This window comes from Peromyscus eremicus, chromosome 1 (genome assembly GCF_949786415.1).
Source record: "Peromyscus eremicus chromosome 1, PerEre_H2_v1, whole genome shotgun sequence".
In the NCBI taxonomy this organism is placed as follows: domain Eukaryota; kingdom Metazoa; phylum Chordata; class Mammalia; order Rodentia; family Cricetidae; genus Peromyscus; species Peromyscus eremicus.
In genome coordinates, this window is record NC_081416.1 from 56,219,433 (window position 1) to 56,352,525 (window position 133,093).

General features: G+C 52.7%; 13 protein-coding genes and 1 long non-coding RNA gene across 19 annotated transcripts; 7 read left to right on the top strand and 7 right to left on the bottom strand.

Moving 5' to 3' along the window:
- The first annotated feature begins 3,887 nt into the window (after positions 1-3,887).
- Positions 3,888-13,750, top strand: Carns1 (carnosine synthase 1). 2 transcript variants are annotated; one of them, XM_059263398.1, is made up of 10 exons: positions 3,888-3,975; positions 4,340-4,366; positions 6,058-6,331; positions 7,045-7,134; positions 7,380-7,867; positions 8,112-8,286; positions 8,373-8,458; positions 9,146-9,377; positions 9,463-9,743; positions 12,163-13,750. In XM_059263398.1, the coding sequence occupies exons 2-10, from the start codon at positions 4,364-4,366 to the stop codon at positions 13,387-13,389; spliced, it is 2,856 nt and encodes a 951-aa protein (XP_059119381.1). In that variant the 5' UTR covers positions 3,888-3,975; positions 4,340-4,363; the 3' UTR covers positions 13,390-13,750. The 2 variants fall into 2 exon arrangements, with proteins under 2 accessions (XP_059119381.1, XP_059119390.1); XM_059263407.1 differs by lacking the exon at positions 4,340-4,366 and having other exon boundaries at positions 3,898-3,975.
- Positions 13,751-16,780: 3,030 nt separating this feature from the next.
- On the top strand, positions 16,781-23,448 carry Rps6kb2 (ribosomal protein S6 kinase B2). The gene is made up of 15 exons (XM_059263418.1): positions 16,781-16,956; positions 17,252-17,292; positions 17,390-17,510; positions 17,759-17,827; positions 19,326-19,473; positions 20,785-20,842; positions 20,917-21,017; positions 21,154-21,244; positions 21,327-21,417; positions 21,533-21,640; positions 22,162-22,224; positions 22,335-22,412; positions 22,502-22,609; positions 22,701-22,813; positions 23,024-23,448. The coding sequence occupies exons 1-15, from the start codon at positions 16,879-16,881 to the stop codon at positions 23,211-23,213; spliced, it is 1,458 nt and encodes a 485-aa protein (XP_059119401.1). The 5' UTR covers positions 16,781-16,878; the 3' UTR covers positions 23,214-23,448.
- Positions 23,449-23,528: 80 nt separating this feature from the next.
- Positions 23,529-25,682, bottom strand: Ptprcap (protein tyrosine phosphatase receptor type C associated protein). The gene is made up of 2 exons (XM_059263431.1): positions 25,445-25,682; positions 23,529-24,343 (listed from the first exon to the last, which is right to left on the bottom strand). Exons 1-2 carry the CDS (start codon positions 25,445-25,447, stop codon positions 23,735-23,737), a joined length of 612 nt encoding a protein of 203 aa, XP_059119414.1. The 5' UTR covers positions 25,448-25,682; the 3' UTR covers positions 23,529-23,734.
- A 1,052-nt stretch (positions 25,683-26,734) lies between these two features.
- Coro1b (coronin 1B) lies at positions 26,735-32,411 on the bottom strand. 2 transcript variants are annotated; one of them, XM_059263442.1, is made up of 11 exons: positions 32,302-32,411; positions 31,447-31,649; positions 30,965-31,087; positions 30,737-30,866; positions 30,370-30,551; positions 30,165-30,284; positions 29,472-29,576; positions 29,244-29,389; positions 28,420-28,477; positions 27,278-27,541; positions 26,735-27,169 (listed from the first exon to the last, which is right to left on the bottom strand). In XM_059263442.1, exons 2-11 carry the CDS (start codon positions 31,645-31,647, stop codon positions 27,044-27,046), a joined length of 1,455 nt encoding a protein of 484 aa, XP_059119425.1. In that variant the 5' UTR covers positions 31,648-31,649; positions 32,302-32,411; the 3' UTR covers positions 26,735-27,043. The 2 variants fall into 2 exon arrangements, with proteins under 2 accessions (XP_059119425.1, XP_059119434.1); XM_059263451.1 differs by having other exon boundaries at positions 32,309-32,406.
- A 30-nt stretch (positions 32,412-32,441) lies between these two features.
- On the top strand, positions 32,442-32,932 carry LOC131911431 (uncharacterized). Its single transcript, XR_009379367.1, has 2 exons — positions 32,442-32,553; positions 32,682-32,932. It is a non-coding gene; the product is annotated as an uncharacterized LOC131911431 (long non-coding RNA).
- Positions 32,933-37,850: 4,918 nt separating this feature from the next.
- Positions 37,851-39,458, bottom strand: Gpr152 (G protein-coupled receptor 152). The gene is made up of 2 exons (XM_059249183.1): positions 38,235-39,458; positions 37,851-38,042 (listed from the first exon to the last, which is right to left on the bottom strand). The coding sequence occupies exons 1-2, from the start codon at positions 39,456-39,458 to the stop codon at positions 37,851-37,853; spliced, it is 1,416 nt and encodes a 471-aa protein (XP_059105166.1).
- Positions 39,459-44,353: 4,895 nt separating this feature from the next.
- On the top strand, positions 44,354-48,650 carry Cabp4 (calcium binding protein 4). Its single transcript, XM_059249196.1, has 6 exons — positions 44,354-44,707; positions 45,271-45,301; positions 45,383-45,526; positions 47,405-47,514; positions 48,200-48,347; positions 48,446-48,650. Exons 1-6 carry the CDS (start codon positions 44,354-44,356, stop codon positions 48,472-48,474), a joined length of 816 nt encoding a protein of 271 aa, XP_059105179.1. The 3' UTR covers positions 48,475-48,650.
- A 4,072-nt stretch (positions 48,651-52,722) lies between these two features.
- On the bottom strand, positions 52,723-58,565 carry Tmem134 (transmembrane protein 134). Of its 2 annotated transcripts, XM_059263499.1 has the most exons (7): positions 58,284-58,565; positions 57,368-57,432; positions 56,850-56,939; positions 56,672-56,748; positions 53,371-53,415; positions 53,169-53,222; positions 52,723-53,091 (listed from the first exon to the last, which is right to left on the bottom strand). In XM_059263499.1, exons 1-7 carry the CDS (start codon positions 58,455-58,457, stop codon positions 53,009-53,011), a joined length of 588 nt encoding a protein of 195 aa, XP_059119482.1. In that variant the 5' UTR covers positions 58,458-58,565; the 3' UTR covers positions 52,723-53,008. The 2 variants fall into 2 exon arrangements, with proteins under 2 accessions (XP_059119482.1, XP_059119492.1); XM_059263509.1 differs by lacking the exon at positions 53,371-53,415.
- Positions 58,566-58,625: 60 nt separating this feature from the next.
- Positions 58,626-70,281, top strand: Aip (aryl hydrocarbon receptor interacting protein). Its single transcript, XM_059263486.1, has 7 exons — positions 58,626-58,706; positions 63,172-63,381; positions 65,993-66,172; positions 68,123-68,311; positions 69,263-69,439; positions 69,535-69,676; positions 69,969-70,281. Exons 2-7 carry the CDS (start codon positions 63,283-63,285, stop codon positions 70,172-70,174), a joined length of 993 nt encoding a protein of 330 aa, XP_059119469.1. The 5' UTR covers positions 58,626-58,706; positions 63,172-63,282; the 3' UTR covers positions 70,175-70,281.
- Positions 70,282-70,957: 676 nt separating this feature from the next.
- Positions 70,958-84,645, bottom strand: Pitpnm1 (phosphatidylinositol transfer protein membrane associated 1). The gene is made up of 24 exons (XM_059263473.1): positions 84,464-84,645; positions 83,447-83,565; positions 81,783-81,997; positions 81,572-81,693; positions 81,167-81,391; positions 79,433-79,759; positions 79,251-79,346; positions 79,048-79,155; positions 78,064-78,125; positions 77,722-77,972; positions 76,673-76,862; positions 76,462-76,569; positions 76,075-76,232; positions 75,787-75,992; positions 74,851-75,021; positions 74,136-74,300; positions 73,811-73,959; positions 73,612-73,722; positions 73,067-73,183; positions 72,758-72,906; positions 72,528-72,677; positions 72,266-72,449; positions 71,907-72,035; positions 70,958-71,238 (listed from the first exon to the last, which is right to left on the bottom strand). The coding sequence occupies exons 2-24, from the start codon at positions 83,522-83,524 to the stop codon at positions 70,975-70,977; spliced, it is 3,735 nt and encodes a 1,244-aa protein (XP_059119456.1). The 5' UTR covers positions 83,525-83,565; positions 84,464-84,645; the 3' UTR covers positions 70,958-70,974.
- Positions 84,646-85,706: 1,061 nt separating this feature from the next.
- On the bottom strand, positions 85,707-87,788 carry Cdk2ap2 (cyclin dependent kinase 2 associated protein 2). The gene is made up of 4 exons (XM_059249207.1): positions 87,209-87,788; positions 86,801-86,901; positions 86,581-86,713; positions 85,707-86,206 (listed from the first exon to the last, which is right to left on the bottom strand). The coding sequence occupies exons 1-4, from the start codon at positions 87,288-87,290 to the stop codon at positions 86,139-86,141; spliced, it is 384 nt and encodes a 127-aa protein (XP_059105190.1). The 5' UTR covers positions 87,291-87,788; the 3' UTR covers positions 85,707-86,138.
- Positions 87,789-98,721: 10,933 nt separating this feature from the next.
- Positions 98,722-103,226, bottom strand: Cabp2 (calcium binding protein 2). 3 transcript variants are annotated; one of them, XM_059249217.1, is made up of 7 exons: positions 102,301-102,357; positions 101,654-101,812; positions 100,966-100,996; positions 100,132-100,266; positions 99,555-99,664; positions 99,287-99,434; positions 98,722-98,747 (listed from the first exon to the last, which is right to left on the bottom strand). In XM_059249217.1, exons 1-7 carry the CDS (start codon positions 102,355-102,357, stop codon positions 98,722-98,724), a joined length of 666 nt encoding a protein of 221 aa, XP_059105200.1. The 3 variants fall into 3 exon arrangements, with proteins under 3 accessions (XP_059105200.1, XP_059105209.1, XP_059105217.1); XM_059249226.1 differs by lacking the exons at positions 101,654-101,812; positions 102,301-102,357 and adding an exon at positions 103,065-103,226; XM_059249234.1 differs by lacking the exon at positions 101,654-101,812.
- Positions 103,227-110,871: 7,645 nt separating this feature from the next.
- Positions 110,872-113,304, top strand: LOC131898137 (glutathione S-transferase P 2-like). The gene is made up of 6 exons (XM_059249245.1): positions 110,872-110,902; positions 111,294-111,400; positions 111,505-111,592; positions 112,560-112,663; positions 112,772-112,879; positions 113,053-113,304. The coding sequence occupies exons 2-6, from the start codon at positions 111,308-111,310 to the stop codon at positions 113,239-113,241; spliced, it is 582 nt and encodes a 193-aa protein (XP_059105228.1). The 5' UTR covers positions 110,872-110,902; positions 111,294-111,307; the 3' UTR covers positions 113,242-113,304.
- A 15,478-nt stretch (positions 113,305-128,782) lies between these two features.
- Positions 128,783-131,449, top strand: LOC131898147 (glutathione S-transferase P). Its single transcript, XM_059249256.1, has 7 exons — positions 128,783-128,884; positions 129,147-129,182; positions 129,391-129,497; positions 129,593-129,680; positions 130,014-130,117; positions 130,920-131,027; positions 131,194-131,449. Coding segments are annotated over exons 1-7 (633 nt in total). The 5' UTR covers positions 128,783-128,883; the 3' UTR covers positions 131,383-131,449.
- Positions 131,450-133,093: the final 1,644 nt, after the last annotated feature.

Sequence of the window (133,093 nt, forward strand, 5' to 3'; positions counted from 1 at the left end):
GGATCTCTGTGAATTCGAGGTCAGCCTGGTCTACAGAGTGAGTTCCAGGACAGCCAGAGCTACACAGAGAGACCCAGTCTCAAAAACCCAAAGACAAACAAAACAAATAACTGTCTGGAAAGGGGCTGAGTCAGGAAGCACACCTGGGGTGTTCAGCTGTGGAGATGAACTGGGATGACACCCAGAGGGGTCTGCCAACCTGTATCATCACAAAGATATGGACTGGGACAGGAGCAGGGCTCACAGGTGAGAGGAAGGCCAAGTGAATCCACACCCTAGAGGACACCTGATCTCCATCTTGTACTTTCACCCACTACAAAAGTCTCCCATCCCTGAAGCCTCCCAGATTCAGAACCGAGATTTGGACCTCCTGCCAAATTCTTGAATAGGAAAGATTTTCAGGGTCTTTCTGAGCCTCAGTTTCCCCCTACAGATAATGGGTAGATTACCACTCCTATTCCAGCTTCCCTCTCGGTTCCCTGTCCATCTTACTCTCATAGTGACATCTGGGCAGAGTCACCATCTTACTCTATCCTAACCCTGCCCAGCTCAGCCTTGGGTGACATCACCTCTTCCCTGGCAAAGACATTGAGGCAGCTCTTCCCACATGCCTGAACCGCATCTCAGTGTCCCAAGACCAGACTGAAGTTGCCCAACTTGGATTGGTCACCCCTTTCATAACTCTTGAGACAGAGATTTCCCTGAAATAGTATGGCTTATTGAATCATCACAATGATACTGGCCAGAAGACGAGCAGTTCTGGTACTGCCCAGCAGCAAGGCTGGGTAGCAGTTGTAAAGATGGCTCCAGAATCTACAAAGCCAGAGCATCTTTATCATGAAAACTGGGGGAAAGAAAGTATAATTGATTTACATTGACCATGGATAAAAGGACTGAGCTATACAGATTGGGCAAAGGTTGGGGTAAGGGAGGTGGAATGCAAAGAGACCTAGGCTCACGTTTTTTATGTTGTTTTTGTGTGCGTCATAGCATGTGTATAGAGGTCAGAGGACAGCCTGCAGGGGTTGGCTCTATGGCTTCCAAGGATTGCACTCGGGTTTCAGGCTTGGCAGCAAGAGTGTTTGTCCACGGAACCATCTTATCAGTCATTTTTGTTTGTTTATGTGTATGAGTGTTTTGCCTGTGTGTCTATATGTGTCTTTCTATGTTGCCCAGGCTAGCCTTCAATTCACCATCTTCCAGCCTCAGTCTCTTGATTGCTGGGATTGCTGCACTCAGCTATAGTGTCTTTGACTTGTTGGGTTTTATTGTTGTTTGTTTTTTTGAGACTGGGTTTCTCTGTGTAGCCCTGGCTGTACTAGAACTATGTAGACCAGGCTGGCCTCGAACTCAGAGATCCGCCTGTCTCTGCTTCCCAAGTGCTGGGAATAAAGGTGTGCACCACCACCACCTAGCTGTCTTGTTTTGTTTGAGGTATGAACCCAGACCCTAACTCGTCCAAGCAAACGCTGTTACTCAGTCACATGCCCAGTCTTCCTTCTGATTTTTCATTTTGAAACAAGGTCTTATAAAGCGACCCATGCTGGCCCTGAGCTTGCTTTGTAGCCCAGTCAGGTATAAACTTGTCATCCTCCCGCTTCAAACTTTCAAGTATCTGGGATGACAGGCCTGTGACACCAGGCCCAGTTTTAGCATTATTTTGATTTTTTTTTAAGATAGTGTCTCACTAAGTAGCCAAGGTTAGCCTGGAATTTGCAGCAAATTTCCTTCCTTCCTAGTGCTTGGATTTATAAGCTGCATCATCATGCCTAGCAATATTGCTTTTTTTTTTTTTTTTTTTTTTTTTTTTTTTTTTTTTAAGTTTTTCCAGACAGGGCTTCTCTGTCCTGGAACTCACTCTGTAGACCAGGCTGGCCTCGAACTTGCAGCGATCCACCTGCCTCTGCCTCCTGAGTGCTGGGATTAAAGGTAGGCACAACCATCGCTGGGCTGCAATATTGCTTCTGAACTGGTTGGATTGTAATAATAATGGCACCCTCATGGCCCAGCTCCTGGAGTGTGGACCAATCTTTCAACCTCTGTTTAGGAGGCTGCTGGCTGGTTTGCTTCTGTTATTACCCCTCCCCTCCACTGTTTGTAAATAAATTTAAGACGTCTCAGGATTTCTTTTTCCACCTGCTAGGCAAACACAAATGACCTGATGCCCAGCCAGGCTTACCAGGGGGTGGGACAGCACCACGCTCTTCCCTGAGCAGCATGTATGCATTAGATCACAGGAAAGATCCCAGCTGGCTTACCAGCTGAATGACCTTGGACAGATCACACGACCTCTCTGTGAGTCAGCCTCGCTTCCCTATGCATGAGGACAGGGTCATAACAGCTGTCACAATGTTAAGAATTGAGATAATGCATGCTCTCATACAGTGCTTGTTACAACACCTTTAATCCTAGCACTTGGGAGGCAGAGGCAGGCCCAGCTCTGTGAGTTCAAGGACAGCCTGGTCTGCAGAGTGAGTTCCAGGACAGTCAGGACTACACAAAGAAAAAAAGGAAAAAAAAAAAAAAAAAAAAAAAGGAAAAAAGAAATCAATCACTTGCTGAAATCACAAGCTCACCAATATCCAGAGTCCCCTCCTCAGCTAGACTTGTAAAGAATGCACAGTAACTCCCATTTGAAAGTGAGAAATTGAGTCTCCAGAGGCTGCATAACCCATCTGTACTCCACCTTGTCTCCACAGTAGGACCCCTCTAGAGCTCAGGCCACACAAGTAGCAAAGAGGTGGGGCTCCTGGGGTGGCTGCCTCTATTGTAGGAATCAGAGTGGTGACAACTGGGGACACATGTGGACCTGGAGCAGGGTATCTCATAGCAGTTCTGGAAAGTCCAAAGGTGGACACAGGGACCTAGGGAGCCCTGGGTAAATCACCTTCCCTTCTGAGTGGTGGAGACAGAGGTGGTCCTGTCAGACAACCGTGAATGTATTTCCTGGAAAACCACAAAAGCTGCTACCTCTGTCCCCAAGGAGTGCTGCTGGCTCCTTAATACTCTCCTTGTCAAAGATGCTCTTGAGAACAATGGAGGTCCTGGGAGCCAAGCAGGGGGAGAGAGGGTCAGAGTGTTTGGGGGCAAGGCAGAGGCCATATGGGGCTAGACCCTATGGTAGATCTGGCCCCATTAGGGGCAGAAGGAAAGTGAACTTCAGTACTAAAAGGATGGATGTCCCGATCCTTGCAGCCCAGAGCTAAGATTAGTGTGATACACACCAGCAGATTGACTGCATGAGCCTTCAGGTATAATTGTGGGTTCTTAGGGAGATTGTGGGTGTAACTGCAGGTACAGGGGTCAGGTATGCAGGTCTCTGGAAGCTCTACTCCTGGCTGTTGGCCCTGCCACGGCAAGGAGTATATATTGCTGGCTTCACACCAGCATTTTATTGGGCTGTCCTCACGCTCCCTAATAGGCAGAGACCCTGGCTCAGGAGACACTGTGAGTGTGCCCTGTGGCCAGGGACTCCTGACTAGGATTGACAGCTGCCTGGCTGGGAGCACCAGGAGCTCTGCTCCAGCTAAGGACAGGCTTCAGCCTCTGCCTGACCCCAGGCAGGCAGCTCCAGTAACAGGCTGGGCTCAGGCTCCCTACACTGCCTGTTGTCACCGTCCATGGCTCTCCCTCTTCTCCCGGTGGACCTCACTGGAGTGTCTGGATAGCCCTGGCCTTGGGTTGTGTGTCTGAGGACACCCCTCTGTTCTGTGGACTGCCTCTTTCAGTCGTCAGATCCCAGCACCCTCCCTCCCACTAGTCCCTTTCCTAAGCCTGAGGTGCAGAGTGGGGGAGCCACAAGGGAAAGCGGGAGGCGGGGCCCTGGCAGGAGTCCGGGCTGCCCCGCCCCAAGATGGCCAGGCTCACTATATAAGGGCACACCACTTGCAAGGGTGCCGCCACCACTGCAGCACTCCCTTGGTCTTTGCCCAGCCGCTCCACTGCCCAGCGTGGTCCAGTTGCTGCTACCAGCAGGTACCCCGGTTCCTGCCCTAACCCCAGGGGAGCCAGGGAGCGGGGATAAGTGGGAATGCAGGTTGGGGACCCTGAAAACCTGTAGAGATGGACACTAACCTTACACACTCCCGGGGACCCTGGGAGCCCCACCATCACCACTGCAACACCCCAGTATAGCTGCAGTCATGGGGGGTGGCGATTGGAGGACTCAGAGATGCATGGCTCTTGGGGTCCATGGAGCAGAAGTTTCTCTTTTTCCTTAAGGGTGGGGGTGGGGCAGGGATAGGACAGAGGGTGTCTGGGCTCTTTGAAGTCTTAAGGGCTGAAAGGTCAGTTAGGGACCTGGCTGCCCTGATCCCTGCTTTGTCTCTCTGTCCCTTAGTCTCTCAGCCTCTCCACCTCCACGATGGTGAGTCTCTTGTGGTCCCTTCCCACAAAGGCCAGAGTCCCTGGATAGAGGGAGGGCAAGGACTGGCACCCAGAGAGTCCTGCTTCTGACAGCTCCCACCTCATAACCAACTCCACCCCTTGACCCCTACCCAGTGTACCAGGCACTCACCTGTGCCACATTATCCCCAGGAGGTAGGTGCTGTCACCCCAGAGATAGTCCCTCATTCCAACAGCACCTACTGACCACTGCCCATGTGCCCAGCACTGGTCTGGGTCTGGGGACATAGCAATGAGCCTGCAGTCCATGACACCAGAGTACTTTCCTAGGAAAGGGCTTGAAGAATTCAGCCCTGGTGTCCTGGGATGCAAGTGAAGGTCTGAGGCCCAGACCTTGGATGTCTGGGCCGTGGCTTACAGTTTCTGAGCCAACAGATGATTCCCCCAGGCCAGATATCACTTCAGAACCCATGAGGTGGGAATAAGGCAGGCACAGGCAGCCACCAAGCCAGAAAGAGCTACCAACCTGTCCAAGGTGGCTCAGCCCGTCTCCTGAAAGACAGGCCCAGCTGCCAGGCTTGGATAGGCCAAGGCCCTGCAAGGAGTAATGTCTCCATTTCTATCATGTTGAGACTCCCAGCCTCAGAGAAGGGACAGGAGTGTCAGACTTCCTGCAAAGAAAACGGTGCCAGGACACCATACACCTGTAGAGATGTTTAGCTAGGTGTGGTGGGATTGCCAACTCAAGGCCAGCATGGGTCACATAGCAAAAACAAAAGCAAAACAGGGCTGAGGCTGTCATTGTTTAGAGGAATGCTTGCCTAGCATGTAGTGGACCCTGAGTTTAATCCCCAGCTCCCTCTGAAACCAGATGTAGCGGTGCACATCTGTAATCCCTCCACTTGGGAAGTGGAGTGACTGGAGTTCTCAGCCTGGTCTAAAGAGCAAAACCCCATCTCTAAAAAAGAAAAGGAAAAGTAAAGGAGGAGGAGGAGGGAAGGGAGAGACCAAGGTGGCATTTGGTAGAACGCTGGTTCAGTATCCAGGAGGCCATGGAAACCTGGTGAAATCATGGTGGCACATGCCTGTAATCCCAGCACTCAGGAGGTAGAGACAGATGGATCAGAGGTTCAAGGCCAGCCTCTGCTACATCCAAGCTTGACGCCAGCCTGAACTATATGAAACCCTGCTGAAAAAAAAGGAAGGTAAAACAGATAGCCGCCCTCACCCAGAGGCACTGCATGGGGGTGAGGAACAGAAAATAAATTCACCTACTAGGTGCCAGCAAAGTCTGTGCCAGTAGATAAGTCACTGAGGCCCAGAGGGAACAGAGCTGGACAATGGTTGAGATATTTTGGTCAGGAACCAGCTGTGGGGCAGTTACTGTGTGTCAGGCACTGTGTGCAGCCGGGATTGCAATGTTGAAAAGAACCAAGCATGGCCTCCTGCAAACCCAGCTAGAACGGACCCTAGTGTGGGATAGGGCTCAGCAGTCCCTCAGGAGGACTTCCCTTCCCATTCTCAGGACACCACACCTAGCCACACTTCCCACTGGGTAAGCCTTCCCTCCACCTAACCCCTTCCTCTTCTGGTCCTTTGAACTTCAGTGAGGTGGGAAGACCGGGACTGGGAAGTGGGTTTATTCCATTAAGTGACTTAAAATGCTCCCTTGCCAATCCTGCCCAAGATGTACCGTTTCTGCTCCCTGCTCAGCTCTGCCTGGATCCACTGAGTACGGAGTGGGACTATCCCCTGGGATCCAAGGACCTGGATGGAAAGGAAGGACCATGGAAAGGAGGCACTGCCCTGCCACCCACAGGCTGCTTCCCTGGGCCCTGGCGCCAGGATGTTAGCCTGGACTGCAAGGGCTCCCCAGAAGAGCCCGAGGCTCGGGCCTGGACTGTGTATTACTACGGTCTCCTTCAGAGCTGTCTGCAGCAAGCTGGCCTTCCTGAGACCCAGGACCGCAGCCAGGCACCTCGTACAGGTGCCTCAGGACTCCACAAAGGGGGTCTCCCAGAGACAGGCAGGGACCTTCAGCCCAGTTGTTTTCCTCTGTCTGTTCAGGCTGGTTCCTCCCCCAGGCCCTAAAGACAAAACCAGAGGGCCTAAGGCAGGCAGGTATTGTCTCCAGGACATCAGGTCAGGGCTCCACACCATGTCCCACTCTACCCCACCCTGCTCCCTGGAAATCCACGATATCATTTGCATATTCTGTGGAGCTGAAACTTCTAGAGCCATGTCTTAGGAGATGCTATGGAGGCAGCTGAGCGATCCCAAGATACCTCCTTGTTTCATAGATCAGGTGGGTTATGAATCATTTTGTGTGGACCAAATGATCTGCAGCTAGAATACATGAGAATCACAGACTTGTTCCCATCTCACAGACTGGAAAACTGAGGCTTAGAGAAACAGTGGCCCTTCTGAGGTCACAAGCAAAATCCAAACTCAGGTTAGACTCATCCTCCAGTGCCCTCTGGAACAGATGCAGATAAAACAGAGCCAGTCTCAAGGCAGGAGAGCAGACATCTCCCCCTTCATATTCAGCTCCCTCTGTCCTCTGCCTTCTTCTCATTTGACCCCTAAGAAGGATCTGGGAGGCCTAAAAGTGAGGGTGGGGATGGGAAGGTCACGGGAAGTGGGCAGAAGGGCAGCAAGAGGAGGACTCTTGGTGAACATGGCCATGTTCTCTTCCCCCAGGCTGCCCTGGGGCAGAGGTGACCTTGTGCATTCTGGGTTCCCCCAGCACCTTCCTATCTCTGTTGCTGGAGGGTGGGGTCCAGAGCCCTGGTGAGTGTGTGCCCAAGTTCCCTACCCTCTCCTACAGAAAGGGCAGCCCCGCCCTAGCCCAGCTATATCCCAAAATACCCACCAAACTTGGCAATTGCCTGCATTCCACAGGACCAGCTGCTCTGAGTAGGGGTGGGTTCTGGGAATCACTGACCCCCATGACACAGAAGCCCAGGCTGGAGGCTGAGGGTTTTGGCACCACGTAAGCATTCCCTGGCCAGGCGCCTTCTTCTCTTTGCCCACAGGAAACATGCTCCTTTGCCTGTCCCCTGCCTGGCTGACGAAGGTGGCAGCTCCGGGCCAAGAGGGTGAGGCATCTCTGCTGGTCTCCAAGGCTGTGAGCTTCTATCCAGGGGGCCTGACATTCCTGGATGATTTTGTTCCCCCTCGGCATGCCACCTACTTCCTGGCAGGCCTGGGGCCGGAATCTGGCCGTGGCAGGGAGGCAGCAAAGCTGGCTGGGAACCTCACTTGCCCCACAGGCGCCTCAGCAGAGCTGGCAGGACTGCTGGAGGACCGGCTGTTGATGAGGTGGTTGCTGTCCCAGCAGAGTGGCGTGGCTGTGCCAGCTACCCTGGCTTTCACTTATAGGCCTCCGGGGCTGCTTCGGGGAGGGGATGCCGGCCCTGGACTACGGCTGGTGGAGCTGAGTGGGAAGGAGGGCCAGGAAACACTGGTGAAAGAGGAAGTAGAGGCCTTTGTGCACTCCGAGGCCTTGGGTGATGCATCACAGGTAACAACAGGTCCCTCTGTGCACTGCGGTCTTTGTGGGTACCCAAAGGAGGGAACCCTTGCTATGATTTCCAAGTCCTGCTGGGAAACGATCCCAAACTCTTAGCTGCCACTGTCTCACTTCTCCACAGCAGTGCCCTGTGCCTTCCTACCTCAGTTTACCTCCTGCATCTGTAGCATGAGCATCCTACATTTCAGGCACATGAGGTGGTGGTGAGGAGGGTCCTTTCCCTTTTCTGCTGTAGGTGGCTGTGAGGCTCAGTGGCTGGCGCTGGCGGGGACAGCAGGCACTGCGTCTACACCTGCGGGAGGAGCCATCCGCAGTGGTGAACACAGTGATGGCATTGCTGGAGAAGCTGGAGGAAGAGGAGAGTGTCCTTGTGGAGGCCATGTGCCCACCTGCCCGGCTGCCCTTACCAGGTTCTTGTCTGGGCTAGCCAGGAATCGGGAGCAGTAACTGGCCTCCTAGACCTCCTCTGGGCTTAAACTTCTCCATGTTCCCCCAGGCAGTCCTGCACCTGGCCCTGAGCTGGCTGTGCGTATCTGTGCGGTGGTGTGTCGGATTCAGGGTGACAGACCCCTACTGAGCAAGGTGAGAACGGCTTAGGTGTAGGACATGGCCCTGTCCACCCCAGCTCTGCCCATCCCCACTGATCTGATGAGGGCCTGGTGCAGAGAGGACATGATCTTTGGGGAGGAGGGATTCTGGTTATTTCTGAGGGGACTCTTGGGGTTGACACTTCTTCCTCTTTAACCCTCCTGAACCTTCTATATCAGGAGCCCCGGGCCCCTGTGTTCAACTCCTGTTCAGGACCTAGGGTCCTGATTCCTTTTCTAGCATGTTCCTCCTCACAGAAAAAAAAAAAACTAATTTAGGGTCAATCCCACAGGAACCTTTCTGGGGAACCTAGAAAGGCTTGGGGGACCTCCTGGGTACTCAGCAGAACTCCAGAGATAATGAGGGTCTTTAAGAGACACCCTAAGGCTAGGAAAAACCAGGGTGGCTACAGCATGTAGGATCAAGCATGCTTGGAATCTTCAAGCTGGGCCTGAAAGCCAGCGTAACCCCGAGGGATCTGGGGACCAGATGGCCAGTGAAGCCAAGAGTGATTTATAAAGTTTAAGTCTTGATGGAAGAAGGGGGTTCTTGAAGCGCAGGGAAGGTGGGGCCTGTATCTTGGTGCAGGGAAGATGCTCAGGCGTCGAAGGGGTACTTAGAAAGGTGAGCCTCGGCAGGGCTTCTCCTGGGCCTGCCCCTTCTGAGCTGCACTGTGGTCAGGTGGTGTGCAGCGTGGGCCGTGGGGACCAGCTCGTGCGGCACCACAACAGCCTGCCGAGGACACTGGGGGTGGCGCTGGCCCAGTGCGGCCTAGAAGAGGCGGCGCAGGTGGCGCTTCTGGAACAGCGCATCAAAGAAACAGCTGAAGCCGCGTTGGCCGCAGTGCTGGCCCTGGAGGCCGGGTTGAGCGTTGAGCAGCGTGGTGGGCGCCAAGTGCACATCGACTTCCTCGGTGAGCACTGGAGGCGCGGCTCGTCCTGGGCGGCGTGGGGGCCGGGTTGGGGGATGCTCAGTCCCTGCATCCTCGCCCGGCCCAGGCGTGGACTTCGTTCTCACAGTGGCCGGCCGCACGCTGACCCCCACGGTCCTTAAGCTGAACAGTGGCCTGTGCCTGGAGGCGTGCGGCGCGCTTGAGGGGCTGTGGGCCGCACCGCGCCTGGGACGCTCAGTTGAGGAGGCGGCGGCAGCACCGCTGGTGGAGACCATGCTACGGCGCTCGGGGCGCCGCCTCATGGACGGGAAGCAGCTGCTGGTGATCGGCGCCGGCGGCGTCAGCAAGAAGTTCGTGTGGGAGGCTGCGCGCGACTACGGATTGAAGGTGGGCGGGGCGCGGCCCCAAATCGCGGTCTGATTGGTGGAGGAGGGGACGGGGTCTGAATAGGCGGGGCTAGTCCTTCAGGTGGAGGCTGTCACTCCGGGGGCGGGGCCTCCTCGAGGGGGCGGGGCCATCTGCTGTGAGAGGCCCCTCCCAGAGGGTAAAGGAGGAAAAGAGGAGCTGGGATAAGTGGGTTGGAATGTGCCAGAGGCAGGCGGTACTCCAGGTCAGCAGCGGAGCTCAGATCTCTGTTTTTTTTCTTTTCTTTTCTTTTCTTTTTGGTTTTTCGAAACAGGGTTTCTCTGTGTAGTTTTGGTGCCTGTTCTGGAGCTCGCTCTGTAGACCAGGCTGGCCTCGAACTCGAGATCTGCCTGGCTCTGTCTCCCGAATGCAGGGATTAAGGGCTTACGCCACCACCGCCCGGCATTATTTTCTTTATTTTTGAGAAAGGGTCTCACTATATAGCCCTTGTTGACTGGAATTCGCTATGTAAATCAGGCTAGCATCAACCTCCCAGAGATCCTCCTGCCTCTTCCACCCTAGTGCTGAGATTAAAGCCTGAACCGCCATGCTCGGCTGTTTTTCTTGTTGTTGTTTTTCCTTGCTGTTTTAGAAATTGAGTTCAGGGTCTTGCATATTCTATTCGAGCAAGCACTCTATCATTGAGCTACAGCCCCAGTTTTCATTTTATTTTATTTTATGTGTATGGGTGTTTGCCTGCATGTATGTCTGTGCACCAGGTGGTGCTTGGTGTCCTCAGGGAAAAGGGCATCAATCCCCTAGAACCGGAGTTACAGGCAGTTGTTAGCTGCCATGTGGGTACTGAGAATCAAACCTGGTCCTGTGGAAGAGAAGCTGGTGCTCTTCACTGCTGAGCTATCGCTCCAGCCCTGATTTATTTTACTTTTAAAAATTTATGTGTATGGGCCTGATGTATATATATGCAGGCGTCAGTGGAGTCCAGAAAAGGGTGTCATCAGATCCAGAGCCACCTGAGGTGGGGGCTAGGCACTGAACTCTGGCCCTCTGCAAAAGCAGCAAGTGCTCTTAATGGCTGAACCATCTCTCCAGCCCTCAATAATTTGGGATCTTTGAGATAGGTTCTCACGTAACTCTTGCTGGTCTCAAACTCCTAATATAGCTGAAGCTGGCTTTGAATTGATCCTCCTACTTCTACCTCCAGATTCTGGAATTTCACACATGTTATTTTATTTTTATATTTTTGTTTATTTCAGTGGTTGTTTATTTATGTCAGACAGGGTCTAACTCTGTGGCTCAGGCTGGCCTGAAACTTAATAGGAAAATCAGGCTGGCCTTGATCTTTCTGAGATTCTCCAGCCTCTGTCTCCCTAGTGCTAGGATTACTCTCTCTCTCTCCCCCTCTCTCTCCCTCTCCCCCCCCCCCCTCTCTCTCTGAAATGATTTCACTATGTAGCTCAGACTTGGTTCTTGTATCACCATCCTCTTGCTTCAGCCTCCTAAATGCTGGAATTACAAGCATGTACTGCCAAATCTTGTAGTTCCTAGGTCTGGAACAGCTGGGTAAGGAGTCTAGCTCTGTCTTGGGGAAAAGGTCTTTGGAGTTGAATTCCTGCAGCTTGTCACATAGGGTCTTCCAGGGGCAAAAGAGCAGTTCACAGATCTCAAATCAAATCTACTGTTGGAAGGAAGCAGGGGCTCACATGGTAGGATCTGGAGCTAACCAGGCAATAGACATTCTCACTCCTATTGAAACAGATAGGAAAGCTGAGGCTCTCTCAGGCTGGCCCTAGTCCACCACAGTGGCCTCCTTGCCTTTTTCCCCACCATGCATGGTCCTTGAGGAATTCCCAGCAGCCTTGGCATCACAGTTCCTACCTGATAGTGTGTGTGCCCGTTGAAGTTCTGAAAGACTCCTGATGCCAAGTTACCTTACAGACAGCCACTTCCCTCCCGCATCAGTGGCTGCTGCTGGCCTGAGGATCAGCTGCCCTGTGTCTGTGCTTCCCCCAGCAAGCCACAAGCTTTGGAGACACAGGGCCCCTCAGGAATCCTGCACATCACATTACAGTGTTAGAATATTCGGAATGAATGATAACCGAGCCACCTGTCTCCAGCCCCAACCCTGATGGCTGGTCTCCAAGCCAGCCAGAAAGCTGTTCAGGAGCATGTCCTAGTGAGCTCTCTGGTGTTCTCTTCTTGCACCCAGCCCCTCACACTCAGCCTGCCCTTTCCTCCCGAAGCTTTTCCTTCTGACTTCCCTCCCCTCCAGGGTGAAGGTGTCTCACCTCTGCACTTCCCATTTATCCAACAAGCCATCGATAAACATACATTTAGCACCTGGTGTTCATGGTTGAGTCTCCCCTGTGGGACACCATCCTGTCTCTTCCATGACCCAACACCTGTGACATGCTGTCCCTCCTGCTTGCTTATGTTTCTGCAGCTGCACCTGGTGGAATCGGACCCCAACCACTTTGCATCCCAGCTGGTGCAGACCTTCATCCACTTCGATGTGACTGAGCACCGGAGAGATGAGGAGAACGCACAGCTGCTGGCTGAGCTGGTCCGGACACGCAACCTGAAGCTAGATGGCTGCTTCTCCTTCTGGGATGACTGCTTGGTGCTTACTGCTCTGCTCTGCCGGGAGCTGGGTCTGCCCTGCAGCCCCCCAGCTGCCATGTGCCTGGCAAAGCAGAAGAGCCGTACCCAACTACACCTGCTGCGCTGCCAGGGCCCACCCTGGCCTGCGACTTCCCTCCATGCTGTGGCCTGCTGCCCACTGGAGAGTGAGGCTGACGTGGAGAGAGCCATCCACCAGGTACCCCTGCCAGGTGTGATGAAACTGGAATTTGGGTCAGGAGCAGTGGGTGTACAGCTGGTGAAGGATGGGCCACAGTGCCATGAGCACTTTTCCCGGATCCTCCATGACTTGCAGGGTGAAGCTGACCACCCAGGCATTGGACTGGGCTGGGGCAATGCCATGCTGCTGATGGAATTTGTCGAGGGCACAGAACATGATGTGGACCTGGTGGTGTTTGGTGGGCGGTTGCTGGCTGCTTTTGTCTCTGATAATGGCCCCACAAGGCTGCCTGGTTTCACAGAGACTGCAGCCTGCATGCCCACTGGGCTAGCACCAGAGCAGGAGGCCCAGATGGTGCAGGCAGCTTTTCGCTGCTGCCTAGGCTGTGGGCTGCTAGATGGGGTTTTCAATGTGGAGCTCAAGATGACTGGGGCTGGGCCAAAGCTCATCGAGATCAACCCTCGAATGGGAGGATTCTACCTTCGAGACTGGATCCTAGAGCTCTATGGTGTGGATTTGCTGCTGGCTTCTACCATGGTGGCCTGTGGCCTGCAGCCCGCCCTGCCTGCCCACCCTCGTGCCCGTGGCTACCTGGTGGGCATCATGTGCCTGGTGTCCCAGCACATAGAGCTGCTGAGTTCCCCTAGCAGTCGAGAGACTCTGCAAGCCCTCCATGACCAGGGTCTATTGCGACTCAACCTGCTGGAGGAGGCCCTGATACCTGGCCAGTATGAGGAGCCTTACTGCAATGTGGCCTGTGCTGGGTCCAGCCCTGCTGAGGCCCGTCTCCGCCTGCTGGGCATTTGTCAGGGCTTGGGCATTGACAGGCCCAACTACCCAGTTGCCCATTTCCTGTCTCATTTCAAATAGCAAGGATTAAGTGCTAGGGGTTGTGGTGCTCTGTTTCCCTGCCCCTCTTTCTATCACCTTGTCCAAAACCTAGTTCAGCACACTCCTCTGCCTCAGGTCTATTCCAAAGCAGTACAGCTATTTTGATATCATAGTCTTCTGGACGTTTCTGGGTCCTCTTGCCTTCCCAAAAGCCTCCATCTAGTCCCAGGTATCCCCAGTACTCTAGTGCTGTGTAATATCACTTTAACTAGGCAAAGATGTGTTACATGTATTTATGCTGCAGAATATTACTTTAATTATGTGAAGGTGTGTTACATTTGTTTCTGCTGCCCTTGTTAATGATGTAAAGATGTGTTAAAGATGTAAAGCTGTTACATTCGTTTGTGCTGCATTTGTTTCACTTTGCCTGCCTAAGGCACCTGATTGGTCTAATAAAAAACCAAGTGGCCAATAGCTAGGCAGGAGAGGGATAGGCAGGGCTGGTGGGCAGAGAGAATAAGTAGGAGGAGAGCTCCAGGCTTGAGAGAGAAGAGGGAGGAGAGAATGAGGGAGAAAGCGAGGAACACACCTGGGGCCAGAAACCAGGCAGATGCCAGCCAGCCAGACATGAGTAGCAGTGAAAGTAAGATACACAGAAAGAAAGAAAAATGAATGAAAGAAAGAAAGGAAGAAAGAAAGAAAGAAAGAAAGAAAGAAAGAAAGAAAGAAAAGTAAAAAATCCCAAGGCAAAATGTAGCTGAAGAGAAACAGGTTAAATTATAAGAGCTAGCAAGAAATGAGCCTAAGCTATGGCCGAGAATTCATAACTAATAAGAAGACTTTGTGTCATGATTTTGGAGCTGGTTGGTGACCTAAAAGAAAAAGCCTGGGACAGTTTAGCCTGTTGTTTGAATCTTAGATGGTCTTTTAATAAAAAAAACAAACAAACTCAGAGCCAGATATCAGGGTAAAAGCTGAAAGATCAGAGAAGCAGAGCAAGTCACAGCCAACCTCACCTTGCCAACTCCTCAGCCGATCCTGTTTCCACAAATCCTCAGACTGAAAGCTTCTGAGTCCTCATCCGAAAGGGTCTCTGCTGAACTGCTTTAGTTCCTGTTTCCTCATGCCTTATATACCTTTTTCTCCACCCTGCCATTACTTACTGGGATTAAAGGCGTGTGCCACCACTGCCTGGCTCTGTTTCCAGTGTGGCCTTGAACTCACAGAGATCCAGACCCATCTCTCCCTCTCAAGTGATAGGATTAAGGGTGTGTGCCACCACTGTCTGGCCTCTATGTCTAATCTAGTGGCTGGCTCTGTCCTCTGATCCTCAGGCAAGCTTTATTAGGGTACACAATATATCACCACACTAGCCTTTAAGGAAGTAACAAACAGCAGCTCCATCTGCACACTGTCATGCCCAGCCCAGATGGGAGTGGGTCCAAACCCTGGCCCTCCCCCCACCCCTCCAGATCTGTCTCTTCATGTCACCTATAAGAGGAGGGAACCTACATGGACCTCTGGCCTTGGGCAAAGCCATGGAAACTGAGATCAGCGCTCCTGTCTTTATACAAAGTCCACGGTAGTCATGAAGCCTGCCGGAAATATCTAGCAATGCTTCACTGTGTCCGTCGGCCTGTGATGAGCAGTAGGAATAATCATCTCCCTTCACACCTCCAGGCAGACACCAGTGTCCCCATGCCACAGATGAGGAAGAAGACTCACAGAGGAAAAATGGCTGCCTCCCAGGTCCTGTCTCAGTGGATGTAGACAGGATGCAAAGGCCAGCCTTTTCTCTTCACTGTTTCACATGCTCATTCAGCTTCCAGGTCCTCTCTCTCTCCCCTTCTTCACAAGCAGCAGCACCGAGACTCCTGAACACCTCTCTCCAATGTAACACACACACACACACACACACACACACACACACACACACACACACATACGTCTCTACCACTTCATTGCTCTGTCCTCTGGCATACCTAACTAGCCTGGCTCCAGGACGTCGGTCTACACCCCTTCCTCACTCTGGGAAGCTACTCTGAAAACGCCTGCTTCTGTCCGGCACAGAAGCTGTGCACAGCTCCCCAGTCATGCCTACCCACATACAGGCTTATAAACCAGTGAAGTTTCCTGGAATAGGTTTGTTTTGGACAATGCCCTGCCCAGGTTCAATAGGTGTGGAGCTGGAAACTGGGAAGGAGAGGTGGGAAAAACACTCTATTGGCTGGGCCCCTGGACTGACCTTTGGCAGGGGCCTCCCTTATACCTACATCTAGGCCTGAATTCGAGGATCTCTTTTGCTTGAACTATAACCCTACATCACATCCAGACAGTAAACCCTCTGCTGGCCTGGACACCCCTAAGTCCTGTTCATCTGAGTTCATACCCTGTATCACAATGGGAAGGCCCATCCAGACAGACTCCAATCCAAAATCACAGGCAATAGAACCCAAGTAGTCAGGCTTGTGTGGCAAGTGATTCGTCGTCCCCCCCCCCCCCCAATCATCTCGATAGGTCTTCTTCATCTTTTCAACAATATTCTTTTGTTTTGTTTTGTTTTTTTTGGTTTTTTTCGAGACAGGGTTTCTCTGTGTAGCTTTGCGCCTTTCCTGGGACTCACTTGGTAGTCCAGGCTGGCCTCGAACTCACAGAGATCCGCCTGGCTCTGCCTCCCGAGTGCTGGGATTAAAGGCGTGCGCCACCACCGCCCGGCTCAACAATATTCTTTTAGTTTGGTTTTTTGAGATAGGATTTCACTGTGTAGCCCTGGCTGTCCTGGAACTCACTCTATAGACCAGGCTGACCTCGAACTCAGAGATTCGCAGCCTCTGCCTCCCGAGTGCTGGGATTAAAGGCCACCACCTCCCGGTCTTTCAAACATATTCTATTAAAGTACCTATTCTGAACCAGGCAGCAGGAATACTTAATATGCTTAAGTTCATAAAAGCCCATATTTAGGTGTGCTGAGTCCTTCAGAAGGGGAGCCTGGTAACAAAGCCCAGGCAATCACCCAGCAAATGTCAGACCTGCAGGGTCTAAGAGCTTTAGGAAGATTTGTGGGGAGTGTCCCTAATACAGTCGAACAAACACGACTTGCCTGGCAGCTCACAGTTCCAAAAAGGGCTGACGATTTGCCATTCAAACTCAAACCTGAATGCACCTGTGATTCTGCCCATTCAATCTCGAATTTGCCCCAGAGCCAAAACGGGAGGCTCTGCGTTGCTCGTGTCGGGTGCGAACACAGAAAAGCCCTATTAGAAAGTGGTGGTCTGGTAAAGTCGGTTCATAAGGCTGCACGATGAGTGGTCCAGATCTCTGGAACTACAACTCCCGAGAGGATTTGCGACAGCCGCCATCTTTCCTTCCCACGTGGCTAAAGGGCTTACTGGAGAGTGGGCGAAGCTACTTTGCGTCAGTAGCGCGCGCAGCTGCCGTCGCGGAGAGATAACGCAGATCCCAAGCCTGGGACTGTCAGTCAGAGCTCCGCCTGGTCCGGGCCAAGGGGCCCGCGGGGCCGGCGGAGCTATGGCCGCCGTGTTTGATATAGACTTGGAGACCGAGGAAGGCAGCGAGGGCGAGGGCGAACCAGAGTTCAGCCCTGCGGTGAGTGTTTCCCGCCGGGCGCGATTGGACCCGGGAGCCCAGCCGGTTAACCAAAGGCACGGCACTCCCTACTCTGAGTGGGCTCTGACCCCTACAAACCCCGATTCTTCCCAGATCCATTCCCAGCCCCTGGACCGGACCTTCCCTTTTCTATCCTTGGTCTCATTTCCCCAACCTTTCCCCGTCCCTGCTCTCTCCTCTCCTTAGTCCTTGCCCATGGGACAAGCAGTTCAGTCTGGGTTGGGAGGAGATATTCTGGCACCTCCCATGGTTCTTACCCCTCGGTTTCTCACAGGAGGTGTGTCCCCTTGGCGAGTTGAGGGCTGCTGGCCTGGAGTGAGTGAGGGTCTTTCTGGGGGATGGGGGCACGGAGTAGGGGATGGGACTTGGGGTACACTAGAACCTTGCCCTCATTAACTTACTGTGTCTTTAGGACGGTGGGACACTATGAGGAGGTGGAGCTGACAGAGAGCAGCGTGAACCTGAGCCCTGAACGCATCGGCCCCCACTGCTTTGAGCTTCTGAGTGTGCTGGGCAAGGGGGGCTATGGCAAGGTACTAGCACCCCTTCCCCTTGTGGTGACCTCAGCTGTAGCCTGAGGCAGCATACCATCCCTCACACCCAAAAGGCTGGAAACCTGAGGGAGGGAAGGGCAGATCCTCTCAAAATCTGATAGAGATCTTTACTGCTCCACCCTTGAGCTGAGCTTAGGCCTTTTGGTCCCAGTTCTAGAGCTTTAGGGTGGGGCTCCTTGAAAATAGGATGGGTGAGGAAAGTTGATCCTGTCTCCCCTGCCCTACAGGTGTTCCAGGTGAGAAAAGTGCAAGGCACCAACTTGGGCAAAATATATGCCATGAAAGTCTTGAGAAAGGTGAGTCATTTGCTCAGCCAGCAAATATTGAGTAGCTACCACCCCCAGCAACCTGTGTCAGGAAAGACAGCTGTGAATATGACGGAGACAGTCCCTGTCCTGGCACTTGCTAGCTTAGTGTCTCCTGTCACATATACTGTTTCGTAGTAGTTCTTAAGGCAACTTGCCTGCTAGGGGACATGGGAAGTTTTGATTGTCAGGACTAGTTGGGGGAGTGCTGTTGACAACCAATGACTAGAAGGCAGAGGTGCAGATAAACAGGAACCCACAACAAGGAGTCGTCAGGCTTAGTGTGTCAGTAGTGTCAAGTTCAGCTGATTTGGGTAGGATACACCTGTAGTCTTGAAGGGATGAAGCAGGAAGAGGATCTGAGTTGTTCTAGGACAGCCTGGGCTACATAATGATACCTTGTCTTGAATAACAAAGTGTCAGGGTTGAGAAACTGAGAGGATAAACCAGTTCCTGTAAAGGTTTACTGCTCACAGCAGCAGAATTGCAGAGAAATTCAAGTGACAAAAGATGGCAGAAGGGTCATGGCTGAGAAGCAAGAAAAAGACAGATGTGGTGCGGGGCAGGGGGTGGGGGGCAGACTATAACTAACTAAGGATCTTTCACAAAGTCTAATCATCTTAAACTAACTGGGGGCGGGCATCAGGTGATTTATACATGTATCGAGGCCAGAGGAGAGTATAGGGTTCCCTACTTTATCATTTTCTTATCTTATGTGACAGGGTCTCTCACTGGTGGCCAGGAAGCCCTAGTGATCCTTCTCTCTCCACCTCCCACAATGCTGAGGTTACAGGCACACACATACACTCGCAGCCATCCTTGGCTTTTTATATGGGTACTTGGGGATTTGAACTCAGATCTCCATGCTTGCATAGCATGCACTTTCAACTTCTGAGTCTTGTTCCCAGTCCTCCAATCATCTTTGTCCTGACCAGGTCTTGTGGAGGGCAACTGGAGAGGCCTCTAGAAAAAGGTCTCATTGTGATCATGTTCCACCATTGGCACCCTGATTCTGTGGGTTGGTTACTGATTGGAAGATCATGATATCGCTGGGTGTCCATGGTCTACACAGACCTAGAGTCTAGATGTTTATATGACCAAGTTGTGTTTCAATTTATTTTTGAAACAAGAGTCATGACTTAGCTGGGTGGTAGTGGCACATGCCTTTAATTCCAGCACTTGAGAGGCAGAGGCAGGGGATCTCTGTGAGTTCGAGGCCAGCCTGGTCAACAGAGTGAGATCCAGGATAGGTCCAGGATAGATAAGCACCAAAGCTACACAGAGAAACCGTCTCGGAAAACAAAACAAAACAAACAAACAAACAAACAAACAAGAGTCTTGACTTGTATTCTTGTACTTACTAGAACGCTAGCTCCCCTTTTGCATGGTTGAATATTAGGGTTGAACAGTCTACAAGACAATCAAACCACAGAGCGAAAAGGAAAGCACTCTGGGTACCTCACCTTCTAAGCCACTCCTGTATCTCTAGGCCAAGATTGTACGCAATGCCAAGGACACAGCACATACCCGGGCTGAGCGGAACATTCTAGAATCCGTGAAGCATCCCTTCATTGTGGAACTGGCCTACGCTTTCCAGACAGGTGGCAAACTCTACCTCATCCTGGAGTGCCTCAGTGGTAGGTGTGTGGGCTAGGCTGAGTAGTGGGTGGCAGGGGGCCAGCCTGGGAAACGCGGGGGAACTAGGGAGTTCTAAGAGAGACGGTTGTGGAGGACGGCTAGGAGGCTCACACACCATGCCTGGCCATGTCCATCTGTCTGTCCCTTCATTTGTTCATTCATTCAGCAAACATCCATCCAGTGCCTAGTGTTTGTGGGGTGTGTGGGGCTGCTGGGAGTTTGTGTTGATGTCCAGAGGGAAATTTCATCCAGTTTTGCTACCTTTTCTGCCTGTTCCCTGTGTGCCAGACACCCAGTCAGGTCCCTATCTAACTGCATCTTGGAAGTCTCATGAATAGTTACTGTTTCTATAAGATCTATTTTTTTAATTTTTTGGTTTTTTTGAGACAGGGTCTGCTTATGTGTAGCCCTGGCCTGCCTGGAACTCACTATGTAGACCATGCTGGCCCTGAACTCAGGAGATTCACCTTGAATTCAGATCCTCAAACTCGGGAGATATGCCTGTCTCTGCGTGCTGAGTGCTGGAGTTAAAAACATGTGCCACTACACCTACTTGTTTTGTCTTTTTGAGACAGGGTCTCACTATATAGCACTGGCTGGCCTGGAACTTACCACACAGAACTCAAAGACACCCCCTGCCCCTGTCTGGGATTAAAAGCGTGTGCCACCACACCCGGCAGGTCTGTTTCTAAACTAGCTTTGAGGGTCTAGCTCACCTGGCTTCTTGTATGTGCTCCACTGATTGCAAACGTCATCTTCCTAGAGCATGCTTCTCTAACTACCCAAACAAAGCCTTGGCCTTTTTGGTCACGCCACTGCTTACCAGGGGTGACTGAGGCCCACGCTTTCTACCTGCTTCGCCAGTACTTGCTGAGCCCTACAAGCTTCTACGTGCATGCTCGGTATCCCTCTTCACTCTACCAACACCCTGAAAGCCACACCTTCACTGCCCTTTTTCCATCATTGTGTTGAGATTAGCTTCCTATGGCCTCTACCACGAGGCTCTGTGGTGAAGTTCTTAGAGCTCTTACCTGGAATCCTAGAGCAGTGTGCGCATGTCTGTCTCCCCATTAGACTGAGCATCCTGAGGGCAATGGCTGGGTCTCCTCAACTCTGCCCCAGCTTCACCCAGCACAGGGCCAGGCACCGAGTGAGTAGGCGACGGTAGATGTTTGCTGATTGAATTGAGTCCCCACGGCAGCTCTGGGAGGCAGGTAGGGTGGGATCTACAAGTCCCATTTTTCTCTAGAAGAAACTGACACCAACGGGCGGGTCTGAGTCCACGGCTGCTCATGTGCTTTGTGTCGCAGGTGGTGAGCTCTTCACACATCTTGAGCGAGAAGGCATCTTCTTGGAAGACACAGCCTGGTGGGTCTCTGGGGGTGCTTGTCCTTGCCTTCACCCCACCTTTGCCCTGCCTTTACCTTGTCCTGTCTCTGCAGCTTCTACCTGGCTGAGATCACACTGGCCCTGGGCCATCTCCATTCCCAAGGCATCATCTACCGGGATCTCAAGCCTGAGAACATCATGCTCAACAGCCAGGGTGAGCATGTTGTGTGCATGCGTGCATACACACACATCCCCTGTCTTGGTGGGTCTGCAGGGCAGGACTGAGGAGCCCACAAGTAGATCTAGGCCATATTTCATCCCATGTCATCCCTTTTAACAATCTTCCTCAGGCCACATCAAACTGACAGACTTTGGACTCTGCAAAGAGTCCATTCATGAGGGTGCTATCACTCACACCTTCTGTGGCACCATTGAGTACATGTAAGTAGCGCCTGGCTGGTCCTGGGTCTGAGAGACTAACCAGAGAGGCCCTGCCCTTACTGACAGTTCACCTGCCTCCCAGGGCCCCAGAGATTCTAGTGCGCAGTGGCCACAACCGGGCAGTGGACTGGTGGAGCCTGGGGGCCCTGATGTACGACATGCTCACTGGATCGGCAAGTCCAGCTCCTTGGGAGGAGGGTGGGTGTTGGGGAGAACCCCCCCTTCCAGGCTGGGGCAGGACTGGGTGGGAAGACCCCCTAGGCTGCTCTCACCTTCTGCCTCTTCCAGCCGCCCTTCACCGCAGAGAACCGAAAGAAAACCATGGATAAAATCATGAAAGGGAAGCTGGTGCTGCCCCCCTACCTCACCCCGGATGCTCGGGATCTTGCCAAAAAGGTGGGGCTCCCTCTTGTCCAGGGACAGGCTCCCATCTCTTTCCCCTAAGCCTTGTCAGCAATTCTGTACATATGCTTGACTGTCCCTAGGCCCCGGGGAAGGCCAGGCCCCCCATCCTGTGCAGTTTGCCTTTGGGAATGATAGGAATGCTAGCTTTGGGGTTCGAGACCCTGAGTTCAGGCCTGGTCTCTGAGAGCCTGAGCAGTCCTGGGTCTGTGTCTTCAGCAGCAGGGTATTCTTGTGAACTAGCCCTGTTCCATCAGAAATGCCGGCACCAGCCTCTTAAGCGGGGAGGAGAGTCACATCGATCCTAAGCCCTCTAAAGAGATGGCCATGAGCAGGAGCTTGCCAAGGCTTCATGAAGAGGGCACTCAGCCAAGCTCTGAAAGTATTGAGGATTCAGTGGGCACAGCCCGTATTCCAGAGCCTATACCTAGTTTCTGCTTGCCTTCTCCGCGTTCTGGAGGCTGGGCACATACCATCAATTGCTCCCTGCCCTCAGCTTTTCTCTGCTTCTGCAGTTTCTGAAGCGGAATCCTGTTCAACGGATTGGGGGTGGCCCAGGAGATGCTGCTGAGGTGCAGGTGAGTCTGGGATTATCATAAGGAGTTGGGGCCCGAGAATGAAGTGGGCTACAGCAGGGAGCTAGGCAAGGTGAATCACTGACATGTTCCTGGGCACCCTCTACCCTCAGAGGCACCCCTTCTTCCGGCACATCAATTGGGATGACCTCTTGGCCCGCCGTGTGGACCCTCCCTTCAGGCCGAGTCTGGTGAGTGTCTGAGGGTCCTTTTGGCCCTGTGGCAGGTGGAGACCCTGCACTTTGGATCCCCCTAACTCGACACATGGATCTTCCCACAGCAGTCAGAAGAGGATGTGAGTCAGTTTGATACACGCTTCACACGGCAGACGCCGGTAGATAGTCCTGACGACACAGCCCTCAGCGAGAGCGCCAACCAAGCCTTCCTGGTGAGGGCCTGGGGCTGATGGGGACCAGAGCAGGGGTTATAGCTAGGGGCTGGAAATGCTAAGCATCGCCTGCCCTGGCCTTTCCCCACAGGGCTTCACATACGTGGCACCTTCTGTCCTGGACAGCATCAAGGAGGGCTTCTCTTTCCAGCCCAAGCTGCGGTCCCCCAGGCGTCTTAACAGCAGTCCCCGCACCCCCATCAGGTACCCAGGGAGAGGGCAGGCATGTGGCTGGGGAGGGGCTCTCTAGCACAGACCAGTACCTTTGGCCTACTCTGGCCAAGCTCTTCTATAGGGCTAGCCCATGGGACCCCTGTACATCTCTAACAGGGGCTGCTAAAGTGGCAGTTTGTGGACCTACTGCCAGTATCCTAAGCTTAGGCGGCTCTCACTCTGCCTTGGTTTCTCCTGCAGCCCCCTCAAGTTCTCTCCCTTTGAGGGGTTCCGGCCCAGCCTTGGCCCGCCAGAGCCCATGGAGCCATCTCTGCCTCCACTCCTGCCACCACCGTCACCACCACCACCCACAAGCACTGCCCCTCTTCCCATCCGGCCCCCCTCAGGGACCAAGAAATCCAAGAAGGGCCGCGGGCGCCCAGGGCGCTAAGAGACTAGAGCAAGAGGGCAGCGCTGACGCTGGTCCCTGCCGCCTGTGAGAACCTGGCTGCCTCCACGCTGGCTAGATTTGGGAGAGGACAGTATCTTTTGCGGGGTGGTTGAGCCCTACAATCATGTACATGGAAGGCTGCAGCCTGCAGCCACTGGCAGCGGTTCCTAGTGCCCATTCCATCAGAGGGGACTTCACCGTGTCCTTATAGAAGGAATTAAAGGACTGAATCATGGCAGAGTAGCTTTCGGTGGACTCTAGGACACAAGAATGGCCCGTTTAGGGAGAGGAGGGGACGCTAAAGGACTACAGCTCTCAGGACTTGAGAAGTTTTATTTTCAGTGTCTGCCCGGTGTGTGTGTGTGGAGGGGCACACTCTGGGAAACTGGTCGGGTGGCAGTCTGAGAAGCTGCAGGTGAGGATGGGATGATGAAGGTCCGGGGCAGCTTGTGTTTCATCGGGACAACATGGGAAGAGAGATAGTCAGGGGCTGGGGCAGGGACAGGACCACAAGCTGGCTCCTACAGTGCGGTGACATGGAGGCCCTGGCCCCCTGCCTTCCTGGCACTGTCTGCATCCCAGGCTGCACTGCCTGAAAAGGCATGCAGGTCACTCAGAAGGGCCTCAGCGCTGCTGCCTGAGCCCACAGGAACTTGAGAGCTGAGGTCCAGGCCCCCTTCACTGTCTGTGTCCTGTGCTTCTGGGCCCTGCTTTGTTTGAGCTCCTGCCTCACACCGCTGCTCCTCTTCCTGGGGACCAGCTTCCTCGGGGCCACCGTCCATCATGAAATCCTCTTCGGCATCCTGTTCGTCCTCTTGCTGCTCTGGTTCCTCTGGGGATCCCAGCTCAGTGCGGGCCCGGAGCCAGCGGCCTGCAGGGCTGGCCCAGAGCAGGCGGCGGGTGTGGCCCCACACCGCAGCACCCAGGCGAGCTGGGTGGTAGTAGCCCCCTGAGACCCGGCTGAGGCGGCGCCAGGCCAAGGCCAGGGCAGTGACAAGCAGCAGTAGGAGCAGGAACAGCAGGACGATGGTGACAGCGCTGGAGCCCGCACCGTCCTCTGTGCCCACCCCCGAGGCCAAGGCCCCTGGCAGGGCCAACAGCACCCTCCATCGGAGGGGACCAGGCAGAGCCTGTGGGAGACAGTAGGGAGGAGTTGTTACCCATGAGCCCAGCCATCTCTCATCTCTGACACGGTCCTTAGTTGCCTCAGGCAAAACAGGGACAGTCAAGCAGAAAGTCCCCAACCCTTATTTGGTCAAGGCCTTGCCCTACTGAGATCACTTCAACTCAACCCCGTAATCCACTTCTCATTGCCCCTGGCCTGCCGCCGCCTGAGGCCTGTGCACTGGCTGGCCCTCTGTTCAGATGCTGTGCGCTCTCAGCCTCAAGGCTACCTGCTTGCCATGGCCTAGGCCTTGCTGATGAGTCCCTACCAGACCTCCCTACTACCTGGTCTGACTCAGGTCCCTGACTTACTCTTTTCCCACCAAATCCCAGTGAAGAAAAACCTATTACCTATTCTGTTGCCTTTCCCACCAGAATAAGCTCCTGGATGATGGGGTTGGAGGAGTGGCAGCACCCAGAACCATGGTGGCACAGATGCCCATGGGCGTTGCCTGGGCAGTGGAGGGAGCTGAAGGCGTGAGAGGCAGGTGGTTCTCTGGAGGCCATGATGGAAATATCTAGACCAATCAGAGGATGGCTGCTCCTAGGATGGGGGTCTTTGAAGCCCCTCCTCCCAACCACGGGGCTGCCCCAACTGCAGGGTTTCCGTTCAGCTCCCCATTCTGCCCTGGAGGGCCTCAGGCATGCTGGGCCACGACTCAGTTTGGGGTAGCATGTGTAGCTATCAGAGGAAGCCTGCGGTTGGAACAGAGCAGGTGGGGGGTGTGGTAGCAGGGTGGGGGAGGGGTGCTGGGTACAAGCCTCCCCTAGCACACCAGGCTCCACGGAAGGGAAGGAGTTACACCCAAACTCAGCTCATGAAGGGACAGATGAGGGATTACCCCGAGGGTCTTAGAGTAAGGCTAGACCAGAGTGAGGTGCTGCAGGACCTGCCCTGAATTCCAGAGAGCCCAGCTCTGAGGTGAAGGCTAGCTTTCACCTCATGTTAGTCCTGGGCCTTGCTACCCCAGGTCTCTTGTGACGGGACCCTTCCTTAGCTCCTGAAACCTCAATAATCCATCTCCAGCCCACTGTGCCCCAAGAACCCAGAGGGCTCCACAGCTTACCATTGATCCGATGGCCTTTGCGTAGGCACCCACCTCTGACTCCGGCTGTGTTGAGTGAGAAGTGAGCCCCGGTGCTCTCAAGTGTACTAACTAGTGTAGAAGTTACTGGCACTTCCGTTTCCTGCCAGAAACACCCCACCCACTCTTGCCTATCACAGGACCCTTATGGGGTCTCGGCCTCTCAGGATCACCCAGACCCACACCAAATCTTCCCAGGCCTCTCTAGGTGAGGTTGTGGCCACAGGATCTGTGACCACAGCTCCAAAGAGAGGAAGTGTGCACCTAACTCAAAGCAGGATATCCACCTACGCACTATGGAGCTCTGGCTGGCTTGGAACTCAAGGAGATCCTCCTGTTTCTATCTCTGGAATGCTGGTTCTAAAAGGTGTGTACCTGGCTAGCCTTTAAAAAACAAAACAAGGGCTGGAGAGATGGCTCAGGGGTTAAGAGCGCTGACTCTTCCGGAGGACCCAGAGTTCAATTCCCAGCACCCACATGGCAGCTCACATCTGTCTGTAACTCCAGTTTCAGGGGACCCCAACACCCATGGCAAAAACACAAATGCACATAGAAATAAAATATATTAAAAAAAAAAAAAAAGAGGCCGAGCAGTGGTGGCGCACGCCTTTAATCCCAGCACTCGGGAGGCAGAGCCAGGCGGATCTCTGTGAGTTCGAGGCCAGCCTGGGCTACCAAGTGAGTTCCAGGAAAAAGGCTCAAAGCTACACAGAGAAACCCTGTCTCGAAAAACCAAAAAGAAAAAAAAAAGAGGCAGAGGCAAGCAGATCTCTGAGCTCAAGGCCAGCCTGGTCTACAAAGCAAATTCCAGGACAAGCCAGAGCTGTTACACAGACAAACCTTGTCTCCAAAAACCAAAACACAAAAAACTAAGCCAGGCAGTGGTGGAGCACGCCTTTAATCCCAGCACTTTGGAGGCAAGTGAATCTCTGAGTTCCAGGCCACCTTGGTCTAGAGTGAGTTCCAGAATGGCCAGGGCTACACCCAAGGAACATGTCTCAAACAAAAGCCAACTGTGTGCACGTGTGGGCATAGAAGGGGGTTAGCTACCTCTCTACTGTGGGTTCCAGGGATCGAATTCAGGCCATCAGGCTTGCTTAGCGAGTCATTTTATCTACTAACCCATCCCTCACACCCGTCCCTAGCTTTTTTGCCTCAGTTTCTCTGCATGGTGAAATTCAGGTACGCAGGGGCTACTTCCCACAGTTTGCAGCTTCCCTTCCTGGTAGCATCCCACCCCCTGACCCTCCACGGCAGCAGGTCAAACCTGGCTTTAGAAAGAGCATTTTATTTAGAATGAAAATATAGAACCATCTCTGCTTTCTCTGAGGAGGGGGCAGTGGGCTGGGCAGGTTGAGAAGATGGTCCCTTGAAGTACTTGGGAGTTTGCCTTGGTACAAAAATCTTCCAAAAGCCGGGTGGTGCTTCCCACCCGGGCCCCAGGCTGTGGAGAGGTGCAAACTGGTCACGACCTGCCCAAGAGGCACTGAGCACAAACTGGTGCGGCCTGGCCACAGAAGCTAGGTGAGGAGGGGTGGAGGAGGAGGGGGAAGCAGTGTCGGGAGCAGGTCCCCGGTGGTCCTATGTATCCCCATTCTCCATGCGGCCCAGCTGCTCCTCCAGGCGGCTGATACGCTCCCCCTGTTCCTTGACCAGCACCCGAAGCGCCCGAAGCTCTTTCATTACCTCTTCCAGTTTCCCAGATTCCTGCAAGGACATATGGAGGTCAGAGGCCACCAACCACAACTCACCCCTATGGTAGTGGCCTGAGGCCCAGCCAACTGGGCAGCACCCCCAAATATGTAGGACACATACACCAGCCCCGGCAAAGATGCCACTGGGAACATCAGTAATGGTGGTAGCTGTGGAGGGTCCAGGGCGGCTGGAACTGGCAGGCCGGCTGTCCGAGAGCACATTTCGCCGGCTGACCTTCAGGTCCCGCTGTTTACTGGGCACATAGGCTTCCCGTAGTGAGATCAGGATCGGATCAGCATCCTGCCCGCTCACCCAATCCTCTGCCTCAAGAGCAGCCTCAGGTCCGGCTGTATCAGGGTACAGATCATCCTGGAAGAGGTCAGACTGCGCACCAGGTAGAGGAGGTCAGAATCAGTTGAGGGCCCTACCAGGGGTCTCACATCTGGTCTCTGAGTGGCTGCATCCTCCACATCCTCCTGACTTACACTCTTTGGTTTGCTTGTTTTTTTTTTTGTTTTTTTTGAGTCAGGGTTTCTCTGTGTAGCTCTGGCTGTCCTGGAACTCAGTCTGTAGACCAGGCTGGCCTCAAACTCACAGAGATCCGCCTGCCTCTGCCTCCCGAGTGCTGGGATTAAAGGTGTGCACCACCACCGCCCTGCCTGACCTGTACTCTTATCAACCCATCCTCCAAAGGCCTGATCCCCAGGGACCTTCCGAGTTGAAATTCCCCTTTTCACTTTCTTTTTGAATGTTCCCACTGAAGTCTTGCCTGGTCTTCCTGGCGTAACCCTTGCTGGCACCCTTTCCAGCAGACCACAAGGGCCAGTTATATGGCTTTGTGAATCCTGTGAGCCACATCTGTGCCCCTCAGATGGACTGTGGGCTTTGTTCCAGGGCATGCCTGGCACACTACGTCTGTGAACAGCAACTGGAGGACAGTGGGAATGTGTTCCAGGCTCCTGGCTGGGCATCTGGGGCCAAGCCGTATGTGGCCAGGCCCCTCCCAGTGAGATTCATGGCCAGGGCCCCTGTCCTTCTAGCCCCATCCCCCACAGAGCACCATCCCAAACCAACTGTTGGTCCTTCCTCCTATGGGAGGCCCTCTCTCCCTGGCACCCTGCTCTTATGTGCCTGGCCTCTGTCACCGCAGGGCCTCAGCTTACCCTGTGTCATCCCTCCACCTCATTTACCGGCCTCTCCCATTGCCCTGGTGTGGCCCTTGTGCGAGGGAAGAGTGGGTGGACGGGTCACAGCAGCCTCACCTTTCTTGGCACAGTCATGACTATGGGCTCACACTTGCGCTCATGCAGCTTGTAGAACCTGGAAAAGGGAGGAGAGCCATGGTGGAATCCCCAACAGCTCTCTAGCTTCCTCACCTGGACATTTCCACATGCTGGCCTGAGACCCCACGTACGTGACTTGTGCTTGTGGCCTCCCTATCTCAAGGGTTCCTCTAGAGTGACCCTAGGCAACTTTGTGATTGTGATTTTTCTTTTCTTTTTTCTTTTTCTGGAGACAGGATCTCATTGTGTAGCCTTAGAAGTCTGAAACTCACTATGTAGACCATCCTTGCTTCAAACTCATGGAGATCAGCCTGCCTCTGCAAGAATCTGGGATTCTTTAATCCTGTGCTATTCCCTTTATTTTTTGAACTCATTATAGAGCTAAAGATGACTATACACTTCTCCCAGCTCCACCTCCTGAGTAAATTACAGGGATGTGCCGGATTCTGTGTTACAGGGCTGTGGCGGAGCCCTGGGCTTTGTGTTAGGCACTCCACCAACTGAGCAACATCGCCAGCCCTTTCCTTGGTTTTTGTTTGAGACAAGGTCTTGCTATACAGCTCAGACTGACCTTGAACTTACTATGTGGCCCAGGCTGGCCTCTGTACTTGCAGTCCTTCTAACTCCCAAATGTTGGGGTAACAGGTACATGGCACCATGCCCAATTTAGCCTCCACAATCTGAACTCTTACTGTGGATGCTGATGACCTGGCCTTGCTCAGCCTGATCCCCCCACCCTCCATCCTGGCTGGGTCCTCAAATAAACTCTGCCTATAGACAGCTGCTTCAGAGGACCTTCTTACCGGGCAATTTCACACTTGCTGACCTCCAAGCCCCTCTTAGGCATGCTACCCATACCCCTCTGGGGTTCTTTGCTGGTGAATGTATTCAGGAAGTGGATGTAGGGGGGCTCATTTGTGATCTCAAAGTACCGGATGCTGGAGTCACCCTGTGGGAGTAAGGAAGTTCAGCACTTGACCAGACCCCTTCCCTGCCTCTCAGCCCCAGTCTGTTACCCCACCAAGCCTTACCTTGCCACAGACATAGACCACACTGGTGTCTGGGTCATAGAAGGGCAGCAGAGCCCCATTGCTTGAATCCAGCTCCTGCAGGGCCATGGGTTCCTCAAGGTTTTCCTAAGCACATGGGGGACAATTGGGCCAAATCAGAATCTTCTCATTCCAAACACTCCAGGACTGGCCTCAGCCAGTCTCACACAGCAGCAGGCAGCAACACTCCCCAACATGCTAATGGCTTTCTCCATTACCAGGTCCCACTTTCCCAGCCTTCTCCAGGTCTTAAGGCTATTCCCAAACAGATAGGCAAGTGCTGAGAAAGTCTGGTTACAGGAAGGCCGAGGGGCCAGACGGTACCAGCCCAGGCCTCAAAGGGGCCTGGGAGTTCACTTTGCTGAGAGATGGAGCGTACGTAGCAAGCAGGGCAGGGACTGGGGGCTCCCAGGAGGAGGGTACCTTTATGGTTTGTGCAAGCAGAGAGAAGAATGTGCGAGGCACTGGAGGAGTGTCAGGGAGAGCCAGAGAGCTGGAGACGGGGAAGGGAGGGGCTGGGAAGGTCCTGAAGTCTCAAGGGCCAGGCTGAGGATCTAAGCAGTGCAGGCTTCTCCTCCATGCTGATCTCTGTCTGCCTGGCCCAGGAGGAGGATCCTAGGGTGAGGCCCAGGTCTCAAGCCTGCCTGCCTGCCTTAGGCTGGCTACATCACTCACTGGGTCCCAGAGTGCCAGTTGCCTTTCACTCATGCGGCTGAAACCGGTGGTGAACACCTTGCCATCGGCCAGAAAGATGGCCCGCATGGGCCGGGCCCCTTCATGAGCCTTCTCCCGCTCCTGTAGGATGGACAGGTAGTCAGTGCAGTGCAGATGAAGACCCTCAGCCTATACACTGCCATCCTTGCCCTCCGGGGATACCTACTGCCACCAGGGTGCCCCGCCTGGGATCGATGATGCGGACACTCTTGTCCTTGCAAGCTGAGCAGAAGAGGCTCCCATTGCGATTCCAGCTCACGTTGTAGATGAGGTCAGGGTGCAGGCTGTCTAGGCGGTACAGCTCCTCGGCAGTGCCCACATTCCAGATGAGCACCACATTGTCACAACCTGGTGGGCAAGCGACCATCAGCTCTGCCAGGCCCAGGCACGCAGCTGTGGGGCCATCAGCCCACTAGCCCCACTCTGCCCGCTCCTCTGGCACGAAACTGAGTCTCCCTCTTTGTAGGTCTCAGTTTCCCCATCTGTTAGCTCGGCCTGTGAGAGGGTACAAAGGGGCAGGGAGCGGTGGAGACCTGCACTGAGAAGCACGTTCCGGGCTGTGGGGTGCCAGGTGATGATGCCCACACGCTTGGTGTGCCCCTCAAGCACCACCACTGGTTCAGTCAGAGGGGAGGTCAGCCCATTCTCTGGAATCTGCCATACCTGCGGTGCGGAGAGGGAGGACGGGCTCAGGCCTGCCCCGCTGGCTGCCAGCATCCGTCAGCCACACCCCGAGACCCTCATTTGCGTCCTAGGCTCACCATGACTGTGCAGTCCTCTGAGCCACTGGCAATGACTTCATCATTGTGGGGACACCAGTCAATGTCCAGAACAGGTCCCGTGTGCCCACACACTGTCGGGTAGGCCTTGTCAATACGGCCTGTCTGTAGACATTAAGGTGCAGTCAGAGGAGAACCAAAAGCCCCGGTGCCCATTCCTCCCAGCATCTGTGACCTCTCCACGGTGTAAGTTACTACCCTGGTCACGTCACTACGGTGACGTGACTGCCCTGGTTCCTGGCGGCCCAGATGTGAGTCTGTGCAGGAAATGCCTGCAGCCTCCTATCCAGACTTGGTGCAATAAACACTTCTTCTACTTGCACCAACACCTTCTGGGCAGTAAATCTGGATTATGACTTGTCCAGCCGTAGCCATGGGCCAAGAAATGGCACAAATTGCCCTGCCCACAGGTGTGGCCAGCATGTCCTCATTCCCCCTCTGTACCCTGACCCACGGAGGCCCACCTTGCTTAGAGGGAGCACCATAAATGCACCCCCACCACTGGCTTCCACTATCACCGCCAGGAACTTGGGGTTGACCGCGCAGAAAGTACTGTCCCAGGTCACCCGGGACACTCGAATGTCCTCATAGCACTGGTCATTCTTGACTGTCTGTCCGAACACATGCCGGAATTTGCTCTGTCGTACCACTTTTCGGAAGGACATGTCTGCAGGGCAGAGACACCTGGATCAGCTCTGGCCCTCCAAAGAGACACACAGAGCCATGCCACCAAGGAATTGGTCACGATGACACTGGAAGTTCCAGGTTCCCCAGTTACAGAATGGGTTTGTAGGTGAAGACCAACAGACTCTTCTCCCCCAAGCCCGTCCGTGGCTCTGGGGTGTGTGTGTGTGTGTGTGTGTGTGTGTGTGTGTGTGTGCTGCTGAAAGGAAGACAGAGCTTAGATCTTCTGTAGGTCCCAATTGGTTCCAAGCAGCTTTACATGACAGGAGTTTGGAGGCTGGGTGATGGGAAGAAAGAAGAGGCAGCAAAAGGGGCTTGGTCTTCCTACTAGGCCTCAACTGGGTCCCTGGCAAAATGCAAAGAGTGCAGGAAGTCTGGCCTAGGGACCCTGGCAGAACAGGGGTCGCGAGGATGCTGCCAGGTCCTCAAAGTGGCCTCGGAGCACGGTCCAAGGAGAACCAGGGACCCAACTTCCAAAGATTCCTGCCCAGGAAAGGAGAGATGGGCGACTTGGGGGGGAGGGTTTGGGAATGAGGGTGGGGCGCCGCGGAGGGAACGCGCTCTTCGGGATCACGCCCCCCGCCCCAGGCCCACATCTGCGCCCCTATTTCGGCCCTGCAGCTCTCATCGCTCACCGCTCACCGCTCGCCAGGGGCGCCGGGGACTGCGGCGGCGACCTCGGGCGGCTCCGGATCCCGGCCTCTGGGAAGCAGGAAGCGGGAATCAGGAAGTGACAGAGGAGTGGGGCGGGGGCGGGGCAGGTCACGCGCAGAAGGCGGGGGTTTGTCATGCCCCGCCCACGGGGCGAGGCCTGGTCGCTCGGCCCTCAGCCAGCGGCGTTGCACCGGGCGGGCGGAGCTGGTAGGAACTACCGCACAGGTGCACAGGTACAGCCTAGGAGTCTCCTGGGGAAGTGAAACTTGCCCATCGATTTCCCTACCCAGTGCTGCTGGCCAGGATCCTCTCGCTCCGCCTCCAACGTTTTCACGTGTTTTTTGTTTTGTGTTTGAGACAGGATCTTACTATGCACACTTGGCTGGCCTGGAACTGGCACAGAACTCAAAAGATCCGCCTACCTGCGTTTGCCTCCCAAGTGCCGCGATTAAAGGCATGTGCCACCACACCCAGCCATAGGTGCCAGTTTCAAGATTGAGAGTGCATGATGTCAGTCGACTATGTAAACGGAAGAAGTGGAAGTCCATCATCCATCCTGAAGGACACCCGTGGCTCCTGCTTGGCCTTAGTAAAAATCGATGTAGAAGATGACCTGTGGATCCCGTGCACCTTCCTTTCTTTCTTCCGTCTCTTCAGAGCCTGGATTTGCCTCCTCAGATTCACCTTATCTTGTCTCATCCTGGAGGACTTAGGTGCCCCCTTAGGACCCACAAGGTAGCATTTCTTCCTCTGTGCCCACCTCTCTGGGTGAGCAGTGGTGATGGGAGGATGTCTTTCCCAGAAAGAGAACAGGGATATGGGAGGAGGCAAGAGCAGAGGTAAGAAGTGCTTCTGTTTAGCAGGCATGAAGCCCTCCACTGTGTGGGGGAGGGTAGGTGGGCTTGTGTCCCTTTTCAGTGCTCACCACACTCTGAAGAAACAGGCAGGGAACGGACAAGTGCTTGATTGAGACCTCCCAGCTGGGATTCAGTCTTCGTTTGTTGTTTCCAAAGACTTTGGATTTCTCACTGTTCATTAACCCTGGACCCAGGCAGGCAGGAGTGTGGCTTGACTGGGTAGCAGGGGTTCTGTAGGAAGCCCACATCAGGCCAGGTGGCTACAGTTCCTTATTCCCCCACTCCTACATCACCCCACTTCAAATAAAATCCACAGTTCCCATGTTCCTCTCCTAGAATTCCTGTCTGACCCCTGCCACCCATCCCAGGGCACCCACCACTATCCTCAGCATGTGTCCTGATGACACCAGACCTCCACTCCCACCTCAGGCTAGCACATCTTGTCCCCTTTCTCTTCTGGAAGCTCTTCCTGGCCTTGAGAAGGCCTCATCCTTCAATGACTCCAGGCCCCTGCTCAAGTGTCACCTCCCCTGAGGGCCCTTTTGGGCTCCCCTCTCACCCAGTGACTGTCTGGTTTTCCTTATTCCCATCTGTTGCTCTTAGACCCAGATGCTACACTGTGTAATTAGTTGGCACCCTGCTATGATTCCTGTCAGCAAACAAAAGACAAGAACTTTGTCACGACCCTCCCTGTCCTTCCAGTGCCCAGAAGGAGACCCCACCAAGCACCCAGCTTAAAACCACTTCGTCCTGGATGAATAAATGAGCAGTAGGCCTGAATATAGAATTGCGAAATATTCATATTCACAGTCCTCAGAACCAACATCTGGTTCCTTTGGGGGGAAAAAAAACACAGGGATCTCACCTGGAGGAAGGAGTCCCCCAGAAGGCAACAAGTCCCCTGGGGTGTATTCCCTGAGCTGGATGCTGGAGACTCAGGTCTCCATCTTCTCTAACACAAACCTGTTCTGTGGGCCACTAGGAAAATGGCTCTTTATCCCGTCAACTTCCCAGGGTGCAGCTCTTCCTTCTGAGGAGCAATTCTCCCTTATGGGTGAGACTCCCCTTGGGGACCTTGGAGGTGGGGCTGGCTCGCTCCCTAAGAGGTAGCGCTTGTGGGTGGGTCACAGCTGGTGGCAGGGAAGTTTTATTCTCTGACCTGATGTTGAGGAGGTTTTGGGGGCCCTGTCAGGAGAAGGGAAAGGGTCGCTGCAGAGTGCCCTAGGGGAGACAGAAATCCAGGCTCTGCCCTTGGAGACTGTGAACTCCAGCAAATGGGCAGGGACAAGAGGAAGGTGAACCTTCCTGTGGAGGAGGCACCATGGCAGTGTAAGAAGATGGATAATGGGTGCCCAGGCTACCTGCCAGGAGGGCTCTGACCTAGGCCTCTTTGGTCTCAGGGTGTCCATTAGCATACCAAATTAATGGCTGTCGGGTGATTGAAGACTTACTCTCTACCAAAGAGCCAAGCAGAGAGGCCAATCATTATAATACCTGTTTTACAAATGGGCAAAGCAAGTCCCAAAAAGTCTAAGAGCTTTGCTGAAGGCCACACAGTGAATGAATGGTGGAGCCAGAGCCCAGCAACCCCTAGAGACACTCTGAACGTGAAACATGTGTCTCCAAAATGGAAGGCTGCTCAGAAAGCTATCTGGTAAATGATCTTTAAGTATTTGTTAGAGCCGGGTGGTGGTGGCACATGCCTTTAGGCAGAGGCTGGCAGATCTCTTGAGTTCGAGGCCAGCCTGGTCCACAAAATGAGTTCCAGGACAGCCAGGACTACACACAGAGAAACCCTGTCTCAAAAAACCAAATGTATATATAATTTGTTAGAGGAATTAATTCAACAAATACTTCAGAAATATCTCTCCCACTGGCTTTGTTGCCTGTGGTGGTTTGAATAAGAACGGCCCCCATCGGCTCATATATTTGAATGCTTAGGTCACCAGGGAGAGAAACTCTGGGATTAGAAGGATTAGGAGGTGTGGCCTTGTTGGAGTAGATATGGTCTTGTTGGAGGAAGTGTGTCACTGGGGTGGGCTTTGAGGTTTAAAAAGCCCATGCTAGGCCAAGTTCACTCTCTGACTAAGATCAGAATGTAGCTCTCAACTACTTCTCCGGCACCTACCTGCCGCCATGCTTCCTGCCATGATGATCACGGACTAAGCCTCCTAAACCGCAAGCAAGCTACATGTACCTTTGGTGCCTGTCCTGGATCTCGCTCTGTAGACCAGGCTGGCCTCAAACCCACAAAGATCCGCCTGCCTCTGCCTCCCGAGTGCTGGGATTAAAGACGTGTGCCACCGCCACCCGGCTCCCAATTACTTTCTTTTCTAGAGTTGCCTTGGTCATAGTGTCTCTTCATAGCCATAGAACAGTGACTAAGACGGTACCTGTCACCCCATCAGGCTACCATTATACTTGGAAACTGCCATGGCCACTCTGTGGCTTTCTCATGTGTGTCCCCCATACTTGTAATCACCAGCAAGAGAATATAACGTCCATTATTCGCAGTGCTGGTAACTGAGCCCAGGGCTTTGAATGTTTTAGGCAAGCACCCTACTATTGAGTCATATTTCTAGCCCCTCCTTTTTTTCTTTTCTTTAGATTTATTTAATTCAATTTATATGTGTATCTGTTTGCATGTGTATATGTGCACACATATGTACAGGTGCCCATGGAAACCAGAGGGGGCACGGGATTCCCTGGAGCTGGAGTTTCATGTGTGTAAGTTGCCACATTCAGGTGTTGAGAACCAACTTTGGTCCTTTACAAGAATATTCTATGCTCTTAGCTGCTGAGCCATCTCTCCGGTCCCACCAGCCCTTGCTTTTTTGACCCAGAGTCTCACTATGTAGCCCAGGCTGACCCTGAACTTATGCGACTCCTGCCCTGGCATCCGGAGTGCTAGGATTACAGGAGTTAGCCATACCCAGCCCATTACCCTCATCTCACAGACCAGAAAATTGACATTAAGAAGGAGTTTGCGGGGCTGGAGAGATGGCTCAGAGGTTAAGAGCACTGACTGTTCTTCCAGAGGTACTGAGTTCAATTCCCAGCAACCACATGTTGGTTCACAACCATCTGTAATGAGATCTGGTGCCCTCTTCTGGCATGCAGGGACACATGCGGGCAGAACAATGTATACATAATAAATAAATATTTAAAAAAAAAAAAAAAAAAAAAAAAAGAAGGAGTTTGCAATAAACGTGTAGATCTGACTGCGCACCTCCCAGCTGCCTGTACAGCCTGCCACCTTGCCTGTTTTTGATGCAAGTTTCCCAGGCAAAAGCTTCACCTAAACTACCCTGTCATGGACACCTGCTGCTGAGGGCATACTCTCAGACACTCATGAATGGGAAAGGATGGTGGGGGGCAGGGAGAGTGGGGGAGACCTGATCTGAGAACACAAGAGGCTGGGAGGAGAACCCTTGTTTGGGTGAAGAGGGGGTGGTTGGAGGGAAGTGTGTGGGAAACAATTTTCAGTACTTCCTGTTTTGTTTTTCCCTTGCAGCGTCTGCAGCTGGAGGGGAAAAACTGGCTCAGCCCTTTGACTTCCGGAGCTTTTGCCCTTCCTGGGACCATGGTGCCCAGGCTCTCCGCCTTGGGGCAGCCTCCTGTCTGTGTCCTGGGGTTCACATTCCAGCACACTCTGCACCTTCCCCAGATCCTGTCCGACCCTCCCTGAGGGCTGGCGGCAGGTGACATTAGTTCGGCTCTTGGGTGGAGTCAGAACTCGAAGATTTCTGAGTCTCCCACCCTCAAGGCGCAGAGGTGGCTTGTCTGCAACCTAAGCAATCAGAGGATCTCAGGTGCTCCAGGCAGATGGTGGCGCTGTCCTCCTGCCCTCCAGTCCCAGCCCCTGAAGGGCCATTTTTCGTATGTCAGGGAAGGGAAAGGTCAGTGAAGGAAAAGGTCTGCTCCGGAGTTTCACTGTGGGCCTGGCTCCTGCAGGTGCCACACTCACTTTCTCATTTAATCCTCAAATGCCCCTCAAAGCATGCCCAGTTACCAAGCCAGGGTGTGGCAGAGCTGGATTTGAATCCAGGCTTGGCTGCTCTGCACTTTTATCTGGTTGCACCTTGCTAGGGAAATCCTGTCCCAGGCTCTGTGTGCTGGGGGCAGGTGAATGTCTCAGACAGCTTGGCTACGCTAGGCCAGCTGGCTCTTGCTTTAGGCTGTGGGCTCCTGGACGCCTCTCCTCTCTACTGGAACTTTTCTATTTGGTGCCCAAGCCAGAGAACCAGACAGGAATGGGGAAAGTGAGGGAAGGGTTGGAGGGCCATCAGATCGAGCCCAGAGGAAGTACCCCTGCTGTCTTCCTCCACCAGGATGGAGGCAATAAGGGGGAAAGCATGGACTGGGGGCCCTGGGGGCACTGGGGGCTAGAACCCAGCAGGACCATCCTCAGCCGCTCAAGGATGTTGGGTGGCTGTGTGTTTGGGGTAGGAATGGGAAAGCCTGATGAGACCAGGGAGGAGACACTCACAGCACGCTGGCTGGGACTTTTGGCTAGCTGGTTTCACTTCTCCTCAGCCCTCCCAGGGAGGCTCAAGGGAATCAATGGGGTTTTTCCTGCTGTGTTTCTTGGTGCTGCCACCTCTCTGCCTATCTGCTTCATTGGCTCTCTCTGACTCTTCTACTGCCCTGGCAGGCCTGGGCTTCCCGGTCACTCAAGTAGGGCCGGTGCTGGGGGCCTCTTTTGGTGGGACACTGCTAGGGCTTTCTTCCTCAGGAACAGCTGGTCTGTCTGGGTTCTCAGAGGCCCCAGGAGTGGGATCTGGGGATGGGCTGGGGGACCTTTCCTCACCAGGATTAGAGGCTGACTCAACCCCACAGGCAGGGGCCTGGGCCTCCATGCTTGACTGTGGCTGGGCCACAGGATCCAACTGTGTCTGGGTCAAGGAGTCCACTTGAGTCTCCACCACAGAATTTGACTGTGGTTGGGCTGAAGGGTTCACTTGAGGTTGAGCCATGGGATCCAACTGTGACTGGGTAAAAGGGTTCACCGCAAGTTGAACTACAGGATCCAGTGGTGGCTGGATCAGGGAGTCCACCTCAGGCTGGACCACAGAATCTGACTGTGGCTGGACTGAGGGGCTCACCTCAGGCTGGACCACAGAATCTGACTGTGGCTGGACTGAGGGGCTCACCTCAGGCTGGACCACAGAATCTGACTGTAGCTGGACAGAGGGATTCATCTGAGGCTGGACCGAGGGATCCAACCGTGACTGGCCTTCAGCTGTTGGTTCTGGCAGAGTCAAGCCCACAGAGGCCACCTGGGTCTGTGGTTCGGCTGGTGTGAAGCTACCAGGCCGTTCCTCACAGGCAGCAGCTGCAAAGGACGAGAGCACAGCACGCAGCAGGGCCCGGAGATCAGCACTGGCTGCCAGGCACAGGAAGGGGCTCAGGCAGCTGTTGAGCAGGATCAGGTAGTCAGAATAGACCAGGGCTTCCCAGAGCAGGTACCCAGGGTAGACATCCCATAAGAAAGCCAGATAGAGCAACTGTGCCAGCTGGTAGGGCAGCCTCAGAACAACATAGGCTGACAGAATCGTTTTGGCTACACGGGCAAAGCCGTGGCAGGCCATAGGCCTAGGCTGGTGCCCACAACAGGTCCTGCAGGCAGTGGCTTGGGTAAGCACGTGGCAGACCAGCAGCAAGAGGAAGGGCAGGAAGCCCCCCAAGATCTCAAGCATCCGCAGAGGCAGCTCCTCGCTGTCCCAGAAGTCCAGGCAGATGACCAGGTCGTACCACCAGACAGCAGCCTCGGGGAAGACCAACCAGGGCACACTGAAGAGTGTGGCCAGCACCCAGACCCCAGAGCACACCCAGAGGGGCAGGCGGGCTGGGCGGCGCCCTGGGTACCAGCGTGGGCACAGCGCCAGCAAGCATCGGTCCAGGCTGAGGGCTGTCAATAGGAAGAGGCCGGAGGAGTAGGACACACCCCATAGGAAGTAGTAGAAGCGGCAGGCAGCCGTGCCCAACGGCCAGTGCCCTCCATGCTGGATCTCCAGGATTTGGAAAGTCGCTGCTGCCAGGAATAAGAAGTCAGAGAGGGCCAGGCTGAGCAGGAGCAGGGCCAGTCTCGTGCCAGCCCCATGCCGGGCCTGCGAGCCAGCCAGCCATGCCATCAGCCCGTTGGCTGGCAGTCCCAGCAGCAGTAAGGCTATCAGAAAGACTGTGTCCCAGCTGCCCTGAGGGTAGTAGTCCTCGTCATCGAGCTCTGTGCGGGGACCGTGGCCAGCAGCGTCCAGGTTGGCTTCCATGGCAGTGTCCATTCTGGGTCCTCAGAGTCGCGCTGGACATGGACTGCCAGTCTGCTGAATCAACAAATGTGTGATGGCTTGGTATGAGAGAGACGGTGCTGTGCACCCCAGGCCAGTCACTGTTCCTCTCTGGGCCAGTGATTAGCCTGTGCCAGGCTCTTAAATAGATAACCTCATGTGGTCCCCTAGTAGTCAATTTTACCAGTTTGGAGAGGATTGTCCACTAACTCTGTGACTTGGTGAAGGTTACAGATATGGTCAGCAGCTGAAACTATACTTAACCATGTGCCTAAGTGGACTAAACCAGAGGATTTCAAGTTTATTGTGGAGACTGTTAAATATTGTCTTGAGACAGGGTCTTGCTGTGGAACCCTGGCTGGCCTGGCACTTACTATGTCGATCAGGATTGCCTTAAACTTGAGGCAATCCTTCTGTCTTAGTCTTTTAAATGCTGAGGTTACCAATATGTACCACCATGCCAGCTTTGAGTCTTTTGTTTGTTTGTTTGTTTTCTTTTTTTCTTTTGGTTTTTCGAGACAGGGTTTCTCTGTGTAGCCTTTGCGCCTTTCCTGGAACTCGCTTTGGAGACCAGGCTGGCCTCGAACTCACAGAGATCCACCTGGCTCTGCCTCCCGAGTGCTGGGATTAAAGGCGTGCGCCACCACCGCCTGGCTTGTTTGTTTGTTTTTAAGACAAGGTTTCTCTGTGTAGCTTTGGAGCCTGTCCTGGATCTCTCTCTGTAGACCAGGCTGGCCTCGAACTCACAGAGATCCACCAGCCTCTGCCTCCCGAGTGCTGGGATTAAAAGCATGTGCCACCACCGCACAGCATCTTTTTTTTTTTTTTAATTTTTTTTGGGGGGGACCAGGCATGGTGGCAAATGCCTTTAATTCCAGCACTTAGGACACAGAAGCAGGGGAGTCTGAGTTTAGGGCTAGCCTAGTCTACTTAGCAAGTTCCAGGCTAGCCAAGGGCTACATAGTGAGACTGTCTCAAAAAAGAAAAAAATATTTATTATTTTATGGGTATGAGTGTTTGCACACACACACACACACACACACACACACACACACACACACACACGTGTGTGTGTGTGTGCTGGTACCTGTGGAGCCCAGAAAGGGCTATTGGATCCCCTAGAACTGGAGTTACATGGTAGTTGAGAGCTACCGTGGAAGTGCTGGGACCTGAACCTGGTTCCTCTGCAAGAGCAACAAACGCCTTAACAGCTGAGCCGTCTCATCTCTCCAGCCTGCCCGGTTTTCACATTTTTGAGACAGGATCTCATGCAGCTCAAACTAGCCTCCGGCTCGTTACAGAGCGGAGGATGGTCTTGAACTCCTGCGCCTCCCATATTCACCTCCCCAGTGCTGGGATCACAGCCGTGGGCCACTGTGTTCAGCTTCTGCAGTACTGAGAGGATTGAACCCGAGGCCTCGTGCATGCCTGGGAAGCATTCTACCAACTTAGCCACATCCCCTGCCCCTGCCTCTTGTTTCCTTGAGATGGCGTCACTATGTAGACCAGGCCGGTCTCAAAGTTGAAATGATGCTCCTGCCTCTGCTTCCTGAGTGTGGTAATTATAAGGAGTGCACCATCATGCCCAACTTCAGCTCTTTTCCCCACAGTTTCAAGTCTTGTTTTAAGATAAAGTTCTAGATTGGACCATCTACGTGAACGCAGAGGGGGTGCTCTGAATAAAAGGTGTGGGGGCATACCCCCCCACCCGCAGTGTTCCCGAAGACAGGGTTGAAAACCATTTAAAGGTAGCAATGTTGGTATTATCAGTACTTGGGAGATAGAGGCAGGGGAATGGCCATAGGTTCAAGGTCAGCCTAGACCACAGGGTTTTAGAACCTTCTCTCAAATAAGAGCAACAACTGGTGCACATCTGAAACTTGAGCATTGGAGAGTGCAGCAAGAGGGTCAGGAGTTCAAGGCTAGCCTTTCATAGTTGGGCTTTTGAAGCCAGCCTGGCATACATGAGACATTATCTCAAAACAGGAAGAAGGAAAAAGAAAGAAAACTACAGGATTATCCCTTCACAAGACCCTGATATACTGGGGTTTCCAATATTTACAATTCCAGGAGGGAAAGCTCCAATAGTACCCTCCTCCTCGGGATGCCAGATGAGGTCTGAGCCTCCAGGCCCTGGCAGGCTGGCTGGGAGGGTCCTGAGAGCAGCCTGGGACTCTTCTGGGTCTGGCAACGGCACCTGTATTCCTTTCCTGAACCTCAGAGTTGGATAGAGGAGACGTTTGTCCTTTTGGGCTGCTGTATAGAGGAGCAGTGGGCTGCTGTGTAGAGAAGCAGTGGACTGCTGTATAGAGGAGCAGTGGACTGCTGTGTAGAGGAGCAGTGGACTGCTGTATAGAGGAGCAGTGGACTGCTGTGTAGAGGAGCAGTGGGCTGCTGTGTAGAGGAGCAGTGGGCTGCTGTGTAGAGGAGGCAGTGGACTGCTGTGTAGAGGAGCAGTGGACTGCTGTGTAGAGGAGCAGTGGACTGCTGTGTAGAGGAGCAGTGGACTGCTGTGTAGAGGAGGCAGTGGACTGCTGTGTAGAGGAGGCAGTGGACTGCTGTGTAGAGGAGCAGTGGACTGCTGTATAGAGGAGCAGTGGACTGCTATGTAGAGGAGCAGTGGACTGCTGTGTAGAGGAGCAGTGGACTGCTGTGTAGAGGAGCAGTGGACTGCTGTATAGAGGAGCAGTGGACTGCTGTGTAGAGGAGCAGTGGACTGCTGTATAGAGGAGGCAGTGGACTGCTGTATAGAGGAGGCAGTGGACTGCTGTGTAGAGGAGCAGTGGACTGCTGTATAGAGGAGCAGTGGGCTGCTGTATAGAGGAGCAGTGGGCTGCTGTATAGAGGAGCAGTGGACTGCTGTATAGAGGAGCAGTGGACTGCTGTGTAGAGGAGGCAGTGGACTGCTGTGTAGAGGAGCAGTGGACTGCTGTGTAGAGGAGCAGTGGACTGCTGTATAGAGGAGGCAGTGGACTGCTGTGTAGAGGAGCAGTGGACTGCTGTGTAGAGGAGGCAGTGGACTGCTGTGTAGAGGAGCAGTGGACTGCTGTGTAGAGGAGGCAGTGGACTGCTGTGTAGAGGAGCAGTGGACTGCTGTATAGAGGAGGCAGTGGACTGCTGTGTAGAGGAGCAGTGGACTGCTGTGTAGAGGAGGCAGTGGACTGCTGTGTAGAGGAGCAGTGGACTGCTGTGTAGAGGAGCAGTGGACTGCTGTGTAGAGGAGGCAGTGGACTGCTGTGTAGAGGAGCAGTGGACTGCTGTGTAGAGGAGCAGTGAACTGCTGTGTAGAGGAGGCAGTGGACTGCTGTGTAGAGGAGCAGTGGACTGCTGTGTAGAGGAGCAGTGGACTGCTGTGTAGAGGAGGCAGTGGACTGCTGTATAGAGGAGCAGTGGACTGCTGTATAGAGGAGCAGTGGACTGCTGTGTAGAGGAGCAGTGGACTGCTGTATAGAGGAGCAGTGGACTGCTGTATAGAGGAGCAGTGGACTGCTGTATAGAGGAGCAGTGGGCTGCTGTGTAGAGGAGCAGTGGACTGCTGTGTAGAGGAGCAGTGGACTGCTGTGTAGAGGAGCAGTGGACTGCTGTGTAGAGGAGGTAGTGGACTGCTGTGTAGAGGAGCAGTGGACTGCTGTATAGAGGAGCAGTGGACTGCTGTATAGAGGAGCAGTGGACTGCTGTGTAGAGGAGGCAGTGAACTGCTGTGTAGAGGAGCAGTGGACTGCTGTGTAGAGGAGGCAGTGGACTCCGCAGGATAATCACAATGGAGTGGGGGAAGGGACACACACCCAGGCAGGAGTCCCAAGTGCCTTCTGCTGTCCTTACTCTACCTCCCCCACCTGGTGGAGGGAAGAAAGCATCCCTTTGAGGGTGGAGAGGAACTGGCGACCAGCTACCTATGGAACATGCCGGATCGCACCTGGACCCCTGGTCGTAGCCAGTATCCCACGGCTCCCACCTCCACCTCTCTCTTTCTTGGCAGAGTCTCCTCTATGAGCTCTAGCTCTGCTGGCCTTAGAGTCTCGACGCCCTCCCTCAGGGCCTGTAGCATTGTCTGGCTTACCTGGGAGGTGCAGGCCTGGCAGAAGGAGCAGTGTGCTGCCTGCTTTCCCAAGGTCCAGCCACCAACCAGCCCCACGATGGGGCCTGCCGCATTGCGCCCAGTGGCAATATGAAGGCGGACAGGCAGGAAACCCAAGCTGAGGGAGCATCAATCATTCATGGGTCTGCTCTCTGGGAAACCCTAACCGTGGCCCCATAGGGCTAAGTCACCAGCCAGGGCCCCCCATCCCAACAAGGTTAGATAATGGAGACCCTTTGCAGGAGCTCCTAAGGCCCAGGGCATGCTGTGTCATCCCCACCCCTCTGTCAGCATCCAAGGCCTCTTTTCTAAAGTTCCATATGCCCTCTGCCCCAACTAGGATGTCACTCCATGGGGGACCCAAGGTGACAACTCTCAGCCTTTTCCAGTATTGCTCCTCCTGCCAAAGGGGCCTTGGCTACACTAAGTTCAGCCATGTCACACTCTGGGATGAGTGCTTAACTCTGCAGCAGTGTGCCCCCATTTCACAGATGGGTAAACTGAGAGTTGGAAGGATGAATTGGCTGCTTCTACTAGATAAGTGGCTGAGCTTAAGTATGAGCTCACTGCAGCTGCTGTGTCCTGGCACCCTCACTCCTGAGAACAGTTTTCAAGACCCATCTGGTGCTGCCAGGCCACCCTGGGGCAGAGGGCAGGGATTAGGCTGGCTGCCTGACTCATTTACCCTAATCCCCCTCACTGTGGATCCCAGGTGATCAGCTCAAGCCTGGGGGGCTATAAGCAGCTTCCTGGGCCCTGAGAACCAAGGGCACTCCAGGGAGCTGCATCTCTGAGTCCCGTTATCCTCTACATGGCAACAGAGCATGGCTCACAGCTGCTTCCTGACCCCCAGAAGACCCCCGAAGGAGCTGTGTCTCCTGGGAGTGCTGCTGAAGGCTCCGCCTTGACCAGAAGAAGGAGCAAGAAGGAGAGGCGGCTGCCAGGGTCTCAGAAGGCCAGCTCTGGAAAGCAGTCCTCTGGCCAGGGCTCTGAAGCCTCAGGAAGCAGCAAGAACCCCCCAAAGACTAGAGCGGGGCAGGATGAGCCATCCTCAGCACCGCCTGGGCAAGCCTCTCACCGACAGTCCCACCGACATCGTCCTGACCCCCAGCAGGACGCTGCCCAAAGGACTTATGGGCCCCTGCTCAACCGCATCTTTGGAAAGGTCAGGGGGTATGGGGGTGGGGGATTGAGGATAACTTTCCTTATCTTTATCCCTACATGTCCAGGCCTCCTGCTTTTTTGTGCCAGATTGGGAAAGACAGGACAGGGCAGAGTGGTGGCTTCTTGTACCCCAGACCGGGGGTGGGGGGCAGGCAATGCAGGACAAGGTTGGCTTTGGGACTGCTGGTATAGTGGCCAGAAGTCCTCACATCCTCACACCAGCCATCTTGGAGAATTCATCTGAAGTTCCAAGAGGATGGGGAAAAGGTGGCTCTGTAGGATTTTAGCTGTTTTTTTTTTTTTGGTTTGTTTGTTTTGTTGTTGTTTGAGATAGGGTTTCTCTGTGTAGTTTTGGAGCCTGTCCTGGATCTCGCTCTGTAGGATGTCACTGCCTCCGCAATGCCTCTGCCTCCCAAGTGCTGGGATCAAAGGCGTGCGCCACCAATGCCCGGCTCGATTTTAGCTGTCTTTCAGCTGCTTTGGTGGGGCCAGCCCTGCACAGTGCACTTGGAGGGCTTGGAGGAGCTGTGGCAAACGGGGACATGTTGGCTTACTCCTCTACAGGATCGTGAACTGGGCCCTGAGGAGTTGGAGGGTGAGTGTCTCTCACTGTTGCTGGGAGGTGGAAGGTGGCCCTGGGTCTGGCTTCCTGGTCTGACTTCTGCTAACCCTACAGAGCTTCAGGCTGCCTTTGAGGAGTTTGACACTGACCAGGATGGCTACATCGGCTACCGGGAGCTGGGTGACTGCATGCGGACGCTGGGCTACATGCCCACGGAGATGGAGCTCCTTGAAGTGTCACAGCATGTGAAGATGCGCAGTCAGTGATGGAGCCCTGCTGGGTGATTGGTTCGGGAGCCAGCCCCGTTACCTAGGGGGGGGCGGGGGCCGCAGTCACGTGATTTTTAATTTTAGTTATGATTAGTGGGGGATGTGTGTGCCATAGTGTGCATTTGGAGGTCAGCACAGAGCTGTTGGGAGTGAGTTCTTCTATCATGTGGGTCCCAGAGAGCTACGCAAACTCAGGTCATCAGGTTCGGTGACGGGCATCTTTATTCCTTGGAGGCATCTGCTGCTCTTGGTTCTTTCTTTCATTCTACAACGATTTCCAAAATGAGCATGGGATTTGCCATCGATGTACAATACACATCCTGGCTTGCTTTCTATTGCGGTGATCAATACCATGACCAAAAGCAACTTGGAGAGAAAAGGGTTTATTTGTATTACAACTTACAATCGATCGTGGAGGGAAGTCAGAGGAGGAACTCAAGTCAGGAACCTGGAGGCAGGAACTGAAACAGAAACCGTGGAGAAATGCTGCTGACTGGCTCGCTCTCCAGGCGCCTGTTCAGCTACCTTTCTTATACCTCCCAGGCCCACCTTCCGAGTAGTGGTACCACTCATGATGCACTGGGCCCTCTCACATCAATCACTAATCAAGCAAATGTCCCACAGACTTGCCTATGGGCCACTCTGAGGGAGGCATTTCCTCAATTGAAATTTCTCTTCTTAAATGACCCTAGCTTATGTCAAGTTGACACACAAAAAAATTAACCAGAGCCAGGCATGGTGGCACGTGCCTTTAATAATGCCTCTGGGGAAGCAGAGGCAGGAGGATCTCTGTGAGTTCAAGGCCAGACTGGTCTACATAGTGAGCTCCAGACCAGTGAAGACTGAATAGAGACCGTGCCTCAAAAAGCACAATGCACATTCTAGGATCATGCATCTCTTTTCCCCTAAAGTTCTTACTTGTCCCTTGGAGTTGTGGGGACTAATGACATTTAGAACTGAGGGTCTGACAATGGCATGGCAGTGCTTTCAGAAGGTATTTAGTGTGTAGATGGCTTTCCTTTCCACTGCCAGCCCTAAACAATGGCACAAAGACTTATTATTAATTGTAAAAGTGTGGTCTTAGCTTAGGCTTATCCCACTAGCTCTTATAACTTAAATTAACCCACTTATTGTCATCTATGTTTTTGTCATGTGACTCGTTATCTCATCTCTCCATACTCTCCATGATGCTTCCTTTGTGTCTGACTGGTGACTCTGCCTTTCTTTTTCCCAGAGTCCTCTCTGTCCCTGGAAGTCCCACCTAACCTCTTCCTGCCTAGCTATTGGCCGTTCATCTCTTTTTTTTTTTTTTTGGTTTTTCGAGACAGGGTTTCTCTGTGTAGCTTTGCGCCTTTCCTGGAACTCACTTGGTAGCCCAGGCTGGCCTCGAACTCACAGAGATCCGCCTGGCTCTGCCTCCCGAGTGCTGGGATTAAAGGCGTGCGCCACCACCGCCCGGCTCCGTTCATCTCTTTATTAAACCAATCACAGTGACACCTATTCACAGTGTACAAATATCTCACAACAATTTAGAGCTTCCTGCTTAGCTCTACTCAGCTGGAGCACTGCTCTGTGGAGTACCTTCTTCCAGGTCCATCCCAGGGTGAGAACAAGAGGGTTGGTAAGCCACTCAAGATCTCAATCAGCAACAGGATTTGAACTTGGGCTGCCTTCTCTGAAGCCAGGTCTCTTTCTGGCCCACTGGGGCTTCATGGAGAACAGGAGCATCCCTGACCCCCACAATAGCCAAGAAACCCCTCTTTGAGCAAGGACCTAGGTGAGCCTTCCTGAGCTCAGAGCCCTGGTGGGAAGACAGAGAATGTAGCATCTCAGTGAGTAGACTGTGACGCTCTGCTTGGGTCCACAGTGGGTGGCTTTGTGGATTTTGAAGAGTTTGTGGAGCTGATAAGCCCAAAGCTGAGGGAGGAGACAGCTCACATGTTGGGTGTACGAGAGCTCCGCATCGCCTTCCGAGAGGTAAGGAGTGCACGTGGTGGCAAGCATGGACTTCATCCTTATTGGGAACCTTCAGGAGACCCACAGAGGCAAGACTAGGGTCTGGGGACAGGTGGAGAAGGCTCGGCTTATTCCCATAAGGTCTTCGATCAGAGAATCCTCCTCTAGGAGGCAGTCCTCACTCCTGAGGATGGGAAGGGTTAGATACCTGGTGGGAAGCATCATTGCCCTGGATCAGGCAGTGGCAGGAGTAGAGCCAAGAATAGGGTGTAGTTCAGTTGGTAAAGTGAATACTTAGTATGCCCAAAGCCCTGGGTTCAATCCTTAGCAACAAACAAAGCCAGGGCATAGTGGTACACATGTAATCCAAAGACTTGGGAGATGGTGAAGGCAGGAGGCTAAGGAGTTCAAGGCTATACTCCACTACATAGTGAGTTTGAGGCCAGCCAGGTCTTCATGAGACACTACCTCAACAATATAAACCAACCACCTAAAGCAACCCAAGGAGGCCAAGCATGTGGGCCCACGCTTTTAATCCCAGCACTTGGGAGGCAGAGGCAAGAGAAACTGTGCATTTGAGACCAGCCTGGGCAGGATGACATAGTGAGACCCTATCTCAAGTAAAAAAAGGAAGAAAGAAAACAAGAAGAGCCACTTAGGGAGACAACGTGGGTAGGAGCCCCGCTCGGACTCTCTGTCTTGACAGTTTGACAAGGACAGGGATGGACGGATCACAGTGGCAGAGCTGCGGCAGGCAGCACCCGCTCTGCTGGGGGAGCCACTAGAGGGCACTGAGCTGGATGAGATGTTGCGGGAGATGGACCTCAATGGGGATGGCACCATAGACTTCGATGGTGAGTCACCCTCGCAGACGCCTCTCCCATGCCTCTAGCACTTTGAACCTCCTCCATCCTGACCTGGCTTGGCCTTCCCCGACCTGTCTCTCCTGCAGAATTTGTAATGATGCTATCTACTGGCTGAGGCACCTGTAGGGACAACCTACTGGCCCTGAGGCCCAGATACCAGCAGGAACCAGACGACCACACCCTTCCCCAGGATGGAGAGATCCTCCCCAACTGTAGGCTGCTTCTACCGTGGCCACACCCAACCGACTCCAGGGTCTGCCTTGCTGTCTTTTTCTCCCACTCCCAAGCCGTGGAGGGAAAAATCGCAGCTGGTTGCAGTTCTCAGTGGAGAACAAGATTTGAATCTCTCCAGATCCTGGAGCGATAGGGAGTTCCCCAACATTGGCTGCATTCCAAGAAACCAGGCATAGTGTGCTGTGGGGGAATTCCTAGGACATGGTAGATTGAGAGGGTGACCAGATCATTTCCCGCTACTTACGTGTATAAAGTACTGCTTTGAAAAATGAACTTGGGCCAGGTAAAATGGCTCAGCAGATAAAAGCTCTTGCCACCAAGCCTGAACTGGATCCTTGAGGGCTGGGTGGTGGTGGTGCCTTCCTTTAATCCTAGCATTTGGGAGGCAGAGGCAGAGGCAGAGGCAGGTGGATCTCTATGAGTTCAAGGCCAGCCTGGTCTACAATAGTGAGTTCCAAGACAGCCAGAGCAACACAGAGAGACCTTGTTTCAAAAAAACCAAAATAAACAAACAAACAAACAAATAAATAATAAAATTCACATGATGGAAGGAGAGAACCAACTTCACAAAGTTGTTCTTTGGCATATGCATGCTCTGTCAACCCCCCCCCCCCACCGCCCTCTGTCATGAATGAAAAGTGAACATGAATCTAGTAATCCCAGTACTAGCATGACGGTCCAACAACGAAAGACCTGGAAAGGAGGGGCTGCTCTGAGATCTCCAAAGCTTGGGAGCTCAATGTGGGGCCTTGGGGGAGCTGACACTGAGGGATTCAGTCCTGGATTGAGGCTTGCGGGCCTGGGCTCTCACACTCGGCAGTGACGGACACCCATGTGAGTGGACTTCACTTAAGGTTAGCCTGGAGGGTAACAGACACAGAGTATACCATTCAAAAATCCAACAGAGGAGGCAAGGAGGAAAATGAAGAATTTTGATTTACACTAGAAGTCTGGGGAAAAGCTTTTTTATTTTCTTTCTTCTTTGAGACAGGGTAGCCTGGCTGGCCTGGAACTCACAGAGACCCTCTTTGCCTCTGTCCTGCTCCCAAATGCTGGGAGTAAAGGCATGCACCAGCCACTCACAGCCACTGAGAAAATATTTATGCCTCCTATCAGTGTGCTTCACGATAAAGAAACACTGTTTATGGTGTCTAGAGTTTAGGTCTCCGGCGTTCTTTGAGAAGCGTCGTGGCCAGCGCCGTCTGGGTTAGATCGGTTAACCAATAAAAGGAAGCTCTGGGTTGGAGTGTGACTTAATGGCACAGTGCCTGCCAAGCACTGGCAAGGTCCTGGGCTTGAGTGCATCACTAAAAAAGGCAAGAGTGAAAAAGAAGGCCCAGTGAGACGGCTCAGGAGGTGAAGGTGCCAAGTCTGAAGATGGAGTTCGGGCCCTGGGATCCGCACGCGGAAGGAGAGAACCGACTCCCACAGCTGTCCTCTGACCTGTACACACGGCATGTTGCACATGAACCTCTACCCCCAAATAAGTAGTGCAATTTTAACAAAAGAAGAAAGCTCATTGGTTACAATTTTAAGCGATGCATACTGGGTCAAAGAATGGAATCGCAATTGAGTCTACTCACTTAACAATTTTTTTTTTAGCCATGATGGTACATATCTTTAATTCCAGCCCTGGGGAGACAGAGGCAGGTAGATCTCTGTGAATTCAAGGCCAACCTGGTCTAGGTAGCGAGCTCCAGGCCAGTCAGGGTACACAGAGAAACTATCTTAAAAAAAAAAAAAAAAAAACATTATTATTGTTTGTGAGTACAAGTGAGTGCCTGCCAGGGTGCACATATGGAGGACAATTCTGGGGGTCAGTCTGTCTTTCAGCAGTAGATCTGGGGACTGGATGCAAGCTGTTAGGAATGTGTAATAGTGCTTTTACCCAATGAGCCATCTTGCCAGCCTCAGTGAACAGTTTTGAAATTTTCCTTTGTTTTCTTTGTTCTCATTGTGATTATCGGACTATAACTGTGTGAGTGTGCTGATAATACAAACTGTGGGCTTGGATTTTGTCTTTCTCACTTTGCTAGTTAAAAAACAAATCAGGATGGAGAGTTGGTGCAGTGGTTCTTGCAAACGACCTGGGTAAAATTCCCGGTATCCACATGGAGGTTCACTACCTCCATGGGCACTAGGCATACATGTGGTCCACAGACATGCATGCAGGCAAAACACTCAGTCACACAAATTAAAAAAAAAAAAGTAATAAATCTAAAATTAAAAAAATCTGGGCGTAGGGCATGAGGATGCCATAGCACAGACGTAGAGATCAGAAGGAAACCTCAGCTGGTCGTCACCTTCCACTTTGAGAAAGGTGCAGCTCTTGCTGTCTTGGAACTTCAGATACCAGGCCTGCAAGCTTCCAGGGATCCTCCTGCCTCCACATTCCTTCTCTATAGAAGCTGGGATGACACATACACTACTGCGTCTGGCTTTATGTATGTTCCAGATTCTGACTCAGATCCTCACAATTACATAGCAAGGGCTCTCTCTACCGCTCCATCTCCCAGCCCCTCAGTTCTCTGTTTACTGTGTGCGAGCGTGCGTGTGTGCGTGCGTGCGTGCGTCGATCTCAAGGAGCATATGCAGAGGTCAGAAAAGAGTTTGTGGGAGTCTGTCCTCTTTCAATCATGTGGGTCCCAGCGAGTGAACTCAGGCTTCCAGGCTTGGCAGCCAAGTACCTCAACGCTCGGCTGTCTCACTAGACCTTTATTGTACAACTGCATCAGTCCTTGCCTTGGCTAGTTGCAGAGTGGCAAGTTACTTAAGGTGTTCTGACTGGAGGTCTGTGGGCGGAAATATCTGGGTGGGTCGGGAGAGGAGTGGGGCAAAAGACTAGGTGTCCAAGTCGGCAGTGGTGGCGCACGCCTTTAATCCCAGCACTCGGGAGGCAGAGGCAGGTGGATCTCTGTGAGTTCGAGGCCAGCCTGGTCTACAAAGTGAGTTCCAGGAAAGGCACAAAGCTACACAGAGAAACCCTGTCTCAAAAAACAAAAACAAAACAAACAAACAAAAAATCCCAGCACTCGGGAGGCAGAGCCAGGCGGATCTCTCTGAGTTCGAGGCCAGCCTGGTCTGCAGAGCAAGATCCAGGACAGGCACCAAAACTACACATAGAAACCCTGTCTTGAAAAACAAAAAAGACTAGGTGTCCACTCCTTCAACAAAGGCATGGACTCAGGAGTGCAGCATCCTGTTGTGTGGACACTCATGCTTTGGTCTGGAAGATGGAACATCCACTCAGCTAGTCTTTTGGTGGCCTGCAGAGGACACCATCCTTGTTCCGTTTTTTCCCCCTCTACCTGAGTTTTAGAAGGGGCTTGGGTTGTGTTTTTGTCCTTGGTCAGTTGGTCCTCACTTGTAAACTGGGGGCCTTGGGCTTCTCATCTATGAAATGAGACTGAGGCAGTAAGGATTCCAAGACTTGATTTGGGGAAGTGTTTGTCACAGCTTGTTTCATGAGAACTACCGTGAACTAAGATTTCCTTACAGAGTTTTGGGTTTTTTGTTTGTTTAGTTTTTGTTTGTTTAAGTTTCAGACATTATTAGAGGCCCAGATTTTCCAAAAATCTAAGATGGTGGGTGCTTCAAACATTTGGTGGCTCTAAAAGTCTCCTTGTCACTGTGGTGCTCTGCTGAGAAGTTGTCCTCCCACACCCTCTGCTCTGCTGTGCTCCCAGTCTCTGGGCCTAGGAAGTAGGGCAGTGGGTGGAGGAGCACTGCTGTCCCACATGACCCACATTTAGAGATGGCTCTGGCAGTCTAGGGCCCTAGAGCCCGGCTGGAACCAGGATACCGGCCTCCAGACCCCAGGCCTGCGTCATCTCTCAGGCCCGTTGCTAAGGCCACCAGGACAGCCGCTGGTCTGTTACACAATGAAGACAGTTGAATCTCCTCAGGGTTGAAGGCAGGGAGGCTGGGACCGCTTCTTCATCCAGCTCTGCCCTGGACATGATGGTGACCTTGGGCACAGCTGAGATCACCAAGCTGTCCTAGATGCCATGAGAGGTTGGTGGTCCTCCACAGCCCCAGCTGAGTCCTTTACTAAACCTTTGTAGAAGAGAGCTGTGGTTGTTAGTGGGCTGGGCCAGGCCTGGTGGGACAGAAAAGTGACTGTCCCTGCTGGGAATAATTACACTTTTATTAGCACAAAATTACACCAACCCAGGATTCTAGGGCCCAGGAATAAACTAAGGCACACATCAGGTTAAGGGGTAACATCCCCAGGCTGGCATGCCCCAAACTTCCTGAGCAAATCCAGAGGGGGCTAGTGGTCGTGAGGGTCCCAGAGGGCCTTTTCTTTCCAGGCGATAGGGACAGAACTGGGCGTAGGTTGGAGGTCCGCCCTGTGGACGTGTGGAGGTGGCCTGAGGCCTTGGATCTCTGGTATCCCATTGGCCAGCTGCAGCTCACTTCTCAAAGTAGGGCAGGTAGAAGAATTGGAAGCCCCGGTGGCCCTTGACAGCACAGTAGATGAAGATCACGTGGTAGACTGCGGGGCGGTGTCTGTCAGTAAGGGGGCCTGGCCCCGCCCCACCCATGCCCCGCCCCACCTCACGCCACTCTCACCTCCCGGGACTAACAGCAGGACGCCTGGCACGAAGAAGATGGCGCTGGAGACACCTGTGGTAGGAAGAAACGGACAGCTCGGGACGAGGGGTTCCTGGGGGCGATGGCTGCCCGGGAAGGCCTCCCTCTTTCCTGGAAGGTGGCTGATTCGTGCTGGGAGTTTTGAGGGTTTGCCGAGGACCCAGGCAGGACGGGCGCTCACCTGGAGAGGGGGCCACCTCCAGTCCCACGCCGACCAGGATAAGCACTGCACACACATGGGGTCGTGGAAGGGGAGGACAGGCGGAGTGAGGGCAGGATCTTCCACACCTGACTCTCAGCCCGGCTCCCACCTGATGTCGCCCACCTAAACTGCTGTCCACGGGGCAGCATACTTCCCCAGGATGCTCACCAAGCTGTGTTTTCAGGGCAGCATACTTGGCAGGCCCTGGGAAATAGCTATGAAATGGGAGTTTTTACTGCTGTTTGGTGGGACCTTTCAGTCACTCAACAAACACTTACTGAACGCCCTCTGCATGCCTGGTACCAAGAATTCCACCATAAAAGGCAGATAGGGGCCTGGCATGGTAGTGCATACCTTTAATCCCAGTACTCAGGAGGGAGGGGCAGACAGATCTCTGTGAGACCAAGCTCGTCTACAGAGTGAGTTCCAGGACAACTGGGGCTACACAAAGAGACCCTGTTTCCTCCAGAAAAAAAGGCAGATGGGGGATGACAGCAAGATGGCTCAATGGGTAGGGTAGCTTGCCATCAAGCCCAGCTACTTGACTTCAATCCCTTGGACCCACATGGTGAAAGCAGAGAGCTGAATCTTGCAATAATTCTCTGACCCCACTTGGGCTGTGGCATGTACCCTCCTCCTTCAACCCTTACATACACACAAATGAAAAAATAAATAAATGTAACAGGAAAGCAGATAGACCCTTGTCTCATGGCCCTTCTTACTGGAGGGACCAACAAGACCCTGAAAGCTATGATCCACGTGCGGGAAGAGGTCTGTGGGAGCTTGAAGCAGCTGCCTCCAGTCAGTCCAGGGAACAGTAACAGCACTGCCAGGCCCCGAGCTAAGCACTCTATGCGATGCCTTGATGAACTAAACCACGCCCCAGTGGGACACACAGAAGCTGTTGCCGTGGCAGTCATCCAGGCAGAGAAAGAATTCGGGAGAGAACCCGAGGCTTTATAAGAGCCACCAGCACTTGATGAGGCTGAACAAGAAGAACCTGGGCTGGAGAAGTCTGGGACGGCCTGCTGTCCCAGGCAGGGATGTGGCCTTTGGTGGACACGTCATACCTGGACCCACTTTTCGTATCTGTCCTCGAGGACTCTTGGGGTAGGGTGGAGCCAGGGGGCCTGCGGGGCCACCATGGACTTTTTTTTTTTTTTTTTTTTTAATGTATACAGTATTCTGCTTTCACGCATGCCTGCTTGTCAGAAGAGGGCACCAGATCTCATTATAGATGGTTGTGAGCCATGTGGTTGCTGAGAATTGAACTCAGGACCTCTGGAAGAGCAGCCAGTGCTCTTAACCTCTGAGCCGTCTCTCCAGCCCCACCCAGGACTTTGTAGACATCATGTTTTACAAAGGGCACCTCAGAAGGAGGTTCACACTCACTCCCTGAACCAGCTTAGGGCTGCAGGTTCTGCTGTTAGAGTAAACATCTTTTTCTAATTCCCTCGAGCCCTTGGTGGCTCTCTGGTGATCTCTATGAGCCTTGGCAGTCACAGGTGTGGGTCTAAATCCCAGCTCATCTTCCTCCCAACTGCAACCTGAGGAAGCCCCTCTCCAGCCCGAGCCTGTGTCCTTACTTCCAAAATCAGGACGCTATCAATGCTTGGCTTTGCTGGGTTGAGGAGAAGCTGGCAGTTGGTGTCACCAGTGCCTGGCCTGCAGTGGTGCTGGCAAGTGGCAGCTCTGTCCCCTGCACTCAAACACCTAGAGGTGAAGATGGGATTTCTGGCCAGGAGACCTAGCTGGCTGGGGCCTTTGACCTTCCTGGAGAAGGAAGGGAAGGAGACCAAGGGTGGCAGCCACAGTTGGTCCCTCCTTATGACCCCTGTTGATCTCAACCCTGGATGTTCTGGGGACTTTGCATCTCTGTCCCGTAAAGAAGTCAGAAATAACTGGCTGTGAAACCTGCCTGTGCTGGGCCTCAGTTTCCCTACTGAACAATGTGAGATAGAAAAAGGTCCTGGTCAGATCACATACCCCAGAGAAGAAGAAGCAGGCCTGATGCCTGGCCTCAGGGACACTAGTGTCCTGAGCACTGGGCTGCCTTCACAAACAGGCTCTGGCCTCTGCCTCTTACTTGCCACCTCTGTAAGGTGGGGGGAAATGGACCTGGCAGTAGTCAACACAGAATAAATGGAAGCTGTTACCTCTCCATTCTCTGGTCCTATGGTAGAGTAAACAGATTAAATTTAAAAAGGAAATAAGTAGTGAGGAGGTGGGGTAGGGTGTGGGAGGGGGGTGAGGCACATGGCTTTAGTCCCAGCACTCAGGAGTCAGAGGCAGGATCTCTGAGTTTGAGGCCAGCCTGGTCTACAGAGCAAGTTCCAGGACAACCAAGTCTACACAGACAAACTCTGTCTCAAAAAAAAAAAAAAAAAAAAAACCCAAACAATAAATAGATAGATAGATACATAAATACATAAATAAATAAAATAAAGTAAGCTGGGCGTAGTGATGCATACCTGTAAACCCAGAATATGGGACGTAGGGGCAGGATGATCAAACGTTCAAGAACATACTTCACTTTTGGGTTACATGAGACCCTGTCTCAAAAAACTTAAAAGGGCCGGGCGGTGGTGGCCCACGCCTTTAATCCCAGCACTCGGGAGGCAGAGCCAGGTGGATCTCTGTGAGTTCGAGGCCAGCTTGGGCTACAGAGTGAGTCCCAGGAAAGGCACAAAGCTACACAGAAAAACCCTGTCTCGGAAAACCAAAAAAAAAAAACTTAAAAGGGGTAGGGGAGCTGGAGAGATGGCTCAGTTAAGAGCACTTACTGCTCTTGCAGAGGACCCAGGTTTGGTTAGCACCCACACAGTGGCTCACAACCCTCTACAACTCCAGTTCCAGGGCATCCAGTTCCTTTTTCTGACTTCACTGGAGATTGCAAGCACATGGTACATATACATATAAAATAAATATTAAAAATGACAGGGTTTCTCTGTGTAGCTTTGCGCCTTTCCTGGAACTCACTCTGTAGCCCAGGCTGGTCTCGAACTCACAGAGATCCCCCTGCCTCTGCCTCCCGAGTGCTGGGATTAAAGGCATGTGCCACCACCGCCCGGCCTAAAAAACTTTTTTTTAAAAAAGGAAACAGTAATTTAAAAAGCACTGAATCGGGTTCCAGTCTCACCCTTGGTGCTCTCTGGACAGACAATCAGGACCCTAAGGCTAATCCTCTCATAGCCCCAGTTGCTCAGGAAGGCCCAACATGCCAAGTGGCTACAGAGCCTGCTCATAGGAGGGAGGGAAGACAGGCCATCAGGACACTCACCTAGCCCCAGCAGCAGGAGCAGAAAGGAGGCCAGAACTACCCGTCTGTTTTTCTGGATCAAAGGATGTTGGGTCCAGCTGGGTGGCAAGAGAGATGGACACAAGTCAAGGAGGTGAGGCAGTGGGGAGCCAGGGCTGGCTGGCAGACAGAAGCTGAACTCCAAGGGAGAGGCTCTCACCTGCAGCAGGCATTGTAGGAGCGCTGGGTGGTGCTGCTGATGGTGCTGAAGGACCACTGAGAACTACGCATGGACATGTGCCCAGAATCCCTGAAGGACAGAAGGATGGGGAGGGGGGAGGAGGAGATAAAGAGGAGGATAGAGTCAAAATAAAATGAGGTTGTGTGTAGAGACTGAGGCTAAACCCTGCAGGATAGAGGGCCCCGAAAGGAGACAAGGTTGGGGGTGAGAGTAAATTATAGAGTGGGGTGTGTGTTAAGAGAAATGAAAAAGGGAAGGTGGGGGCCGAGTTAAACTGAGGATTCCTAGGAGCTAAAAAGCCTCGCAGTGGTAAGCTGCAGGCACTGGGCACTAAGGTGAGGTGACCCAGCTGGACAGGAGATCCCATGAGGGAAGGAGGGCTAGGAATCCTTATAGGACAGATGAGTGCAGCAGGGTGGGGACTGGGCAGGTTCCTGCAGACAGGAGCCGGAGACATGGGTCTTGGGATGCAGGGTGGGTCCCCACCTGGCCCTGACCTGGTGCTGACTCCCCCATCGGGCTCTGGAGAGGCCTGGGCTCCATCCTCATCATTTTCCAGGTTCTGTTCCAGAACACAGGGTTCAGAGAGGTTGCTGGGTTTGGGCCTTTTCACTCCCCCTCTGGGGAGAGGAGAAAAGCCGCCAGACAGCTTCTGCCTGGCATACCTGGCAGCTGCTCGCTCCTCTCCCTGCCCTCCCAGCACAACCGGTTTGATGATTCAGAAACTGAAACCCAGGTAGGAAGTAGGTGGCTACTGGGGGCTTTGACACAGAAGTCAGCAGGAGTGGGTGGCAGACTCTCAGCATGGATCCCAGGAACAGGTGACCACCCAAATGGGGCTCTTAGGATTTTACTGGGGCCCATCATAGAGAAGCTCTGGATTTGGTGTAGCAGAGCGCAGGTCTCTAGTTCCTATGTCTCAAAGAACGCTAGGGTTGGGGGCGGCTGTCTGGGACAATGATTTATGGTGTAGTTGGAGTCAAGAGATGGGAAAACACATCATGTGTGTGGGACCTCCACTGCTAGCGTGATTCTCAAAACAGGATGCAGATTCTCCATAGGTCATGTGGTCAAGGGATGCTGCAAGGACCCGCAAGGTCTAGTTTAGATACAAAGTGCTCTCCAAACCCGGAGGGGTGGTAATGGGGTGTCAGTATCCAGGATGGTGGGCTCTCCACTGATGCTGAGGTCTGAGTTCCTGGTCCGGGCTTGCGGCTCCCCACAGCTGCATGGGGACCGAACTCGGAGTTCAGAGGGCAAGGATATAATTCTGGATGAGCAGACACGTCTGGGGGAAAGTTTCCCACTCCGCTGGGGTCTCTAGGCAGAGTCTCCGGAATTAGGGTTCTCCGGGGCCGGCTTGGGGTCCCGCCCTATCCCGGACAAGAGGGTGAAATGGGCCGGGCCGTTCACCTGGTAGCGCAGCCCGGACTGCTTGTCTTCATCAGCCACCTCGAACCTGGCCCGGCGCTCGAAGTGCAGCGGCCCGAAGCGGGCGACCCCGCTGGACTCAGGCCCAGGCCCTGAGTCCTCCAGGGTCAGCTCGAAGGCATCATCGATACTGAACTGGGGTCGGGTGGCGCTCATGGCCCCCGCCCGCCTAGGCGCCCAGCGCTGCCGCCATCTGAGCCCGCCACGGCCCCGCCCACCAAACAGGTCCCGCCCCCGCGCAGGCCCCGCCCCGTCTCCCTGGGAGAGAAGTCCTGCCCTCTACAACGGCCCCGCCCTGTCCGCTCGTCCTCCGCAGGCCTGAGCTGCGGAGCGCCGAGTGGATTCGGGATCACGTCAGCGTCTCGCGGGTAGCGGGACCCGCGGCGCCACCCAGAGGCTGCCTTGGTGAGCGACAGCCCGGACTGTGATCAGGCGCAATTTAGGCTCATGCTTGCAGGGGCCAGTAGGAGGGAGAAGAAATGCCCATGCCCAGAGGCTCAGACCTCAAGAGTTGGCTTGAATACCAGTCTGCACTCCTGTGCCATCGAGACTTTTGGACCTGTTACTCCATCCTACTCACCACGGCTTCCGGTGGAGGGGTGTTCTTGTCATTTTGCAGCTATGGAAACTGAGGCTCAGATCTTGTATGGCTTTCTCCAATTCAGAATCCATGAGGCAGCCAAAGTGATTTTTTTTTTTTTAAATTCTCTCTCGCACTGCGGTCTGCACTCCCTTCTGTCTTTTATTTTTCTTAGGAGAGGGTCTGTCTATGTAGCTCAAACTGGCCTTGAACTCTGAATCTTTCTGCCTCAGCTTCTCTAGTACTGTGATTACAGGCATACACCAGCCACCATGGTGTTCTCTCTCTCTCTCTCTCTCTCTCTCTCTCTCTCTGTTTTAAAACAAGATTTCATGTAGTGCAGCTGATCTCAATATGTAGTGGATAATGACATTGAACTTTTCCTGCTGCTTCTTCCACCTTGTACCAACATGCCTAGTTTATTCTATGATGGCAATTGAACCTAGGGCCCAGTGAATCCTAGGCATTTGTGTGTGTGTGTGTGTGTGTGTGTGTGTGCGCGCGCGCGTGTGTTTTCCAGGATTTCACTTTGTAGCCCAGGCTGGCCTCAGACTTTCAATGCTCCTGCCTCATCTCCCCAACATTGTGTTAATGAGTGGCTGCTTCTATGTGTGTGGTGCATGCGCAGTGTGAGTACCAGCAGACTCCAGAAGACGGGATTCCCTGGAGCTGGAGTTATAGGCAGTTATGAACTGCTTGGCGTGGGTGCTGGGAATTGAACACAGGTCCTCTGCAAGAGCCATACTTGTCCTTAATTCCCAAACCATTTCTCTATCCCCTAGTTTTTGGCATTATTTTGTTCACTGTTCTCTCTTCAGTACCCAGGAGTGTTTGGAACTGAATACATGCTCAATAAATATCTGTGGCAGGACTGAGTGGGCAGGTTGCCAAAGCGGTGCATCTGGGATTTGAACCCACATCTTCCTAGTTCACAAAGTTTTTGTCCTCCTCCATGCCCACCCACCCTCTCATTTTATGATCTTGCATAAAGAACTGAGTCGACTCCATTTCTCAGTTTATGGCACCTTCCTACTGTGAAAGAGGCTCCCATCCAGTTATGGTAATTCATTTTCCCTCACCACCTCCCATTTTTTCTGCTCTCCACTTCTCCCAAGATCTCGCCTTACTGTGCTTCAGCAGACCCTGCCTGTCCTGTCCCACATATGGCATTGTCTTCTGTGTGGATGTGTTTGCAATTTACACACATGGTGTCACGTATCAAGCTCATTTTGTTGTTTACATTTTTCTGTTTTTCCACTCAGTGATAATGGTTTCCACATGCATCTTGTTTGCTGTTTCTACTAGTTGTAGGCCCGGTACCAGTTGGACTTCCAGCCCTCAGGCCCACAGGGAGCCCATTCAGGTTGACCTCGTGTACACATCACTGTTGTCTCCCACAAAAGGTGGGGGGACTCCTCTTCCAGCAGGTGGATGTCCAGGCCATGGGGCATTTACCAGCAGGTGGATGTCCAGGCCATGGGGCATTTACCAGCAGGTGGATGTCCAGGCCATGGGGCATTTACCCGGGTGGCTTCACAGAACTTGCAGATGCTCCCCTGAGTTGTGGAGAATTGACATCCGTCCTGAGGCTTCTGGCTTTTTCTCAGCCCCTGGTGTCATCCAGTTTCCTAAGAGCTGGAAGGCCTGATGAGTACAAGGCGGTACTTCACTCCTTCCCATAAGTTCCCTTGGTTGGTTGGTTGGTTGGTTGGTTGGTTTGTGGTTGATTGTTTGTTTGTTTGACACTGCTATCTTCTATGTAGCTCTTACCGGGCCAGAGCTTACTGTTTAGACTGCTACAGGTTCTGCCTCGGCTCTCTGATGATGGGATTATAGACCTCCGTCACTACACTTAGTTTTAGTCCTTTCTTCCTTCCTTTCCACACCCTTCTTTCCTCTTCCTTTTACTCCTCTCTCTTGCTCTTCCTTATTTATTCATTTATTTGATTATTTATTGTGCATGTGCGCACAAGCATTGGCACATGTGTAGGTCAGAGAACTTAATGGGAGTAGGGTTTTTTTGTCGACTGTGTGGGTGGGGGGGTATCTAACTTGGATTGTCAGGCTCTGTGGCAGATGCCTTTACCTGGTCCTCCTTCTCTCCCTCCCCCGTCTTCTTTTTAAGATTTATATTTATGTGTGTTAGTGTTTTGCCTGCATGTATGTCTGTGCATCACATGTGTGCCTGGTGTCTGTAGAGGCCAGAAGAGGGGATCAGATCCCCTGGAACTGAAGTTATCGATGGTTGTGAGTGTCCATGTGGGCGCTGGGAACCAAACTCTAGTCTTCTGGAAGGGCAGCAAGTGCTCTTAACCTCGGAGCCATCTCTCTGTCCTGTCTCAAGTACTTTTCCCATTGTTGTATCTTACTGGCCTTAGCAATAAATACCTCTCATGTTAATTCAGTCTTCAATTGTTGAGGAAAATTCAACTTGATCTTTTGTTTGTCTTTACCATCATGCATTGTTTTGTGTATGAAACAAAATGCTTTTGAAGTAAAATATTGTATTTTATGTATATATATATTATATATGTATATATATTATGTATATATAACATCAACTTGCCATCCTCACAGTTTCAAACTGTACAGTTCTGTTATGTATTCACACTATTGTGCAGCAAGTCTGTAGAGCTTTTTAATTTTGCAAAATAGAAACTCAGTACTTACTTAAAAAACAACTTCCCCATTCCAATCCCACAATTCTACTCTCTGTCTCTACGAACTGGCTATTCAGACACCTCAGTAATCCTGATCATGCAGTATTTTTAAATGTGTATGAGTGTTTGTCTACATGTATGTATGCCCATTACATATGTCTGGTGCCTACAGAGGCCAGAAGAGCATGTCTAATCCTCTGGAACTGGATTTACAGGTTATGAACTGCTGTGTGGATGCTGAGAATTGAACCTATGCCCTCTGAAAAGGCAGCCAGTGCTCTTAACTGCTGAACCATCACTCCAGCCCATACAGTGTTTTTTCACAACTGATATTTCACTGAGAATACTGATAAGTTTATGTAAAGTAGTGTATTTAGTTATCTTAATTTGTGGGTATGCATGCTGGAGAAAGAACCCAGGGCCTCTCACATGCTAGGCAAGTGTTTAATATGGAGCTACACCCTCAGTCCCTGCATTAATATTTTTTTCTTATCTATATTCCTCTTTCCTGCTGTGGCATATCTGGTTCATGGATCAAAGTAAATCAGCCATGTTGGTCAGCTTTCCCTCCTGCTGTACTTTCTGGAACATGAGTACAGCAGACTACTTTTTATTAAAATTTGATATAGCTTTCTGTGTTGGTAAAAAAACAAAACCAAGCATGTTTCCCCTTCCCTTCAGAAGCCCTGCCCTCTCTGAGGACTTCTTACTGGAAAGTGAACCAGTCCGAGTATGTGAAGCACTTAGCACCTGGGACTCATGGGAAAGATGATAATCCTCCGGGTTATGAGGACAGGATGAAGGCACCGCAGAGGCCTGGAGACTCCTGTTACCTTGTGAGAGCAGGAAAGTCTCACAGCTGTTGTTTACAGCTTGACTCCCAGTGGGGAGACAAAGACCATTTCTTCCCCTAAAGTAGCTCTTTCCTATCGTCCATCTTTTCCCTGATATTTATGGGCACCTGTTATGTGAAAGCACCCATAGACTCACCCAACCCCCAAGGTGTTGGGGTTCTCATGACCCTCAACTCGCTTTTAAAAAGTGGGATTGGGGAGAGGACTGCTAAGCATGTCCAAGCAAGCGGTCTACCACTGTGCTACATCCCAACCCAGTCCTTTTCTTATTTTTTTTTTAAACACAAGGTTTTATATACCCCATGTCCCGCTATGTATAACCAAGGATGACCCTGAACTCCTGATTCTCCTGCTTGCCATCCTCGGAGCGCTGGGATTTTAAGTGTGTGTCCCCACACCAGGCTTCCTTCCTTTTTTCTGAAGACAAAAGGCCAGAATCTATATAAATCATAATGTATGCTAAGTACGCAAAATTAAGAGGGCCAAAAGGGAATACACGGGTGATAACTTTTTTCGGTTTTCATTTTCCTAACTGGAATGCTATTAATAGGGCATATGTAACTTAAATGCAGTGGCACACAGCCCGGAGAGCTCCAGTCCCAATAAAGCCAACAGCACAATTGCTGGGGGAGGTCCCGGCCGCGCCCCACTGGCCAACCAAGCCCCGCCCCTAGGCAGATTCAGGCCCCGCCCCCCGCGCCGCGTTAAAGCCGCTGCACAGAGAGCCAATCACGGCTCTTTTCTTCATTTCCTCCCTTTTTGGCTTCCGCCCTCAGCCAAAATGGCGCTTGCTCAGAAGCTGCCGAGGCTATAGGAGTTGCCGAAGCAGGTCCGGAAGCTACCGAGCGAGTCCGGAAGTTGCCGAGAGAGAGCAGCGGGGAAAGAGGATGGCGGATCTCATCGCAAGACTTCGAGAGGACGGGATCCAAAAGCGTGTGATACAGGAGGGCCAAGGAGAGTTGCCTGACTTTCAGGATGGCACAAAGGTTTGTGTCCATCCTCTCCCCCCTTCCCACCCCCGTCTCTCTTCTGAGGCGCGGTGCGCATGCGAGGCGGGAGGAGGCCGTAGGTGAGAGGTTGCGCATGCCCAGAGAGCAGCCGCCAGTCACCCTACCTCTCGCATGCCGAGCTCGACGCTGATTGGTTTGGATTTAAGTGGGAGTAAATTCAGATATGTCTACCCCGCCCCTTGGCTTTGTTTTAGTACTGCATTGGACAGGGGTGGGTGTCAGTCATCTCAAACTGGTTTGGGGGTGGGTGTGACCTCAGTCCTGTTTCTCGGACCAGAAGGTTCAAAGTTCATGCAGTTTATGAGTGAAGGGCCTTTTGAAACGACCTAGAACAACTCTCGTTGTTTAGATGGGAAAACAGGCCCTGGAACTTGGAAACCCAGAGAAGGATCCCAGAGATGTAGTTTTCCAGACCAAACCTCTTTTTTGACTTTCTGATAGTAGCATTGCTTTTATATCCTGGCACCAAATTCAGGTGCCCCCTCCCTGAAACACTCCATATCCTGAGGCTTCCCGGCTCTGTTGCTGTAGATCTCTAATCACTGTTGGGAGCTGATACCAGTGAAGCCAAAAGCAAGAATTACGTGAATGAATGTATGCCCCCTGGCCAGTAGTGTTAAGCCTAATGTGGTGAGGGATAAATGCTTAGAGCATAGAGCAGGCATTTGGTAGTAGTGATCAACTGTGCATAAAAAAGGGATCTTCAAACTGGGCCTGGTGACACAGGCCTAGACTCTCAGCTGCTTGTGAAGCTGAGGCAGCTGGATTGAAAGTTGAAGACCAACCTGGGCTACAGCATGAGGTCCAGGCCAGCCTGAGCAATGCAACCTCTTAAAAAGTAGGTAGAGGTAGAAAGCAGGCTTTGGAAGAAGTCTGTGCAAGAGGGATTCTAGATGGAACAGACTAGGATAAAGTCATGTAAGGGTAGAGAAATCTGGAGCAGGGGCACCCAGTAAACAGGAACAGGCAGGATTAAACAGTCATGAGGGGTTTGGGAGTGGGGGCAATCTCCTGCTGGTGAGTTAGTTCAGTGGGTAAAGGCACTTGCTGCCAAGACTGGCCAGGACCTGAGTTGGATCCCTAGGACCCAGTTGGTGAAGCAGAGAAGTGACTTCTGCATACTGTCCCCTGACCTCATACAGGCGCTGTGGCACATACGTGCCCCCAAACAAATAAATAAATGTCATTTAAAAATATCACCAGGGTTAGGGATGTGACTTAGTGGTACTTGTCTAAGACCTAGAGGCCTTGTATTTCATCCCCAGCAGAAGGAAAGGGGGAAAAGCCCAGCCCGCAGTGAGCATGGTGGTACATGTTCATAGGTTTATCTCCCACGATGCTAGACAGATACTGTTGATTCAGTGTTACTGATGTGGGAACTGACTTCAGAGAGGCAGCACAGCCTTGTAGCGTGGGCTCAGCTAACCATATCCTGTTGAGGTGTCCGTGTCAAGCCCTTTTCTGTCTGCCTCACTCTGACATGATCTTATCTAGGGTCAACTTTTTGAAACGACTCCTTCCTCAGATTACTCTCACACGTGGAGGTCTGGCTCTCGTTGCCCCACTGACCTTGATGTTGGAATAGCACTGCAGTCTTTTTGTTCGTTTGGTTTGTTTTTTTTTCGAGACAGAATTTCTCTATGTAGCTCTGGCTGTCCTGGGACTCTCTCTGTAGTCCAGGCTGGCCTTGAACTCACAGAGATCCACCTGCCTCTGTCTCCCGAGTGCTGGGAAAAGGTGTATCACCTCCACACCCAGCTGTAGCACTACGTACAGAAACCGTCCGTCTGGCCCCTCCTCCTGTCCTTGTTCCTCTTAAAAGTGACCACATCACAGCCACAGAACCTAAGTTGGATCATGTTCCACTTCTGTTAGGTGAAGAAGCCCAGTGGCTCTCATCTCAGAGTAAAAACTCAGGTCCTTACCAAAGCCTGTGTGCCCCGTGGAGTTCATCTCTGTCATCCCCGGCACTCCAGGGAGTCTGCACTCAGTGTTCACTCTGCCCTGTGGCACTGGCCTTGCTGCATTTGGACACCCTGCATGTTGCCCCATGGGGTGGCTTTTGTACCTGTTGTTCCTTTGGCCTAGAATGTTCCTACTTAGTTCCTGCCTAGTTCACTCTTTTCACCGCACCCCCAGTTCTGTTTATTTTATTTTCTCAAAATGCTAAAAAAAAAAAAAGAAAAGAAGAAAAAGGAAAGAAGGAAATTACCTTCGTCCATCATAGCATAAGGTTTTGTCTGACTTTCCTTCCTGTATTCTAGAAAGACAACAAGAGCTCGATGGGTCTGGGGCTTCCGTGTGGTTTACTGCTGGGTTTTTGTGTCCTGCACTGAATGTAGGCATATAGTAGGAGCTCAGTAAATCCTTGTTGAAAGCATGATTGGAAACAGGCTCTTGTCTCAGCCCTGTCACCCAGCAGCCATGTGCCCTGGGCCTCTCACTTCTCTGCCTGTGGCCTAGCTCTCACTGAGATGGTGGGATAAAGCCAGCTGGTGGTCCAGGAGGAGCTTTGTCCCCTGCCACATCTTTAGAAGCAGGGCTAGATTTGATCTTGCTGAGCTTTATATCCCATGTGGCCCCACAGGCCACATTCCACTTTCGGACGCTGCGCAGCGATGATGAAGGCGCCATACTCGATGACAGCCGAACACGGGGCAAGCCCATGGAGCTCATCATGGGCAAGAAGTTCAAGTTGCCTGTGTGGGAGACCATCGTGTGCACCATGCGTGAAGGGGAGATCGCCCAGTTCCTCTGTGATGTCAAGGTATCAGTCCTGGGGTCTATGGCATTTGTCTGGCCATGCCCTATGGCCCCTGCCCTGGCTCAGCCACTTCAGACTGCCACCCATCTCCTGGCTTGCATCCTGGCCACTGTTCTGTCTTTTCCTGTCCATGAACTAGACTCCAGCCAGGGAGCTCATTCTTTTTTTTTTTTTTTAAACATTTATTTATTTACTATGATGTATGCCTGCAGGCCAGAAGAGGGCACCAGATCTCATTACAGATGGTTGTGAGCTACCATGTGGTTGCTGGGAATTGAACTAAGGACCTTTGGAAGGGTAGCCAGTATTAACCTCTCCAGCCCTCGGGAACTCATTTTAAGTGCAAATGGCCTATAGGACCCATTACTTCACACTTCTTCTTCTTCTTCTTTTTTTTTTTTTTTAACAATAAGTTATTTATATTTATTTTATGTGCATTGGTGTTTTGCTTGCACATATGTCTGTGTGAGGGTGTCGGGTCCCCTGGAACTGAAGTTAAAGACAGCTGTGAGCTACCATGTGGGTGCTGGGAATGGGAACTGGGTCCTCTGGAAGAGCAGTCAGTGCTCTTAACTGCTGAGCCATCTCTCCAGCCCCAGAGAACTCATTTTTAAGTGCAATGGCCCATAGGACCCATTACTTCACACTTCTATGGCTCTTGGTCACTATTTGGATGGAGCATAATGTGGCTGTTTACATGTCCCTTTGGAGTCTGGTCCCTGTATTCTTACTTATGAATACTCGCCCTTAGCTTCACTTGTTTCTAGCCAGCTTTTCTAACTTAAATTATTCCTTTCTCTTTAACTATGTTTTGCCTCTGGGCTTTTTGCCTTCCTTTATTCTATATTTCTTTCTTTCCTTCTTACTCTGTGGCTGGCTGGCTGGCTGGCTGGCTAACTGGCCCCTGGTGTCCTCCTTTCCTCCTTTTCTTGCTCCTCCCTCTTTTTTTTTTTTTTTTTTTTTTTTTTTTTCTGAGCCTAGATTTCTCTTCCTATTTATTCTCTCTGCCTGGCAGCCCCACCTATTTCTCCTGCCTAGCTATTGGCTCTTCAGCTCTTTATTAGACCAATCAGATGTTTTAGACAGGCAAAGTAACACAGCTTCACAGAGTCTAACAAATGCAACATAAAAGAACGCAACACATCTTTGCAGCATTAAACAAATGTTCCTCAGCATAAACAAATGTAACACATCTTAAACTAATATTTCATAACAAGGTAGCTCCCCCTGGGGATTTGTTTTTATTTTTGGAGACAGGGTCTCTCTGTAGTCCTGGCTGTCCTAGATCTCGCTCTGGAGACCAGGAAGGCCTCGAACTCAGGGCTCAGGGGTCTGCCTGCCAAGGTGTGGACACTCCCAGTTCTCTGGGGATTTGAAGTTGCTGCCCTGAGCCCAGCTCTGAGATGAGCCTTGACATGAAGAGGAGTGCGGTGGGGGGAGGAGGTGGTGCTGGGAACAGGATGTGGTAATCAGCTTGGCTTGTGGGGTTCATCCCTAATGAGAGAAGGGGGAAGGGACCGAGAGGAGACACTAATACTGGATCTAGGACAGGAGACAGAAGTGAATTGTGGGTCTCTCTGTTTGTGGGTTGGGCAGGTGCTGGATTTGGTGGCCAGAGATCATGGCAAAGCTGAAGAATTTACTGAGAGAGTAGGCTGAGAGGGTAGAAAGGCACCAAGGGAAGCTGGGCAGTGGTGGCACACGCCTTTAATCCCAGCCCTCGGGAGGCAGAGGCAGGTGGTGCTTTGAGTTTGAGAGCAGCCTGGTCTACAGAGTGAGTTCAGGACAGCCAGGGGTACACAGAGAAACCCTGTCTTGAAAAACAAACCAAGGCACCAGAGGGGAAAACCCTCTGAGCGGGGTTTTTCCTTGTATGGATTATGACGGTGAGGCGTCTCTTGTGCCCAGTGAGCATGCGCACACATTGACTGAGCCTCTGCTGCCTTCCTGCAGCATGTAGTCCTGTACCCCCTGGTGGCCAAGAGCCTCCGCAACATCGCTGAGGGCAAGGACCCCCTGGAGGGCCAGCGGCATTGCTGTGGGATCGCTCAGATGCATGAGCATAATTCCCTGGGTCATGCGGACCTGGACGCCCTGCAGCAGAACCCTCAGCCCCTCCTCTTCCACATTGAGATGCTGAAGGTAAGTGTGGGGCCCCCTGCTGGTGCGGAAGGTAAGTGTGGGGCCCCCTGCTGGTGCGGAAGGTAAGTGTGGGGGCCCCTGCTGGTGCGGAAGGTAAGTGTGGGGGCCCCTGCTGATGCGGAAGGTAAGTGTGGGGGCCCCTGCTGATGCGGAAGGTAAGTGTGGGGGCCCCTGCTGGTGCGGAAGGTAAGTGTGGGGCCCCCTGCTGGTGCTGAAGGTGAGTGTGGGGCCCCCTGCTGGTGCGGAAGGTAAGTGTGGGGCCCCCTGCTGGTGCGGAAGGTAAGTGTGGGGCCCCCTGCTGATGCGGAAGGTAAGTGTGGGGGCCCCTGCTGATGCGGAAGGTAAGTGTGGGGGCCCCTGCTGATGCGGAAGGTAAGTGTGGGGGCCCCTGCTGGTGCGGAAGGTAAGGTGTGGGGCCCCCGCTGGTGCTGAAGGTGAGGTGTGGGGCCCCCTGCTGATGCGGAAGGTAAGTGTGGGGCCCCCTGCTGATGTGGAAGGTGAGGCCTGCTTTGGCTCAAAGTGGGCACTGGTCCTACCTCCCGGCTACACCCTGCTGGCCAGGGTTGGTCTGCTGTGGAAAGGGGCAAGGACAGGAAAATTTTGTGGAAGCTCCTAGGGCCCCACACTTCTCCCTAGGCCTCAGTGATCGCCTCTTTGGGGAGGACTGACCTTGAACTCCTTCATCCTTTGTCCATGAGCCCATCTTTTCCTCCACAGCTGGCCATACTTGGAAAGAACTAGGGGTTTAGGTGGTTCTTTCGTCCACCTAGGTTATTTGCCATGGGACATAAGCTCTGCCAGGGCATGGGTGTTTGCCATCGTCTTCATTGCTATGGTCTTGGTGCTCGGTATGGCTGGGCCAGCCTAGGGTTTGCTGGCCAGTCAGGTTTGCTGCAGAGGACTCTGAGGTGCCCCATGGGCTCTGCCTTGAAGTGGTCCCTGCCCTGGCAGGTGGAGAGCCCAGGCACATACCAGCAGGATCCGTGGGCGATGACAGATGAGGAGAAAGTTAAAGCCGTACCACTCATCCACCAAGAGGGGAACCGCTTATACCGTGAGGGGCAGGTGAAAGAGGCCGCCGCCAAGTACTCTGATGCCATCGCCTGCCTCAAGAACCTGCAGATGAAGGTATATCCCAGAGGCCGCGCGCGCGCGCGGGGGACATGGGGAGAGCCAGGGCCAGGTCTCAGTGTCTCCGCTTTCCTTGCCCCCACCCACCCCAGGAGCAGCCTGGGTCAGCTGACTGGATCCAGCTGGACCTGCAGATCACACCACTGCTACTGAATTACTGCCAGTGCAAGCTGGTGGCTCAGGAGTACTACGAGGTGCTGGACCACTGCTCCTCCATCCTCAACAAGTATGACGGTGAGCAGCTCTCGGCCCTGGGGTTCCCACCCAGCGCTGTGGGCACTTGGGTCCAGCTCTTAGCTTTGAGATCTACCCATTCTGAGTTCCTTCCAAGAGCCTGACCAGAGCCTCCATCCCAGAGGGTAAGAGCTGTGTTCGGGAAGTATGAGTGATACAGTGGGGTGGGGCGGCGTTGGGATGCTGTTCAGAGTAGAGCACATCTCCCCGTGGTGGACCCAGGTGCCGGAAGACGGGCTGGCCAGTCTCCTCTCATGCCTTTGTCTGCTGTCTCCTTTCTGGTGTCCTGCAGACAATGTCAAGGCGTACTTCAAGCGGGGTAAGGCCCATGCTGCTGTGTGGAATGCCCAGGAAGCCCAGGCTGACTTTGCCAAAGTGTTAGAGCTAGATCCTGCCCTGGCGCCTGTGGTAAGCCGAGAACTGCGGGCCCTGGAGACACGGATCCGGCAGAAGGATGAGGAGGACAAGGCCCGCTTCCGAGGCATCTTCTCCCACTGACAGGGCCTCATTCCTGTCCTGCCTGCCCTGCCCAGCCCACTGCTGCCACCACCTGTCCACCCCCACTGCCACTCTGCGCTTCTGTGTATATAAAGGCCTTATTTACCGCTCTGGTCTGCAGAGCTAATTCATCCAAAAGGCTGGTCATCACTGGCTTAGTGGGAGGCAAGAGATCAGGCTCTCATCCTAGTTCCTACTGGTCTGTTCTAAGGTCTCTGGGAGTGTTTATTTTTGGCCAGTTCTGGGCAGCGTCTGGAGCCTCTAGTATTAAGATAAAGCAGGCATGACCCATACAGGCCACTGTATTCCAGCCTCAGGTCCCATGGTCCCCTAGCTTTGGCTTTTGGAGACAGAGATTTCCTTGGGGGCAGGGGTAAGAAAGGCTGCAGAATAGGAAGCCATACGACTTATAAACTCCAACACTGTCTGAGGCTGGGGGCAGGGGAAGGAAGTGACCTTGGGAAAAACACTCAGGACCCTTGGGGAAACTGAAGGGGCTCCAGCCTGGCCCTACTTCATGACCCTGAGCGGGTCCTGGTCCCTTTCAGTGCTTCAGTGTCCCAGACAAGAGGGCACTTGGTAGGGTGCAATTGTTTATTTTTGTGGGTTCACACACTGGAAACGCTGATGGGCTCTAGCCCACTCCCTCCTTCTTCCCCCTGGGGGCTAGGTTCCCCCAACAAGTGGAAGTAATACTGAGGAGGTGTAGCCATACAGGGTGTGAGGACAGGACTGGGGCCGCAGGTCTAGGCCCGAGTCTCCACACAGTCACTGAGACCCCAGGTCCAGCCACAGTCCGCTCACTCTTCACTGTCCAGCTTGAGGCTGATGCTCCTGGTCTTGCCTCTGGCCAGGGTGGTGGGAGGTGTTCCTGGCCCCTCACGGTCCACCTGGCTGGGGCCTCTGGAGCGCAGCACCTGGCTCTGCTTGCGGAGGAAGTCCACAGGGGCAGCCACAGCATAGCTGCTCTTGGCCAGCGCAGCTCTTGGAGGTCCTGAGGTGGTGTGGGAGTGGGAGCCTGCCTCCAGCTGGCCTAAGTGGGCCACATAGCCATCTGACAGGAACTGTGAGCAGAAGGAGGTAGGGATGAGGGTACTGCCAACCTCAAGCCCATATTCCACCTTCCCTGCTCTTGCTAGGCTCCTGCACAGGACAGGTAGAATGAGTGACACTGGCAGGTGGCAGCATGGTTCAGCCTGGCCAGGAAGCTTCCTCCCATAGGCAGTATCCCCGGACCGTGAGCCAGGCTCCTATAGGCAATATCCCCGGACCGTGAGCCAGGCACCTTGGCTCAACTCCCAAATCTGCCTCTCTCTAGACCTGACTCATCCTTCAGCTGGCATCTTGGGGAAATAACAGCAGTTAGCATTTAGTGAGCACTCGGGCCTTGCCCTGAGCCTTTGACCTGAGTAAATGATGAGACCTTTGTTATAAGCTAATTGAGTACAGACAGTGCTAGCATCATTTGTAACCCACAGCAGAAGCTAAGCAAGGTCGGAGCACCTGCCCAAGGCCACGGTAAAAGGACAGTATCTGAGGCCTTGAGCAGTCACAGCTTCTGTGAGCACTTCTAGTCTGTCTACAGCAAGTCTAGCCTATGGGCGTCTCAGGAGGAACAGTTCCCGGGACCACGAAGGCCTTACATCTGCCCTTCTCTTGTGGGACCCAGCACAGTGGGAAGCCCTTGGCCTTGGCCCCAGGAGTCTGTTCCCAGCCTTCCCTTGGGTCTCACCTGGCACTGTGCCTGAAGCTTCCGCACAGCACGGCCTACAATGTAGGTCTGGCTCGGAGACAGTCCCAGTGCTGCGTACACCGCAACATCCTTCGGGGACCCATATCCAGCCACGATGTTCAGTTCTACCTGTGGGCGGAGCCATAGGGCTGGGGGCATGGCAGGCATCCCCCAGTTGCTGTTTCAGGGGCAGCACTATTTGTGAGGAGATGGGGGCAAGGTCCCAGTCAACACAGCTCAGTCTGCCCTGTTGGCCCTAAGGACCACAAAGACCTCTTTAGGTCCAGGTTGATGGGAGTGGGACCCCTGTCATGTGGAATGGGGTGAGGGCAGGTTGGGCCCATTCTCAGTCCCAGTACCTCTTGCACCAGGCTCTGCAGAAACATAGCTTTCTGCCGCAGCGGGTCATGGGTGAGGCCATCGCAGAAGGAGACAACACCATGGGGGAAGTTGTGCTGTGAGAGCCAGGCTACCACACGATGCTTTTGCATGTCAGGCCGGCCAGTTACGTACACGATCAGGTAGCCTGAGTCCTGCCAGTGCCTGTGAGATGGAAGCCAGTCAGCTCCACAATCCAGGGTGACGACCAGTCATTGTGGCCAGCAGGGCTGCAGTTCCTACCTGACCACGTCCACAGCGCCAGCGCGCACCTTGGGGTCGCTGCCCATGATGGAGACACTGGCTGTGAAAGAACCATCGATGCTGAAGACTACGGCCTCAGTGCCTCGGGCAACCACAGTCAGACAGCACTCGGCGTAGGTGTGGTCGCCCCTATGGTCCGGGGAGGCATGAGTGAGGTGGGGCAAGGCTGCAGAGCCCAGCCCCGCAGGAGCCCAAGACCTGCTGCTTACCTGACCACCATGCGCACAGGGTAGACGCCAATGCCCAGCGCACGTTCTGAGGGCACTGGGAAGGTGAGACGGCCTGAGCTGTTGGTGACCTCGGTGCCAAAGTGGATCCACTTGCCTGACAGTGGCTGTGTCATGACATAGACATCCACCTGAAAGGATGGCAAAGGGCTGTGGAGGCAGAGCTCTTGGGCACCATTTTTCGGGCAGGTGAGAACAGAGGCTGGCTGGGCAGGGAGGGGGTTTAGGTCCCACAGATCAGCTGTTAGGGCAAGGTAGGAAACACCAGAGGCATGGGCATCTGATCCTGACCTTCTCTCCAGTGAGTGTGACCACATCCAACGGTCCATACATGAAGCGCCCATTCAGCACCTGGGGACGGCCTTCACATACCACTGTGTCACTTGCCCGATGGTTGGAAGTGACGTTCTGGTGGGAAAGAGAGGGTAAGCTGGGACTGGATAAGGATGCAGATGTAGGGAGGAGGGGTCAGTGTAGGGGTGGATAGTGTAGGGGTGGATTCGGGGCCACTCTCAGGGTGGGGCATGAAGGAGGCAGGACTGCTGTGGGAGACAATGGAGGAGCATGTGGACATCTCCAGACCCATATGAAGTCTGGTGTATGTGGTGGGGGAGTGTCCCGACAGTCAGAGCTAGGCAGGACACAAGGCTGATGTCAGGTGAGGGTGAGCGAGGATCCAGACTGACAACCTGAGCTCAGGAGAGGCAGACAGAGGAACCTGAGGTTTCCAGGGGCCGAGCGGAGGCAGGAAGGGTATGAGGGAGGACCCTGAGGGTGGGACTCAAAGAGGATGCCGGGGAGACGATCAGGTTGGCTCCTGGCACCAGGGCACATACCCGGATCTTGACCTGCGTGCGTTTGCGCTGCCACTTCTCTCTGGGGAAGGCGGGGCTGTAGATGGATGGTTCCTCACACTCTGTCAGCTGCGGCTGCTCCTTCTCAATGACCTGCTCGGGACACCCAGTAGGAAACACTAGCCCTCTTCCATAGTCGTAGGCTTCCTGGCTTCTGGCCCACATCCCTGGCTTCACTCACCTGGCGCAGGATGAAGGCCACCACATCGGCTGACTCCCAGTAGCTGGCGTGGAAGAGGTGGGGCAGCGTGACCGTGGGAAAGGCGGTGAGTGCCTCAGGGCAGTACAGTGAATAGTCGATCCGCTTGGTTCCCCACCAGCGTTCCAGGACTACACAGCCATGGTGGGCAGCGAGTCAGGGTGGCCTGCTGCCCACTGCCCATCTACCTGGCCTATGGGGACTCTTCCCTCCCTCCTTTCCATCTGCCTAGGAGAAGGTGTGTACTTTATGAAATGACACTCTTCCAGACAGGCTGAATGTACAGGCCAGGAGCTGGCTGACTTACTCTTAACCACCTCGCTGGTGGTGCTGGGGGCTGCTGGCTGGGCTGCGGGCTCATTGCCTAATTCACTGCCCTTCCAGAAGGTACCACTGGCCGAGGTGGGCGTGGAGGGCACCATCATCTCCAGCTCTTCCAGGAAGAGGCCCGAGTGGGTCTGCAAAGTGTCAGCTGGGGAAGAGGACCAACCTGAGCACCAGGCGAGGCCAGGCTGCCCCCAGGTCTCTTCTTCTAGAGGTCCCACAATAACTCAGCTCCTGGGCCTCTACGCTCTTCCCTTCTAGCCTCTCTGCTTGGCTGAGGCTGAAGATTTTCAGGGGAGGGACCGTGTTGTCTCTGGTTATACCCAGTAGTCAACTACATCCTTATCAGAATGCCTGCTACCCCCAAAACATGCAAACATATACTACATGTTCCCCTCTAGTACATGTAACCAGTACACATGGAGGCCATGGTGCAACCTTACACACACAGGCACAGCAGCCATATGCACACTGGCATGCCAATGCCCATCAGTCTGCTCTCTAGAATTAGTCACCACTGGCTACTACTTGACCCACGTCCAAAGGTCCTGGGAATCCTGACTGCCTATGGGACAAAGGGAGGGGTCCTTGGACTTGGGAGAGGCGACATGATAGGTTACCTATGATGCCGGGGCTACCTCCTGTCTTTTACTGTTCCTATCTCCCCTTAATTTTGGCTAGGGGAGGAGGAGTTGTACCCAGCAGCAGGGATGAGCCATCTCCTAGGGGAAACTTCTGGTAACGTGGTACAGCCAGGGGGGCGATGGCCTGGAACTTGGGGGCCAGCAGGGGCTCCAGGCGGGAGGCACAGGGGTCAGCGGCATGGAAGAGGTTGTAGATCTGTTCGCAGGCTGGACGCATCTGAGCCACTGTGTAGCCAGAGGGTAGAGAAAGGGAGGGTTTTGTTTTGTTTTGTTTTGAGACAGGGTCTCTACCTAGCCTTGGCTGTCCTGGAGCTCACTATGTAGATCAGACTGACCTCCAACTCAGAGATCTGCCTGCCTCTGCCTCCTGAGTGCTGAGATTAAAGGGGTGTGCCACTCCACCTGGCCTGAGAAGGTGGAGGTTTAAGCCAGGCATTTCACGGGTCTCCTGGCCAAGCAGTGGAAGCCTCCAGTGGCTGTGTTTTGGGATGGAGCACTTCCTGCATGTGGCCCATTACTTTTTAAGAATTTCTTAAAGTTTCTTTTAGATTTGTTTACTTTATGTATATGAGTGTTTGTCTTGTATGTATGTACGTATATGTACCATGCATGTGCCTGGTGCTCAGGAAGGTGAGCTCTGTGACTGAGTTACAGATGGTGTTGAGTTGCCATGTGGTTCCTGGGAACTGAACCCAGGTCCTCTGCAAGAACAACAAGTACTCTTAAGCACTAAGCCAGCTTCCCAGCCTTGGGAGCCCTTTCTTATATAGAATACCTTCCCCCTGGAAGTTCCTCCTGATCCACTCTGGGACACAGCCTTGGCATATCCTTCCCGGCCCTTTCACCTCCCCGTTTCTAGCCAGGCTATGACTTTGCGGTGAAGAAGAACAATAAGAATCCCCCTGTCTCAGGCGAGCCAGTAAGGCTAGCAGAGATGGGAAGAAGCAAACAGAAGCAGGTGAAGGGCACCCCCTTTACTCCAGGGCTCACCCTCCAAGGCGGGCATCACGGTTTTGCGTAGAGCCAGCACCAGGCCCAATGGGGAGCCAAAGAGGAAGAAGCCTGAGACCTTGAAGTCCAGGCGAGCAGCGTTAGTGGGGCCATCAGGAGCCTCAGAACCGGCGGAAGGGGGACAGGAGGCTGTGCTTGCCCGGCGGGGATCCCCGGTGGAGGTGGCTGTGGAGGCTACCTGTAGGCTGTGGGGGAAGAGAAACTCAGTGTATTGCTTCTACAGTCCAGCCTATGCGCGGGGCCGGGCTTATTGGGCAGGGATGTCACCTGTTCTGAGAGCCATCAGGCTCAGAACTGGCCATGTCACCGGAGGTACGCTGAGTCGGTAGGGCTGAGGGTTCTGGGCTGGCACGACCCAGTACCTCCACCCCATCTGCCAACGGGTCTCGTACTGGGCCAACCTCTGGGGAGAGCATCTCATTGTTCTGGAAGGAACGAAGGACAGAAGCATCCTTAGGCTTGAGACTATATGACTCCTACTTAATTTCGAAGTGAGGAGACAGGCTTGGGGTTGGGTCGGGCAGAGTCCCAGAGGAGACTCAACTTTCTAGCTGGGGCCCTGCCCGCGTGCAAAGAGGCCATATTCCAGTGGGGCAGAGACCTAGAGATGGAGAAAACCCCCCTCCTGAGGAGGCTGGGTTTGGCCACACTGACCATGCTCCCACGGCGGCTGCTGCCCCGACTCCCTGTGCCTGCACTGGCACTGTGGCAGAGCGCATCAAAGCCCAGGATGCCACCAACACCATCTCCGATCAGCACCACCTGGGTGAGAAGGTGGTACAACTGAGAGGCTTTGTCACCACCCAGGTGGGGCCACAGCTGCACGGGTACTGGACGCTTCCTGGGAGCATGTCTAACCCCTGACCTGCCCGCAGAAACCCGTGCCCTCCGACGAGCGCAGGAAGGCTGCATAGGCCTGGTTGGTGCGAGCGATGACAGTGGCCACAGCACCCTGGTAGCGGGAGGATGAGGTGGCCAGCAGCGGCAGGGCGGCCAGCGGAATGTGGTCCTGGGAGCGGGACAGGCTATCACCATCATGGCTGTAGGGGCTCAGGCTGCAGGAGGAGAAGGTGTGGGGGGGTGGGTAAAGGCCTTTAGTGTAACCACTGCCACCAAGTCCCCTGGGCCCCCTGGGCCTGCTAGCAAGCATCCTGTTGTGGGGTGTCAGACCTGAGAGGCATATCCAGGCATGATGGTGCACCCCGTGACCCCCAGCACTCCGGAGCAGTGATTCTCAACCTTCCTAATGCTGAGACCCTTTAGTAAAGCTCATGTTGTGGTGACCCCCCAACCATAAAATTATTTTATCGCCAATTCATAGTAACTCATAATAATTTTGTTACCATTATTAATCAAAATATAAATATCAGTGTTTTCTGATGGTCTTTGGGGGTCGCAACCCATAGGCTGAGAACCGCTGCTCTGAAGGCTGGGCTAAGAGGATTCTCACAAGTTGACCTACTTCAGCTATAATGAATCCCAAGCCAGTCTGGGCTGGAGTGAAACCATGTCTCAAAAGAGCAAAGTCAGGGGTTGGGACGATTGGCTCAGCAGTTAAAAGCACTGGCTGTTCTTCCAGAGGACCCGGGTTCCATTCCCAGCACCCACACAGCAGCTCACAACTGTCTGTAACTCCAGCCCAGGGGATCTGACATCCTCTTCTGGCCTCTGGGCACCAAGCACTCATGTGGGGCCCAGATATACATGTAGGCAAAACACCCACACACATAAAATAGCAATAAAAGCAAAATGAAACAAACCGATATAGAACTGGCCCATTCGTGAGCAGGACTGATTCAGGTATATGATTCCTCTCCCACCCCCAGGACCTTCCCGATCTTAGGAGTCCCCCAAATAGATGACTGCCCCTTGGGGACCCTGTGTGTGCTCCACCCTTCCACTCCTGGCCAGTACTTGGAGACAAGGGCATAGGCAGCTGCACAGATGGGTGGGCAGGGCACCAGCCGGAGCGCCACATGGCCCAGGGCCTCGGGGAAGTGGACTCTGGTGACGGCCTCAAAGGCTGTGCTCAGTGTTTGCACATCAGCCTGCTTGGAGCTGGTGTCTCCAGGGCCAGAGTCCAGGATGCTGCCGCTGTGGAGGATGAGGAAGAGGGCATGCACAGAGCATGCTTCAACCCCTAGGTCCCCTGCTCCATCCAGGCCCTGAGGGACACAATGAAGTATGAGGTGTCAGATCAGTGGCCAGTCAGCAAGTGAGCATGAACATGGACATAGAGTAGTTGAACATACTTGCCTCTGAGTCCCTGGGAGCTCGGGCCCCATCATCAACACCTTTGGTAGCCATGATTGCAGGATCTAAGGCAAGAGAGAGCCAATGAGGGGGACCAGAGGCCACTCGTTGGCACTTCAGGTACCCTAGTCATGAAGACTGCCCGGTGCTCCCTATTTTACTCTTACCCAAACCTCCAGGCCATTTTATATTCTAGGCTTTTCTTCATGCTGGCTCTGGGATGTTGCCACAAAGTTGTCTGGCAAATTTCTCATCCTGACCCATCTCACAGTAAATCACAGGACTGGGGATTTAGTTCAGTGGTAGAGCACTTGCCTAGCAAGCGGCAGGGCTTAGTATCCTACCTCCAAATAAAATCACAAAAGATCAACAAAACAGTATCAGCAACCACCTCAAGGGAACAACAGAGCAGCCACAAGCCACACAGGGCTATTTATATTGAAATGAATTAAAATGCAATGTAAGAGCTGGGCAGTGGTGGCGCACAGAGGCAGGTGAATCTCTTGAGTTTGAGGCCAGCCTGGTCTGAAGAGTGAGTTTCAGGACGGCCAAGACTACACAGAGAAACGCTGCCTCAATCAATCAATCAATTAAAAAACAACAACAACAACAACAACAACAAAAAACCCAAAACAAAGAAACACATTTAAGTCACATGGTGCCAGTGGTTACCACATGAGGTGGCTCAGACCTAGAACATTTCCAACGTCTTAGTTCTCTTGAACAGCTTGGTTCAGTCCTTTAAATAAGCCCCAGCATAGACATCAGTCCCAACAGAAAGTCTTCCTCAATACCCAGGAGTCTCCCTGGTGCCACTTGGACCTGTCTGCATTTTTCTCACCCATCATTCTACCCTTTATCCATCCATTCGCCATCTGAGTATTGACGAGAACTCTCTCCAGACTGACACTCCTCAGGGCTGAGCTGTTCTGAGTCCCTGCTGCACACAGGGTGCTGGTGTCTGGTACCCTGAGATGAGGTCTTTACCTGGTACCCCCTCTACCTCAGTTGGGGAGGCAAAGGCATCGATAAAATCATTGGAGTTCCATTTGGTCATCTCCTTGGGGAAGACCTCATCGCTGTCCGAGAAGCCTTCTGAGGGGACAAAGAGTTGTGTCATGGGGTGGGGTGTCTTGTCTTAGGTACTCTCCAGTACCCCCACCCTCCATAAATATGGCTTCTATGCTGACCATGGGCATCAAAAAATTCTTCCTCGGAGCTGTTCTCAGAGTCTCGGGCGATGTTCTGCATGCGCCACTCGGACAAGCTCTGTGGAGACACACCACCTGCAGGACCACCTGGGCTTCAGCTTGGGGGATCAGGTGGGGTGAGTGGCTCCCTCCCATCCCTGGTTCCTCTACCCCCGTCTCACCTCCATGTTGGGATGAGTAGGAGGAACGGGAGGATGAGGACCACTGCTTCCCAAAGCTGGCATCTGGTGAGGCATCAGGGCCAGCAGGGGCCTCAGGCCCGTCAGGGGTGCCAGCACTGCTGGTCCCAGGCCGGGCCTCAGTGCTGGCTTTCCCAGGGGTCTGGGCCTCAGGCCCCTCACTGCCAGTGTTGCACTTGGCCATGCGCTGAGCCAGCATGCGAGCAGTCTCCTCCTCCAGAGCCCGGATGTCAGCCATGCTCAATTCTATCCACTCATCCTGCCAACACCAGGCCTGGCGGTGGGCCCGGAGCATCACCCTGCGCAGACCTGCAGATGCCCCAGGCGTCAGAACCATGCCTCCCACCACCATTTCCCTACCATTGCAGCCACATGCCCAGTCCGCAAGGTTAGGTAATGGCTCCCTTAAGCATACAGCCCACCAAGAACCACACAGTAGAGCAGGGCCTGTGCTATCTAGGGGGCGGGAGAGGAGACAGGGGCATTTGTCTCCCTGTTCCTTCTTATTTCTTTGGACACTCTGAGCACTGACCCCGTCACTCTAGCAGACAGGACCAAGGCTTGTGGCTTGCTTTCAGCAGCTTCCTGCTGACTTCTGCTGAGGAGCTAACAGTTAATTAAGGTGTTAACAGTTAATGAAATCATCATGGTTAATGAAGGTGTTAATTGTTAATGGAAATTTTGGCAATCTTCAGAGGGTGGAGTGAAAGACAATACCCATCCTGGGATATTTTCATCTTAAGGAGAAAAATAAAGTTAAGAGACTCCGAAGAACCTAGGAAGTAAAGTAATAATGGCTGAATTACAAGCCTCTGGAAGGAGATGCATTAGCATCCTCACAGAGGTTCTATGTTGGTGATTTTCATTTTCTTATTTGTACTTTTTGGTCTTTTTCCAAATGCATAACAGGGAGTCTGAATTACTCTCTAAACTCAGTGTCCTTATCTGCAAAATGGGAATGGCAGTAGCCCTTCTTATAGGGATGTCACGGGAGCTAAAGGAGATCCTGCAGTCAAAGAATTCTCAGGGATCTGGTCATGCCGCACTGGCTGTCACCACCCCCACCTTTCTCCTGTCAGAAAGGAACATTCAGATGCTGAGATGGCTCACAGCTTGCTGGGACAGCCACAGGGGGTCAGTAGTGATGAAGCAGAACCCAGACTACGGAACTCTAGCACCTGGGGATGGTCTCTCGGACCTGACAAGTAAGCAGGGCTGGGTAGCAGCTCTGGGGGGTGGGGTGGGGAGGTCGGTTCAGAAGAGGCTTAGAACTGGGTCTTCAGCATCAGGGCCATAGCTGTGACCCTGGGTGCTGGGGAAAGGAGGCACCCTATGGAAAAGGGTCCTGGAATCAGTGCTTCTTAACCTGCAATCCTCAGCCAATCCTGTGAGGGCTGGTGACCTTCCTGAGGGCCTCACAGTATTCCCAAACTCAGGAACTTCACAAAGGCCACAATGTCTTTGAGTATCAGAGACAGCATGGGCCTTGGAGACCATGCTGCCAGCTTCTTGTCCCTAATTCTTTCAGGTACCTCAAAGCAGGCTCCCTTGACTCCTAGCCAGGCTACACTATTCCCCCCCACCCCCCTCCCACTCTGTGTTCTACCCTAGATGGAAATGACGGCTTCATGTTGCCATGTCCCCAGTGGATGGGAGCATTCCTGGTTCCAAACATGGGCCTACTGCATGCTGGGTATTCCCTATCTGGATGCTCACCGACATCATGGATGAACTGCTCAATCTTGGCCTGCATGCCCCAGTAGCGGAACTCAACCTTGCACAGCTTATAGGCACACATGAGAGGTCCTGTCTGGGCCGCTGTCCGTGCCCAGTCATCAGCCAGTGGCCCTCGGCCGGTCTTGACTGAGCGGTACAGCCGGGGATCCTCTTCTGCCTTGTACTCTCCTGGGGCTACAGCATCCCGCACGATGTCAATGGTGTCTGAAGGGGTTTCAGCCAGCACTGAGCAAACCAAGCCCCTGGTCTAATCTCTACTGCCCACCCCACCCCAAGGGTTAGGAGGAAAGCCTTTCAGAGACAGGAAGGTGAGAGGTAGAAATGGGGCTGGTCCCGAGACTGCCCGCCAAGGCCACAACAGCAGGGGGCCCAAGAAGGCCTCACCCAGGATTCTCTGTCTCCTCTCAGCCCCACTCAGGTTGAAGACGTTAGGCTGCTGCCCCCCATCAGGCAGGTAGTAGGTCTCTATCTCAATGGAGAATTTCTCCACAAAGGGGCAGGTGTACCTGGCAGAGGGCAGTATGAAAGTCACTGCTGTGTCCACAAGCACTGTTTCCTTAACAGCCCCGAGCCTGTGCCTACCTCATGCACTCACCGTGTTCGAGTGTAGGGGTAAGCATTCCAGGATTCCTCTTCTACCTGCAGAGCAGCCTTGGGCAGCAATGCCCGGAACCAGCCTGGGATGTGGGAGCCCACGTGGTACACCTTGTGTGTGTACTGTCCGCTGCCTCCAGGCCCATCTGTGTAGGGCCGGTTGGCCAGGATCTCCACACCGCTCCCCTCACCACTAGACTCCTCCCGGCTCTTTTTCTGCAGTCCAGGACAGAGAATAGGGAACTCAGCCCCTAGCTTAAATCCGGGGGTCCTCAGCTTGGTTCTAGTTCTTTGCATAGCCTTTTTTTAAAAAAGGTTTGTTTATTCTAAATGTATGAGTGTTTGCCTGCCTATATGTATGTGAAGCACATGCTTGTCTGGTGCCCAAAGATGGCACTGGATCCCCAGAAATTGGAGCTGCAGTTGATTATGAGCTGCCATATGGGTGCTGGGAACAAAATCCAGGTTCTTTGTAAGACCAGCGAGTGCTCTTAACTCCCGAACCAGCTCTGCAGCCTGTGTAGCCTTTTCGGGTCCCTTCCTGAGGTTGGGATCACAGGTTCTGCCCAGTTCCCACAGGGTTCTACAGCCTAGCACTTGATCTGGTCATGGGTTGTTTGGGATGAAGAACTGCGATTTGTTGACAAACAGAACCTCCACCTGCCACAACTTAGGCTGCAGCAGAGGGAAACAGAAAACAGGAAGTGAGTGAGTGCCCTGAGGAAAAGCACGACCAAGGGTAAAGAGCTGAATGTGTAAGATGGTCACAGAAGGTCTGACCGAGAGGACAACATGACCATGGCTTGCACATGTGGTGTGTGTGTACACAGGGAGCTGGAGCCAGGTCGGGGACTCAAAGCAGGAAAGTTTGTGCAAGCTTGGTGGTAGATCATGATGAATATGTTCAGGAGTAGCAGCAAGACCACCTCTCCACAGACTTGACTTGCCCCTTCCCTTTGGGACTTTATTCCCAGCTCCTGTGACATCCTTCACAGTGTGAGGGCCTCCAGCTGTCCTTTTATAGCTCTGAAGCCTAGAAGTGGTTCACTCAAGCCCACTGAGGTGGGAGGGAGCCTTCTCCACTCCTAGACTCATACTCCACAGGTCTGGGGAACAGACCTGGCCCAGACCCCTGAAGCCCTGATAGCTTGCCTTGATCCAGCATCTTTCTTACAGCCCAAGGCCAGATGCCTTTCCTCACCATCCAGTTCCTGCCTGCCCGGTCCCTGCCAGTTTGGGGCCTGATCTACCTGCCACCCTTCTGATCTCCTGGGAATGCTAGGATTCTGCACTTTTCCCCAGAACCTCTTCCTGCTTAAGCTACCTACCATCTAGTGTCCCTGGCTCCCCAGTCTCCTCATAGACTGCTTTCCCTGCCCCCACGGGATTAGATTCTTAGGATTAAAGGAGACCATATGTGGGCTGTGCAGGCTGGGCATTTAATGGATGGGAAGCACCCGATGGCCTCTCTTGCCCTTCTGCCCCCTGTCCCTCCCTTCTGCTTTAATATCCAAAGGATGTCTTTTCCTCTTCTGGGCTACAGAACCCACTAATGGAACTGGTTGGGGGGGGGATCCAGCGGGACTAACCCCCTGCGGCCTGTGAATTCCTGCTTCACTCCACCATGAAGCACGGCTCCAGTAAAGCCCTCCCCACCGTTCTCACCTGGATCATGTAGAGCTGGGCTACCTGGTACTCGTCCAAGCTCATGGGCAGCAGTATGTGGTACTCCTTGATGAGCATCCTGAAGACGCTCCGCTGACCGCGTGCGGCCTCCTCTCCTCCTAGCGCAGGGTACCGCGCGGCTGTCAGTGCAGGGCGGCGGTGCGCGATCCCGAGCCCTGCACGCCCGCCGAGGGGCTTGAGTCGTGGAACCCCATGCCCGGGCCCACCGCGGAGGAGGCAGAGGCGGACCCAGTGTTGCCTCCCGCACCGCCGGAGCCCGGAGCAGCAACGAGGCTCAGAGCTGACCTCTTTTCCACGCAGCCCCCGCCCCCCCCCCGCCCGCCTGTCGTCATGGCAACCGCGCACTGACGCGGCCCCCCAGAGCTGCGGACGCGGGCCGACACGCCGCAAGGCCAGCCTCGCGTCTTCATCGCGGCCTCGTCCAGCGCCCTCCCCAGACAGCATCCCTCCGAGCCGCGCCCGCTTTCTAAGACCAGAACCTTAGGGACCCGCCCCCTTCACCACTTCATCCCCCGAAGTCAGTGGGGCCCCGTAGACCCCACTCCCAGACGTCCACCTAAACCCTTGTCCCCCAAGGTATCTCTCAGGGGGGCGGCCCCATGTGCCTCTGCAACTCTGCCAATGCTAACGTACCTTTCGGTGCCAGATAAACCCCTCTGCGCCCCCCAAACCACCCTAGTGGGTACCCGGGTCCTGAACTGTACCCTCGGTTCGCGCCGACTCTCCACTCGTCCTTGCAGCCACCCCATCATCCTCCCACGAGGTTGCCCATTCCGGGCTGGTGCAGGAACGGTCTCGCCGGCCTCCGCCCTGGGAGGCCCGCTCTGCCCACCTGCGTCCCGGCCCGGCGCCACAGTTCCGCTGCAGACACCCCTCCTACCCCCACCTTTCACCCAGCGGGCGGGCAAGAGGCCCTCTGTCCCCACTTCCCTCTGCTCAGCGTCCCAGTCGCCAGGCGCGCTCTTGACCCGCCCGCTCATCGATGTCCCCTCTCACCTCTAGCTTCTGGCGGGCGCCCCTCACCCGGCCCGGGCAGGGGCGGCCGGCCCCAGGGTTGGAGTCCGTTGCGCCCCCAGCCCCGGCCTCGGATTCCAGATGGAGCCCGACCCTCTGGAGGCGCAGAGCCGGCCCATAGTCCCGACCTTTTTCCCGGTCTGCCCGCCGGCGCCCCTGCTGTCCCTCCCCGCCGCGTCACTGCGGCCGCCCCGCCCCCTTCCTGGGCCCGGCGAGCCCTCCCCACCCCGGCAGGGTCGGGGCAGCCCCGCCCGCAGCGCAGCAGGGCAGGCCCCTGCCTTCCTTCTCCAAGGCAGATGGGGAAGAGGCCGAAACCTAAATGCCACAGTTCTTCACTTCTGTGCTGTCTGGACACCCAGAGGATTCTTGGTTTCATTTCCCACCCTGGCCCAGCCAGGGCAGCCCTCCTGTGTGTGTTGAAGAGGTGGAATTTGACATGGCTGGATCCCAGGGTAGAGGAAACGCTGCATCTCAAAGTTAGCCAGGAACTGGTAGCTCTCACCTTGGTCTAGGGTTGGGATTTCAGGGTCACTGAGCTACATACCCAGGTAGAGGTCTCTGTCACTACAAGTCTCTGGACCATCCCCTTAATGGAGCCCAAGTCCTTCCCTACTCATGGCTGCTAGGGTCTCAAATTTGGCCACCCATCTGGGCTGCCCCGACTCTGAACAAAGGCCAAGACACTGAGGCTGGCTCATGGAAGCCACACCCAGCCTGGTGGAGGTTGTCGGGACAGTGGATAGCAGCATCAAGCCAAGGTGCTGGGGAAAGGGAACATCTACCTGCCTCCCCGAGGAGTTAAGAGACCTGGTCTTTGCAGTGCCTTCCAAGGACAGTTTAAAGCGGAGGGTAGTGTAGGGGCCTTAGGGCATTCGAGGGAGAGGCTTAAGTGAACTGGTATTTCCACCCTGCCAGGCATGCCTGCCAATCCAGAGGAAGGGCCCTCCTGGCTGTGGCTGTCCAACAGTGCCGCCAGCTGTGAAGGCAGCCAAGGTCCTGCGCTGCCCCCTGGTGGCACCGCACGATGCAGGCGTCCCCACCACTGGTGGTCTGGCCTTTCAGCTGCTCCCCCAGCTGGAAGGCGCAGAGCCGGAGGTGGCAATGGACTGGGTGGGAAGGCAAAGCTCGGTTCAAGCTGCCTCCCCGATACCCCTCCTGCCGGAGCCACCCAGCTTCCCCAGAGGAACCAGACACAGAAAGGCTCAGAGCTGAGGGAATGACTCCAAATCATCTTTTATTTATATAAAAAGGGCATACTTAGTAAAAGACACACCAAAAAAAGTTGGCTGTGGCCCCAGAGATGAGGCATGGAGACCTGCTGCACTCCTATTGGAGAGGGAGGAGGAAGCCTGGACTACCAGTTAAGAAGTAAGTGCGATGTGGTGGGGCCACAAACAGGAGCAAGCTACAGTTAGCTCGGCACTGTGAGCAGGTCACGGTGGGACTCACGGTGGCCTCTCCGCTCACTCCTGCAGACAGAGGAGCCCAGTTTGTACAGCCAACTGGAAGATCTGCTACCTGGTTCCTGGAGGACGCCCACCAAGGGACACAGGACAGGAAGCCCAGGATAGGAAGCAACTTGGGGTGAAGGCCAAGGAGAAGCAGGTGCTCTGCAATGGCCGGAAAGGTCCCGACGAAAAGGCCAAGGTGCTTCCTGTTACGTGCGGGCGTTGCGTTCTGTCTCTGCCAAGCACTCTCTGACCAGTGCCCGGGCATGGATGATGCCTGAGGTGGGGTGGGGACAGGAAAGTAACAAACAGGGTCTCAGCAACCTTCCACAGCCACCACCCGCACCCTTTAGAGCAGACGCTCCCCCACCCCCTTCACGGTTCAGCAAGAGCAGGTCTAATCTAATGCAGTTAGAGGAGATTAAGGGTTTAGCCAGCCCTCCTCACATTCACCCTGAGTTCCCAGGCACTTTCTTGGAGACTGACTCAAGTTCATTTTGAAACACCTGTCTGGGTAAAGGTTCTGATCCAATCTGGGCTGGCCCAGGTGTCCTGCACTGGCTCCAGATATCTTCCCTCCTTGATGAAATGTCTTAACGTTCAGTGTTTGTGGCCTGGGCAGAGCGAGGGCGGGCCCGTGTCTTCACTCACCTCTCTTCAGGCGCTCCATGGCACTCTTGCTACCGGCATACGTGGGCCGGATCTCTTTGCCCATCTCCTCTATGACAGACAGCAGGTCCGTGTAGGTGCTCTGAGAGCCCTGGGAACCAGGTGGCTTCATCGCCTGTGTCAAAAGAAAACAGAGAAGTGACCTCAGACCCCGAGGGGATCTCCTGTCCTCATCCATAAACAAGCTCTTGGCCACACTCACCTGTACATACCCCATGGAGGGCGGTCCAAAGTCGTTAAACAGTGGTCTGAAAGGAGCTGCAGCTCCTGGCACGGAGCCCGACGGCGATGGGACACTTCCGGCTGCAAGAGCACCAGGAAGAGGTCAGAGTGTGGCAAGGACCTCGTCACAGCTTTCCCATCCCTGGACCGCTCGCCTGACTATCTCCAAAGGCATGCTTCTTCATTCCACGCTGAACAACTTCAGAGACACACTCCTCCCCCTGCGCTCCACCTACAATCTCTACGTGACCACGCCCACTTCACAGCCCAGCAAACTGAGGCTGAGCAAGGCTCGCCTAGCAGGCCCCGTATTGCAAAACTCGAGCCGTTCCTCTCCAAGACCTCGACTGCCCGGACAAGGGGAGCAAGGGTGGAGTTGGAGCCTCACCTGTAGGGACCGGAGTGCCTGGCCCGGGGGTGCTGGAGCCAGGGGTACTGCTGGGGGCGGGCGCGATGGGTTTGTAGGACATCCCAACTCCTAGGTGCGGCGGCCGCCAGCCGGCCGCTCCTCCGGGGTTGGCTGTCCGGCCGCTCAGCCGCACTCTGATTGGCAAGCAGGCTGCACGCCCCTGGTAAATAGAGCTCCGGCCGGAAGGGCGGGCGGGCACGACCACTCCTCACTCTCGATTGGCGCGCTCAGCTGTCACTCGAGCCTCCTCATTGGCTGAGCCCAGCCCCCGCAGGCCGCAAACGCTGCCGATTGGCCTGCACCTTCCGGACCTCGCACCTGTCTGCCCCGGATTGGGCGGTGACTGCCGCCCTCCTCAATTGGCGAGTTCGGGGCCCGGGGCCGGCGCGCTTTCAATCCGATTAGTCCCGAGGTCCGAGAGGCGGGGCCTCAGCAGCGGGGCCAGTGTGGTCCTCGCGGTTCGCTCGGATGGCGTGTGGCCGGGCGCCGGACACCCTCCGTCCTCACCGTCTCGCGCCTTCTCTCTGCTGTGAACACCAAAGGCTGCAGCTCCTACAGTGTGAGCCCTCCGCCCCACCCCGGGCGCTTTACGTCACCTTTCACCGGTTCAGCGCCCCCCCCTTCAGGCTGTGCGCATGCGCGCGCCTCAGGCCTTCATTTGTTCCCATGGCAACGGATCCCTCACCAAAGTCATCTCTACGCTCTTTCTCTGGGTTGGTTTCAGCCTTAGGTCTAGGCAGGTGCTGGGTCCAGGACAGCCAACGGCACCTCTGGAAATCTGCACCCTAAGCCTCCCACCTCCGTCCCGGCATCCAGGACTGCTTTGGGGCAAGAGCAGGACCTGGGTCAAGGCCCTTGGTTGGTCTCTTAGCTCCTCATTAGCAATTTCTCCCTGGGCTCTCCTTTGGGAGGGTTGGGTGGGATTGAGACAAGGTCTCAAGTAGCCCAGTCTGAACTCGAACTCACTGTGTAGGTGAGGATGACCTTGGACTCCTGAACCTCCACTTCCCAAATGCTAGGCATTTACAGGCACATGCCACAGAGTTTCTTGCCTTAAAGTGCCTCAATTTCCTTATCTGAAACACAGAGACAATAATCTCTGGAAAACAATCTAGGAAGTTACAGAACAGTAGGGATGAGAGCTGGCCCCATGTGGACCGAGCTGAGCTGATTGCGCTGTTCATTCTTCTAACGTCATCCACTAATGAAGCTCCCACCTGAGTCTGGCCATCTAGTCCTACTTCCTTTAAATCGATTCACTTTTAAATTAAAAATATTTATGAATATGAGTGTTTTGCCTGTATGTATGTCTGCAGAACTACTTCAGCCCCCAACTCTGTTTTACAAACCTCAAGTAAGAGGCTGAGCGATGTCTCAGCAGTTAAGATCATAGGCTGCCCTTCCAGAGGACCCAGGTTAGAATCTCAGCATTCACATAGTTAATAACCACTTGTAACTGCATTTCCAGTGGACCCTATGCCTGCTTCTGTTCTTAGTGGACACAATGCAAACATGTAGTACACAAACACATTTAGGCAAAACATGCTAGACATAAAAATAAATCTTTTTTCTTCTTATTTATTTATTTAGAGAGAGATGTTCTCACTATTCATCTCTGGCTAACCTGGAACTCATTATATAGACCAGCTGGTCTTGAACTCAGATCCTCTCTGCCTTCTAAGTGCTAGGATTAAAGGCATGCACCCCAACTCCCAGCTAAATAAATCTCCTTTTTAAGACTATTAAAAAACAAACCAGTGGTGACAAGTGCCTTTAATCCCAGCACTCAAGAGGCAGAGGCAGGTGGAGCTCTGTGAGTTCCAGGCCAGCTTGGTCTACAAAGTGAGTTCCAGGACAGCCAGGTCTACACGGAGAAACCCTGTCTAGAAAAACAAAACAAACAAAGCAAACAAAAACCCAAACAAGCAGAACCCCCCAAAACCTGAAATTAAATATATATATCATGGCATTTAATCAATGCCTCTTCAGAATTCTTTAATACATAATTAAAATAAGGACTGAGCATGGTGATGAGTGCTTGTAACCTCAAGTGAGGCTGCAGGATCATGAATTCAGTGCCAGGCTGGGCTACATGGATCCTGTCTCAAAAAAAAAAAAAAAAAAAAAAAAAAAGTGCTGCTCAGATTACCCAAGATCTCCCCCAAGTGCGAGCAAAACTGCACTGTGGGAAAGACTCCAGTGGGTGTGTGTGTGAAGAGCAGCTCCTGTGAAATATTCCTTTATGAATGTCCCAGTTCCTCTCCTTTCAAACCTTAAGCCTTCCTGTGTTCTCCATTGCTCCATATGTTCGGCAGTTGGGGCTGACTAATATCCAAACCAAACAAAATGCCATGGACTGAGTAGTTAAATCACAGATTATTTTTGCACAGCTTAGGGGCTAAGAGTAAGGTCAGGGTACCAGCCTGGTGAGTTCCTGATTTGGGCTTTCTTCCTGGCCCCACAGTGTTTCTAGGTAAGAGCTCTGCCCTTTGACCTCATTTCATTTTGATTACTTCCTCAGAGACCTACCTCCAGATTCAGCCAGTGGGGACTAAGGGTGCAGCATCTGCATTTAAGGGAACACACAAACATTCAACCCTTAATATGTGTGTTCGGGGGAAGTAACCATGGGGCTGAACAGGGATTTTAGAGGTTCCTCCTCCTTAAAAAGTGGGTCCTCGCTGAGGAATGAGGCGTCTGAGGGATGTCAGAGCAGACAGTTGTGGCCTACCCAGAGCAGACTCTGCTCGCTGTGGGGAGATGGCAAAGGCCCCTTGGCCAGTTTGTCAAGGGAACCCTTCCCTGGGCCTGGAATTGTGTGTTCCTCTGTGTGTGTGTGTGTGTGTGTGTGTGCAGGTGAGCACAGGTGCTTGAGGAGGCCAGAAGAGGCTGTCAGAGCCCCTGGAGCTGGAGTTCCAGGTAGTTGAGAGTCATCCAACATGGGTGCTGGGGTTTGAACTCAGGTCCTCTGGAGCAGTGGCACTCTTGACCACTGAGCCGTCTCTCCAGTCCCTTTCAATATTTTTTTTTGTATATTTATTTTGTGTGTGGGTGTGTGTGCCATGGTGCATGTGTGACTGGAAGACAACCTGAAGGAGTTGGGTAGCTGTTCACTTCTTCTACCTTATGGGTCTCAGAGAATGAACTCAGGTCACCAGGCTTGACAGGAAGTACCTTTACCCACTGAGCCGTTTTGCTGGTTCCAATTTGTATTTCTGTATATTTCTCCACATTTTATGTTTGTAAAGTTTAGGGCTGGAGAGTTGACTAGGTAGTTACACTCACAACCCACCTTTTTTTTTTTTTTTGGTTTTTCAAGACAGGATTTCTCTGTGTCCTGGCTGTCCTGGATCTCGCTCTGTAGACCAGGCTGGTCTCGAACTCACAGAGATCAGCCTGCCTCTACCTCCCAAGTGCTAGGATTAAAGACGTGCACCACTGCCACCCAGCCATGTAAAGTTTTATAGGAGAATGTTGAAAAAATCTGAATGGATGAGCAAGGGGACGCCTCGACACCCTTGTTAGAGAATCAGCTCTCGTCAGTTGCTGACATCAGCAACAGGAGCTCTCCTGCACAGCTGGTGGGTGGGCAGAATAGCACAGCCCCTGCAGAAGGTACTCCAACAGCTTCTTCCAAAAATTTAGTCATACCACGTGACCCAGAGAGTGTATTTCTGGGTGTTGACCCAGATGTTTTGAAAATGTCTGTCCCCCAAAACATGCTCACATGACTGTCTGTGGCAGTTCATGACCTCCAACAGGGCAAATGTGCTGTTAGTCGGTTTTCACTGCTCTGACAGTCAATAGGAGGAAGCTTAGTGTGTTTCACGGTTTCAGGTTTCAGTTCTTGGTGGTTCGACCCTAGGTGGAGCCTGTGTCAGAGGATACATGTTCACTTCATGTGTGTGAGAATCAAAAAAAGGATGAAGAGGAAGAGCCAGGATCTGAATTGTTCAGACAGTGTCCCCTTCAAGAACAGTGCCCACATGTCTGGGTCCATGGTCCTACCACAGCCATGGTCTTTGTGGACATCCATGGCCACAAGTATGCCTGGTGTCTGGGCTGCCACTGTGGCTGTGTAGGTGTCCAAGGGCTGCCGCTGGAGCCACGCTGATCTGGGTGGCCTGTGCTGCCACCTGGGGCTAAGGTGTCCTCCAGGACCAAGCTGCTGGTGAGGGCCATGTCTGGGTTTGTAGTCTAGCTGCAGCCGGGGAATGAGTTGAAATCTGTGGTCTGTGTCACCTCAGGGGGCCATAGAAACCATATGTGATGAAATCAGAGGGCCTTGCTGAACCAGCTCTGCCCTTCACTGGCCCTGAGAAAGCTGGCCTTGCCTCCTGTGTGACACTGCATCAAGAGAGCTGGCCCTGTCACCGGAGACCTGGCCCCACACTTGGGAGAACTGGCCCTGATGGCGTGTGCGTAGGGGAGCTGACTCCACCCTCAGCCCCCGTCTGTGGTGGTATTTTGATAAAATAAATTTTGCTTGAAGATCAGAGAAGCAGAGCAAGCCACAGCCACCACCTCTTACCTCACCAACTCCTCAGCCTGAAAGAGAGAGTTCCTGTCTCCTCACACCTTATATGTCTTTCTCCGCCCAGCCATATCATTTCCTGTCTCAACCTTCCTAGTGCTGAGATTAAAGGTGTGTGATCCCAAGTGCTGGAATTAAAGGTGTATGAAACCATTGCCTGGCCTCTGTGTTTAATCTAGTGGCTTGTTCTGTCCTCTGATCTTCAGGTAAGCTTTTATTTCTTAGATTACAAGCCATATATCACCACACCCAGTGGCCCTGGGTTGGCCCACCCTAACGCCTACCCCATCTAGGACGTCCTGGAGCTTGTGAAGGAACTAATGGTGTGGAAGGGCACCCACAGGATCTCCATGACTTGGGGCAGCCTCGGGATATCCCAGAGGAGTTCCAGTGAGGATCCAGTAATGATGGTGTACCAAAAACCAGAGGCCTTGAACCAGACCAAGGACTCATTGCAATGAACATTTGCTAGTAAAGCTGATTGGACTAAAGAGTATTCTATGTGACACACCATTCCAATGCCACCAGGACAAATGAAGAGGTGTCAGAGAGACGGGAAAGATGGAGGATTGAAGAGATTTTTTATTTTTGTTTTTGTTTGTTTGCTTGCTTGCTTTGCTTTGTTTTTTTAATTTCTTGGGGGGCTGCTGAAGGGCTTAGGGGAGGATATGGGGGGACTGGGAAGTGAGTGGAATTAGGGTGCATGATAGACATTCCCAAAGAACAACAAGGAAATTATATTAAAAAAAAAAAAAAAAAAGAACAGTGCCAGTGACCTCGCCTTAGGAGGCCCCACATTCTAGGGCTTCCACCACCCCTAGTAAGCAGTGCCATGAGCTTGGGGAACCAAACCCTCCCCTTTGGGGAGACATTCAGATGCAAGCTTTAGGGGTGCTGTGTGGTACACTCCTCTAATCCCAGAGCTCAGTGAGAGACTGAGGACAACTGCCATGAGTTTGAGGCCAGGCTGGGCTACATAGCCAGACTTTGTCTCAAAAATAATTTACAAACTATAACACCCTTCCATGGGTGAATAGGAACAGCCGGGTTTAGTGGAGGCAGAGGCAGGCGGATCTCTGAGTCTGAGGCCAGCCTGGGCTACATAGAAAGTTCCAAGATAGCCAGCACTACGTAGAGAGACTCTGTTTCAAATAAATAAATAAATAAATAAATAAATAAATAAATAAATAAATATGCAGATGAATTTCTAAACAGTTTTATTAAATAAGAAACACAGAGGGGTTGGGGATTTAGCTCAGTGGTAGAGCACTTGCCTAGCAAGCATAAGGCCCTGGGTTCGGGCCTCAGCTCTGAAAAAAAAGAAAAGAAAAGAAACACAGAGCCAAATACAGAGTTAAAGCCAAAGAGGTCAGAGCAAGAGCCGCCTAGCTCTAGCTCATCACCAGCAGTAGCTTCCCCAGATGGTGCTGGCATAACTGGATGTCACCATGTAAAAGATTACAAATAGATCCATGTCTGTCACCATACACAAAACTCAAGTCCAAGTGGATCAAAGACCTCAACATAAATCCAGTTACACTAAACTTAATAGAAGAGAAAGTAGGAAGTAGCATTGGCACAGGAGATCACTTCCTAAATATAACACCAGTAGCACAGACACTGAGAGCAACAATTAATAAATGGGACCTCTTGAAACTGAGAAGCTTTTGTAGGTCAAAAGACACGGTCAATAAGACAAAAAGACAGCTTACAGAATGGGAAAAGACCTTCACCAACCCCACATCTGACAGAGGACTGATCTCCAAAGTATATAAAGAACTCAAGAAACTAGACATCAAAATACTGAACAATTAAAAATGGGCTAAAGAGCTAAACAGAGAATTCTCAAAAGAAGAATCACAAATGGCTGAAAGACATTTAAAGAAATACTCAACATCGTTAATCATCAGAGAAATGCAAATCAAAACGACTCTGAGACACCGCCTTACACCTGTCAGGATGGCTATGATCAAAAACACTAATGACAGTCTATGTTGGAGAGGATGTGGAGCAAAGAGAACACTCCTCCACTGTTGGTGGGAATGCAAACTTGTACAACCACTGTGGAAATCAGTATGGCGGTTTCTCAGAAAATTGGGAATCGATCTACCTCAAGACCCAGCCATACCACTCTTGGGCATATACCCAAGGAATGCTTAATCATACCACAAAGATACATGCTCAACTATGCTCATAGCAGCATTATTCGTAATAGCCAGAATCTGGAAACAACCTAGATGCCCGTCAACTGAAGAATGGATTAAGAAAATGTGGTACATATACACAATGGAGTACTACTCAGCAGAGAAAAACAATGACAGCATGAAATTTGCAGGCAAATGGATGGAACTAGAAAATATCATCCTGAGTGAGGTAACCCAAACCCAGAAAGACAAACATGGTATGTACTCACTCATATGTGGATACTAGATATAAAGCAAAGGACAATCAGACTGCAACCCACAGAACCAGGGAGGCTACATAGCAGGGGGGACCCTGGGATGACTGTGGCTTATAATAATTTTGGTTTTACTCAATCACTGGGCAAGCCTAGGTGAAACATTTCACTATTGGGATAAGAATTTGTATTGTATCAAGCTGATAATGGAAAAAAAATAATTGAACAAATAAATAAATAAACCAAGAGCCATCTAGCTTTAGCTTACCACCAGCAGTAGCTTCCCCCGAGAGAGAGAGTTTCTTCCTGTCTGACTTGTCTTTTCGTTGCTTTCCTGTTCTGCCTTCTCATTGGCTCTAAACCCAACCACATGACTTCCTCGTCACTGCCTGTCTATACAGACCTCCTGGTCTCTATGGTTGGTACTGGGATTAAAGGTTTGTGTCACCATGCTTGGTTGTTTCCTTGACCACACCGAGACTCTGCCTGCCATGTGATCGGATTAAGGGCGTGGGCTGCCACCACCTGACTGCTGTCCCTGGCTCGCTATGACCTCTGATCTTCAGGCAAACTTTATTTATTAACATACAAATCCACATTTCAGCACAATTAAAATATCATCACATAAGTGACTAGATGAATTAACTGTGGTATATCTATACAATGGAATATTATACAGCAACAAATAGAAATCACATATCTAGCATAAAATGATATAGATAAATCTTTTTAACTTAAATTATTATTTTATATTGACTGGTGTTTTGCCTACATGTATGTCTATGTACCACATGTCAAAAAAGGTTATGAAGCTGGAGTTACAGACCACTGTGAGCCTCCATATGGGTGCTGAGAATAGAGCCTGGGTGCTCTAGAGAGCAGCCAGTGAGCCATCTCTCATTAACTACTGAGCCATCTCTCTCCAGCCCCATACAATGGCATAGTAAATTTTTGTTTTTGTTTTTGTTTTTCGAGACAGGGCTTCTCTGTGTAGCTTTGTGCCTTTCCTGGAACTCACTCTGTGGCTGGCCTCAAACTCGCAGAGATCCACCTGCCTCTGCCTCTGAGTGCTGGGATTAAAGGCGTAAGCCACTTGGCATAGATAAATCTTAAGTGCATGGTGCTAAGTAAAAGAAATGCCTGAAACGGATCTCTGTGAGTTCGAGGCCAGCCTTGGCTACCAAGTGAGTTCCAGGAAAAGGCACAAAGCTATACAGAGAAACCCTGTCTCGAAAAACAAACAAACAAACAAAACAAAAAAAAAAAAAAAAAGAAAAGAAAAGAAAAAAGAAATGCCTGAAAAAGCTATGGCATGGATGATTTTGATTGTACAGCATGCTAGAAAAGGAAAATTATCCTTAGACTAGCAGGTAACTAACTGTCAGAGGATTGATGAAGGGTCTGGGGGTAAAGCAGGGTTATCAAGTCTAAGTAGTGTTTTAAGGAGAGTGAAACTGTTTCATATGATTCCATCAGGGTGGCTAGAAGACACTGAATATTTGTCAATGAGCAGACTTTAATGTGCATAAATTTTAAAAGTTCATCTACTGAGGCCATGGTGATGCAAGTCTGTAATCCCAGCACTCTGGAGGCAGAGGCAGATGGACATCTGAGTGCAAGGCCAGCCTGGTCTACAGAGTGAGTTCCAGAACAGCCAGGGCTACACAGAGAAACCCTTTCTGAACATCCTCCCACTCCCGCAAAAAAAAAAAAAAAAAAAAAAAAAAAAAAAAAAAAAAAAAAAAAAAGTTCATGTAGGAAGTCAGACGGAGCATGGAAGCAAGTAGGTAATCTAGTTGTTTCACAGATAGGGAAGGTGCCACTTTGGGAGTGGACCACCACTGACCTGGAAGGCCAAAGGTCACAGAACACCCAAGCCCTGGGAGCCAGGCAGTGACCTGTTCCCAGGGAAGCACACATTAACGACTGGGAAACCCAGGTCACACACAGCACCCTGCCGCCCCCAGCGTCGACCTACCTTTGGCTCCCCTCCTGGCCCTGACCCGCTCCAGCCAGGATCTTTTGGGACACATGTACTAGAGGCCTTTTTGTGCGTGTGTGTCGGGGGGGGGGGGGGGGGCACACATGACCTTTGGGGGATCCATGAGCACTTTCAGTGTTAGCAAACATTCTGTGACTAAGATCTACTTTGGTGGCCTTCACCATCCACCCACAGAGGCTTGGGAGGGGCCTGGGGGTGCAGTGGGCGATGGACCCTGCCTTCTTTCCCCTGGATTGTGGTGGTTGCCACCCCCAGCTCCTGCAGAGACATCTTCTCGTGGGTGATGCTGTCTGTGTCAGCGTCGGAAAAAGCCGAGGGACTGGGGCTGTAGGCTTGGCAGCAGGGATCACTTAATTGAGGATTAAGGATTAATTGGGATCTGCAAGATGGGTGGGTGCTGCTGAGGCTGCTGAAGCCAGCCCTGGCACCTCAGAGTCCAGATCCCAGGCTGCTGCCCAGGGCACTGGGCCTGCCAGCATGCTCCACCTAAGACCACCTTGTGAGGACCAGTGTGCCCCCAACTCCTAGCCATTTTATTTTATTTACTGTGTGTGTGAGTCAGAGGTTGGCAATGATGCCTTCCCCAACCACTCTCCTCCTTCTCCTTATTATTATCGTTAGAGACTCTCTTTGTAGTCCTGCCTTAGAGCTCCCTATGTAGACCAGGCTGGCCTCAAACTCAGAGATTTCCTGCCCCAGCCTCCAAGTGCTGGGATTAAAGGTGTGCGCCACTGGCTCCTTATTTTTTTGAGGCAGCGTCTTTCACTGAACCTGGAGCCCCTGTTTTGGCTAGACCGGCTGGGATTAATGGTGTGCACCACCACACCAACTGCCCCTCCTTCCCCCTTTTTTTGGTTTTTCGAGACAGGGTTTCTCTGTGCAGCTTTGCGCCTTTCCTGGAACTCACTTGGTAGCCCAGGCTGGCCTCGAACTCACAGAGATCTGCCTGGCTCTGCCTCCCGAGTGCTGGGATTAAAGGCGTGCGCCACCACCGCCTGGCCCTCCTTCCCCTTTTTGAGTCAGGGTCTCACTATATAGCTGAGGCTAGCCTCAGACTCTGGATCTTCCTGCCTCAGCCTTCTGAGTGCTGGTTATATTGTGTGTCACTGCCTCCTGCCTCTGCCTAAGTCTTGATCTTGGGCTTCTCAGCTTCTAGACCTGAGAGTGTTAAATTAAAATATCTCTACAAGCCGGGTGGTGGTGGTGCACACCTTTAATCCCAGCACTCGGGTGGCAGAGGCAAGCAGATCTCTGTGAGTTTGAGGCCAGCCTGGTCTACAAAGTGAGTTCCAGGAGAGCCAGAGCTACACAGAGAAACCCTGTCTCAGGAAAAAGACAAAAATGGCATTGGATGGAGACCCTCAGCTTCCCAGCATCCAAGGGCTAGAACAAGGCCCTTGTGTGAAGGCTCTTTGTGCAAAGATGTCTCTATAGCATGAAGATTTAGGATACTAGTAAAGAAAAGGACAGGTAGCTAGTTAGGGCAGGAGGGCCCTTATTCCTGCTAGGCAGGCCCTATGCTCTATACTGACCTAAAAGGCCCCCCAACACAGACTGTCCATTAGATGGGCCTTGAATCTATGCTGGTGTCAAACTGTGGCAGCATTGATGGTGGCATGGGGGTCACCGACTGAGCCTTACATCTACTCAGCCTCTCAACCCCCTGCAGCCCCACAGGCTGGCCAGGCTATTCCCTTCCCACGGTGCTCAGGAAGTGCTGGGGGCTCCCGGAGGAAAGAAGTCTCAGCTATCAGACAGAGAGGTGCCTCCTGGGGGGTTCATCTGTCTGCTGCCTCCCTCCTGGAAGGTGAAGGCTGAGCTCTGAGCAGCGCCCCTCCCAGGCTGTGGCAGTAAGACACATGCCACAGAGCTGGGAGAAAGGCTTGTCCTGGGGACTTCAAGCACAGAACTCAGAAGCACTGATGTGTGCATGTACATATGTCTGTGTGTGCACATGCATGTGTGTGTGCGTGTTTGTGTGTGTGTGTGTGTGTGTGTGTGTGTGTGTTTACCAGACCAAAGATGTCTGTTTTTGTTTTTTGTTTTTAAGACAAGGTCTCCCTAGGTAGTCCTGGCTGGCCTGGAACTCACTTTGTAGACCAGGCTGGCCTCGAACTCATAGAGATCCATCTGCTTGTCTCCTGAGAGCTGGGATTAAGGGTGCATGCCTAGCTCAGAGATACCTTTTGGCACTTGCTTTGTGCTGAGCCCAGGATCCAGAAAGGAAGAAGAGGGGATCTCCATACCCACTGGAGCTCACAATTGAGGTGACTTGTGGTTAGAAAGCCCAGCTCCAGGAGTTGAGTTTTAGGGTCACATGCCAGGCCTCCAGGATAGGCAAGTATGGGAAAACTCTTTCTCCACAACCTGGAAGATGCTTTATTGTCAGAGAACCAGGGAGAGTAAGGGGTGATGACAGGAGAGGGCACTGTGCCCAGGCAGGGATGGAGAGGAGGCACACAGTCCTGTACATAATGAGTTTCAAGGAACACATGGGATCCTCTGCGGTTTAGAGGCTGTTTTCCTCCGGGCTGGTCCACTCCAGCTTCTATACAGGCTCATCGAGACATCATCCGAACAAATTCTGCCAGGACAAAGCCAAGGTTTTAGGTCTGCCCTCCTGACTCCACTGGGGATGGCAGATGTGCCTGCCCGAGGGTGAGCTAGAGTGTGCTTGAGGAGACCTTCAAAGACATCTGTGAATCAGGCGGGAGGGGCCTCAGCTGCCCAGATTACAATCTTGGCTCTCCCCATTTCCTGTTCCTAAGTGAGCACTTCAGCTTTCCTGAGAATTAACAGGAGTTTCTTCTCTCGACAGTAGGGAGTGTACAGCCTTGCCTCCTTGATCCTCCGTGTTTAACCTGGGTCTGTTTAGATCAGTGGTTCTCAACCTTCCTGATGCTGTGATCCTTTAATACAGTTCCTCATGTTGTGGCGAGGAACCATAAAATTATTTTCATTGATACTTCATGACTGCAATTCTGCTATTGTTATGAATCATAATGTTATCTGATAATCATAATAGTTATCTGATATGCAACCCCAAAGGGGTCGTGACCCGCAGGTTGAGAACTGATAGTTTAGACTTCCAGGGCACATGAGGCTAAGCAGGGGAGGCATTACCTTCAAAGTCAACCAAGCCGTCTCCATTGAGATCCATGTCTTGGAGGATCTCATCTACCTCCCTCTGGCTGAGGCGTTCCCCCAGCAGGGCCTTGAGGGCTGCTCGGAGCTCCCCGATGCTGATACAGCCGTCTCTGTTGGTGTCAAACTGTGGCAGCATTGGTGGTGGCATGAAGGTCACCGACTGAGCCTTACATCTACTCAGCCTCTCAACCCCCTGCAGCCCCACGGTCTCACCCACCCTCCACCCCTTCCACCCCAGGTGCACCTCCCGGAAGGCGTCTCGAAGCTCCCTCACGCCAATCATATCTGCAGTCTCTGCCAGCAGTTTGGGGCCCATCAGCTCCACAAAATCTTCAAAATCCACCTTCCCACCACCTGAGGGTACATCCGTCCATTAAAGACCCCGGCCTAGCACCTGACCTGCCTTCCCCAGCCCACTGCCTTCCCTCTGGCCCCTGACCCCCTCCTACATGGCATTAGATGAGCTCTCATCCCTGGGTACCAATGGCTGCATCATCTTCAGCTATTGGTGGGACTTGTCCTCCACTGGGCTCTTATGACTCACTATTCTTTCCCAAGCCTCTGCTGTGTGACTCTAGATAAATACTTCACCTCTCTGAGCTTCAGTCTCTATTGGTGAACAGGGGTGAGGGCATGGGGGTGTGAGGAGTGTGGGGGGTGTGGGGGGGTTGTGTCAGCCTCCGCACTCTTCTAGTAGATTCTTAGGAGGCAGCTCTCTCTTTGGTGACAGTTATGCCCTGGGCTCTTGGAACAGCCCATGCAGCTACCTCAGGTCTGGGCCAGGGCTGGAGTAGGAGGGTGGGTGGGTCTGAAGTACATACTGATTTGTTGTGATATCTCGATGAGCTCCATCTCCGTGGGCATGTAGCCCAGCGTCCGCATGCAGGCACCCAGCTCCCGGTAGCCGATGTAGCCATCCCGGTCTCGGTCAAACTCCTGGAAGGCAGCCTGCAGCTCTGCCGGGCAGAGTGAGGTTAGTCCTTTTCCCAGACCCTCCCTGGCTGCCATCTGGGACCAGCCCATCTATTCCCTTGGTTCCCACCACTTCTTGCTTTTAAGTCTCAGTTCCTATTTGTTGTCTCAGGGCCTTGCCCATAGGGTCTTAAAGTTTTGTTCTCTTGTGAAATGTTTAAGAAGCATCTACTATGTGTCAGTTTCTGCTCTAGGGGATTAAAAAGAGAAGGAAGAGAGGGAGGGAGGAAAGAGAAAAGCTATGACCCCCCCCCGGGGGGGGGCGGCTACATTCTCCCTCCCTCCTCTGGTTCAACGTCACCTACTCCAGGAAGACGTCCCTGCTCTTCCCTCCAGCGCATGCATTGGTTTCCTTGAGTGCTCTACACAGCTATCTCAGAAGGTGGGGACCTCATCTACCGGCTTAGCAGTGTTTCCTGGTTCTCAGTGAGGGGCCAGGCCCACAGTGAGCAGCCAGGAAGTGTCAGCCAGATGGACAAATCTGAAAGCGGCCCTTGACCAGTGTGGTCGCTGAGACCAAGGGGTTGGCAGCAGCAGAAGGGAGGGTTTGCCACCCCTCCCTGCCCACTCTCACCCCATGACCTTCTTACCCCTCCTGGACCCTGCAGAGGCCCCAGCCCCAAACCTCCTCTTCTAATCTCCGTTCGTGCCCCACCTCAACTAGCCCCCCTTGAACCCTTTACCTTCGATCTCCTCTGGTCTCAGCTCCCGGTCCTGCAGGGCACAGACGGCTTAGGGGTTCCTCGGCCCACCCAGGCCTCAGCACCTTCTGTTTCTTGGGGTTTGTCAGCCAGCCCATGCCACAGCACACCGAGGGCCTGTGGCATTCTGCCCAGTCCTGTTCACCTGCCTGGGTGTCTTGGGGTTCCCTTTCCCTGCAACCTTCCAGGGGACCCCCAGGACCCCTGTTCCCACACTGTCTCCTGAGGTACATACCTCATTTTGACAGAGGTAGATCCCAGGGTCCCACAGCCTCAGACTCAACCCAGCTGGCCTCAATGTCACTGCACGTCTGCCTTGCCCCCTGTCCCTCTCCTGAGGAGCCGGCCACCTCTAGCCATCTTCCCCTTGGAAGTACTTCCTTTTCTATTTTTGCAGTCATGAGGGTATAACCCTGGCCTTGCTATAAGCAAGTGCTCTGCCACTGGGCTGCACCCCAACCCTTGGGTGGCTGTTTCTCTGGGTCCCCATACCTGGTATGGCTCTGGGGGCTTCCTGAACTCTTAACTTTTTCTGAATTACCGCTCTGCCCCCCACCCCGGGGTTGCACGTCTATCGTCTGACGTCCCCTCCAGCCTCTCCCTCCTATTCCGGGAGCGATGAGGCTAAGGGACCAGAGCAGCAGGCTGGCAGAGGAGTAACTGTACATACGAGCTGGGTAGCGGCGATGCTGGGTCGGAGGAAGATGCAGGCTGGCCCCACCAGGCTGCCGAGCACCGAGTAGCCCTGTGTGCCCTCCTGCTCCTCAACTCTGGGGCCAGGGTTGGGGCTGGAGCCCCCTAGGGGGGCTCCAGGCCACTGCCAGCGTTCCTGTAGCAAAGCCAGCCATAAGCTGAAGCAATGCCCCCTCTCCCCCGACCCTCTCTAGTTCTCAGCTGCTCCTTTCTCTGGAGCCCAGCACCTGCCAGAGGGGGCGGGGCCTCTGGCTACATAAGACCCGTTAACACTCTGGGCTGGAAGAGGTGAGGGCCAGGTCCTTGAGGAAACCTGTGAACTGTGGCCTGTAGCTCTGGTCACCCTGGCCAAGGCTGAGAGAGTAGGGCCTGAACAGAATGGGCAGCTGGCCTATTAACTTAGCAGGGGAGACCTAGCCGAGGCTTTGGGGGGGAGTGTTGTCCAGGAAAACATCTCCTTCAAGGAACGCATACATGCATGTATGCGTATGCTTCCTTTACCTTCTTCAAAGCCCCTGGCCCACCTCTAACCCAGCCCAGCACCTCCAAGTCTCTGTCTACTACCTGCCCAGCACACGGGGCCACCCAGATTTCTGGCCTTAGGTTTCCCCTTGGTCTTCCTACCTTAGGCCCCCGGCGCCAGGGCCGCTTGGCACAGTTCCCCATGGGTCCCTGAACCATGCCAGGCCCTGAGTCCTGGGAGGATGCTGTGGATTCTGCCAGCCCCCTGCTGTTTCCAGGGACAGCCTGGAGCACTGGAGAGGATTTTCCTGGGGTTTTGTGGGCAAGATCAGGGGCGGGTGGGCAGGCGGGGAGCCCTGGGCCTGGGGCTTGGGCCCTAATCCAATCCGGGATTATCTCTGAGTATCTCTGCGAGTGTGGGGGGGTACTCAGAGTCAAGGCCCCTGGAAGGCCCAGCCTCCCGGTCTTCTGTACACCCCCTCTAGCCCTTCTCCTCTCAGACTTGCACTAATCTCCCCAATCAGCATCTTCAGAAGCAGGCTTGGATCCCCACAGAAGAAGCTAGCACCCCGTGCCTGGGCCAGCTGGATCCCAGCTCTCCCTGAGTGGCAACTGGGGACTGGGGGATGAAGTCCTTGGAGAGAGAGCCTACCTGCTTTTACCTTGGCCCAGTCTGAAGTCTCTGCGCCAGGACCCTGTCTCCATTCAGGGCTCATTAACCCTGTGCTTGGACCAGTGTTCCATACCTTGCATAAAGGGTCAGCTCTAGGCACTGACTGGATCCCTCAGTATCAACAGAGATGGCAGATGTGTCCCTAACTTCTCCTGACCCCTCTGGTCACCTATGTATGAACTTGGCCCTAGGTCTGTCTTACTCCTAGCTGGGATGTGGGGTCCCTTAGTAAAGGATAGTCCCTGGCCCTTACCTGCCCATAGGCAGCCTGCACCTGGGCCTCCAGCTCACGGAGGAGGGCCCGCCTGCGGGCAGTGGGGCTGGCTAGGTCCTGGCTGGGTCCTGGAGTGTCTGTGGATGGGCTGGAGTCCCCTTCAGGGAGGCTGCCATCTGCCGGGCCCTCAGGCAGGGCCATGGACATGGGTGTGGTATCTTTTCTGTTCCTGCTGGGTCTCGACCTGTAGGTAGGTGGCTCAGTGGGAGGTGTGGAGATATATATACATATCTTCTTCCATTGCCCCTCCCATAGCACATCTTTGAAATCTTCACCTTCCTCCTATACTGCTCCTATACTTCACAGACTGCATCCTGGGGCTCCTTGCTGACCCAGGTGATCGGGCTCCCAAGCTGGCTGGCCTCGTTCTGCTCCCATGTCCTGTCTGCACGTCTCTGGCTGGTGGTCTGAGAAGTATCTTCCTGCTCATTCTCCATCTGCCTTGGCCTTTGCTAACTACCATCTTTGTCTTGGTCAAGCAGTGTTCCCATGACCCTCAGGCCCTTCAGCCTCTCTCTGTGCCTTTACCTTTCTCTGCTCCCCTCAGCCCCTACCTGCTCCCCTCAGCCCCTGCCTGCTCCCCTCAGCCCCTGCCTGCTCCCCTCAGCCCCTGTCTGCTCCCCTCGGCCCCTGTCTGCTCCCCTCAGCCCCTGCTTGCTCCCCTCAGCCCCTGTCTGCTCCCCTCAGCTCCTGCCTGCTCCCCTCGGCCCCTGCCTGCTTCCCTCAGTCCCTTTCATTGTTTCTTGGAGGCTCTTTCTCACCTTGTTCTGTCTGTCTGCCCTTCCTATCTTTTGGGACACCCCTGTTCCAACCTCTGCCTCCCCACCTCCTGTGTGGACCTCCCCACTGACTTGCAAGTTCTTCTCAAGGAACAAGGGCAGAGGTGCCCCAAAACCTCCTTCCCCCTGCCACACCCCAGCCACTCACCACACAGCTGCTCACTCCTTCCTCACTTCCAGAATGAGGTCAGCTGTGGCCTGCTGGCCTGCTGCGGGCCCCTCATGATTTATTCACTTGCCCTCTGCACCAGCCTTTGTCCCGGGGAACCAGATCCCACGCCATGTCTGCCATCTGAGCTGGCGACTCTACCATCCATCAATGACTCTCTTGCAAACATCAAGGCCAGGGGTGGGGGAAGAGAGAGGCTGGGCCTCTGGTTCACGAGGTAAAGTGCTTGCCTAGCAGGTAGACAGACCTGGTCTCAATTCCCAGTACCCAATAAACCAGGCATAGTGGTGTACACCTGTGAAATACCCAGGGGTGGAGGTAGAAGAATCGGAAGTTCAAGGTCATCCTTGGCTACATAGTGAGTTCTAGACTGGCCTGGATTACATGAAAAAACCCCAGGGTAGTATCTAGTTCCAGGCCGGCAGCTGGGACCACATAACAGACCCCACCTGCCCTAAGGACTCCAGTTTCGGGTGACTCTAACTCAAACAAGGGCCACCAAGCTGTCTGTGTGTGCTTGGGAACACCCACCCAGGCAGGTAAGAGGAAGGCAAAGGCTGGGTCCGCTGACATCAGGCTAGCCCTGGTTGAGGCTGACAGTCGTCACCAGTGACCTGGCAGTGTCTGGGTGCTGGAACCCTCCGTTAGCGTTGGACAGAGGCCTCAGGAGGCAGGGAAGGGCACCAGTGGCCTCTGTAGAAGGGATGAGCAGCAAGAGATGGGGGCATCAGAGGGTGGTGTTGGTTGAGGGTCAGCCCTGAACCCTCTGATCCTGGGAGCAGACAGCCAGCCTCACTTCCGGAACTTTCGGTAGGAACAGCACCTTCAGCAATGTCGGACTACAGTTGATGGGAAATTCAAGGACAGTCCCAAAGGCTGCCAGAAGGAGACCTTGCTGTGCTTGGAGATGAGATAAGGTGACTGGGAGTAGGTGGCCTCCACAAAGAGGGAACTCTGAACACAGCCTAGAGGAAGTTGTGAGATCTGCGCCAGGTCAAGCCTGAGAGGTGTGTGGACTCTGGCCAAGGCGGCCAAGGGTGGGAAGGGCATCTTGTTATTGTTCACAGTGACTCAGCATGTGACTTCACAGTGACTTCAGCCCCTCTGCACCGGGCAGGGACATCCTTGAAAACATTCCCCTAAGTTCTGGAAGATCTTAGAGGGAGCTGATAGGCTGGGCCCCCTGGGAGAATTCTTTACCGGGTGACCCTCTTTTCAATCTTTTTCAGCACTGGAGATTAAACTTAGGGCCTCATACATGCTAGACAAATACTCTACCAGTGAGCTCCACTGCCAGCTGTTTCTTCTCTCCCCCTCTCTTTTCTTTCTCCTTTCCTTCTGTCAAGCAGCTGGGATGGTAGGCATGCACCACTCAGGACGTTCAGTGATTTATCGGAAAAGAAGAAAAAAAATGGAGGCTAACCTGTGTTTGCCTTTAGGAAGGAAGTGATGAGAAATGTGTGTCTCAAAGCGCAGGCCAAGGTGGCCAAAAGTTAGTGGGTGAAAGTTTTCCACGGGGACAAAGGCTTTGTCTCCTGGCTGGAAGCCCCTCCTGGCTTGCATTCAGGGAGCAGTGTCCTGGAGAACTCATCTCCATGACCTCGATTTGACTTAGCCAAACTGAGGTTCCAGCCCTGGGGTCCAGGGTTGTCAATCAATAGGTTGGGGCACAGTGGGCAGAGGCCCTCGGGAGGCTCTAAAGAGGGGATGGATAGCAAGAGGGTGGCGTTGGCAGTGTGTCAGCTCCAAGTGCTCGGTGCAGGAGATTAGCCTTACTTCTAGAACCTTCCATCTGGCAGGAGCAGCACCTTTGGCACTGGGTAGATAGATGGATAATGGATGGAGGAGGGGAAGGATGGGGGGATGTTTAGCCAGATATACTGACGTTTGAGTGGTTAGTAGTTGGAAGAATAGATAATCAATAGGTGGACAGAGGGAGGGATGAATGGACAAACGGTTCATGGATAGGCAGTTGGGTCGGTGGAGGGGAAATTGGATAGCTGGATGTACAAATGGATGGATGGATGACATCTGATGAGACAAATGCTGGTAGGTGGATAGATGGGGATTGCACAGACAGATGCTGAAACGGCTGATGAAAATATGGTTGGATGAGCTCGTGGAGGCTGATTGCCCGGGTAAATGAGTATGTGGACTGAGGGCTGAATGTTTGTTGAATAACCAGATAGATGGGAAGACAGATGAATGGAAGCAGACAGATAATAAGTGCAGGATCATATATTATATATCATATATAATATAATATATATATATATATATATATATATATATATATATATATATATATTAAACACATGGTCTCACGCAGCCCAAGCTGGCCTAGAACTCACTATGTAGCCCAGATTAGCAACTTAGGGCAACCATGTGCTTTAGCCTCCTCAGTGCTGAGCTTACAGGTGTGAGCCACAGTGCCTGAGTTATAATCTGTTTATCCTTATGCGTGTATGTGTGTGTGTGTGTGTGTGTGTGTGTGTGTGTGTTTGTTTGTTGTGTGTGTCTCTGTGTGTATATGTTGTGTGCATGTATGTGTGTGTACACATGTGTGTCTTTGTGTGTGTGTGTGTGTGTCTTTGTGTGTGTCTGTGTATGTGTGTGTGTGACATATATGTGGATGTCAGAAGTGTCCTCTGCACCATCGACTTTGCTTTCCTGAGACAGGATATCTCACTGGCCTGGAACTCACCAAGAAGGGTAGACCTGCCGGCCAGCATACCCCAGAGACCTGCCATCTCTCCCATGCCCTGAGATTGCACTACATGCCACCATACCCAGTGCCTTTTACACGGGTCCTGGAGGTAAAACTCTGGTCCTCATGCTGGCACCACAAGCACTTACCAATTTTTCCATCTCTCTAGCTCTTGGGTTATGTTGTTTATAAATCATGGCTTAGGGAGGAAACCATAGCCCAATGGGTGCCCCCCTCCATGTCACTGACTGACACGAATCAACACATGACTGAAGATGTGTCTGTCATCCCCCTGACTTTCAGCTGCAACACCTCTGGTGACAAAGACAGCGCCCTCTCTCCTGGGTTCTCCACAAGTCGAGCCCAGAGCTTGGCACTTCAGAAGCACCACACGCAAGCCGCAGTGAAAGAGGCAAGGATCAGGGAAGCTGGAGCGCTCTAGCCTGATGGTGCCGTTCTCCGTGGTGTGAGCACTGCCGCATGAGTCCAGTGTCCTTTAGAACAAGTGGCCACATGACTCCAAAAGCCAGCTCCTAGGTACATACTCAAGAAAATGAGTGCTGGGCCACGGTGGCGCACGCCTTTAATCTCAGCACTCGGGAAGGAGAGGCAGGTGGATCTCTGTGAGTTCAAGGTGGCCAGCCTGGTCTACAAAGCAAGTTCCAGGACAGTCAGGGATACGCAGAGAAACCCTGCCTTGAAAGACGATGACGATGATGATGATGACGATGACGACGACGAGGACGACGACGAAGAAGAAAGGAAGGAAGGAAGGAAGGAAGGAAGGAAGGAAGGAAGGAAGGAAGAAAAAAGAAAGTTTAAGGCAGCTTGAGTTACATAATGAGACTCTGTCTCAAGAAATGTCATACATATGATGGGGCTTCTTTTTTTTGGGGGGGGTGTTTCAAGACAGGGTTTCTCTGCGTAGCTCTGGCTGTTCTGGATCTCGCTCTGTAGACCAGGCTGGCCTCAAACTCACAGAGATCCACCTGCTTCTGCCTCCTGAGTGCTGGAATTAACGATGTGTGCCACCACCACCCGGCTTCGTGTGGCTTTCTTTTCTGACTCTCACGTAGCCCAGGCTGCCCTTGAATTCTCTATGTAGTGGAGGATGAGCTTGAACTTCTGAACCTTCCACCTCCAGAATGCTAGGATTACAGGAAGGAGCCATCATGCCTGGTTTCTATGGTGCTGGGGATTGAGTTTTCAGGCCAGCTTTGTGCATAGCAAACACTCTCCCAAGTGATCTACATCTCTAGATCTATATACTCCAATGAAGTATTTTTCAGCCATAAATAGTTATAGAATATTGACACATACCCAAATGTGGATGAATTTTGGAAAATGCTATGCTAAATGAAAGGTGCCAGAAAGACAAAAGATAACACTGTCTGAGTCCTTTCATAGGCCTCCTCAGAAAAGTGAACCCTCGGTACCCTGGTGATGAGGAGCCACTGCTAACGGCCATGGGGTTCCTTTCTGGGCTCAATGATAATGCTTTGGACTTGGACGGTGGTGACAATTATTCAGTGCTGCACATAATAAACCCACAGAACATCCATTATATAAGGGTGAATTTTACATAAACCGAGGCTGTATGTGCCTTTGAATTGCCTTAGAAACATGTGTGGATAGACACACAGTCTAGATGTTGGGGATGGACAGAGGGAACTGCTTGGTCCATTGAACTGTCAAGGATATGCTTCTGGGGTGATCCCAGAGCCAGATCAAGGTCTGGGCTTGTAGAACCAAAGGCCTGTGAGTTCAGGCAGTCACCTGGAACTCTGTAAGGTGGTGCTTCTCAATCTTCTTAATGCTGCGACCCTTTAATACAGCTAGCTCCTCATGCTGTGGTGACTCCCCCAACCACAAAATTATTTCATTGCTGCTTCATAACTATAATTTTGCTACTGTTATGAATTGTAATGTAATGTAAATAGCGTGACCCACAGTTTGAGAACCACTGTCCTAACAGTACCACACAGTCTGATAACCAAGTCTTTAATACATAGACCTTTGGGGTCACCTATTCAAACTATAGCATCTGCTTTCCAAAGTCTGTGATGCTTCTACCTAATGAAGGAATGTCTTGCAGACACCATGTCCCATCTGCATAATGGCAACAAGCCTCCCTCCCTCCCTCCCTCCCTGCCTCCCTCCCTTCCTCCCTCCCTGCCTCCTTAACTTCTTCCCAGGGTTGCATGGGAGATGAAATGAGATCGTTTCTATGAAAGCTCTTAGTAAGCGGCTCCGTGCTTTGCAGATGTTCCTCCAGCTGTGAGCCAGGGATGAGAGCCCAGCTCTGGCACCACCTCCTCCACTTGCTCCCAGCCCCACAAAGCCAGGGGCTCAAGGGAGGGGAAGGACTTCCCCAGCATGAGCCTTGGTTGTTGGGGTTCTCCTGATGGGGTCATTTTGGTTCCCCCAAGTTCTAGATGGATGGCTCTGCCCCTCCACTTTCCTTGTGGCTCTGACCTACTGAGAGCCTCCATCGAGAGACCCTGCAGGGAACTGGCTAGGGTCCTGGGCATGTCCGTAGGCCTGAGCTCTCCTGTATTTTGTTCTGTTCTGACGCCGCATCTGGCCTGTATGGAAAGGGCATAGGACACCCGGGTTCAGGAAATGGTTTGGAGACACCATACTGGAGGCATGGAATGCTTTCCCTCAACCTTGCTGAGTTTTGTGGGAAAACCAGCCGGGCTACATAGTGAGACCCTCAAAAATAAATAGATGAAAACATATTTCAAAAACTATAAAAGCAGTAAGTCATGGGAGAAACTTGGGCAGAAAAGGCAGGTGGCGGCTTGTGGTACCACTGACCAGCAAGTGGAGTTGGTCTCCAGATTCCTCCGGGCTGATGAGGTTTGCCCTCAAGCAATCAGCTTCCAGGCTTGGGAGACGGCTCAGTCTGTCAGCTGCTTGCCGTGTGAACACAAGGCCCTGACTTGAACCCCCCAGGACCCAATTAAAACAAAACAAACAACAACAGGCAGAACGTTGAAGGAGAAAGGTTGGTCCTTGGGGCTCGCTGGCCGACCAGCCTACCCTGCACCCCGAGAGACCGGTCCTCCGGCTCAGAAAAGGTCATGCAGTCCAGGCTAGTCTCACCCGTGACCTTCCTTCTTGGACCTCACAAATGCTAAGAGTCCAGGTGTGCATGGCTATGGGGAGCCTCAAAGATACATTTGATGTCACAGAAGCATATTTTGAAGTGACACATTCTTTTTTCTTCAACAAGAAGGTATCAAAGAGAAAAAAAATAATGGGCTTAAAAAGTGAGGTTCCCAGGGAATTGGCCAGACCAAGCCAGTGTGAATCCTGTTCACTAGCTGTGTGACCTTGGGCATGCCACTTCACCTCTGTTCCCGTCTCTATAAAATAGGAACAGTGCTAGTCTTGAGGATGTGATACACAAAGTCTTCTTTGCTGCCTGAGAGTTTTCTGTTACAGTATCACCAAGACAGGAGGGGATGGTTCATTTGTTAAAATTTTCTTATTCTTTTCTTGAGAAGACAAGGTCTCACTGTATAGCTCTGGCTGTCATGGTGCTCTAGGTGTAGACCAAGCTGGCCTTTAACTCACAGAGAGCTGGGGGCCTTTGCACCCTGAGTGCTAGGATTAAAGGCGTGCAGTACTACACCGGGCGACATCTTACAAGGAGCATTTATTGAGCATCTACTATGTGCTGTTGGCTGGAGACCTTCATGTGTGCAAAGCACTGTCCAAGCCCCTGAGGACACGAGGAACCGTGTGTTTTGGGTGTGTGAACGTGTGAGGCTTAGCACACGTCCCTCTTGCAAAGCCCCAGTACAGTACAACACTGCAGAGGTACAGGCGGATCTGGTCCGCACTGCCCCATCTCGGAGCCTGGCCTTTGCCTGGTGACTCGGCATATTTCTGGGGCACGGTGGGAGGTCTGAGGAGGCGGAGCTGCGCTGTAAATATAAGGCCCTGGGTCACTTCCTCTCTTCCTGCTAAGCTTGGACTGCACTGCATCGCTCAAAAGTAGGAGCTGGGTGGTGAGGGCGGGGTCTGGGCGGTGAGGGCGGGGTCTGGGCAGAGTTGACACCTACCCCCGACCCCCATGAGGTCTTTCTTCATCATGCTTTCTGTCTCTCTCTCCTAGTGCCGCCTTACACCATCGTCTATTTCCCCTCCCGAGGTGTGGACTCAGTGCTTTCAAGATGAAGGGCACAAGCTGTAGCGCTCCGGTGGCTCCAGACAGTCGAGCCCGAGGGGCGTGGCCAAGGCCGTGTTGGGGCGGGACCGAGACTTGGGGCGGGACTACAGCTGTGGTTGGTGGGGCCACGACTGCCCTCGCAGCCCCCTTAGGCCGCTGCACTTTATCACGCTTGCTTTCCTGGGCCGTTGTGGGGCTGGGTCTCGGCTCTCCAAGGTACTGTTAGGACATGGCCTCTACCACATTTCTCTGCTCCCTCCGAAGCTCCTCCGAAGCTAGCCTTTCGGTTCAGTCCCCTGTGGGCTTTCCACTCTTCCAAACTCTCCCAGGTCTCTTCACTGTTCCCCAGTCCCTGTCCTGTACCCCAATACAGGGCGCTGCGAGGTTATGCGCATGCTGCTAGCCGACCAGGGCCAGAGTTGGAAGGAGGAGGTGGTGACCTTGGATGCCTGGGGGCAGGGTACACTCAAGGCTTCCTGTGTGAGTGATTATACTTCAGCAGGTTGGGGCGCAGCCTTAGGGTGCTGTGACTAGGGTTGGGGGCAGCCAGGTTCAGCACCCCTTACAAAGCTGTCTTCTCCTAGCTGTTTGGGCAGCTCCCCAAGTTCCAGGATGGAGACCTCACCCTGTACCAATCGAATGCCATCCTGCGGCACCTGGGCCGTTCCTTCGGTGAGTCCTGGAGTTCAGCCCTGAAAGACACCTGACAGATGTCCTGCAAAATGCCCTGGGGCTCCGAGCTGCCTCACTTGCAGCAACCAGTATCCCACCTGGATAAAAGACAAGTGGGTCACCCCAGAGGAAGGTTCCAGGCTCCCAGGTGTGGTGCTGGGCTGTCTCTGTGCACAGCCAGGGACTGTGAATTTCCACTGAACTTGTATCATTTTTCCTAGATGACATCTCATAAGAGGCCACTAGTTTTTCTTTCTTTTTTGTTTTGTTTTGTTTTCTCGACACAGGGTTTCTCTGTGTAGTGTGTAGTGATTTTTGGTGCCTGTCCTGGATCTCGCTCTGTAAACCAGGCTGGCCTCGAACTCACAGAGATCCACCTGCCTCTGCCTCCCGAGTGCTGGGATTAAAGGCGTGCGCCACCACCGCCCAGCTGAGGCCACTAGCTTCTATGTGACAATACAGTGGGACTGGATTCTTCCCAGTAGACCTTCCTGCCCATTTCTTGCCTGAGTCTGGGAAACCCACAGCCACAGTGAGGAGGCCTCAGCCTGTTTGAAGAATGGCAGGAAGGTAGCAAAGGCACTATTCTCTGTGCGCCTCGTTAGGAAAGGGGTGCCTGGAGTTCCATGAAGACGTGGTAACCTGGGAGTAGATGGGTGGTGTGAGTAGCTCAGGCCAACTCCAACTTGTGCATCTGATGATGTGTCTGGACAGCGACAAACCAGACTTTGTCTTACCTTGGTGTGACAGTTCCAGGTGACAGGTGTGGCCCAGAAAACAGGCCTGGGCTTCAGTTGCTTGTGGCCCCGGGAGCTGGTAGACTCTTCCCTTGTGAAAGTGGCGTGGCCGAGGCAGGCAGGGAAGACCTCCAAAGCAAAGCTAGAGAGTAGGGTCCGGAGGCCCCAGGCTGAGGTCCGAGTGGGTATTTGGGGACGAGTACAGAACCTGAGCCTGCCGCCTGACCCAGGGCTCTACGGCAGAGACCAGCAAGAAGCAGCTCTGGTGGACATGGTGAACGATGGCCTGGAAGACCTCATCCGGCACCTTAGCCAGCAGTTCCTCCATAACCATGTACGTACGTACGGGCTGCAGGCTAGTGCCAAGCAGGGGGGTCAGGAAAGGAGATCACTTTGGTCAGTCTGGCTGCACATCCCCAGCTAGGGTCACTTCTGTCCACAGGAGGAGGCCAAGGTCCAGTACCTCAAGGAACTTCCAGGACACCTGAAGCCGTTTGAAACTCTGCTGGCCCAGAACAAGGGTGGCCAGTCCTTCATTGTGGGTGACCAGGTGAGCACTGGATCAGGCCTTTCCCACTCTACTCAATATCAGATCCTCTCTCGGAACTGAGGCCAAGTTCCCTGATGGAGAGGTGGAGGCAGGAAGCATCCAGTGTTTAGCTCCCTGGAGCGTCTCTCCCTCCAGCCCCAGCTCAAGCCCTGTCCTACACTTTTGTCCCGTAGATCTCCTTTGCTGATTACCGCCTGCTAGACTTGCTCCTGAACCATGAGCTCCTGTTCCCTGGTTACTTGAATGACTACCCTTTGCTCTCTGCCTATGTGGCCCGCCTCAGAGCCCGACCCAAGCTCAAAGCCTTCCTGGAGTCCCCTGAGCATGTGAACCGGCCCATTTCTGCTCGCCGAAAGATATGAGCCCACCTGCCTCCTGCAACCCCTACTCATGGACCAATAAAAACAGTGGCAGGGGCCGGGTGGTGGTGGTGGTGGTGGCACACGGCACGCCTTTAATCCCAGCACTCAGGAGGCAGAGACAGTGAGATCTGTGAGTTCGATGGTCTACAGAGTGAGTTAAAGGACATTCAAGGCTACACAGAGAAACCCCATCTCGAAAAACTTTGAAAAAGAAAAGAAAAACAATAGCAGGAAGCTGTACTGTGGTCTTCACGGGTAGGTGCGAGGGCACTGGGGACCTTCAGGATTGATACCTAGGTCACCCCTGCAACAGTATCAGGCCCAGAGTTGCTGAGGAAGAAGGCCTTTGGGGATCTAAACCCCTAGGTCTCACTGGAAGGGTCCCTGCTGGGGAATAGCTGACCTTTAAGCCCAGAGTTCTTTCATCCAAGAAAAAGATAGCTGTAGTCCTAAGGCTATCAGCTAGTTGCTGTTCCGTTTGGTTCTGGGCAGACACTTACCCTCAGGAGTGACACACATACTTGGGTGTGTCACATGTGCATTCTGAGGACAGTTGGATACTTCTGTCCCATGTACAGGCAATGAGCAGGTCTCCGGTGCAAGGGTCCCAAGGCAGGCAGGCCGAGGGCTCCCAGCTGATTTGAAAGTGGGGACATTTGGAGACTAGTGGCTAGATCTGTGCTCACAGGTGGAAAGCGCTGGCCAGCTGCTGCTTGGGATGGAGCAGAAAGGGTGGCCGTAAGGGACTGGCCTCATTCTACAAACATTCGTCCTTTTATAGCCCTCCCAGGATGGAGAGGGCTGGGAAACAAGAAGAGCGCAGGGCTCAGCCCGAGGATCAGGTCTCCAACCTGAGATCAGGGATCAGCTCAGGCAGTAGGTTTAACCCAGGGGTCAGGGCTCACCACGAAGAGCAGGTCTTAGGACTGGAATCAGGATTCAGCTCAGGGATCAGGGCTTAGTCCAGGGATTAGGGTTCAGTCCTGGGATCAGAGCTTAGCTCAGGCATGAAGGTTCAGTCCTGGGATCAGAGCTTACCCTTTGGGTTGCATGCCTCGGCTACATCATGAAAGCAGGAAGTCTATGGGAATTTTCCACCCTCTCACTCGGTGCTTCCACAGCAACTGCTAATTGCCCCACCTTGTCCTGAGGACTCTCCATACCCTGAGGGGACTCTGACTGCTCTTACCTAACGTGGGCCCTTGGAAATGTAGCTGACCCTCTCTAGGAGTGCTCTCTCTCACTCAGACCAGAGCTGGAATTTGCACCCAGGCAGGTGGACACTAAGCCTGCATTCTTTTCCAACCAGCCCCAGAAACTACTTTTGCATGTCCCCTGGACAAGTGCTGTGGCTATTTAAAACGGATGGTAGTTAGATATTAAATACTCAGGCTGAAGTCAAGTGGTACAAATTTCAGGTCATGTCCAAACTCCAGCAGCCTGGGTGGGGGACGAAGTCTGGGGGTGAAGTCTGGGGGTGGAGTGGGGCTCGAGCCACAAGTCTCTTCTCACCTACCCATGGACATTCCAATCCCCCAAACCCACCCCCACCCCTGAGCTCTGAACACTCTTCTGTCGACTTTGGACAGAGACTCGAGGGAGGAGCTCTACTTCATGCCTGCATGGCTATTTTCTACCACAAGGTAGAGATGTGGCCCTGGACCCATGGGCACAAGCTTTGTTGTTTCCATTCGACTTATTTTCTGTCCTGACCCTGGTTCTTGTCAGAGCAGGAGAGAAAATGACAGGAAGACTTTTGCTCCTGGGACTGCTTTGATCTTAAAAGTGTGGTGAGCCCCTGAGGTAGCCGCCTCTCCAAGGTTCAGGCGCAGGAGGCTGAGGCCTTCCCACAAATCTGCCTAGGCTGTTTTTGTGGAAAGTTACCATTTTGCAAGTTTGAAGCAGTTGCTTTTTCCTGCTGTTCCAAAAATAGGGCGACCACGACCTTCGGCTCATAAACTCGGCCAAGGCAACAGTTGCATACACATTTGGGATGGCTGCCCAGTTCCGACCTGGCAACCACCCGGGCACCTCTTCCTCCCTGCTCCAGTATCTCGTCCTGTGCCAGGCCTTGCGCTCTAGATGCAGGATTAACATGTGACCCCAGGCTAGCCAATCACAGAGCCCCAGCTCTGGCTGTCCCGGTGGAAGCAGAGGTCAGCTCCCAAGGAACGGAACTGGGCCAAACTGAGTCATAACTGATGGACTACCTCATCTCGCTGGCACAGTTGGTCAGAGGCCAGGAGCACCCCCGCCGTGGCGGCCCTTACTTTTCCCTCCTCTGCAGTGGAGCCTCTTCTGAGAGAGGAGGCCTCCTCTGAGGTGGGGGTCAGGTGGGGTGGGCTTCATTCTGGTCACTTAAATATACATCTCTATCCTCTCTCTGCCTCTCCTTGCTTCACCATCAGAGCAGGACGAAGAGACTTTAGGTTCTTGGTTCCAGGCTTGAGACATTACCTTCTCTCCGTCTTTCTCCTGGTTGGTGGTGTGAACCACAAACACTTCCCTTTGAAAGTACAATTTGTGCCTGGCCATGGCGGCACACACCCTTATCCCAGTACTCGGGAGGCAGAGGCAGGAGGATCTCTGTGAGTTTGAGGCCAGCCTGGTCTACATAGTGAGTTCCAGGACAGCCAGGACTACACAGGGAAACCCTGTCTTGAAAAACCAAAATAAATAAATAAAGGGTGGGAATCTGACTTCCACCCCAAAACCCACGTAAAAGCTGAGTGTCGCAGCCGTGTGCTTGAATTCCCAGCAATTGTGAGCTAGGAGGCAGAAACCTGGTGGGTCCCTGGAGTTCATTAGCATATTAAAAAGGAAAAGAATGTAAACCCATGATAGCTGAAGGAATTGCATGTGCACGCTTGTATGTGCATGTGCGTGTGTGTGTGTGTGTGTGTGCGCGTGTGCATGTGTGTGTGCGTGTGTGTGTGTGTATGTGTGTGTGTGTGTGTGTGTGTGTACGCGTGTGTGTAGTGCTGGGGTTGGAGCCCAGTACTGTGCTACTAGGCAAGACAGTGACCTCACAAAGTCAGAGACCACTGGGAGCTTACTCAACAGCAGACAGATGTCACTGGAAAAACCTGCATGTGGCGTGATATCTCCCACCTACTTCCGCTTGATCCCTTAAATAATGAGTGGGCTATAAATCAGCCACAAGAGGGAGAAAAGAGCGCTTCTTAATGACATTGGCACCTCTCTTCACTCTCTGTGTGTGGTGATCCCTAGAAGTCATTGTCAATTGGAAGTCAGAATTTCCACACCACACCATGGGGTCAGGCTGTGTGTTGACAAGTGTTGAGACAGGATCTACTGATATAGCCCAGGCTAGGCTTGAACTCCTGCCTCTACTTCATAGACATGGTGGGAAAACAGGCACATGGAATATTTTACCATTGACATTGTAAGCCCTAGAATCTGCCTCCCCAGAAGGGGATGTTCAGAGGACACCTCCTCCCATCTCAGGGGTTGGGATGTGGAATATGGAGGTAACCATCGTTGTGACAGGGACGGCAGACTGGGCACATAACACCATGAGGTGTACACCAGCCCATCCAGATGACCCTGGACTTGTGACTGAATGAGGAAAGTTTTTTTTTTTTTTTTTTTTTTTTTTAGTCTTTCGAGACAGGGTTTCTCTGTGTAGCTTTGGTGCTGTCCTGGATCTGGCTCTGTAGACCAGGCTGTCCTCAAACTCACAGAGATCCACCTGGCTCTGCCTCCCAAGTGCTGGGATTAAAGGTGTGCACCACTACTGCCTGGCCTGAGGAAAGTGTTTAAGCATTAGCTGCCATAATTGGAAGTCTCTGTCACTGAGTCTGAATTGATCTGATTTATACAGAACCCAGTGTGTAAACGAGAAGGAATGGTAGGGTCTGGGAAGGCAAGCCAGTTAATAGAGTGTTTGCCCACAAGCATGAGGACCTGAGTCCCAGTGGGTACTGAGTCTGAGCGGGTACTGAGTCCCAGTATGTACCAGGCTTTTTCTTTTGGGCCACCAACCGGCTCCCAGATCATGACATAGAGACTTCTTATTAGTTATAAGTGCTCAGCCTTATCTTCTGCTTGTCCCACCAGCTCTTATAACTTAACCTGTTTCTCTTCATCTACATTTTGCTGAGGGCTTTTTACCTTTCTTTCTCTCTGTGTATCTTACTTTCCGGCTGTCTCCATGTCTGGCTGTGCAGCTGCCTGGCTTCTGGCCCCAGGTGTCTCTCTCTCTTTCTCCCTCGTTCTCTCTGGAGCCTAGATTTCTCCTCCTACTTATTCTCTCTGCCTGCCAGCCCCTCCCCTCCCTCTCCTGCCTAGCTATTGGCCGTAGAAATGCAGCAGAAACAAATGTAATACATCTTTGCCCAGTTAAAATAATATTCCACCACACCAATATCCGTGTAAAAAGCTAGACACAGGGAATACACCTGTCACCCCAGTGCTGAGAAGGCAGGGCCTGGAGGATCCCTGGAGCTTGGGGGCCACCTAGTCAATCAAATCAATAAGCTCCAGGTTCATGGAGAGTTCTGCCTTAAAAAATAAGGTGGACAGCAACAGAGGAAGTACCCTGCATCAACCCCCTGCCTCCACACACAAGCCTGTGCACACATAAACGTGTATATGTGCATACAACACACACACACACACACACACACACACACACACACACAGACACAGACACAGACACAGACACAGACACACACACACGTAGAAAAGCCTAGGTGGGGTTTTCTCAGCCTCTGAAGAGCAAACTTTTTCTTTATTTTTCTTTAAAGATTTATTTGTTTTATGTGCATTAGTGTTTTACTTGCATGTACATCTGTGTGAAGGTGTTGGATCCCCTGGAATTGGAGTTACAGACGGTTGTGAGCCACCATGTGGACACTGGGAATCGAACCCAGGTCCTCTGGCAGAGCAGCCAGTGCTCTTAACCACTGAGCCATCTCTCCGGCCCTGAGCAAACTTTTTGTAGGCTTCTTTGGTTTTGATTTGTGAGGTTCTAGTTCTTATTAAAAGGGCTGTCAATCTCAGCATAGTGGCATTTGCTTGTAATCATAGCAGTAGGTAGGTTGATGCAGGAAGATCATGAGTTTGAGGACATCTTGGGCTATATACAGAGTTCAAGGCCAACTTGGATTACATGAGACAAGAGAGAGAGAGAGAGAGAGAGAGAGAGAGAGAGAGAGAGAGAGAGAGGAAAGAAAAAAGAATACCAGAAAAGAAAAATTACAAACAAACAAACAAAATATTAGGATAAGAGCTTGGTGGCAGTGGCGTCGGCAGCAGCAGCACACACACCTTTGATCCCAGCACTTGGGGAGGCACAGGCCAGGGTCACAGAGAGAAACTGTCCCAAAAACCCAAAGTAATAGTAATAATAATACTAAATAAAATATTAGGGTGAATACTAGCTAAGCAATGCATGTAGGAAAATGCCGGGTGGTGGTGACACACGCCTTTAGTCCCAGCACATGGGAGGCAGAGCCAGGCAGATCTCTGTGAGTTCAAGGCCAGCCTGGTCTACAAAGCAAGTTCCAGGACAGCCAGGGCTGTTACACAGAGAAACCCTGCCTCGAAGGAAAAAAAAAAAAAAAGAGCTGAGAAGGAAAATGCTATAATGACAAATACCCTGATTTCTCAAGAAGTCAATATGGCACAGAGCTAATGGTTCTGATCAGACCTTTGATTCACAGAATTTGTCTTCAGTTCTTTGCTGATGACGTACTGTATGCCAGGTACTGTGTCGAGTATTTTCGATATGCCCAGTGCCTGCTCTCTTACCTACTACATTCCTCTGCCTTTAACCTCCCTTCCCTTCTCTTTTCTCCCTATCCCTCTGCCTGCACCCCCCCTTCTTCCTTTTTTTTAAACGTGATACTAGAGGTGGAGCCCAGGGCTACATGCACACTGGGCAAATACTCCAGCACAGGCTGATGCACCAGTGCCCAGGGCAGAGAGGGGGCTTTCCACAAGGGGGTCAAAGGGGGCAGTGCCAGCAGGCAGTGGAGTGGTGTGGGCACCAGATCTGAGGGATTTCACCGATGGTTTCCATTCTCACTACCAGATGGCCAACATAGCTGTAGGCTCACAGTTCAACTCTGTTCTGACACTCAGCTGCCCCAAGCCAGCACAGATCCCCAAGAGGACTTAGTCTCATCGACCACCCCCACTTCAGAACCAGTCCACCAGTCACAAGCCTTGGGCCTCCTGCCTTTTTTTTTTTTTTTTTTTTTGGACAGAGTCTCATTATGTGGTCCTGGCTGGCTTAGAATTCATTATGTAGACCAGGCTGGTCTCAAACTAACAGAGATCCACCTGTCTCTGTCTCCCCAGTGGTGGGATTTGAAAGCAAGCCTAGACCTCCTGTACCCTGACAAATTTACTACAAACCTGGGGGTCCTGGTGGCCTCCTCGGCAGGTTCATTCAATTGCTGAAATGGCTCTCAGACCTCTGGCAAAATTTCACTCACATTTATGTAGTTGCTAAAAAAGGCACAACTCAGAAAAAACTTCAGGATGAAGTCCTACAAGGGGCGAGCTGTGGAAGGGACAGAGTGACTCAATGCTCACGCCCTCTCCTGGGCAGAATGCAGGAAAGCACTCGGGGACCTAGACTTTTATTTGTCACTTGCAATTGTGGCCATGAGAGCCTGCAAGATGCAAGACTCAAAAAATAGAAACATGTTGATAGAATATTAGCAGTCTTCAAAAAAAACACCACCACCCCCCCCCCCCCCCCCCCCCCGGAGAGCAGGTTGATGGGAGCAGCCCTGTCTCGGCCTCTGTACGCCAGCGCCCCCTGGTGGCAAACACTTTAACTCATAGATCTGGGCTTAACAGTGGTTTACTCTTTTTGTTTGTTGAGAAAGTGAATTACTCTTTATTACAACATTGTTTTCTAACCTGTCAGCTTGGAGTGGTCTCTATAGATCTGCTTCCTAGGTGGGCAGTGTCCCATCCCTTTTGCTACTCTCCCCCAGGGAGCACAACACTATTTTCAGTTCCTCTATTTTGGAAATGAGATTATAGTAACCACATTACCTTCTTAATATAGAGTCGTGTTTCCTCAACTAGGGGGAAATAAACACCTCCAGGACAGCCCGGGCCACAAAGAGGAACCCTGTCTCAAACAACAAGAAACTATGTAGAACTGGACTCGGTGGTGAAACATGTCTGCAGTACCAGGACTTGGGAGGCTGGGACAGAAGGATCATTAGTTCAAGGCCAGTCTGGGGTACATACTGAGAATCTGTCTCAGGAAAGAAAAAAGAACAATGTTTCCAAAACAAACAACCATATCATTGGTTAGAATTCAGCGGGAGAGTAATAACTTAGCAAGTCCAAGGCCCTGAGATTTAACTCCAGCACACACAAAAAACTAAAAGTAGGTTTAGCAAGATGGTTTGGTTGGTAAGGGGGCTTGTGGTGCAAGCCTGGCCACCTGAGTTCAATCCCCACAGCCCACAGAAGGTAGAAAGAGAGGACTGACTCCACAAAGTTGTCTTCTGACCTTCACGTGTGCTGTGGCACTCAAGTGCCCACGAACACATATCATGCACATACAAACACACACAGTCAAAATGAAAAATTTAAATTGAACAAACAGAACTAAAACTATGAGGCAGGAGAGATGGTGTAGCAGTTAAGATCACATAATGCCGCAGCAGAAGACTGGCAGCTGGAGCCCAGTACCCAGGTGGGGCAGCTCACTACTGCTTGAGCACTAAGAGATCTGATGCCCTCTTCTGGTCTCTGTGGGCACTGCACTCTCATGCACATACCTATACAAAGATGTGGGTACACATACACACACAATTAAAAAATAAAATTTTCATTTTTTATTTATACTTACGTAGACACACTCTAACCCCAGCTGTCAGAAAGCTGAGGCAGATGGATCTGTGAGTCTGGTCTACACAGTGAAATCCTATCTCAAAAACCAAGATCTTCATTACTCATGTAGTAAATTACCGACATCACTTTATAATTGTTTTCTTTGCAAAGTTCTCAGTGATGGCACCTCCCTTTCAGCTTCCACCCCCTAACTTTTGTTATTAACATCTTTCAAAGTCAAGGTTGACAGCGGTGACCATCTAGTCTGTCACTACAATTGGGATTCTAAGCTACGGTGATCCTCACAGCGCCTGTCACGGAGGAGACGCCAGTGCTCACTGGCTCCATTGCACAGCTTTCCTTCCCCTTTCCTCCTCACCTCTAAATCAAGCCCTTGGAGGTGCCGAGTGAGAGGGAGAAGGTGGAAATGCTTCCCTGGTGTTTGTTTTTTACTTTTTACTCTTTTGGCTTCTTGGGGAGCCCACTACCCGGCTCCCAAATAAATACGCATGGAGTCTTATTCTTACTTATGAATGCCTGGCCTTAACTTGACTTATTTCCAGCCAGCTTTCCTTAACCACCTTTTGCCTCTGGGCTTTTACCTGACTCTATTTCTGTATATCTTCTCTTTCCCTCTTATTTGGTGTCTGGTTGGGTGGCTGGGTGGCTGGGTGGCTGGGTGGCTGGCCCCTTCTTTTCTCACTCCTTGATCTTGCTTCCTGGTCCTATTTTTCTCCATTTCTTCTCTTTGCCTGCCAGCCCCGCCTATCCTTTCTCCTGCCTTGCTATTGGCCGTTCAGTTCCTTATTAGACCAATCATGTATTTTAGGCAGGCAAAGTAACACAGTTTCACAGAGTTAAACAGATGCAACATAAAAGAATGCAACACATCTTTGCATCATTAAACAAATATTCCACAGCATAAACAAATATAACACATCTTAAAATAATATTCCACAACACTTCTCTATCTGGACTTCTGCATCAAAGTCTAACTTGCACAGAATAAGAATTGAGAATCGTGAACTATCAAGATAGCTTAGTGAATAAAGGTACTTGCCACCAAGCTTGATGGCATGAGCTCTATCCCTGGGTCTCACACGGTACAGTGAGAAAACCAACTCCAGCTGATTGTCCTCTCTCTCTCTCTCTCTCTCTCTCTCTCTCTCTCTCTCTCTCTCTGTCTCTCTCTGTCTCTCTGTCTCTCTCTCTCTCTCTCTCTCTCTCTCTCTCTCTCTCACACACACACACACACACACACACACACACACACATACACACATAACAGAAAAGTGTTTAAAAAGTGCAGAGAACCTTGCTGAGCCCACCGGTGCCCTCTGCTTCCTGGGAGGCCATCATGACCTCAACACATGGCCTGGCAGTGGGATCTGCCCTACTTCTTCTAGGGAGAGAAGAGATCACCCTGAGGGACCATGGTCTGTGAAAATGTAAGTCTTCAGCCAGCTCAGCAGGGTTCTCTTTGTGGCCCAGGAGCAGTGAAGTAGGATCTTCAGCTGCCTGACAACCCTCTGAGCCTATTGCAGGAATGTCCCTGTGGCTCCCACCCTGCAGGAATACCCCTGTGGCTCCCACCCTGCAGGAATACCCCTGTGGCTCCCACCCTGCAGGAATGTCCCTGTGGCTCCCACCCTGCAGGAATACCCCTGTGGCTCCCACCCTGCAGGAATACCCCTGTGGCTCCCACCCTGCAGGAATATCCCTGTGGCTCCCACCCTGCAGGAATACCCCTGTGGCTCCCACCCTGCAGGAATACCCCTGTGGCTCCCACCCTGCAGGAATACCCCTGTGGCTCCCACCCTGCAGGAATGTCCCTGTGGCTCCCACCCTGCAGGAATACCCCTGTGGCTCCCACCCTGCAGGAATGTCCCTGTGGCTCCCACCCTGCAGGAATACCCCTGTGGCTCCCACCCTGCAGGAAGACCCCTGTGGCTCCCACCCTGGCCTGGACGCTGAGGTCTGTTCAGGGATGTTGGGAATTGCTGGGCATTGCTATGGAGCACTCCAAAGCAACCGACCTGGTGAAGCAAATGCTCACGATTCAGTGTCTCAGAAGACTGGAGTTTGTATAGGGGTCACCATGGTTTCTATACAGGGCAGAGAGCAATTGTTTAATCCTGGGGATAGAACAAAAGCTGTGGGGCCCATTGTCCCTGCTGCTGTTTAACAAAAGCAAACAGATAACCATGTAAAAACAAACATGACCAGGATCCCACAAAACTTTATAGAGGAGGCGATGGCCACAGTCCACTACACGACAGCCCTCACTTTCTATGGTAAGCTAGCACACACTAACCTCAACTCCAGCAGGAGACTGCAGAGAGAAGTAGAGTTTCAGGGGGAAATGGAGTAAACAAAACCAGACAGGATTGGAGAGATGACTCAGTGATTAAAAGCACTGGTTGCTCTTCCAGAGGACCTGGGTACAGTGCCCAGCACTCACATGGGTAGTTCACAACCATACACCACCCCAGTTCCAGGGTATCTGATGCCCTCTTCTTACCTCCAGAAGCACCATCATGCATGTGGTGCACATACATATATGCAGGGCAAACACTTGTGCACATAAAATAAGATAAATCGATGTTTTAAGAAAATGATAAAACATTGGGGCTTGTTGAGCAGATACTTCTTAGAGACAGATGGTTGGTTTGAACCTGTGTGTCTGTGTATATAGGTGTGTGTGTGTGTGTGTGTGTGTGTAGGTTGAGACCGATTGTGTCACTGTTGTCACCCACACTAACGCAGCCCAGCCCAGCCCAGCCCAGCCGAGGGCATTCCCAGTCCCAGGGATGGCCGCAGACTGCTGGGCTGAGGCACTGGGGGCAGAGGAATTTCTCTCATGCTTTCCCCTTAAATGCCCTAGGACTGACACATTAGAGCCCAGAAGCTTCCTCCCTGCCCCCAGGTTCTCTGCTTGGGGAGGGGGGGGGCGGTGACAAGGGAGGCATACAAGATTTCCCTGGGGTTCGGCTTCTTCCCTCTTGAAGCAATAGGCTGGCATGTTTGGCAACTAAAACCAGAGTTTTAGTAAACCATAGTTTGACAAAGTAAACAATTACAGACTAAATCAAGCCCACCAGGGGCACAGGCTCACAAGTCCCAGATGACATCTCGTTCTTCTGCAGAACCACACACACACACACACACACACACACACACACACACACACACACAGAACATACATTCTAGAAACACAGAAGCACCAAAAGGACAGTTATTAATACGAAACAGAAGAAACAGTGGATGCAAAAGTAAGAGTTGAAGGTCCAGCAAGATGGCTCAACAGACGAAGAGTTTCGCAGCCAAACCTGACCACCTGCAGTGGCCAGAATCCATGTAGAAGGAGAGAACTGACTCCTGCAAGCTGACCTCTGACCTCCACATGCCTGCTGTGGCATGCCTTCACACAACACAGTAAGTAGAGAAATAAATAAGTTTTCAGAGTTGAAAGTGAATAACAGTCATTTGCCATATAAAACTGATGGCTAAAAAACTGGTTGCAGTAAGGGGCACTGGTTGCTGCTACATGGGATGCTGAGGCAGGAGGATGGCTACAGCCCGGGAACCAAAGGCCAACCTAAGCAACATCCCGAGACCTTGTCTTAAATACAAATCAACTTGGGAGGCAGAGGCAGGCGGATCTCTGTGAGTTCGAGGCCAGCCTGGTCTCCAAAGCGAGTTCCAGGAAAGGCGCAAAACTACACAGAGAAACCCTGTCTCAAAAACAAAAAAAAACCAAAAAACAAAAAAAAATACAAATCAAGGGATCAAGGGTGCTGGGCCTTTGCATAATGTTTGCTTAGCATGTGCAAAGTCCTGAGTTCCATCCCCAGCACCATAGAAACTGGGTGTGGCGGCACACCCTGCGTTCCCAGGGAGGCAGGAGCAGGAGGATCAGAGGTTCAAGGTCATGCTCCACGACATGGAGAGTTTGAGGTCCGCCTGTGTTTGGGTGGACATGACCAATAAACAAATACATAGCATTTCAAGGAGCTTAAACTGCAGAATGAAACGGTGAGCGGCAGATGCGGTGGAGACCGTCAGAGAAGTCACACCAGAACCATGGTGTATGTTTTCCAAGTGGTAACAAACCAAGAGACAGAACACAGCAGCGTTCTCTAGGCCTCCGGTGTAGTTCATCTGTGCCCCACCACGCCTGACTCAGAAGTCTCCCTCTCTCTTAAATTAGGCAGACTTCTCAAATTACTGAAAATTCCAGGCAAGCCTACCCTACATTGAGAGACCTTGTCTCAAAAACAAAAATCCAGAAACAAGGCAACAATAACAAAAAGCCCACAACTGATACATTTTAAACTGTTTGTTTTTATTAATTTTGTCTCCTAATGCTGGCGACTTTATCTGGTCCGGAGGTCTAGCTTAGTCTCCTCTTCCACCAAGAGATTCCGGTCCTGGGTCTTACAGTTCTTTTAAGCTACTGGAAGGGGACTCCGGAATCCCCTTGAGGGCGTGCCCTTCCCAGTTCCTGAGACCTTCCATGGGCTGAGAGGTCCGGGGAACTGCAGCCTCTTTCCACCAATTGGTGAAGGAGATCTCGCTGGGTGGGACCCCAGAAGTGTGAGGATCTTTCTGGAATAAGCACTCCAGTGTCAATAAGAGTGCAAGGGAGGAGATTCCGAGAGAAACCAGGATAGCTCACAAGAGGCTTTGATTCTGGGTCCAGTTTGTATTTTCATTTTATACTCTAAAAACACAAGGTGGGGCGGACAAGCAGGAAAGAAAATTACGGAATCGTCAGCAGATTGTAGGGTTGTTAAGGGCAACGGCTCATTGTCTCGGCTATTTCGCCGTGTTCTTCAGCTATTTAAACCTGTTCTTCCTGCAGGACTCAGCCATTTTCATACTCGTTGGTGAGCCCCGCTGTTTACTCAGCCAACACACAACCACTTAGAGTGGCTGGCTCTAGTCTCTCCATGAGCTCCAGTGAGCTTCGTCTGGCAAACGGATGAACTGCAGCAATCTCGTTGATTCACTATGATTCAGCAATAAAACTATCACATCCTCACCCACCTCCTTGCTCCTGGCCATCCTTCACCTGTTTCCTCCCGTGAGTTTTAGCTTTTTCTCAGTGTCACAGGCATGAGAATGCAGTTTCTGGAACTGGAGTTCATCTCTCCTTGGGATGTGATTTGTTCCTGCTGGAGAGGATGCAGAAATTCCTTCCATGACATTGGTAAAAACAGAGAATTCTCTGCCCTCCACAGCATCTTAGGGAGTTATTTTAGACAGAGCCTCGGTATATAGATCAGGTTTCCTTTGAAGTCACAATCCTCCTGCCTCAGCCTCCAGAGTGCCAGGATTCTAGACATGCACCATTATGCTCAGCTCAGATCAATTTTCTTTTGCATGTGTATGTGATATCCGTGTGTGTGTGTCTTTGCATGTGTATGAATGCATGTCCACATGTGTGTAGGGGTCTGGAATTGACACCAGGCCATCATCCTCAATTGCTCTGTTTTTTTGTTTTTTTAATTGAGGCAGAGTCCCCTGATAAACTAAAGTTCACCAATCTATAGTGCTTGCTTAGCATGCATGGAGCCCTGGGTTCAGGCTCCAGTGCCATACAAACCCGAGGAGGTGACACAAGCCTGTGATTCCAGCGCTCAGAAGGTGGAGGCAGGAGGATCAGGAGTTGAAAGTCATCCTCAGCCATATAGTGAGTTCAAGGCCCGTCAGGGCTTCTTGAGCTTTGTTAGATAAATAAATAAAAAAGTAAAAGCAAAAAAATCAATAAGAGATGAAAATGTAGGATAGAAGAAGACCTCATGCTTAGGAACAGAGAGCAGGAACTTCAAGGAACAAAGCCCAAAGTTAGGAAAACGCTATTTCCACAAGGGGAGGAAAAAAACCCAAAGAACACAGGAAGGGCCCAAATCCTTAGTAATGAACAGTGGGCCCTGAGGGAGCTCGGAACGGGAAGAGGTTTGGAGAGGCACATACATCTCTTCCTGAGGGCCACCTGGTTCTACTTATGCAAATCAAGGGTCCACATACCTTGGAACCAGCACTTCCACCCAGGGGCATCCCAGACACAGCCAGGAAGTGAGAGTGGAGTAGATGAACACTTGCAAGAACAGAGGGGCTCAGACCTGGGTCCAGTATGGAGCAGGAATCCAGGAAATCTTAACAGCCCCGTTTGCGAGTCTGTGCTCTACTGCGGGGGGGGGGGGGGGGGGGCGGGGGGGGCGGGGGGGGGCAGAAAGGCCCGGCCTGTGCTGTGGGAAGAGGGAGTGACTGGCCAATATTTATTATGGTCCACAGGGCACAGGGACAAAGTCAGGGTGCAAAATGTTTCTTTCAGTCCAAAATGAGACGCTGACTTGAGCTCCTTTGAAGAGTGGGAGAAATGAGGAGAGGTCAGAGACACCAGCTGGTGTTATGTCCAGAGCGCGGGGACCCCCAAAAGACCACCACAGAGACCAAATCCCCATATGTAAAAGCAAAGAGCCTTTATTTTCAAGCTCAGAGCTTGGACTCTGTCTGATGCAGCTGTGAGAGCAGAGAGCCCCGAGCCCAGGCAGGGTGGGGTTTTTATCACAGCAGAAGTTGGGGTGAGGGTATTTCGAGGGTTCAGGACCCAGGTTGGCTGACATTTGTCTAGGAGTATGGGGAATGTTTGGAATGTCAGATATTTCCTCTTAGATGCAGGCCCCACTGGGTGGGGTCAGCTTATGGCTTTTCCTAGGTCCAGGTGTTGCCTGTGTGGTCAAGCGGTTTGCCCCACCCCAGGACAGTGACAGGCAGGGTTGGGGAGGAAAGGGTAAGACACAGGCATAGCCATCCACAGCTGCTCCCATAGTCCAAGTCCTGATTGACACAGGAAGACGCAGAGCGGAGAGATGCCAGGGAGAACCGTAGCTTGAAGAAAGCCGCAGCCCCCAGCCTGAGGAAAGACAGGAGCATGGCGGCCTCTGTATGTGTGCTCACACACTTGGATGTGTTTAACAGTGAGGTTGTGTGTGGTAGCCTTTGGGGACGGATGCTTATTTCGTTAGGATTTATTTTTTAAAAGCATGTGTCCTTGTGTTTGTGCACATGAGTGAAGCGCCAAGGAAGCCAAAGGCGTCAGATCCTTCAGGCCCTGGAGTTCCAGACAGCTGTGAGCCACCTCATGTGGGAGCTGGGAAGTAAGTGAACTTGGGTCCTCAGGGCGCTTAACTTCGGAGCCATCTCTCCAGCTCCAGATGTTATTTTTGAAGGGCGAAAGAACTAGGCAGAAAGTAGAGGAAGTACCAACTGTGAAGGTTTTTGACATAAAATCGCAACTTTGTCCGTTCGCTTCATTTTTCTTCTCATTTTGAAGCTCCTCAGATTCAAAAAATGGAGGATCCAGGATCACAGTTTTCTGGCTACTTCTAGCGAAGTCAAATGGGCTCTTTGCGCAGGAGAAAGAAGGAGGTTGGTGAGTTAGGTTACTCACTGGTGGGGTCTGCAGGAAGAGCTTGACAGATGCTGCAAAAAAGCTGTCCAGCCCCAGCACAAAGGGAAAGGGAGCTGGACACACCCCTCTCTGAGCAGGACCTACCTTTGACCCAAAAATGAACCCAGAACGTGCTGCAGACTCGGGTCCAGCTCGTGAGTGTCTCCGGTCGGAGGCACCAGCTGCGGAACTCCGCAACCCCCCCTTTCCCTCCACCTTGTTGACTCAGCATCCGGGGCGGGGCGCGATGCCCCTTATAAGGCTGGCGGCCCTGGGGCCTGTGCTCGCTTTCAGCACCCAAGATCCGTTACCGTCTACGCAGCTCAGGAGTCCGTGCCTCCATCTACGTAGCAGCCAGTGAGTCCACGCTGTCCTGCTTCCCCAGATTACCAGCATGCAGCTGGCCCGGTCCTGGGCTCTCTCGGAATTCAGAGCTCCCTGAACCGGGCAGCTTGCATCTAGAGCCCGGCGCGCGGGGGATGGGGGCGGGGGACTTTCAGGAGGTCTTGGGAAGCCCAGAGCAGGGAGGGGATCCGGGAGATGGGGCAGGAGGGTGCACAACTCTGAACCCTAGTCAGCCCCCTTCTCCCAACTAACATCCTTCTCCTGTAATCTCCAGTGCCGCCGTACACCATCGTCTACTTCCCAGTTCGAGGTAGGAGCCAGGGACGGCAGGAAGGGGAGGTCTCTGGTAGGGGCTGCAGCCCACCGTTCCCATCCACCCTGGGAAAACTCCAGTTCATCTTTGACCCTTCTTGTTGCAAGGCTGTGCCTCCCTCACTGTGCCCAGGCCCCCCACCCCAAATTGCTTGAGTCTGGGCCTGTATACCGTCCCCAAACCCTTGTGCTGACCCTCCGTACAGGGCGCTGTGAGGCCATGCGCATGCTGCTGGCTGACCAGGGCCAGAGCTGGAAGGAGGAGGTGGTGACCGTGGATGCCTGGAAGCAAGGCTTGCTCAAGTCCTCCTGTGTGAGTGACATACTTGGTGGAGGACCACGGGTGGGGCCTTAAGAGGGCTGTAACTGGGAGACTGCAGCCTCACCAAACTTTGCCCCTCCCCACAGCTGTATGGGCAGCTCCCCAAGTTTGAGGATGGAGACCTCACCCTGTACCAATCTAATGCCATCTTGAGGCACCTGGGCCGATCCTTTGGTAAGTCCTGAACCTCAGGTGGTCCGGCGGTGGGCAGGGTGGTGGTGAGGGGCATCAGTCATGGTTTCAGGGTATCTACCCTCCCGGTCACTCCCACTTTATTCCAGTTTAGACAGCAAAGCAGGGACACACAGAGATCATACTTGTTCAAGCTGCAGCTGTGGCCTGCCTGCCATCACTTCCTGTTGCCTCTCATGTGCTCTCGACTCACATGACTGCCCATATCCCCCTCCCTCCCAGACTGGGACCCACAGACAGCCATAATATGCCTGGGGGAAGGGAGCTGAGGTGGAAAAATCAGATGTCAGTCATGCTGTCTCTCCTGACCCGCAGGGCTTTATGGGAAAGACCAGAAGGAGGCTGCTCTGGTGGATATGGTGAATGATGGGGTGGAAGACCTTCGCTGCAAATATGTCACCCTCATCTACACCAAATATGTGAGTCTGCCCCCCCACACACACACAGGGTTGGGGGTGTAAGCAAAGGGGCTTTGTGCACTTTTGACTCCCATCCTTTCCCTCCCTCCTTGAGAGCTCAAGGCCAGGCTGGGGCAGGCTGGGACAGTGTCAAGAGGACCAGGAGACAGCTTCAGGAGTGGGAGGGGCTGGTGGTGGCAGGTGGGAAGTCCACAAGTGTGTGGGTGTGTCATAGGGGCAGAACATGAGGAAACAGAGCTGGGGGCAGCAGGCCAGGTCCTCAAGCCTTTGAACCAGTTGGCTTGGACCTGGCGGGGCAGTGGAGCTGTTGAAGCGTCTGTTCGTGGCTGGATCTGAATGTGAAGCACAGAATGATCCTCAGAGGAACCAGCTCTGAGAGTTCTCCAGTAATAAAGATCACAGATCTTAGCTGGGGGTGGTAGCACACCCCTGCAATCACAGTAGTTGGGAAGGCTGAGGCAGGAGGACTGCTCCAAGTTCAAGGCCAAGCCTGTACTACATGGTGAGTTGTCTGGGCCAGCCTAGGGTATACAGGGAGATCTTAGCAGGAATGGAATGGTAGAATGGAGTGGGAAAGAATTAGCAACTGAAGTGAATGAGACCAGGTCATAGCCTGGGTGTGGGCAGCAGGCAGAGGGGGGCTAGGGCTCTTGTCTCCAGGCAGCCCAAGTGGTAGTTAATGGTGGGGCATGTCCTTGGGGGTGGGGGATATCCAGAGAGGGTAGAATTCATTACAGGGCAGCAGGATTCCAGTGCCCACTGCACTGGGAGGGTGGTACAGCTTTGGGTATCTTTCGGGCAGGAGGATGGCAAGGATGACTATGTGAAGGCCCTGCCTGGACACCTGAAGCCTTTTGAGACCCTGCTGTCCCAGAACCAAGGAGGTAAAGCCTTCATCGTGGGTGACCAGGTGAGCAACTCCTGTGTTGCCTTATAAAGACTTAGGAGCCAGCTGTAAAATGGAGCAGAACTACCCGAGGCAGGGTGGGATGGGGTTGAGGAGGTGGGGGGTTGGCTCTCTGCTCCCCAGCCCAGTCTGCTCCCCCTGTTGATACCCACACCTTCCACCCTTGCAGATCTCCTTTGCCGATTACAACTTGCTAGACCTGCTGCTGATCCACCAGGTCCTGGCTCCTGGCTGCTTGGACAGCTTCCCCCTGCTCTCTGCCTATGTGGCACGTCTCAGTGCCCGGCCCAAGATCAAGGCCTTCCTGTCCTCCCCCGACCATGTGAACCGTCCCATCAACGGCAATGGCAAACAGTAATGGGTGGGAGAGACAGGAGCTGCTTGTCCCCCTTCCCAAGACTAATAAAGTTTGTAAGACAGAAGAAGGGCTGCAGATGCTGTTTCCTGGGCAGGGGACTGTGGGACCCTCAGTCAGGCTGGGAAAGGGCAGAGGACCAGGAAGCTTGCACACAAGGGTGGGACCAGGGTACATTCCTGCTTAATGTTTGCTGATCTTTTGAAACAGGAAGAAGGGAGAAAAGCAATAGGAGGAGGAATATTCCAACCCCAGTGAGGAGGGTCTTAGGTTGATTTGCCAGTCAGTCCCAGGAACACACAACAGAATACCTGGCTGCAAGCCAGAGTCAGTTCCCTGGCCTGGGACAGGCTGAGGCACTGTGACCCCCCGCCCCCGCTGTCCTGATGGAGGGTCACAAACTATACAGAGGGGCTCTGCTTGGCTTACTGATAGATGCGTGAGTTTTGTTGCACCCGACACATACAAGCTAAGGTGTGTTAGCAAGAGTTCTCAGAATAAGAAAGATACCAAGGAGAAGGTAAAATCCTATCCCTAAACACATCCAACCTTTTAGTGGTTTTTTGTTTGTTGTGACTAGGCCTGAGAGTCTGAGCCTGAGGAGCTGGTGTCATACTTGTAATCACAACTCAGGCAACATTACCTTGAGTTCAAGGCTAGCCTGTGCTACAGTGAGACCCTGACTAAAATGGGTGTGTGCACATGCGTGTGCTCATGCACATGTAGAGGCAAGAGGAGGAGGAGGAGGTGAGTATCCCGTTCCACTACCTTCTGCCTTGTTCCCTTGAGACAGGATCTAAAACTAAAGCTAGGCTGGCAGCCAGCCAGACCCTGTCTCTGCCACCCTCCCCACTCTGCTCTGCGGTTACGCGGTACTTGAACACGTGGCCTTGCCCAGTTTTCTTACTTTCTTAAGGACTGGGCATTCAAACTCAGATCCTCCTGCCTGTTCAGCAAATGTTCTTACCCACTCAGCCATCTCCCCAGCTCTTTTTAAGACAGGCTCTCCTATGTCCCAGGCTGGCTTCGAGCTCTGTGGAACCAGGACTGGCTTAAGCTCCCAAGTCTCCTGTGTCTGTCCATCTTCCCAGTGTTGTGATTACAGGTGTGGACCGCCATGCTCAGGTGGTTCGTGCAGATCTCTCTTGGCCTCAACATTCTGTACTTGATGCTAAGAAAGACATTCTTCTTCTTTTTAGTCTTTTTTTTTTTTTTTATTGCTATAACAGAACACCCAAGGCTAGGTAAATGTGGAGATTGGAGCCATACTCCAACTGTTGAGTCACTACCGTGTTTAACTTGTATGAGACAGCGCCTTTCAGGCTGGGAGGTTCCGTGTGGAGTGTAAATGCAGACACAGGATGACTCTGCATCTCCTTTGTGCATATAAGTACTACTATCCGACCAGCACCACCCATAAGTCACTGACTGGCACCATCTATAAATGTACCAATGTAGACTGGAACATGGGTATACTAAAACCATGTGAGAGAAAATGGTCCCATGAACTCACCAAACACCCCAGACTAAGGCAAAGTGCAACACCTCTACCAGACCCCATAAAAAGAAGCCCACTGTCACGGCAGTGGTCTTACCAACCTGTCATCCAAACACATCAAGGGACCAACTGGCAGAAAATCTGTGTCCTCTGAGTTCCAGCTCTGCATGGCCCCATTCCAACTGCTTGACGAGGCCCATTTGAAAAGCTTTCTAC

What these genes read in the sequence shown, in the direction of transcription:
- Cabp2 (XM_059249217.1), bottom strand. Translation starts at nt 102,357, where the DNA reads ATGGTTCAGGGACCCATGGGGAACTGTGCCAAGCGGCCCTGGCGCCGG. An exon ending in CGAGATATCACAACAAATCA is followed by an intron (nt 99,665 to 100,131) that starts GTATGTACTTCA and finishes ATGTACCCTCAG; the next exon opens with GTGGTGGGAAGGTGGATTTT. An exon ending in TTCGAGACGCCTTCCGGGAG is followed by an intron (nt 99,435 to 99,554) that starts GTGCACCTGGGG and finishes ATGCTGCCACAG; the next exon opens with TTTGACACCAACAGAGACGG.
- Coro1b (XM_059263442.1), bottom strand. Translation starts at nt 31,647, where the DNA reads ATGTCCTTCCGAAAAGTGGTACGACAGAGCAAATTCCGGCATGTGTTC. An exon ending in TGGTGCTCCCTCTAAGCAAG is followed by an intron (nt 31,088 to 31,446) that starts GTGGGCCTCCGT and finishes TAATGTCTACAG; the next exon opens with ACAGGCCGTATTGACAAGGC. An exon ending in TCATGACTGTGCCAAGAAAG is followed by an intron (nt 27,542 to 28,419) that starts GTGAGGCTGCTG and finishes CCTGGTGCGCAG; the next exon opens with TCTGACCTCTTCCAGGATGA.
- Gpr152 (XM_059249183.1), bottom strand. Translation starts at nt 39,458, where the DNA reads ATGGACACTGCCATGGAAGCCAACCTGGACGCTGCTGGCCACGGTCCC. An exon ending in ATTCTGTGGTCCAGCCTGAG is followed by an intron (nt 38,043 to 38,234) that starts GTGGACTCCCTG and finishes GCCCAGCCACAG; the next exon opens with TCAAGCATGGAGGCCCAGGC.
- Tmem134 (XM_059263499.1), bottom strand. Translation starts at nt 58,457, where the DNA reads ATGAGCGCCACCCGACCCCAGTTCAGTATCGATGATGCCTTCGAGCTG. An exon ending in TCCTACAATGCCTGCTGCAG is followed by an intron (nt 56,749 to 56,849) that starts GTGAGAGCCTCT and finishes CTTGCCACCCAG; the next exon opens with CTGGACCCAACATCCTTTGA. An exon ending in GGAGGTGGCCCCCTCTCCAG is followed by an intron (nt 53,223 to 53,370) that starts GTGAGCGCCCGT and finishes TTCCTACCACAG; the next exon opens with GTGTCTCCAGCGCCATCTTC.
- Rps6kb2 (XM_059263418.1), top strand. Translation starts at nt 16,879, where the DNA reads ATGGCCGCCGTGTTTGATATAGACTTGGAGACCGAGGAAGGCAGCGAG. An exon ending in GCAAGGGGGGCTATGGCAAG is followed by an intron (nt 17,511 to 17,758) that starts GTACTAGCACCC and finishes CCTGCCCTACAG; the next exon opens with GTGTTCCAGGTGAGAAAAGT. An exon ending in ACGACATGCTCACTGGATCG is followed by an intron (nt 21,418 to 21,532) that starts GCAAGTCCAGCT and finishes TGCCTCTTCCAG; the next exon opens with CCGCCCTTCACCGCAGAGAA.
- Cabp4 (XM_059249196.1), top strand. Translation starts at nt 44,354, where the DNA reads ATGGCAACAGAGCATGGCTCACAGCTGCTTCCTGACCCCCAGAAGACC. An exon ending in TCAACCGCATCTTTGGAAAG is followed by an intron (nt 44,708 to 45,270) that starts GTCAGGGGGTAT and finishes ACTCCTCTACAG; the next exon opens with GATCGTGAACTGGGCCCTGA. An exon ending in GGGCCCTGAGGAGTTGGAGG is followed by an intron (nt 45,302 to 45,382) that starts GTGAGTGTCTCT and finishes CTAACCCTACAG; the next exon opens with AGCTTCAGGCTGCCTTTGAG.
- Cdk2ap2 (XM_059249207.1), bottom strand. Translation starts at nt 87,290, where the DNA reads ATGTCCTACAAACCCATCGCGCCCGCCCCCAGCAGTACCCCTGGCTCC. An exon ending in AGGCACTCCGGTCCCTACAG is followed by an intron (nt 86,902 to 87,208) that starts GTGAGGCTCCAA and finishes GTGCTCTTGCAG; the next exon opens with CCGGAAGTGTCCCATCGCCG. An exon ending in CATGGAGCGCCTGAAGAGAG is followed by an intron (nt 86,207 to 86,580) that starts GTGAGTGAAGAC and finishes ACCCCACCTCAG; the next exon opens with GCATCATCCATGCCCGGGCA.
- LOC131898137 (XM_059249245.1), top strand. Translation starts at nt 111,308, where the DNA reads ATGCGCATGCTGCTAGCCGACCAGGGCCAGAGTTGGAAGGAGGAGGTG. An exon ending in AGCAGTTCCTCCATAACCAT is followed by an intron (nt 112,664 to 112,771) that starts GTACGTACGTAC and finishes TTCTGTCCACAG; the next exon opens with GAGGAGGCCAAGGTCCAGTA. An exon ending in CCTTCATTGTGGGTGACCAG is followed by an intron (nt 112,880 to 113,052) that starts GTGAGCACTGGA and finishes TTTGTCCCGTAG; the next exon opens with ATCTCCTTTGCTGATTACCG.
- Carns1 (XM_059263398.1), top strand. An exon ending in CAGCCAGGCACCTCGTACAG is followed by an intron (nt 6,332 to 7,044) that starts GTGCCTCAGGAC and finishes CTCTTCCCCCAG; the next exon opens with GCTGCCCTGGGGCAGAGGTG. An exon ending in AGTGCACATCGACTTCCTCG is followed by an intron (nt 9,378 to 9,462) that starts GTGAGCACTGGA and finishes CGCCCGGCCCAG; the next exon opens with GCGTGGACTTCGTTCTCACA.
- Pitpnm1 (XM_059263473.1), bottom strand. Translation starts at nt 83,524, where the DNA reads ATGCTCATCAAGGAGTACCACATACTGCTGCCCATGAGCTTGGACGAG. An exon ending in GCCTATGCCCTTGTCTCCAA is followed by an intron (nt 76,863 to 77,721) that starts GTACTGGCCAGG and finishes CTCCTCCTGCAG; the next exon opens with CCTGAGCCCCTACAGCCATG. An exon ending in CCTGTGCGCATGGTGGTCAG is followed by an intron (nt 72,678 to 72,757) that starts GTAAGCAGCAGG and finishes CCCGGACCATAG; the next exon opens with GGGCGACCACACCTACGCCG.
- Aip (XM_059263486.1), top strand. Translation starts at nt 63,283, where the DNA reads ATGGCGGATCTCATCGCAAGACTTCGAGAGGACGGGATCCAAAAGCGT. An exon ending in AGTTCCTCTGTGATGTCAAG is followed by an intron (nt 66,173 to 68,122) that starts GTATCAGTCCTG and finishes GCCTTCCTGCAG; the next exon opens with CATGTAGTCCTGTACCCCCT. An exon ending in TCAAGAACCTGCAGATGAAG is followed by an intron (nt 69,440 to 69,534) that starts GTATATCCCAGA and finishes CACCCACCCCAG; the next exon opens with GAGCAGCCTGGGTCAGCTGA.
- LOC131898147 (XM_059249256.1), top strand. An exon ending in CCCTCATCTACACCAAATAT is followed by an intron (nt 130,118 to 130,919) that starts GTGAGTCTGCCC and finishes TCTTTCGGGCAG; the next exon opens with GAGGATGGCAAGGATGACTA. An exon ending in CCTTCATCGTGGGTGACCAG is followed by an intron (nt 131,028 to 131,193) that starts GTGAGCAACTCC and finishes CCACCCTTGCAG; the next exon opens with ATCTCCTTTGCCGATTACAA.